The 139,761-nt window shown below is 58.7% G+C and overlaps 3 protein-coding genes and 1 long non-coding RNA gene across 5 annotated transcripts in view; 3 read left to right on the forward strand and 1 right to left on the reverse strand.

Moving 5' to 3' along the window:
• Positions 1-16,169: 16,169 nt before the first annotated feature.
• Positions 16,170-70,341, forward strand: LOC309614640 (maestro heat-like repeat family member 5). The gene is given in 31 exon segments (XM_082363206.1): positions 16,170-16,220; positions 19,677-19,836; positions 21,369-21,421; positions 28,057-28,164; positions 28,478-28,594; positions 29,462-29,480; positions 29,483-29,622; positions 29,625-29,713; positions 29,715-29,862; positions 30,638-30,717; positions 32,678-32,747; positions 32,829-33,130; positions 34,691-34,784; positions 36,248-36,341; positions 36,344-36,351; positions 37,644-37,928; positions 38,031-38,196; positions 38,199-38,257; positions 41,867-42,065; positions 52,215-52,290; positions 54,143-54,183; positions 54,186-54,301; positions 55,576-55,757; positions 61,821-61,958; positions 62,362-62,476; positions 63,153-63,296; positions 66,865-67,041; positions 67,625-68,039; positions 68,141-68,508; positions 68,639-68,842; positions 68,845-70,341. Coding segments are annotated over 31 exon segments (4,737 nt in total). The 5' UTR covers positions 16,170-16,184; the 3' UTR covers positions 69,379-70,341.
• A 1,560-nt stretch (positions 70,342-71,901) lies between these two features.
• PTP4A3 (protein tyrosine phosphatase 4A3) lies at positions 71,902-82,320 on the reverse strand. The gene is made up of 6 exons (XM_082363031.1): positions 82,169-82,320; positions 78,550-79,458; positions 76,352-76,444; positions 74,990-75,120; positions 74,303-74,377; positions 71,902-72,550 (listed from the first exon to the last, which is right to left on the reverse strand). The coding sequence occupies exons 2-6, from the start codon at positions 78,652-78,654 to the stop codon at positions 72,433-72,435; spliced, it is 522 nt and encodes a 173-aa protein (XP_082219157.1). The 5' UTR covers positions 78,655-79,458; positions 82,169-82,320; the 3' UTR covers positions 71,902-72,432.
• A 23,559-nt stretch (positions 82,321-105,879) lies between these two features.
• Positions 105,880-111,215, forward strand: LOC309614535. The gene is made up of 3 exons (XR_014236245.1): positions 105,880-106,324; positions 107,367-107,479; positions 108,120-111,215. It is a non-coding gene; the product is annotated as an uncharacterized lncRNA (long non-coding RNA).
• An 18,776-nt stretch (positions 111,216-129,991) lies between these two features.
• GPR20 (G protein-coupled receptor 20) overlaps positions 129,992-139,761 on the forward strand; it is a 15,344-nt gene continuing 5,574 nt past the window's right edge. Inside the window, exon 1 of one of the 2 annotated variants that reach the window (XM_082363257.1) lies at positions 129,992-130,077. The gene's annotated coding sequence lies outside the window, so the exon portion shown is untranslated. Of the gene's footprint in view, positions 130,083-139,761 lie in introns of both variants that reach the window. The other variant, XM_082363258.1, reaches the window with a different exon arrangement.

Below are 139,761 nucleotides of genomic sequence, written 5' to 3' on the forward strand. Positions count from 1 at the left end.
ATTCAGCCTAGCTCCAGGCCCTAAGGAATGATTTGAGGACAGGAGGTCATGTGGGAAGTGATCCCAGCGCACGTGGTAGGGACAGAAGGAGGCCAGTGATCAAGGGTGTTATCAGCTAAGTGGTTTCCTCTGGGAGCCACTGGGGCTCAGTCTCATTGGGCCATCCTGTCTGAGGGGTGAGGGGCTTGTCACCCTCCCACCCCATCAGTCATGAGTTAAGTGCTGCTCCCAGGAGAGTTGATTCCCTGGCATCTTCCACCAGCAGCCAGAGAGCACTTCAGACAAAGAAGCACAGGGGCTGGCCCTGAACTACAGAAATAGGAAGAGCCCAGGTGATGGGGGTGGGAGAGACCTATATCATTTGCTCCTCAGCCCCCACCTCAAGGGGCTCACAGCGGGAGAGAGAAGTAAAAGTCAAGTCAATAAATAAACACCAATCATGATGAGGATGTGGGAGGAGACTGTCAGGGAACCCTGAGGTTGGCAGTGACAGGGGGAACACCCATAGACCATCCTGTAGTCAAGGTCAGCCTCTCGGGAAAATGACATTGAAGCTGAGGGTAAAGATGGGATGTCGCATGAAGAGAGGGAAAGAGAGTTTGAGGACGTGCACGTGCAATGGCCCTGTGGCAGCAAGGAGCACAGTACCCCAAGGAACGAGAAACAGCCCAGGAGGCCAGGTGGCTGCTGAGCCGTGAGCCGAGAGAGGGGGCACCAAGGGAGAGTGGGGAGGCCAGCGGGGGCCTGGGGTCCCAACCCAAGCATTCCTTCCTCCTCCACCATGGTCACCTCCCTTCTCAGCAGCTCCCCTGCTGCAGGCTTCCCTCCCACCTCCCCCATCAGGAGAGGGAGGGGCAGAGTGGGAGGTCCAGGCTGAGGCGCACGAGGAGGAGGGGCAGGCAGGCCCGCGCACTCCCCGCTCCCCACATAATCCCCTCCTGGTGATGCCACCGCCTCCTGGTTATTTTTAAAACCTCATTTTCAGAAAGTGGAGGAGAAAACCTCTTACTTTGGCCTTTTTCCCCCTCTTTTTTCCTGTGAAAGCTTAGGAGAGGGGCGTGGAGGGAGGAGGGAGCCTGGAAGATGAGGAGGCGCCCCTGGCAGTGCGCCTGCATGGGGGCCCAGGGGCTCTGCTGACTCTGTCCCCCCCATTCCATGGGCCCCAGAGACATGAGGCAGGACCCCTCCCTGGGCAGCCTCTTCAAAGGGGCGCATCTGCTGCTTTCACCCAGCAGGCATTCTGTGCGTGCCTACTACATGCTAGAGCACGGCAGGGAGGGGACTCCGGGTCTCCACCTTCGTGGGGCACAGGGTCTAGTGGGGAGAAGGGGACAACGGGGGATCCCCAAGGCTGGGAGACTGGGGGAGGGGCAAAGGCTGCCTGGAGCAGGGCCAGGCAGGGGGCAGGAAGGGTTCTGGCAGGTGAGGGCGGCACGCATGGGCAGAACCAAGTGGGCCTGGGTGGGCTGGCAGGACACGGACTGACCCCAGGGCCTGGGGACCACGTGGGCCTGTGAGGCGGGGGCTCTGACTGCCACCGCACAGGAGACGCAGCGGGGCAGCAACTCCCTGAGCCAGGAAGTCCTAGAGCCCAGGATTGGAATCCCAGCTCTGCTCCTTGAGGCTGGGCTGAGTGTGCTCAGTGGCCTTAAACATCGCAGGAGGACGCCAGGTGGTCTGATGGAGCCACTGTGCTCCTGGGAACCATCCAGGAGGGAGCGTCTGTCTGCCTGGCCCCTCCTGTAGGTACCCCAGCCTCCACCACCCTGTGTCCCAGAGCTCAGAGTTCATGTTGAACCAACCTCAGCAGCGACAGTAAATGCTATGGGAGCCCAGAGAAATCAGGGGTGGCATCACAGAGGAGGTGACCTGAACTGGGGGTCTCCAAGGGTGAATAGGAAAGTGCGAGGAGTTTCTTTAGGAAAGCAGGGGTGGGGGGGGGGGGCGGGGCTGACACTGGTTGAAGATGGAATGGCAGACTTATTCAAGGGTGGTTATCACTACCGGTGCAGGGACCGCAGTGATGGGGGTGTACGGGGGAGAGACCAGGCTCAGCTCTGAATACGGCAGGGGCAGTGGGGATTTACAGCCAAGGAGCAGGATGGGGTGTGGGCGGGGGGCAGGGGGGCGGTCAATAGATGGAAAATTACTAAGAGGAAATATCAGGAGCAGGGCGATTCTAGCTAAATCGATGTACCAGGATTCTCACTGAAGGCAGGCCAGGTGCTCACACCTCACCTGGGGGAGGGGGGAGGGTGAGGAACCTGATCAGATGCAGGGGGGAGGGCAGGGGACAGCAGTGGGGAGGGGGTTTCTTGCCAGAACAGTATTTCACGAGGAAGTGCACAGATGGGCCCAGGAGAAGGTTCTGGAAACCAAGAATCTTTGTCAAGGGCATTCCAGGAGGAAGGCACTGCACAAGCCTCAGAGGGCTGACCTGGCTGCAGCTGGGAACTGAGTTGCGGTGGAGGGGAGGGGGGCAGAGAGACCGGGTCCGGGTAGCAGGGCAGGGGCTGGTCTGCTGGGCCCTGGGTCAGGCCCCCTCCTCGCTGGGGCAGTAACAGCAGCCTCCTGTCAGGTTCCCAGCAGGAGCCGGAGCTGGAGGGAGCCCAGGAGGGGGAGGGGCCTGTGCAAAGGCTCGGAGGTGGGAGTGAGTCGACACTCTTCCCATAGCTGCCGCCTCCCAGGGGGTAGCGGGGTCACACCCGCAGGTGTGCCAGGTGCCTGGGCGGTGGGATGCCAGGGCCCCCTCCCCACGACCTGCTGTCTGGGCTCGGGAGGGCCGCGGGGAGGGGGAGAGCCCATCACTGCAGGAACGTCTCTTCCGCCCTCCCCTCGTGTCCCTCCGCCTCGAGTCCTGCCTGGGCCCGCAGCGCCATCTGCCGGCGGAACAGGGAGGCGCGGGCAGGAGCAGCCTCGAGGCCCCTGCGAGCTCTGCTCTGGGGAGGGCCTGGTACCCTGGGAAGGCGGGTGTGAGATGGTCCATGGGCACCATGCTCACCCTGAACTGAGGTTTGAGGGCCTGAATTTGAACCTGGCTCTACCACCGACTGCTGTGTGACCTCCAGTCAGTTCCCGACCCTCTCTGAGCATCATCCCAATCCCAGGGTGGTGAGCAATCTGGCTCCCAGGTTGCTGTGAAAAGTGGCCGCCAGGCTGGGACCCCACATCCAGCAGAGGTGGTTCCCCCAGTGCTGAAGGTGCTCCCCAATTCCTGAGAGGTTCGTGGGGGAAGCAGGCATGCGACATGACCCAGCCAGGGACCTGCAACCCTGACATCTACCATTTTCAAACGTGGTGAGGGGTAGTGGGAGATGGACACGGGTCAGATCCCAGGTCTCAACAGGTGTCCCTCCCCGTGTCCCCTGGGGCTGTCTGTCCACAGAGGAGGCTCATCCACTCCCACTCCCATCCCCACCACCTATATGATGCTCAAATCCCCCCCACCCCCCAACAGCCGGCCTCCCTGGGACCCTGCAGGGATAGAAGTGTACTCCCTCTAAGGCAGCTCATTCATTACCCGGCCAGGGCTTGCTGGAAAGTTCTCCTGTGGAAATGAGATTGCAGAAAACCTGCCTCACTGTAATCTAGGTGCATTCCGAGAGCCCAGAAGGCCCAAGAGGAAGGCCTGGGACCAGGACCCACGAAATCCCCTGAGCTCGTCCCTCGAGCTCATCCCCCTCGGGGCCCAGCCTCTCTCTGTACCCCACTTTCTCCTCCCTTCTGCCTGGACCCCTGAGGAGGGGGGGCAGCCGTAGAGGACCCCAACCTCCACGCCTCACTCTTGGCCCCAATTCCAAATTCCTAAGGAGGGGAACTGGTTGGCCCACCTTGCCCAATCAGCCTGGTCGATGTCCAACAACGACTTGCCAAAAAAAAAAAAAGAAAGAAAGAAATCAAAGGCCCTGACTTGCAGTATTGCCCATGGCCATGGTGTAAATGCTCCCACCACGGCTGATCTCCCCCTGCCACTGTGATGGCACAGCACGCGGAGTCTGGCAGAGATGCACAGTACCTCACCGTATATAGACAGAGACACAGCTATAAATAATCTCTAGGACATAGGTGACAGTAAAATATAGTCCAATAAGCAGGAAGTGATGAGTTTGGGGTACTTACTACCTCTATTTCTAATAGAGTCCATTGAATTGTAAGCTTCTACGGCAGTATTTAACAACCAACTCTCAAAATCGCTGAGAATTTAAGCCCCAGTCCCGCAAGCCTGTTGGCCACCAGGCAGAGAGGCTGCGGGCGGCACAATCTGGAGGCATGGGGGCGCAGCTCTCAGAGAAGGGGCACCACCAAATGCCCGTTCTGGCCGCTGCAAGGGATCGGGCCTCCCAGGGACCCTCCTTCACAAATGGATTTACGGACCCAGTTTTCCACAGTCCCGTTCATGGTGCTGGGAGGATGGGAGAGCGCAAACTGGGCTACGTGCAGGAACCACCCCACCCCCAGTCAGAGTGACCTGAGCAAACAGCTTGGAGAAAGTCCCAGCTCCCAGCTCCTGGGCGCGCGGTGAGGGTGAAGACTCCAGGGGCCCTGGCGAGGCCTCCAGAAACCTGCCCTCCTGCTTACTCTGCCCTCGCCCCTCCCAGCCTCGGTCTCCTCCCCATCACGGGGTGCGAATCCACGATGCGCATCTCACGGAAGGTCGTGAAGTTCAGTCGCATTTAGACCTGGTGAGGCCGCCCACGAAGTCAGGCAGCTGTGCTGCACTGGGCGTCCATCTCGTGCCAAGCGCCTCTCAGGGAAAAGTGATTTAAGTCTCAGAACAGGCTGGGGAGCGAGCATTGTCAGCCCCTGTTTCTAAAGGGGTCATGGCCTCTGAAAGGTCATCTGGCCAGCAGAACCGGAACTGGGGTCTGAACCCTGGGCCAGCTCCGGAGCCCCCAAGGCCTCGGCGGTGGGCGGTGGCCACCCGTTGTCTCTGTGGTTTCCCCCATGGTGGCCCGGGTCCCCTCATGACTATCTCCAGGACGCAGGGGCTGCGGGCACAGCGTGGGTTAGCTGGGCAGAGGGAGATGCCCGTGGCCCCGGAGCAAGCTGGCCCAGCAGGAGGTCCAGGCACAGCAGCCCGTGGGCCCTGGGGCCTCCTCCACGGTAGGGCCTCCAATAGCCACGTGTGGTGACAGGGGTCCACGCTGGGCGTCCCGATCTGCCTTCTGGACCCAGCTTCCCCTGCCGCCATGGAACTGGACCAGGGGACCACAGGCGGGAGCTCCGCTCCAGAACCGCCCAGAGACAGCTTCTGCTAGGAGGCCATACAGAGTCCCAGCTCTGCCACCTCTTCCCTGGCACGGGGCACGCATTACTTATGTATCGCTATGGAACAAGTGACCCCAAACTTAGGGACTTCAGACCACACACATTTACTGCCTCACGAGTGCTTGGGTCGGGAATCCAGGCAGGGATTAGCTGGGCCTTCTGCCTTGGGGCGTCTCAAAGGTGCATCAAGGTGTCAGCTGGGGCCAGCTCCACGGGTGTCCAGAAGGAGATAACTGAGAACCAGAAGTGGAGAGGCCGGGCCTGAGGCCACACTGGGAACATAGGTGTACACACACATGCACACACACACGCACACATGCTGTGCCCAGAACACGGTGTTTGATTCCATAGCACCTGGAAAGGTGTGCTGGGTGCTGGAAACTTTGTGACCACAGGGGTGAGGTCAGGGCTGGCTGGGGTAGCGGAGGGCATGCCCAGAGATAGGACTGCTCCGCTGGGCATGAGGACAGAGCTGGCAGCACCCCAACAGGGACGGACAGCATTCAGAAAAGCCACACAGCCACACCATGGCCGACAGGATCTCCTCAGCCAGGTCCCAGAACCCCAGGTCAGCCCAGCGCCAGGCAGGGGCACGTGGGAGCCCAGGAGGGGACCCCCATGTGGTCTTCCAGGAGAGCACCCCCCAGCAGGGGGCTGACCCTCAGGCCCTGAGCCGAGGAGAGAGGGGTCCGGCAGCTAGGGTCCCCTTGACTTGGTGGAGAGGAGGCTGGGGTGTGATGTGGAGAGGTGGGTACTCGAATTCCAACACAGCCTTTGCCATCGCGCCACCTGTGGCTGCTGACTGCTTGTGGGGACCAGAGGTATGAGAATGAGTGGACGGATGGATAGACGACAGACAGACTGTCCACTGCTTCCCTGAACCCCGACTTCATCGAGAGGATATGGCAGCCCGTGACCTAACAGACTCAAGGAACGTACACCAAGGAAGGCTCCTCTGGGGACTTCGGTCTCGTGTCCCCAGCGCCCCAGGCAGGCACGAGGGCAGTTCCACCTCCTGTGTCCAGTCGCAGGTCGGAGGCTGGCCTGCAGGCTCCCTCCCCGGCCTCCTCGGCCCCCCAGCCCAGGGTGCGCCCTATGGGGACTCAGGCATGGCTCTCCAGGCCGTCCCTCGGGGTGGGGGGGGGGTGGATTCCAGGGCGGGATTCCAGGGCGGGATTCCCGCCTGTGTTCCCATCCCTGCGGCTGTCCCCAGGGGAGCAGCCCAAACCCGCCTCTGAACGCAGCTCCTCTGTTCTGCACCGTTGCTTCTGCCTGCGTTGTCAGGCCTGTCTCCCCCCTCACCCCGGCGCACCCTGCATCACGTCTATGGCGAGAAAACGCTCCCCCTGCAGCTGTTTGCTAGCTGTGTTCCTACTGTTTTTCTATCTTTAAAGATACATTCAGTCCTGGTCGCCGTGGGGCTGGGATGCGTGTTTGTGGTGAGACAGGGGTCTCACTTGTGGCCGTGGCCATCACTGACCAGCCCGAGGCCCCTCCTGGGCTCAGAGGGAGGCCAGGCTCTGTGTGAATGGCTGAGCCCGCCCAGAGCGGCAGGGGAGTGAGTGGTTTTCTGAGAGGCCGTAGGAAGAAGGGCCTTCCAACAGGGGTAGAGTGTGTACTGAGCCCCGGTGGCCACGTCCCCGGGATGCAGGGTTTGGAGTTGGGCAGATCTGAACGTGCACTGTCCTGCAGAGGCTGTGTGTCCAGGGACGGGTCCCTGAACCTCTCTGTGTCTCAGCACCTCGCAGGGTTGGTGTGAGGACAGTGTGGACATGATCAAGCCCCCAACACATGGCCATCCTCGTTGGTGGCGGTGGAGGCGCTGGTGAGATGGGTGGCGGGGCAGAGGTGACGGGAAGGGAAGTGGCCATCCCTCCCGGGCAGGGGCGAGCTGCCCTGTTCCCAGAATGCCTTCACTCATTCACCACTCAATTACTCAGTCATCCAGCACCCACTCTGGGCACCTACTTTACCAGCCAAGCCTCCCTGACCTGGCTGCTTAAAATAACCCCCACAGCTTACCCACTCCCTGTCCTGCTTGACCTTCGTCCTTCTCACTGTCCCCGGGACATAAGTGCCACGAGGGAAGGAGTTTCTGGGTGCTTTTGTCCCCTGATGAACCGCCAGGTCCTGGAGTGGTGCCCGCCACACTGTAAGCATTTGCTGAATACGCACTGAGTGAGTGGAGGCGGCAGGAAGGATGCCGCCCAGGGCATTGTGCGGGCTCGGGGACTACGGAGCCGGTCAGCCACCCGCAAGCCAAGTGCCCCCCCGACCCAGTCTCTGTTCCCTGCAGTTTACAAACCCTTTCATCCCAGCAAGTCCCCTGGCCAGGGCTGAGTCCTCTGTGTCACCAGCTCAGACATGCAGGAAAGCAACATCTCGGGCAACCCCAGGAGTGTCCCCTGCCTGGCCGCACGGTCACTGGTCCCCAAAGAGGCAGATGGCGGGGAGCGGGGGAGGGTCCTCAGGCTGGGCTTGGCCAAGGGATGGGGAACGGGCCCCCCCACTCCAAGCAGGGACACCACGTGGGAAGGGAGCTGAAGGAGGCAGGGCTGCTGATAGCAGCTCCAGGTGGACGGGAGGAGGACAGTCCGGCTGTCCAAGGAAGGTCCTCCCAGGAGCACGCCCTCAGCAGCATTCACTCACTCAGTCGACCTTTACTCAGGGCCTGCCCTGGGACACGTTGGGGACCCAGAGACAGCCAGCACATCCCCAGGGAAACTTGGGAAGGCAAAGGACCAGGGTTTAGTCAGTGGTGCCACCAGGGTTCCAAGGAGCTCAGGGAGAGCCAAGGAGGGCCATCAGTCAGCCAGGGAGCCGGGGGACACACCTTAGGATGCTCTTACCAAGTCAGGAAGGCTGAAGGCTGACTTCATGTGGCCTCGCAAAGGGACAAGGAGGAAGGACACATGCTCTGGGCAGAGGGGAGAGCAAAGTCCCATGGTCAGCTGGAAAGGGCTCCGGCAGCTAATCCTGGCGTGGAGGCTGCAAGGGACAGACCACCAGGAACCTAGCGAGCTGGGAGGGCCGTCCCAGGGCTGTCCCCAGAAGATCCAGGTAGGGCCGATGGCTGCTTTGGACACATCGCTCTACCATTCATCCCAGAAACATTTGCCGAGCCCCTGCTAAGCATACCAGGCACGATTCCAGGCACTGGGGACACAGCTGGAAACAAGACACGAAGAGCCCTGCCTCCTGGTTTACATTCCAGTGGGGGAGACAGCCAATAAACCAGAGATATAGTACAGTGAATTATATGATGTTACAAGGTGAAAAGGGATATGGAAAGAAATTGACAAGTTTAGGGGGTAGAGAGTGCAGGGTGAGGGTCAGATTTTAAAGAAGTTCATCAAGAAAGAAACAATTGAGCAAAGACTTGAAGGAGGTGAGAGACTGAGCCGAGCAGCTCTCTGAAGGAAGGACGCTCCCCAGACCAAAGGAACAGCCAGTGCAAAGGTCCTGAGACAGAAGTGTGCCTGGCGGGTGGAGGAGCATCAAGACCTCACTGTACCTGGGGTTGATGGAGTTAGTGAGAAAGAGCAGAAGGAAATGAGGTGGAGGGGATCCTTTCTGTTCTTATTTCTTTTGTTCTTTTTTTTTTTTTTTACTTACAGTATTTCTTTTTTATTTACATACATTCATTTCTTGTTATTGCTAAGTAGTATTTCTGTGAATGGAACACAGTTTGTTTATGCATTCACCAGTCGAAGGACACTTGGATTTTTTCTGTTTGGGGTTATTATAAAGCCACTATAAACATTCGTGTACAGATTTTTGTGTGAAGTTGTCATTTCACTTGAGTAAAAGCCTAGGAGTAGAATAGCTGATTTGGATGGTAAATGTAGGCATCACTTTCTAAGAAAGTACCAAACTACTTTCCACACTGGCCGTACCATTTTGCATTTCCGCTGGCGATGATGGAGACCCCAGTTACTCTGCATCCTCACCAGCACTTGGTATTTTCTGATTTTTCTTATTTTATCCATTCTAGTAGATGTGTATTGATATCCCACTGTGGTTTTAATTGGTTTCCCTCGTGGGGAATGGTGTTGAGCCGTTTTTATGGGCTTATTTGCCATCTGCTTTTTTCCTTTAGTGGAATGTCTATTTGAATTTTTTGCCTGTATTTTCTTAGGTTGTTTGTGTTTTGTTTTGTTTTGTTTTGTGAGTTATTTGTATAGTTCAGATACAGTCCTTTATCAGATATGTGATTTGCAAATACTTCCTCCAAGTCCGAAGCTTATCGTTTCATTTTTTTTTTTTAATAAATTTATTTATTTATTTATTTTTGGCCGCGTTGGGTCTTCGTTTCTGTGCGAGGGCTTTCTCTAGTTGTGGCGAGCGGGGGCCACTCTTCATCGCGGTGCGCGGGCCTCTCACTATCACGGCCTCTCTTGTTGCGGAGCACAGGCTCCAGACGCGCAGGCTCGGTAATTGTGGCTCACGGGCCTAGTCGCTCCGCGGCATGTGGGATCTTCCCAGACCAGGGCTCGAACCCGTGTCCCCTGCACTGGCAGGCAGATTCTCAACCACTGCGCCACCAGGGAAGCCCCCATTTCATTTTTTTATAGCTGCCTTTTGAAAAGCAGACGTTCTTAATTTTGATGAATTTATTTACCGATTTTTTATTTTATGGGTGGTGCTTTTGGTGTCATATACAACATATCTTTGTCCAACTCAAGGTCACAAAGATTTCCTCCTATATTTTCTTCTAGAAGTTTTAGAATTTTAGGTTTTACTTTAAGGTCTATGATCCATTTTGAGTTAATTTATGTATGTAGTGAAGTATAAATTGGGATTTTTTTTTTTACATGTGTATATCCAGTTATTGCAATGCCATTTGTTGAATAGACTATCCTTTCTTAATTGAATTGCTTTTGCACCTTTATCAAAATACGTGTGGGTCTTTTTCTAGACTCTATGCTTTGTCCTATTTATTTATATTTCTGTGCTTTCATCAGTACCACACTGTCTTGATTACTATAGCTTTGATAATAAATCTTCAAATCAGTAGTGTCGGTCCTCCAATTTTGTTCTTCCTCAAAATTGTTTTGGCTATCTTCATTCCTTTACTTTTCCATATAAATTTTCAAAACAACTTGTTGGTTACTACAAAAAAAATTCTTCTGGGATTTTGATTGGAATTGCATTGAATATTTAGATAAATTTAGAGAAAACAGACATCTTAACAATATTGAGTCTTCCAATCTGTGAACATGGTATGCCTCTTCACTTATTAAAGTCTTGATTTCTTTCACCAATATTTTATATTTTACAGTATATAGATCTTGCAATTATTTGATAGATTTATCCCTAAATAGCTCATGATTTTTAGTGCTATTGTATATAGTACCTTTTTTATTTTAATTCCCAATTGTTCATTGCTAGGTATATAGAAACATGACTGATTTTTGTATGCTGACTTTATATTTGCAAATTTGCTGAATTCACTTTTTAGTTCTAGTAGGGCTTTTTTTGGATTCTTTGGAATTTTCTGTTTAGATAATACCGTCCTCTACAAATATGGATACTTCCTTTCCAGTCTGCATGCCTTTAATTTCTTTTCTTACCACTTTCTATTGACTAAGCCCTCAGTACAATGTCAAATAGGAGTAGTGAGAGTAGACAGCCTCACCTCATGCCCTATTATGTGGGGAAAACAGTATCTTTCACTACTAAGTATGATATTAGCTGTAAGATTTTTGTAAGTACTCTTTATCAGATTGAGGAAGTTCTCTGAATTCCTGCTTTTATTGTGAATGGATGTTGAATTTCGTCAAATACTTTCTCTGCATCTATTGAGATGGTTATATGATTTTCTTCTTTAGTCTGCCAATACGGTGAATTACATTGATTGATTTTCTTTTTTTTTTTTTTTTGGTCATGCCACATGGCATGTGGGATCTTAGTTCCCCAATCAGGGGTTGAACCTGTGCCCCCTGCAGTGGAAGCATGGAGTCTTAACCACTGGACCACCAGAGAAGTCCCCACATTGATTGATTTTCAAATGTTCAACCAGCCTTGTATTCCTCAGATAAATAGTGCTAGAAGTTTATCAAATGTTTTCATCATTTCAAAGAACCAGCTTTTGGTTTCGTTGATTTTCTCTATTGTTTTTCTGTTTTTGATTTCATTAATTTCTGTTCTACTTTTTATTTTCTTGTGTTAGCTTTAATATACCCTTCTATTCCTAGTTTTTAAAATGGAAGCTTAGGTCATTGATTTCAAACCTTTATTCCTTTCTAGTACTATAAATTTTAATGTTATAAATTTCCCTCTAAGCACTGCTTTAGCTGCACCCCATGCATTTTGATATGTTGTGTTTTTATTTTCCTTCAGTTCAAAATCCTTTTTACTTTCTCTTTTGATATCTTCTTGGCCTGTGCCTTATTTTAAAATGTGTTATTTAGTTTCCAAATGCTGGGGGATTTCCCATCTCTCTTTCTATTATGGGTTTCTATTTTACCAACTTGCAATTTGTTTTCTCTTTGTCCCATCTCTTCTTTGTTCTATTTTTCTTTTCTATTTTAAAATGTTGCCCCACTGTCACTTGGTTTGCACTATTTCTGACAAGAACAGAACTAATTCTTAATCTTATGGCTCTCATTCTTATCTTTATACCTTTGTATAAAATGTGTCTTTCTTTCCTCTGGCTGTTTTTAAGATTTCCTCTTTATTTCAATGTAACTTAGTGTAGTTTTCTTCATGTTTCTTTTCCTTGTGGTTCACTGAGTTTCCTGGATCTGTGGATTTATGGTTTTCATTAACTTGAAAACTTCAGATATTATTTCTTCAAATATTTCTCTGTCCTCTTTTCTTCTCCTGTGAGGACTCAAATAGGCCCTTTGTAGTTGTCCCACAACTCATTGATGCTCTGTTCCTTTTTTTTTCCCAATCTTTTTTCTATTAGTGTTACATTTTTGGATAGTTTCTGTTGTGTCTTCAAGTTCACTAATTTTTGCATCTATGGTGTCTAATCTGCTGTTAAACTCATTCTGTGTATTCTTAATCTTAAGCATTGTGTTTTTCGCCTTTTTTATATTTTCCATGTCTTTCCTTAGCGTGCTTATGTTTTAATCTACCATGTTGAACATATGGAATATAATTATAATAATATTTCATGTCCTTGCCTACTAATTCTATCATTTGTGTCATTTATGTGTTGGTTTTGATCTGCTGATTTTTCTCCTCATAATGGGTCATATTTTCTTGCCACTTCTGCATGCCTGCTAATTTTCTATTCAATGCTAGGCATTGTGAATTTTACCTTTTCAGGTACTGGATATTCCTGTACTTTATAAATATTCTTGAGCTTTGTTCTGGCATATAATTAAATTATTGAAAAACAATTTGGTCCTTTCGAGGCATTCCTTTAAGCTTTATAAGGGCAGGCCAAAGCATTCTTGTCTAGGGCTGAAATTTTTCCCCACTATTGAGATAATACCATTCATAGTACTCTGACCAATGCCCTATGAATTACAAGGTTTTCCACTCTGGCTGATGAAAAAAGGAACTACTCTCAGACTGTGTAAACTCCAAGAATTGTTTCCTCTGCTCCTTCGGGTGCTTTCTTTTCACACATGTACTGATCAGCATGCAGAGAAAGACTTGGGGGGGAGGGGGTGCTCTGAAAATGTCCAGAGCTCATTGTCCCTCCCTATGCAGCTCTCTATTATTCTTCCCTGCAAACTCTGGCTGCTTTGGCCTCCCCAAACTTCCACCTCTATTTCCCCAACTCAAGTAGACCACTAGGTTTTCTTGGGCTCCCTCCCCCTGCACTGCAAATTAGAAATTTTTCAGGCAGCAAGCTGCAGCAATTTGGAGCTAGCCTGGTTGGTTTTCCATCCATCAGGAATCATTGTCCTGCCCTGCTTTCTGCCTAATATCTGTTATTCATGGTTTTGTATATTTTTTCCAGTTTTCCAGTTGTGTAAGGCAGGAGGGTGAATCTTGTCCTTGGGACTCCATTTGAATGGAAGTGTCACCTTCATCATTTTTAGGACTTTGCGTTTTTCTCTGAGTGCGGTGGGAAACCATGGGAGGATTTTGAGTGACTTTATCTGACACACATTTCATAGTTCAATATTAAGAGGGCTTGGCCCTCTTAATATTAGTATTAAGAGGGGCTGCCATACCCTGAGCCCTCTAATTCCTGCCAGCCATGTCTGTGCCACCGACACTTGCTGGGAAACAAGGCCCCACCAGGCCCACAGGTGATGCTGCCCTCTCAACCGTGTCCCTGGGGCCTCCAGACCCCTGCCCTCCTCCCAGGATTCAGTCAGTTTATTAAACAGAAGGGTGGGTGCATGGAAGAATGTCGCCAAGCCTGATCCAGACCAAGGTGGCTCTCGGCGTCTACTGCACCTGCGTCCATGAACGCACACACGGGCACCCAGATGCGTACACCCAGGAACCCCTTTTCCATTTCAGAATCTCCTCCCACATCTCTGAATCCATGAAGAACCAGTCTTACATAAACGTGCCTCAGGATTCGGCCCGCGGGGACAGACGGGGCGCCCCGCCACCACCCTGCTCTGCAAGTCACGGAGCAGCCAGGCCGCCTGGTGCCCAAGGAGCACAAGACACTCATGGAGGAAGCCCACAGCGCAGGTGACCACTGGCCCCGGGACTCAGGCAGGGCAGTCAGGTTCCAGCAGAGCCCCTCAGTCCCTCCACCCGAAGAAGTCCTGGGGGCGAGGGCCAGAGGAAGTCCACTCTCCAGGACCTTGGGGTGTCAAGAGGTGTGGACTTAGTGCAGCTTTCAGCAGAGACTCCTGCCCATCCTCCTTGGCCTCTTCATGTCTCCTGAGGCACCATCCAAAATGCCTTCTCTCACCCGTCACCCTCCATTCTCCTCCAGCTCCTTTCACACCTTAGAACCTCAGCTTACCCCTGGTCCGCTCACTGGAATGCTTTTCCCCTCATTCAAAGGATGACTTGCCCTCATCCTTCTAGGCCAAGTTAAAGTGCCACCTCCTCTGAGAAGACAGTCCCGACTCTCCACCTTAGTCAGGATTTATCACCCCTCCCCTCTCTGTGTGCCCAGGGCCTTTTATACAACTCCCCCACAGAACTAAAGTCCACCAATACTGGGTAGGGGCTCCCTTGGGCTGGAGGCTCCTTCAGAACAGAGCTGGGCCCTGACTCCCCTTTAAGCCGCACACACAGCCCTATGACCACACAGTGAATGAACATCATTGAATGTTGGGTGACTGGATGGAGGATGAAAGGATGAAGGAACGAATAGCTGGAGGGACAGAGGGATGGATGATTAATTTATGAATAGCTGGGTGGATGGAGGGATAAATGGGTGGATGGGTAGATGGATTTTTAAATGGATGAAGAGTGGGTAGATGGATGAATAGATGAATTTATGAGTGGATGGGTAGATAGATGGATACATTTATTAATGGATGGATTGATGGACGAGCATAAGGGTGTGCAAGCAGGGGGAAGGAGAGGTGGGTGAGAGATGAACGGGGAAACGGATGCATGAAAAGGAGGATGAATCAATGCATGGATGGAAATATGCATGGGTGAACAAGGATGCATTCCCTGCTTGCTTTCTTGCTTCTCATCCTACCTTGAACCCCGGAAGGACGGACAGAAGAGTCAGGAGGCCCAGGATTTCCCAATGTGTTCAGTTCCCAGTCCTCCCTTTCAGATCACTGTTTCCCATTCCCAGCCCTACCCCTTCCCTGCCCACCCAGCCCTGTTAGCACAATGTGACATTCCCACAGCACACCAATCCACACACTTTCTTGCCATCTGCTTTAGCCATCTGCTTCACGATGCTCCGGGACCTGAATAGTTCAGACCCCCTCCACCTGAAGTACATCATCAAGAAAATCAAGAACGTGGCTCACGGGGACCCCAACCTGGTGCCGGAAACCATCCATGACTACTTTGTAGACAACCTGGAGGCGGGGGCTGCTCGGGCCATTCAGGGCAGGCGTGGGGAGCAGAGGGGAGGGCTGGATCCCAAAGGGGAATCAAACCTTGGTTCCTCCAGACAGCAGCGCCATGATTTGGGGCAAGTCAATCTCATGTGTCCAGTGAACCAAGGGGGAAGGAAGGACAGTGGACGAAGACGTGTGCACCATCCTCTAAACAATCTCTCGGTAAGATTATTATGATCCCCAGAGATGAGGAAACTGAGGCTTAGGGAAGGGAAATGATTTGTCTAAAGTCACAGGGGATGGATGGTTGGGTAGATGATTGGGGGAAAGCTCTGTCTGGTTTTTTAATGAATGAGTGAATAAAAGAATGAATGGAGGGGTTTCCCTGGTGGCGCAGTGGTTAACAATCTGCCTGCCAGTGCAGGAGACACGGGTTTGAGCCCTGGTCCAGGAAGATCCCACACGCCACGGAGCAACTAAGCCCGTGCGCCACAACTACTGAAGCCTGCACTCTAGAACCCGTGCTCCGCAATGAAGAGTAGCCCCGCTCGCCGCAACTAAGAGAAAGCCTGCGCACAGCAATGAGGACCCAACACAGCCAAAAATAAAATAAATAAATAAATAAGTAAATTTATTTATTTAAAAAAAAAAAAAAGAATGACTGGAGGAACTGATGGAATGCTTTTTAAAACCCCCTAGCAGTTCCCTGAGGATGGGGACAAATTTTTATTCATCTGTCTCTGCAGAACCTAGCCCAGGGCCTGTTCATGAAGGGGTTGTTGGACAGATGGCCAAAAGCATCCACTTGTGCTCTCTCCCCTCTGGCCTCCTCCCCCTCCCCCCACCAATGCTCTCATTGGCGACTCCCCGCATGATCAGACCCAACTCGTCCTGAGCCTGTATCCTCTCTGCTGCCCACAGATCTCCGCCTGGCACAAGTTCTGGCTCTTCCACGTCCTGGAGGCTGTCATTGGAGCCAGTGAGTCCCTGGAGGAGACCTGGGAGAAGACCTTCATGCAGCTGGCCCTGGAGAACATGACCAAGTCCACGGTGGGCCTCCCACTGCCGCCCCCACCAGCAAACAGGCCATTCCACAAGGGCTTCTGGGATGCAGGCAGCTGCCTTGGGGACCCAAAGAATGCCAGGAGTACCCAGCCTTGTGCTTGACCAGGCCATTCTGCCCATTTTCTTATTTTATTACCACCAGCCCCCTCAGAGGGCAACGTCATGCACCCACTTTACAGATGAGAAAGGCGAGGCTCTTTGCTGGTCTGTGCATCCCACCCACCGCCCAGGCTGTAACTCAGCCCTCGGCTGCCTGCCTCAGGGTGTCTGCCTGATGGTGACCACAGGTTTGGACCTGAACCGCACATCCCTTGCCACCCTCCCCGCCCACTCCCACCCCCAGCTCAGTCAGGGCTGCCCCAGGCCCAGCAAAGGTCTCGGCTGATTTCTGCTCCAGGGGCTTGGGGGCCAGCGGCTCTTATTTAGACAGACCAGCCCAGGGTTGCCCCGTGGTCGACTAGGCAATAAACACGTGGTGATCGTGGTCGGAGAGCTGTGACCAGCCACCAAGACCCATCACCACCGACCAAGCCCTGGCGCCCCACAAAGTGAGAACAGGCGTAATTTAATCCTCCCACCACGGGTTTATGACACCTATTTACAGGTGGAGGGACCGAGGCTCAGAGAGTTTAAGACACTTGCCTGGAGGAATTACGCAGCTGGTAAAGAGCAGGGGTGGCAAGCTCCCACACACCCCACAAACACGTCGTGCGTCCATCTTACTGTGAATATCGGAGAAAAGCGGGAAACAAAGTCCATATCCACTATAACTATTTTCTTTCTAAAATTCTTTTTTTTTAAATTAAAAAACCTTTTCACTCAGGACTGTGACACATGCCAGGGATAACTTAAAAGTGCAAAGCATCTATGTAGCGTTCACAGCACAGTAGTCATACAGAGCTGGGGGGGAGGCGGTCGGCAGGGACCCAGGCTGACCAGGGCTGCAGGACAAGCAAAGCCCGCAGGTGTCCGGGTGACAGGAGCCTCTCTGGAGCAGCCTGAGGCAGGGCCAGGGCCAGCAGGGCCCCGAGGCCACACTGCTCTTCACTCTCTGCTTCTAAATACAGCTCAGCCCACCTCCGGCTCTCCAGCAGGTGGGGGCAGGCGCTTCTGCGGGTGCCACGAGCTGGTCCAGGACTCACAGGGGAGAGCAGGTATGTCAAGGCCAGCGGAACTCATCTTCCGGCGTCTCGGAGTCTGGGACTCCGGTTACCCAGTGCCACCAGGACCCCCCTCTCCTACACCCAAGCCTTCCTCCATCCTGATTTACTCTTGTGCTGGATTCACATCCCCCTAGGGATGTACAGTTTTGAGACCATGAGTTTCTGGAAATAGCTCTGTTCCGTTTCCCCCGGACTCTGCGTTGTTGACCATTGTCGCGTTGTCCTCCGGCCCCGGGTGCTGCTGTAGAGACCCCAAGCCACTCTGAACCCTGGTCCTTCCTCCCTGCTTCGTGGCATCTCTGTCCTGCACTTTCTGCCACGCCCAGCGTGTGCTCGTCTCTGGGTCTGTTTTAGCCTCCGTGCTTGGCGGTCCTGCATCCTTGCAGTCTGGCTACTTGAGTCCTTTGCTTCTGGAAAATGCTTACTTAATTCACTGATGATATTGTCTCCTGTGCTTCTCTGTTCTAGGGTTGGGGAATGTCTAACACTCAGACGCAGAGCTTTCAAGGGTTCCTAATATTCTCATCTTGCCTCTCCTTTTCCATCTTTCTGTCCTTTGTTCCGCTCTCTGAAGATCCGTTATCTTCCAGAACTTCTACTGAGTTTTCCACTCATGTCCATGAGGCTTTAACTTTCAAGAGATCTCGATTTTTGTTCTCAGAATGTTCCCGTTTCATCCTGTTTATACCTTCACGGATACAGTATCTTCTCTCATCTCTCAGGATATTAAAGGGAGTGTTTTGCTTGAAGTTTCATCTCTCTGGCCTCTATTTCTTCCAAGTGGCTTTTTTCTGGGTTTCGTCGGGTTTGCAGTTGTGGCTGTGGTTTTAGTGCCTCCCGCGTCCATGGCCTCCTCTGCGTGGCCGTCTGCCTGTGCTTAGGGGTTGATAAGGCGCTCTGAGCACACAGGTGGGAGATGGGATTGGAGGCCCACCGTAGAGTTATGAGGTGAGCCCTCTGCTGGCCTCCCCATGTCCCCCGCCCCCGTATCAGCACCTCTGTGTCGTTCCTCCCGGGCTGTCCAGATCTCCCAGGGAAGACCCTGATCCGGGGCCCAGCCCCGGGCAGCGTTGTGGAGGACCTGGCCCAGGCAGTGTCTGTCCCCTGAGCTTGCAGGCCTGGCCTCCCCGCCCAGAGTCCCTCTGCCTGGCCTCTCCAGAGACGCTCCAGGTGTGTGGAGTGGGGACGGCATCTGGGCACCTGACTACTCCTTAAACCTCTTGGCCCTCTCCCCGGCCTCCCTAGCTGTAAACATCTGGGAGACACAACCGTCAGGATTTCTATCAAACAATGTGTGGTGTTGGGGGCGCTGGTTCTCAGCTTGCCCTCCCAGCAGCTTAGCACTCAGCACAGCTGCCTCACCCATCTCCTTTCCAGCTTCAGAGCGTGGTGGCTATTGCCCTTGCCAAAAATCTCCTAAATGTAGTGTAGTTGAGAGCTTTTTTTGAAAGAGCAAAATCACATTCAATCCACTATCTTAACGAGAAGCCCTCATATCCACCCTTTCAACAAATTATAGAGCTTCCCTGGTGGCGCAGTGGTTAAGAATCCACCTGTCAAGGCAGGGAACACGGGTTCGAGCCCTGGTCCGGGAAGATCCCACATGCCGCGGAGCAACTAAGCCTGTGCACCACAACTACTGAGCCTGCGCTCTAGAGCCCGCGAGCCACAACTACTGAGCCCACGTGCCACAACTACTGAAGCCTGCGTGCCTTAGAGCCCACGCTCCGCAACAAAAGAAGCCACCGCAATGAAAAGCCTGCGCACCACAACGAAGAGTAGCCCCCGCTCACCTCAACTAGAGAAAGCCCATGTGCAGCAATGAAGACCCAACGCAGCCAAAAATAAATAAATAAAACAAATAAATAAATTTTTAAAAATTTATAAATGATATAACAATTTCATAGGATGATCAAACAGCATCACAGGGACCAGCGGCACGTGGGGAGAGACCAGAGACCCCTCACTTTCAGATGCCGCCAAATGCAGGGCTAGGGCTTGGATAGACGGGGCAAGTGGGAACTGTGCGCCAGGCAGCAGGTACAGCACGAGCAAAGGCTCAGAAGCAGGAAGGATGACGATGGGTCCTTGGACCAGTAAGAGGACCAGGGATGTTGACAGTCACATGTAGTTCTGAGCCCTGAGATTGGACCTGATCTTCACCTGCCAGCTGTGTATATCGGGCTTCCTCAGTCTCAGTTTTCTATCGAAAAACTGGGTTGACGGTAGCCGTCCTGCCCACCAAACCAGACCACTCTTCCTTTCTGCCCGCACCCAGGAGCTGGAGGAGGCCCACCGGGACATGGCCAGCAACGTGCTGGTGGCCATCTGCAGGCACGTGTGGCGGCTGGTGGCCCAGCACCTGGAGACCGAGGTCCTGTCGGGCGTCTTCCCGCCCCGCAGCCTCCTCTACGTGATGGGCGTCCTGACCTCTAACGGTACGTCCCGTGCTCAGGGCCTGGGCTTGGCCACCCTCTGTCCCCAGGCCAGCAGGGGGAGGGGGAGGTCATGAGGAGAGAGCAGGAGGGGGCGTGCAGGGCTGCTGACCCGCGGGACACACGCAGGCTGTGCGACAGTGAAGCATCCCCGTGCCAGAGGGCCACGGGCTCCGGCCCGAGCACGCCCACGGCCCACCTCCCCTCGGCCAGCCTGGGCCACTCCTGGGGGTCCCCCAGGATAGGGCACCAGCGGCTAGCTGTGCCGCCCATCCCCACTAGCCTGCGCTCCTGCTGTCAGCACTTCGACAACAGCCCTGGACAGAATCGGGACGCAGCCAGGAGGCCCAGGAGGCAGGCCTGCCCTGCCACGTGGTCCTCTCCCCGGATCACCGGCAGACGGAGGCCAAGCTCACAGAGGCTGTGCCACGGGCCTGGGTCACCCAGCCGCACGTCCTGGGCCTGCGGGGTCCGGGTCTCCGTGTCTCCGCAGCAGCCGCTGCCTCTGAGCCCCTGGAAGGACCGCCTGGATAGCGGGGGTCTCCGAGAACCCCCAGGGAGGACTTACAGGGAAGGGTCTTGCCAGGATGAGGCTCAGCTGACGCAAGACAGCAAACACTGAGCGCCTGTCATGTGCCCGGCTCCGCCCTCAGGAGCTCGCAGCCTCGCCAGGCAGGCACGTGCCAGCTCTCAGCCCTCACTCATTCATCCATTCACAAGCATGAGCTGAGCTCACTTCTGCCCAGCGGGGGAGGTACCGGGCGGCCCTGGTGGCCACAAGGGAGGGCTTCCCGGAGCAGGCAGCCAAGTCTGAGCCATGCCTTGAGAGATGAGTAGGAGTTTGAGGAGGGAATGGTGTGAGTACACCTCAGGGCCTTAGGGAGGAGCTGGTCAGCAGCCTCAGCGAGGGGTTGAGGTCAAGGGGAGGAAAGGGGGGTGGCAGGCCCTGCTCTCTACAAGGAAGCCTGGCGGGGAGGCCTCAGAGGCCGTGCTTGGGAGTGAGGACTCTTGGCTCAGCTTTGCACCCCGTGCCTGGGACTGGCAGGCTGGGTGGAGGTCCCTCTTTGCCTTGGGTGACGTCTGAAACCCCCAGGGCCATCCCTGAAGCAGCCGCTCCCTCTGAGGTTGGGTTTCCAAAGTTCCGTAAAAGCTTTCCAGCCTCCCAATGTGCCCCTCTCTGAGCCTCGTTTTCCCACCCTTGAGGAGACCCAAGTACATCCTAAGCAACCATGCCCAGAGGGAACCCTCCATTTACCATTGGTGAGCCTGAGGTCCAGAGAGGGAACGTGACCTACCTGAGGTCACACAGCAAGGGTGGCAGGGCCACAACTCCAGCCCAGCTTTCTGGACCCTGAGCCCAAGTCCGGCTCACCATCCTCCGAGCTCACCTCCCCAGTGGAACCAGAATGGGCAGAGGCAGGACAATGTCACCCTGACTCAGTCGTGTCCAAGGGATGGGGGAGATGGAGCCCAAGACCCGGCCCTGGCCGTGGACATCGGGTCTGGCCTCCAATGACCTGCCCTCCCTCCCACAGAGGAGCTCTTCAAGCAGGGAGAGAAAGCTTGCTGGGAAGAGCAGCTGGCCCAGGTAGGGAGGGAGCTCTGCCACGGGGCCTTCTGCGGGATGATGGGGGATGGGAGGCACCCAGGGAGCAGGCAGCAAACCAACGTGGGTGGGCACCCGCTCAGCCCTGGGAGGAGGGAGGAGATCAGGGAGGGAGGGGGAGGGAGGGGACAGAGGGGGAGGCAGGGCAAGGCTGTTACAGATGAGCAACAGGCTTGGAGGCGAGAGGACTTGACCACAGTCATGGGACTGGTCCCTGTGGAGTTGGGATTTGAACCTTGGTCTCTAGGCACCTGGCACAGAGTAAGTGTCCTTTCCACCCACCCTGGGGGCTGGATCTGTGACTGAGGGGCCCAGAGAGGATGCAGAGGCCAGATCTGAGACCAAGGGAGGAAGGAAGAGGTCGGCGTGGACTGAAGTTGCCACAGCCGAGGATGGGTGTCATGCTGGTCCATCTCCGACCACACACCACGTGAAGGGTTTGTGTGGCAGGGAAAAGGGACATGGGGCCCTGGCAGACCTGGGTTTAAGTCCAGATTCAACCAATCACAGCTGCGTGTCGGGTGACCTACTTTGTCTCTCCGTACCTTAGTTTCCTCGTCTGTCAAATGGGGGTAAAAGTACCAACCTCAAATGTTCATTGTGAGATGACAGGAAATAATCCGTGTAGTGTTTGGCACTGTGCCTGACAGGAAGCCCTCACTCCCTACATTAGTTATTAGTATCATATAGTAGCAGCAGAATAGTAGTAATTAAATGGCACTTAGTGGAAATTACACCAGCAGCAGCAGCAATACAAGTAATTAATAGAAAAGTAAGACAGAAAATCACAAGGACATAGAAGACTTGAACAACGTAATTAACCAAATTGATCTAATTGACGTTCCTTTCAAATGTAAATAGAACATTCACCAAGATAGATCATTTGCTGGGCCATATGTCAAGTTTCAATAAATTTAAAAGGACTGAAATCAAACAGAGTACATTCTCTGCCCAGAACATCAATTAGAGAACAATAGCAAAAATACATCTGGAAAAATTCCAAATATTTGGAAGTTAGACAACACTCTTTTAAATAATCCATAGGTCAAAGAAGAAATCACAAAGGAAATTAGAAAATACTTTGAACTGAATGATAAGTAAAACACAATATGAAAATTTGAAAATCTGTGGGGTTCAACAAAAAACAATGCTTAGAAGAAATTTATATTTTTAATGCCTATATTAGAAAATAAAAAAGTGTATAAAATCTATTTTCTAAACCTCCATTTTAAGAAACTATCCCCGAAAGTGCAAATTAAGCCCAAAGTAAGTAGAGGGAAGAAAATAATAAAATGTAGAGTAAAAATCAAAGAAATTTTTTAAACAGACAAGCAGTAGAGAGTGAATAAAACCAAAAGTAGGTTATTCAAAAAGATTGATAAAATGATAAGCTCCTTGATAGGCTGATCAAGAAAATAAAAAATATTCAATATCAGAAAAGAAAGAATACCACTACACATCCTTTAAACATGGAATGGTAATAAAATATGATTCCAATAAATTAGGCAATTTAGATTGAATAGACTAATTCCCTAGAAAACACAAACTACCAAACTGACGCAAGAAGACACAGAAAATCTGAGAAGTCCTGTATCAAAGAAATTGGAATCATATTTTATAAACCCTCCCACAAAGAAAACTCCAGGCCCAGATACTTTGCTGGTTAATTTTCAATCACAAGTTAAGGCAGAAGTAATACCAATTCTATCCAAATTCTCTCAGAAAATAGAGGAAGAAGAAACACTTCCAAAACCTTTTTATAAGGCCAGCACAACTCTGACACCAAAGCCAGACAAAGACATTACAACAAAACTACAGACCAAAATCCTTCATGAAGATGAACTCAAAAGTCTTTAACAAAATATTAGCAAAATAAATCCGGCAATATACAAAAAGTCCACACATGTTCAGCAACCTGGAATTTCTCGGATCCCAGTCCTTTGGGGCTTTTAACGGAGGCTTCCTTAATAGGCACGATTAATGAAATCACTGGCCACTGGTGATTAAAGTCAATCTCTAGCCCCTGTCCCCTCTCTGAAAGTTGAGGAGTGAATGAAAGTTCCAGCCCTCTAACCATGATTGGTTCCCCTGGCAACTTGCCCCCAGTCTGTGGTTACCTAAGGGCTTTCCAAAAGTGGAACCGGGCTTGTTATGAACAACAAAAGACACCTTTACTGCTCTAATCACTTAGGAAAGTGTTTTAGAAGTTCTGTGCCAGATGAAAATAGAGATGAAGACCAAATATATATTTTTATTATAAATCACAATATCACAAAGAGAAAGGCTCTCAACAAAGTAGGAATAGGAGGAAACTGACATCTATGAAAACCCTACAACTAACATACCTAGTGACAAATAAATGAACACCTTCCCGCTAAGATCAGAATAAGGCAAAGATGTCCACTCTCTCCACTTCTGGTCAACGTTGCACTGAAGTCCTAACCAGCGCAGTAAGGTAAGAGGAGGGGGAACACAGACACAGATTGCAATGGAAAATGTAAAACCATCTTTCTTTGCAGACAACATAATTGCATACACAGAAAATCTCACAAAAGTTTTTTTTTTAAATGCTAGAACTATTAATTACTAATAATTGAATTTAGCTAGATCTCAGGATACAAAATCAATATGCAAATGTCAATTGAATTTCTATATACTAACAACAAACAATTGGAAAGTAAGGTTTAAAAACACAAGGACACAGCCACATGAAAAACATAAAAGACTCAGATAAAGTTAACAAAATATGTGCAAGATCTTTACAAACATTGCAAAAAGAAATTAAAGAAAACCTAAATAAATGGAGATATATGATCATGGATAACAGGAGTCAATAATGTTAAGATGTCAATTCTCCCAAAATTGATTTATAGATTCAATGCAATGTCAATCAAAATCCCAACTAACTTTATTATAGAATTAAACATAATCTATAAGTTAAAAATTTATATGGAAATTTCAAAGGACCTAGAATAGCCAAAACAATCTTGAAAAAGAACAAAGTTAGAAGAATTACACTACCTGATTTCAAGATTTCCTAAATAGCTATAGTCCACAAGACAGTGAGAATTGACAGAGATTAAACAAATAAATCGATGGAACAGAATAGAAACTCCAATATAAAACCACACTTATATGGTCGATTAACTTTTTTTTACAAAGGTACCAGAGTAATTCAATGAGGAGTCTTTTAAACAAATGGTTCTACAACAATTGCGTATCTAGGGGGAAAAAAAGAACTTTAATTCCTGTCTCTAACCATTCACGAATATTAATTTGAGATGGACCCAAGGCCTAAATATAAAAAAACGAAAACGCTTCTAGAAGAAAACACAGGAGACAATCTTGCCAACCTTGGGGTAGGTAAATATTTCTTAGGACCCAGAAAGCACTTATCATAAAAAGAAAAAAAAATAGATTAATTGGATTTCATCTAAATTAAAGCTTCTGCTCATCAAACAATACTATGAGGAAAGTGAAAAAAGGGAAACCACAGACATGGAGAAAATATTCACAAGACATATATCTGACAAGGGACTGTATCCAGAATAAATGAAGAACTCTTACAAAATCAGGGAGAAAAAGACAAACAGACCAATTGCAAAAGGAAACAAAAGATTTAAATAGGTATGTCACAAAGGAAGGCATATGAATGACCAAAAGCCAAAGAAACAACAGTCAACATCTGGAATCCTCAGGGAAATGTCAGTTAAAACCCCGGGAGCTGCCACTACCCACCCAGGACAGAGCTCAAAGGAAAGAGAAAGACTCCCCCAAATGCTGGCGGGGAAACTCACACTGCTGGTGGGATGGTGACACCTCCTTGGAAAACCGACATTGTCTTAGTTATGACTCACCAGTTCCACTTTTAGGTATTAACCCCAGAGGCATGAAACATTCGTACACAAAATTACACATACAAGCATGTTCCCGGCAGCCTTATTCATAAGAGCCTCAAACTGGAAACAGTCTGTACTAGGCACACTCATTCCCTCCCAAAGATCCACCTGAGGAAACTAGAGAAAGAAGAATGAGTTAAACTGAAACCTAGAGCGAGTTAAACTGAAACCAAGAGCGAGTTAAACTGAATTGGGAGATTGGAATTGACATATATACACATATGTATAAAATAGCTAACTAATAAGAATCTGCTGTATAAAAATAAATTAATTAAATTAAATTTTTTTAAAAAAACTGAAACCAAGCAGCAGAAATGAAATAATAAAATTCACAGCAGAAATAGAGAAGTGAACTTGAGAATGCATGCAAAAATGCGGACAAGGACTTCCCTGGTGGCACAGTGGTTTAGAATCCGCCTGCCAATGCAGGGCACAGGGGTTCGAGCCCTGGTCCAGGAAGATCCCACGTGCCGCAGAGCAACTAAGCCCACGAGCCACAACTACTGAGCCCATGTGCCACAACTACTGAAGCCTGTGCACCTAGAGCCCGTGCTCTGCAACAAGAGAAGCCACTGCAATGAGAAGCCCACACACCGCAACGAAGAGTAGCCCCCGCTCGCTGTAACTAGAGAAAGCCCGCGCACAGCAACGAAGACCCAATGCCGCCAAAAAAAAAATTGATTAATTAATTAATTTAAAAATAAAAAGAAATGAATCCTTTAAAAAAAATGCGGACAAATTTCAACAACATACTGAGTAATTGGGCGATTGGGATTGACATGTATACAGTGATGTGTATAAAACTGATGACTGATTAAAAAAAAAAAAAAATACTAAGTGAAAAAAATACCAGACACAGAAAAGTACACACAGCGTGATTCCAATTGTTATGAAATTCTAGAAGAAGCAAAAGTAACCTATGGTGAACTAAATTATATCTGTTTTGTAGGGATGGGGATTATCTAGGAAGGAGCTCATGTGAGAGCTTTCCGGGGTGGTGGGAAATGGTCTAGCTCTTGATGGGATGAGACATATGGGTCTGTACATTTGTCAAAATTCATTGCACTACACACTAAAGATATGTGTGTTTCACTGTAAGTTAAATGTACCTCGATTTTAAAAATATTTAAAGCTTCAAAAAAATTTAACTTTGGAAACAGACGTGCTTCAAATTTCAAAAAATTTCAGGTTTTTTTAAAGGAATATGGTGCCCACCCTGTATATTATATAAACACCCTTAGACCCTTAGCAGGGTCTGGGGAAGATGCAGAATTAAATATATGAATATATCTGCTACAGAAACATGCAAAATTCACACTAATTCCCACAAATAGTGCCACATCAGTTTGGGTCCGCTTTGGCCACCAAACGCTGGTACGTGCAGCAGCGAACAAAAGACAACAAAGGTTTGGGAGAGGGGACAGGGGCCCCTGGTGCTTCTGGAGAAATTAGGAGCTTCCAGGAAGCCAGGGTCCCCTGGGCATTAAGCAGACACCTGTTCTGTGGGTGGGTGAGAGAGCCACCCGGGTCCTGCTGCACCCCAGCATTCTGCAAATGGACCAGGTAGGGGACATAACCAGGGCAGACAAGCTCCTCTCAATTCTGATGTAGGCCGGAGCAATTTCTATTTCAGGGTCCAAGGGAGTAACCCCAGAGGGGGTGCAAACGGTCCTGCCTGCAGGGGGCACTCTGGGCAGGTGTTCGGTCCCACAAGGCCGCGGGATGCCCTTGTGCTCCAAGTATGGCATTGCTAGTGCGCCTTTAGGGTAGATTCCCAGAAACGGAATCACTTGGGGAAATGTATGCATGTTATAAATTTTAATGAACACTGCCCAAACCTGCACTTCAGTGCAATCCAATCACCTCCCCACCAAAGGACATTTACTTGACAAAATTTGGTGGTTTTGCTATTTGCCAGTCTTGGCCAAAATGATACATAATCTTAATTTCCATTCCTTAAATATTAGCAAGGTTGAGTTTATAAATCTCCATTTTTAAGTGGATTGTCATCTTTTTCTTACAGGTTTATAAAGTACTCTGTATCAATGATGTTAACTCTGGGCAGTAGGTCACAAAAAAAAAAAAAACTACTGTGTCTTTCAACTTAATTTATGGTGGTTTGGTGGAACAAAGGTCTTGAAATGTGTATATTCACATTTACCAATCTTTTCTTCTTTTCTACTTTATGGCTGGGAGCGTAATCAGGAGTATCTCTACCTCAAAGAATCTTAGGATCAGAAACCTCAGACTTGTTGAATTGTGGAAACATTGGAAATAGAGAAACCATGAAGTACATCATGATAAAATCATGCGACGTTACAGCAGAAATCTTAGGACTTTATATTTCAAAGAAACATTTCATTCATTTATTTGATCATTGGTTCATTCGTTCATTCATTCAAAAAATATTTTTTATTAATATTTTTTTCATTCAAAAAAATATTCACAGAGTGTCAACTACTTGCCGGGCACTGGTCTAGGTGCTAGGGAGACAGCCGTGGGAAAACGAGACAAACTCTGCCCTCTAGGCACACACACGCTGGTGGGGCCACCTTCAGGGGACACTCACTGGGCATCTATGCCGGCCGAGCCCCTGCCCAGGGCTGGGGACATGGTCAGGCTCCAGTGGGGAGTGGGTGGGGGTAGGCCGGGCTGGTAGAGGCTCACAGGGTGGAGGGAGAGACCTCTCCAGCCCTGCCCGCCCCCATCGGCTCACAGATGGCCGTCAAGTCAGTCCAGTTTCTGAACACAGAAGTGTGGTCCAAGGAGCTGCTGGGGGTACTCACCAAGCCCGACCGGACACATCAGGAGCAACCCCTGGAGAAGGTGGGCCACAAGCACCCCTGCCGCCCACCGCACAGGCCCAGGGGCTCTGTCCGTGGGACACACACCTAGAACAAAGCCTGGGCCCCAGAAAGAAACAGAGGGGCGGGGGCGAGGCAGCAGGACTTGAAGCCAAACCCTTGAAGCTTCACCACCAGGTGGAGGATTGCTAGTCCCAGAGCAGGGCGGTAGGGCAGCTACAGGAGCCCAGGGAGGCCCCGGGAGCCTGGACAGGGGAAGTGGCAGGCCGCCCGGGGTGCACAGGGATGGATAGAGATACGTCAGGCTCAGGACAGGAAGCTGAGCCCTCCCCCAGGCCTTCCTGCTCATCTACTCTGGGCTGATCCTTCAAGCCGAGGAGAACAGCACCACGGTCAGGACACACCTGAGAACCCTCCTGGAAACGTCCCACCAGTGGCCCAAGCAGAGAGAGGGGAGGACCCAGCCATCACCCGATCCCTAACTGCCTGACCCTGACCACAGGATTAGCCTGACCGCTGGTCACAGCCTGAGCCCCGACCCTGGTCACACTCTGAGCCCTGATCCTGGTCACACTCTCAGCCATGACCCTGGTCCCACTCTCAGCCCTGACCCTGGTCACACCCTCAGCCCTGACCCTGGTCCCGCGCTGAGCCCTGACCCTGGTCACACTCTGAGCCCTGACCCTGGTCCCACACTGAGCCCTGGCCCTGGTCACACACTCTGAGCCCTGACACTGGTCCCACGCTGAGCCCTGGCCCTGGTCACACTCTGAGCCCTGACCCTGGTCCCACGTTGAGCCCTGACCCTGGTCCCGCGCTGAGCCCTGACCCTGGTCACACTCTCAGCCCTGACCCTGGTCACACACTCAGCCCTAACCCTGGTCACACTCTCAGCCCTGACCCTGGTCACACTCTCAGCCCTAACCCTGGTCACACCCTCAGCCCTGACCCCAGTTCCGCGCTGAGCCCATCACAGCTGTGTCCTCTTCATTGTTGCACATCTGCTTCCTGGACCCTCATTCCCACCTCGGGGACAGAGCTGCTCAGAGCGGGTGGGGGGGGGAGGAGGGGGTAACAGGCCTCCAAGGAGTCACCTCTCCCTCCTGCCCCGCCCCCCTCCAGCCCCCATAAAGAGATGCCCCCCCACCAGGTTGGGCTCAGAGTTGCATGTCCTAAAGAGCATAGGGATGGGAGGCAAATGCCCTGTGACCTCAGACAAGTCCCCTCCCTTCCTGGACCTCAGTTTCCACACACCCAGGTGAGAGGCAGGCCTGATCCTACCACCCCACATCAGTGACCCTGCTTCCCGGCCCCCGCAGGGCATCGCTCTCACTGTGGGGCTGCTGCAGCCCGCCACCTGGACCACGTCTGGGCCGTCCTGGAGCAGTTTGGCCGGAGCACGCCCGTCAAGTGGAGACTGCACAGCTTCTCCCCGAAGGTACCGGCTCTCGGGCTGTCAGAGGCCTCGACCAGGGGCTGGGACATTGGGACCCGCCCTGCATGAAGGGCTGGGCCTCCAGGGTGGGGATCCTGGGGCTGATTAGGGGAACGGTCTGTGGACCCTGCATCCTGGCCTCTGGTCCCACCTCTGCGCCCACCTGCAGCGTGGCCCCCGAGCTTCCTCACGGCCATCCTCATGCTGATGGGGGCTGTCAGCTGCAACGAGGGCACCCAAAGCTACGAGCTCTCCCAGGTCTCTGAGCTCTTCGAGTGTCTGATGGTGAGTGCAAGGTCCTGGGGCAGAGGAAGGGCTTCCCGGGACAGAGGGGGCACCTCCCTCAGAGCAGCAGCATTCATGAGAGGCACCCACTGGAAAAGTTTGGGCCGATTGGATTTCTAGAGCGTGTACAAGCCCCCCACAGGCTTTCACACCTGGAAGCACATCCATGGCCCCCCCATGACTTGGTTCCTACAGGGACCCTGAGCTGGCCAGTTACATCCACTGCACAGCTGATGTGGCCGAGACCCAGAAAGGCCAGCACCATCCACTCTGCTAGTACTGACCTAGCTCACACCACTAGTTACTAGAGATTTTGGCCTCACAGAACCCCTGGGGTAGTGGAGGAAACACACAAGTGATGGACAATTATATAGTGATAATAAAAATAATAACAGTTCTCATTTACTGAGCCCCTGCTGTGACTCAGACACTCTGCTTCTCATTCCTTGCTTCATGTGTAACACAAGGGCAACAACATCATGTTATCTGTGAATAAAAGAAGCTCAGAGCAGTTTGGAGACTTGCCCAAGGTCATGCAACTCGTCTGGGGGTAGCCAGGATTCAGACATGGCTTGTCTGATTCTAAAGTCTATGCTCTAGTTGTCTAAGTGGGGGCCAGGCCACAGAGACCCCCCTGGGTAGGTGAGGATCTAGAGCATAATCCTGTGGGTTAGGGGGTGCTGGGCACCAAGGTCTTTAGGCAGGGTTGAGACTTGGTGGCGGAAGTGGGATAGGCCCAGGTGTGAGTGACTCAGCCTTCACCTGGGATTTCCAGCTTCTGATGGAGAAGGAGCCCCAGGACATGCTGTGCACGTTGACTCTCCAACAGGCCATCCACATCATCTCCAGCCTCTGGTAGCCTCCCCAACCCCACACAGGACCTTGCTCAGCATCAAACAGCAGCCTCACAGCTCAGGCTTGGTACCAGCAGGACAGTGAGAGGGGAGAGATCAGACATCAACACCCTACTGGGCAGGGCTAGGGACCTGAGCCAGTGCAGGCCACAGTGGGTAGGGGGTGGGCAGCTTATGGAGGCCAGAGCCACTGGGGCACAGCCACTCTCCAGAGCTGACTCACCCAGACACTCAAGGTCAGAGCAGTCATTCATGGTAAGACCCCAGCCACAGGCAGAGTCTAGAGCAGGCTCTAGCAGTTGGGCAAGGAATTGCAAAGGGAAACTGAGTCTAGACTCCAGCCAACATCCCAGGGAAAGGAGGGAAGCTAGAGTCCAGAGGGAATCCCAGGGCCACAGATGGGTCCTGATTTAGCGGTCATGCTACAGGTGGGGTGAGGCTGTACCAGCCTCCCCACCTGGCCAGGACAGGGTGAATCTGACAAGGAAGTGGAGGCCAGGGACTTCAGAGCTGCCTGTTCTCAGACTGCAGAGGGCCCCACACTGCACTGGGCAGGGTGGCAAATGGAGCTGGGTGGGCCTTCCCCAGAGCAGGTAGCCCAGGTACTTCACCTCTCCAAGCCCCAGATTCCTCTGTCATTCACTCCATGAATAACTGCTGAGCACCTACAATGTTTAGGCACTGTTCTGAGCTCTGGGGACCCAGCTGTGAGCCAGCAGGGAAGGTCCCTGTTCTCTGAGAGCTGACATCTGGGGAGGGGGCACAGAATGAGCAGACCGCACGTATCAAGGACTGATGAGAATAATGGAGAAAAATGAGGTGGGGGTGATGAGACAGGGAGGGAATGTAAAACCCTCATGGAGTAAATGAGGCTCAGTGCTGAGTCGAAAGTTGGTTGACTGAGGATTGATTGATTGAGTGACCCCGGTGCACCCAGCACCCTGAGTCTTCTGTAAGAAGGAGACTGAACAAAGACCTGAAAGTTGAAAGAGTGAGCCCTGCGGGTACCCGGCCAAGGGGAAGGCAAATGCAAAGGCCCTGAGGCTGGAGCACAGCTGGGTGCTGGAGGACAAGCAAAGGGCCAGAGTGGCTGGAGCGGAGTGAGTGAGGGGCGGGTACAGGTGAGGTCCCAGGGGTCACAGGGAAGGTCATACAGGCCACTGCAGGGACATTGGCTCTTGGCTGAGCAAGGTGCGGCCTTTGTGGGGATTACATTTGAGAAAGGTGTCTGTCCTTTGAGTCGATGGTGAGTTGATGGCACCGCGCAGTGGGCGGTGAGTGTGGAGTTCAGGTGTGGCCCAGACTGCAGACCCAGGATTGGGGTCGTCGGCATCCAGATGGCATTTAAGACCAGGGATGGAAAGGAGAAGCCGACCAAGGCGTGGGCTGGGGGCCCAGGGGCTGAGAGGGTGAGAAAAGGGGCAGAGCTGAAGCACAGGGGACGTAGGGGGAGGGGGAGAGATGAGTCAGGGAGCAGGGGAAGGAGTTCTGAGGAGGGGCTGATCAATTCATCAAAGCTACTGACGGCCGCCCAAGACCAGGCCTCGCATCCGCTAGGTAGACTAGGGGTGTTCAGGGTGACAATCGGATTGGCTGGACTCGGGGTGGGGGGGCGGTGGAGAGAGCTGGGAGGTCAGTGCAGACCCCCCTTCTAGGGGCTGGGGGATAAGGGGGAGGAGAGAGGCAGCCTGCCTGGAGGGAAAGTGGAGTCAGGAGAGGGTCTCAAGAAGCCGTGGGAAGGTCCTGCAGCCCTACCCCTGGTAAAAACAGGTGCCCTGGCGCACAGGAGGCACTCAATAAACGGTATTATTACTCATTCAGATCTCAGAGTGAAAGTTTGGCATCATTTGCCAAAACAGAACTGCTAAGGTCCCAAAGGTGTAAGCAGGACTCGGGCGAGACCAGCCTGCCCAGTAAAGAGAGCTGGGCTGAGGGCTTCTCAAGCCCCTGCTCCCGGCCAGGCCCGGAGTCCCTTACAAATCCTGCCCCGAGGTCAACACAGCCCTGGGGGCAAAAGGCCGGGAGGCACAAGTGTGCACATGAGCCTCTGGGCAAACAGGAGGCACTGGCTCCCAAGAGGGGCCGCTGCCGACTCCCCTCCGTTCTGACCAGCGGCGCCCCCAGGCCCCGCCCTCTCCGCCTTGCCCTCCACACGGTAAGATGAGGCCGCCCCTGGCCTTGGAGAAGAGATCTCGGCTTCTGTCCATCAGCCTCCGCAGCGTGTTGTCCCTGCCGCAGCTGGTAGTCCTGGAGAAACACACCTGCCTCCTTCTGGAGCCGCGCAGCACACAGGTGCGAACCCGGAGCCTGCCCCCCTTGGCGGGGGCTCCTCGGGAAGGGTATCCAGCTCTGCCTGCTACTCTCGCTTGGGAGGGGGCGGGCTGGACCGGCAGGGCCCCTGACCCCCACCTCAGGCAAAGGCTGGGGGGACCCTGGGTGTGTTTCTTAACTGCTCTGAGCCTTGGTTTGTCCGCCTGTAAAATGGAGATGATAATCCTAGAGCTAACGGTCTTAACACTCGGAGTGAAAGGAGACCCTGGGTGACCCGTGTCTGGAGCAGAGCGGCGCTCTGTAAATAGGAGTATAAATGTCCTCTCTTCCTCCCTACCGGCACTGAGAGCATGCAGCTCAGTGTCACCGATGCATCTACTGCAGCTGGTCTGGTCCGGCCCGCCCTAGTGGCGGGAGGAAGGAGCTCTGATACGCGCTCTACCCCCCGCCAGAAGCCCATCCCCTCCCGAGTTCTGTTAAAGGGAAGCCGAACTGCGGGGAGACGCCTGCCATTGCGGGAAGCCGCCACCAGGGGGCGCGTGCCGTCTGGCCCGGCCCCACTCCCGCCCTGCGCCCACTTTAAGTCCCCTGCAAAGGGCAGGGAGCCGGTGTTAACTGAGCACCTGCTGTGTGCCAGGCCCAGCATGTGCGTTAGCTCACCTTCCCAGCAGCGACCCGTCCAGAGAGCGAGGAAACCAGCTCAGAGAAATGGAGGTGTCTGGAGGGAGAATCAGGGTTGAGCCCCACCCCTGCCCTCTGGGCCCTGCTCTTCATGCCACACCCCCAGGCTGAGTCCAGGCTGGAACCGGACAGAGAAGCAGCTTGGGTGTAGGGCGAGAGTGAGGGGCCCCCCGGACCCAGGGCAACACCACTGCAGCTGCCCTCCAGAAGGGTGTCGTCTGCCTACACCCCAGCCCTGCGGGAGTCCAGGGCGCCCCAGTTACCAGATGACGACCTCATGCTGGCTCCCCCAGGAAATGTAGCCGGGAGCCAGGCACTGGGCTGTGGGACCTGTTCATTTGCATCCCGTGTCCACCTCCACCCTGGCAGGGGGCTGGCTCCAGCCCAGTTCTCAAGTGACAAGGGTAACTGAGGTGGCAAAGGTGGGCTCAGAGAGCTGAAGTGAGCTGCCTGGGGCCCGCAGGGAATTGATGGCCAGCGTCCCAGGGCTCTGCTCCAGTGAGAACTCCCTGTGGCCCCTCCTTCCCTGAACAGTCCTGGCTAGCCAAGCAGCAAAGACTGTGGTGGGGCGGGGGGTGGGAATCTCCTGTATGAGACCCAGGAATTGGGACCAGTGCAAAATGAAAACGTGGGGCCTTTGTTTAAACCTTTTTGAGAATTTCAAGATGGCGACAGCAGAGCATTAAACTGAGCACGTAGAGCCTTCTGAGCCAGGTCTTGTGCAGGTCGCACGCCCGTGAACTTGGAAGTAAACTTACCTCGGCCACTGAGAAACCTGTGCCCTGGGGCAGGTCCAGACCACCCCTGCCCACTTTTCCCAGCTGCCCAATGGGGATCATGGGGGGCCCTTCCTGGGCATGGTGTGAGCTCGCTGGTGTGCAGCCCGGCCTGGGGAGTGTGCAGGAAGTGGGCACCACTGGCCCTGAGAGGCCAATGCACGCAGGCCCCTCGGGAGGCCTCAGGCCTCCCTTCATCCCACCGGGGCTTGGCCGCCACCTGAGCTGCTCCACGTCCCTGCGCAGACTCTGCAACAAGACCTCGGAGGCCCTGGACCAGATGCTGCAGAGCTTCATCGTGCAGAACCCCACGGCCGAAGAGCTGCACTTCCTGCTGTCGGTGAGGGCGGTGGGAGCAGTGCGGGTCTGGCAGAGGTGGGGCAGAGGGTGGACAGAGGAGGCAGGGCCTGAACCGGGGGTGGGGAGTGGTCCAGGAACACAGAGGCTCGAGGGTTGTCCGTCGTGAGGGATCACAGTAGTTTGGGACAAGTTGGGGTGGGGGGGGCAGCAGGTGCAGCCTGGTGGCCAGTGGGTCGTGAATGTCACACTAAAGGGAGTTGATGAGGAAACATGGCCCTGGCGGGACCTGCCCTCCTTCCGCCTGAGAGAACCTCACCTGCAGCAGGTCCCCAGCTGCGAGGGGTCTCACAAGTGCACCCACTCTGTCACTGCCCTCTGGATGTCCCTCCCTGGTAAGAGGGAGACCAGCCAACAGAAAGAGACAGTCCAGGGTCGGGGGAGGCCCAGTCAGGGGAGGTCGTCTCTGCTGGGAGGGTGGAGGTCGGGGCCAGCGGGGCTCCTCCTGAGTGAGGACTGAGAAGGCCGATGGGCAGGAGGGGAGGGGAGAGGAGGGGCAGGGAGGGCCCTCGAGCAGAGGGCACGCGGGGGCAAAGCTGAGCCGCCTCAGTGAGCACAGTGAGCCAGAATGGAGGGAGGGTCTGCGTGGCTGGAGCCTGGGGACAGAGCGGAGGCAGGGGGCAGGGGGTCAGGGTGAGGTTAGGTCAGCAGGGGCCAGGCCACCTCAGGCTTGGGGACCCTGTGGAGGTGAAGGGAGCTGCTGCAGCAGGGGTTCCCGACCTGGGGTGCACGGAAGGAAGTCGGGGTGTATGAGAACGGCCAGGAGGAAACACGGTCTGCATTTTCCCTCACCTCGAGCTTCAAAGTAGCATGCCCCTCCCTGGGGGTGTTGGCAGCAGACCGCAGCAGCGCCAGCAGTGGCTGTCTGCCACCAACAGAAGGCACGGTGGCTGTCACAGGACGTGACCGAGTCACAGAATCTCCCAACACTTTATCCTCATCCAACGTCAGAATCACTAACTCTAATCATACATCCCCTTAACGAAGAGGCTCAAATGTGGTTTAAAGTGTTCAGCACAACTGTTTCAATACGCCTTTGTATTCCTTTGTAATTCTGTGCCTTTATGGTGTGCACAGAAAAGCATTGCTCTGGAAAGAGGTGCATTGCGGGGGAAACAGGTTAAGAACCAAGAGCCTCAAAGGGCTTTGAGCAGGAGGGGCGTGTCAGCTACAAAAGAAAGAAATGACTCCTTCTCTTGGGGCGCGGCTGCCCGGAGCAGAGAGATTAGCCGAGGCTGTGAAATGGGACAAGGAAGGCTGGACGGGGGGAGTGGTGGCCGTCCTGGGGCCTGAGCTGAGGATGTGGTCTGGTCTTGAGTGGGTGTGGCTTAGGCCGGTGGGCAGAGTCTGGGACCAGGGTGGGCTGGGGCCTGAGCTGGGGGCAGAGCCTGCCCGGAGCCGGGGTCCCAGGCTGCAGCACCCCTCCCTGCCCCCGCCCACCTGCAGCACATGTACGTCTGGCTGGCGTCAGAGAAGGCACAGGAGCGGCAGCGGGCTGTACACAGCTGCATGGCCCTCCTCAAATTCCTGACCCACACCTCTACCTGGACGTGAGTACCCGGCCCTCTGGCGCCACATCCACACCCCCTCTGCTGCCCTAGCCAAGCCGCCCTTCTCCCAGAGCCTGCCGAGGCGCACGGGGTCCCTGCCACCAGGACAGGCTGGATCCCCGAGTCCCCTGTGGCCTGGCCAAGTAATCCCCCTTTTTACACACAAGGAAACAGGCTGGGTTGGGGGTTGGGGACCCCTGCTCGAGGCCTCCCAGCTGGAAGCTGAACCCAGGCGCCCTGACCCCTGACTCAAGAGACTGGGCTCCTGCCAAAGCACCTTGAAGCCTCAGGCAGGCTCTCCACCCTGAGCCTGTTTCTCAGGGAAACGGGAGGAAACGAGTCCTCGTCAGAGGGATACAGGGGGAATCAGATGGGAGTGGGGGACCATGAAAGGGCCCATAAAATGTGCAGCCCTGCCCCAGACTAGGGTTGGCAGCTCTGCGTGGAGCAGCCAGCATCCCTCCGCCCTCGTCCATCACGATGCCCATCGTTTCACGGATCACAGCCTAACCACCATCTGTCACTGACGCACTTGGGTTGAATGAACATCAGCACGTGCTCAGGTAGTGAGTGGTTCTGCGTTTATCAACCAAAATCAGCATCAATCCCTCCGGGAGACTCACAGGAGAGATGAGGAAATTAGTTCCTCAGCCTGGCGCCTGGCGGGCATGCCTTTCTAATGAAGATGGACAGGCAAGCTGGCAATGCACAGACCTCCCTCCAGCGTTCCTTTGGTGAGGAGGATCCCTCTCCAGGGGTTCAAAGTGTCTTCAATTTACTCAAAATCAACTTCTGCAACACAGGACTGGGTCTGCGAGAGGCAAGTCAGGCACTTGCCTCGGGCACAAGATTTGTGGAGGCGCCAAAACACTCTGCAAGCAAGATAAATATTTTAGTGGGATGTTTTAAACCATTAAATCAGCAAACTATGCCCCATGGGCTGGCCACCTGTTGTTGTGAATAAAGTTTTATTGGAACCAGGGCCGGGATTAGGGTGAGGTGAGCGAGGCAAGGTCATGGAAGTGCAGGCTCAGATCCTGTCTTTATTTACAATTTTGCAACTTTGTTCCTGATGGATCTTTTACATTCATTTTGATTTTTATATATATTACATTAAAATAGTATTTCTCTTGACTTCTGAGCTTTTTGGCCACCGCTTACATTTTGCCCAGACCCGAATCCCAGCCCTGGCACACAGTTTGAGGGGACCCTTGCTGGCACTGGCCGTGCTGGAGTAAGTACGTGGCAGGGTGGTGATCTGCGTCAGTGGTTCCCCTGCTCTCTCACCACAGCCAAAAGAGGACTTCAAACGGATTGGGCAGCTGGTGGGCATACTGGGGATTCTGTGCCAGGACCCAGACAAGGCCACCCAGTGCTCCAGCCTGGAAGGGGTGGGCCATCTCTACAAACTCCTGATGCGCCACAGAGGTGAGCCTTTGAGGACCACCACAGTGGACCCACTCCCACCCCTAACCACAGCCTCAGCCGAACCCACACCAGCACTCCTGAACTCAACTCAACCCAAATCTCCCCCAGACCCACCCTCTAACTTCAGCCATAAGCCCAGTAATGGCCTTGTCCTGACCCCCAGACCCACTGACTCCCAACCCCAAACTTGGACACAGGCATGACCCTGATTTCAGATGATACTGCCCTACCTCCTACGGGTCCCAAACTAGACCCCAAGCCCACCCTTGCCCGCCCTCAACCCTGCCCAATCCCGCCCCTGGCCAGCAGGGGAAGCCTCGCAGGTGCAAGCACCGTCCCCCAAGCAGCTTTCCCAGGCCAGCGCGGATGGAGCCCCACTCTGGAGCGGCAGGGACCAGAAGGCCACCCCCCCAGCCCCCGGGAGAAGGCGCTCTCGAAGGACCGAGTCTTCCAGCCTGGCAGCTCCCAAGTCATCAAGGTCAAAGCCCTTAGAATCCTGGGCAAGTCCAGGTGGGGGGGCGTGGCCATGCTCTGTTCTAAGCCCCACCACCGCCCCTCTGACGGGGCTCCCGCTGGGGCCAGGGTGTGAGTATTAAAACCGAGGCCGGGATCTCGCCTGCATCTCTGGGGATTAACTGAGAGCTTTGGAGAACCCGTGGCCCCTGGCCTGGGAAGGGGGAGTTGGGGGAGGGGGAATTGGAGGAGGGGCTTGAGATAGACTCTGGGGTCAGGCTTGAGTCCCAGCTCTGTCTCTCGTGGCCGTGCGACCTTGAGCAAACAAACCCCTTCTGTCTGAGCCTCAGTCTTCCTCTGTGAAATGGGCAGAGTGGTGCCGAAGAGGTTCCAGCCACCAGGAGCTCCTAATAAACGGCGCTGGCAGGGTGGCTCATACGATGTCCTTCCCATTGAGACTGATTTTGCAGGATGACCATCTGCAGATATAGCCCCGCCTTCCGCAGGGTGACTCCCATGGTAGGTGTCCTCTGAGGCACCATACGATGTCCTTCCCATTGAGACTGATTTCGCAGGATGACCATCTGCAGATATAGCCCCACCTTCCTCATTTCCCCAGAGGCCTCTCATCATCCTCTGAAAGCCAAACCCTCCTTCTTCGAAGGCATATCGTGTCTCCCCCGTTCTGCTGTCATCTGATCTCCCGTGGCCAGACCCTCCTCGGTCCGTGGCTTGGGGTGTCCAGCAGTTCCCCAGCATCCTTTTCATCATCCCAGTGAAATCCCAAGTCTCTGTGACCGTCTGTACCTATGTGCATTGTGTCTTTTCTGAAGATGAGCGAGACTGGGGCACAGGGCATGGGCTTGACGCTGGCGTTGGCTGGACTGGCCGTGTTTCGTGGGCCTCATGTTCTGAGTGGTCAGTTCACGATGTCTCCGCTGTGGTGACTTCAGCTGGCCCCTTCTTGCTGTTGAACCCATGACTAATGAAGACCCCTGTGTGTGCTGTGCTTGTCAGTCTCCCCAGGCCAGAAGTGGGGTCTCGTCTGGGCCCAGCACAGGCCCTGGTGGTAGAGCCAGGCTTCAGTAAACACCCATTAGGTGGAACCGAGTTGAACCAGATGATGAAAAAGTGGCAGCACTTTTGGCCAGTAGGTGCCCAGTGGGTTTTGAATCCAGCCCTGCTTGACTCCCAAACCCGTGCTCTCTGTGGCTACAGTGGGCTGTCAGCCTGCTGAAGTCAATCAGAAAAAGTTTAGTACAGAAACATCTAAAGTCCTGGGGCCAACACATCAATTGTCCAGGGCCAGAATGGGGAAACGTGGTATGGCTTCCGTTTATGCCAAAGGACCTGGGCTGGGGGCAAAGACAGGGGTGGGGGGAAGGGTCCCCTGGGGGCCAGCTCAGTGGGGGCCAGCAGTTAAGGCGTCCTGGAGCACTTGGGCTCTCAGGTGGGCTGAGTGACTAGGAACATTGGGCCCAGGACCTGAGAAGGGCAGTCTGCCCCATTCCGCACGGTCCCTGCGCACAGGGAGTGGGTGTTCAGCCCTGGCTCTCCTTGGACAGGAAGCAGCAATGCACAGAGCACAAAAAGGGGAGAGGATGGGAGGGTCTGCCAGTCAAGGGATGGTAGTGCTGGGAAGGTTTGGATGGAGAACAGACCTGGGTTCTGGTCCCAAGTCTGTCCTGGTCTTGTTCCCCATGTGGTCTTGTATACTTACACCTTCATCACCACCACTATCATCATCACCAGCGCCACACCATCACCACCAGCACCATTGCCATCACCACCACTATCACCACCACCACCTCACCATCACCACCATCACCGTCACTACCAGCCACCATCACCACAGAACCACCATCATTACCACCATTACCACCACCTCACCACCACCATCACCACCATCACTGCCACTTCCATCTCACATTTATTCATGCTCTGGGTTAAAATAAGTTACCTCAAATGTATTTACCAATCCTGAGATTGTAGTATTCTGGGATTCTGAGAGTCTAACCACCATTTCAAGTTGAATTTCTTCAAAAACATTCTAAGTACTAGAACGTTAACCAAAATTTAACATTTTAGCAAACAATTTTAAATGTAATCTTATAACAAATGTTCTAACCACATTTTTAATAGCCTGATGTTCTAACACAAGAAGTTATTTTTAGCTACAAATATGCCATTTAAATTATCTTAACATTCTAACCAATAACTGATAACCTAACATTCTCACAAACGTTTTCCCAAAATTTTAGAAGAATAAGACTGTAATAAATATTCTCACATCCATTATTTAATACTTATTTTTGTATGTAATATACACGCAAACATCCTAACAGACTTTCAAACATCGCAACAAATACCCTAACATGCAAGGGAACATTTTACCCTCTTAACATCCTTGCGAGCATTACAATTGTCTATCAGGCTTCCCAAGTATATCCCTCACCAGCATTCTGTCTTCCTTTGGCTATCAGATGCTCAGAGTCAGAGCTTTCCAACAGAACCTTCTGGGAGGAGGAGGAGGAGTCTGTATCTGCGCTCTTCGGGGTGGCCACTGTCCCGACGCGGCTGCTGAGCACTTGAACTGTGGGTAGCGCAGGGAGCTCCCTGGCAGTCCAGTGGTTAGAACTCGGGTTCGATCCCTGGTTGGGGAACTAAATCCCACAAGCTGCGTGGCACAGCCAAATTAAAAAAAAAAAAAAAAAATGTGGTAGTGCAGCTGAAGAACTGAATTTTAAGTTTTACTTAATTAAATTTAGAGTTGAATAACTTGGTATAACTGGTGGCTACCATACTGGGAAACCCTGCTCTAAGCCTTTCCAGAAGGTTCTGCCTGGGCAGTCTCCCTCTAGGAGACTGTGGTCTGAGCCTGTGGAGCAGGGATCCCACCCCGACCTGGCATTTCCCGAGAACCCCTGCATCCTGCTCAGGGTTTGGTGTGGGAGGTGACACCCACCTCCCTGGACCTTTAGGGTCACTCCTGGGAGAATATGGGCAGCGAGCAGGGTGGGGCTCCTGGGCAGACTCTGCTACGGGATAGGAGCCCCGGGTTCTGGACTCAGCCTGGTCCTGCCCAGCCCTACCAGGCGCCATGAATGAGGGCAGCCCACACGCCTTCCCAGGCCTGGGGGTTGGCCAAGGTCACCTTGAAGATCCTTAGAAGCGCTGAAGTTCAATTGCTCTGGGTTAAAACCCTGTAAGCAGGAGAACTGGGGCCTGGCGGGTGAGGAGCACCCAGCCGGGCTGAGGCCAGCCAGCGAGGGATCCCACGAAGTGAGGACCGGGCAGAGGAGGGGCAGAGAGGAGGCTGGCCCGGCCACGAATGTCTCGGGACAAGCGCTGGGTCTGAGTGACGAAGGGAGCCGTGTCCCCCCCTCCTGTCGGGCATCACGCCCTCTCTTCCTGCCCCTGGGCTGCGGTTGGCGCAGAGAGACGTGCAGGAGATGTGCAGACTGCAAAATGGGTGCACATGTTGGGGGACCCAGAGGCGCGGGGCTCAGGCAACTGGAAGTGCTCAGAGACTTGGGGAGCCTGGAGCAAGTGAGAAGGGCTATGATGGAGGCGGGGAGGTGGGTGCCCAGCACAGGTGACCATGGTGACAGCCGCCTCCATCCCGCTGCTACAGGAGACCATGAAGCATCTCACGATGGCAGAGCTGCCCGACCTCATCTGGACAGCTGCGGACAGCCTGGGCTCCACCAGCCCCTTCTGCGGGCAGGCGGCCGCCGACACGCTGCTCACTGTCATCCAGGAGCACGGGGCCAAGCTGGAGACCATGATGGGGTTGGGGCCCCTGCTGAGGACTTGCCAGGATGGGGCAGGGGGTAGAGGGAAGGGCTCAGCATCAGCACCCAGGGGCTAGAGCCTCTGGGCCCCGGCCGCATCCCTTAGCTTGGGCCTGATGGGGGAGACACTGACCCCACCCTCAGCAGGAGCCACTCTGATAGGTTCCAATGAGTGAATGAATGAGTGAGTGAGTGAGTGAATGAATGAATGAGGGAATGGCCCAAGCAGGTGTCCCGGGGCCCTGGGCGGTGTTTGCAGGGTCTGGGGCAGACGTGCGTGGATTGAGCAGCTGCTCCATGCCCTCGGATGGGAATGGGAGCTGGGGGAAGAAGGCACAGCCTGGACCCAGACAGTCTGACGCCAGACAGAAAAGGAGGAAAGCATAGTAAATGCAGAGGCAAAGGAGTATACCCACTGGCGTGGGACCCCCAGAAAGAAGATGACTAATGCCAAGACTGCAGACTGGAAGCCTCAGGGAGGTGCTGTTGGAGGTAGGCATTAATTGATGAGACCCAAAATTGGAAGGGGGGAGGGGCCTTTCAGGCACACAGAACAGCACGTGCCGAAGGGGTGATCAGGACATGATGAGGTGGGTGTGTCTGAATCTTCCAATGCTTGGGCAACGTTTGGACAAATTTGGACAACCCCAAATGCCATGCAAAAGCTAGTGGAACTTGTCTCCCCATCAGCCTGGGACTCCCCTTCTGACCAGGCGTCCAGGGCAGGGAAGTGCCTCCCCCTTCAGACTTCCCTCTTAGATCTGCGTCTCTCCCCTCAGAATCACCAAGGGCAGGACTATGCCTCCCCGCTCAGACTTCCCAGGGCAGGGCTGCACGTCCCCCGCAGGAGAGCACCATATCTCTTTCTCCCTAAAATCCCAGCTCTGAATCCCACGTCCTCAGTCTATACCACCTGCTACCCACCCACCACGTGCCTGCCCTGGGTCACTCCTTGGACCCTCTCGCTCACTCCCTCTGTCTTGATCTTGGGGATTTCACCATCTTTCCCTCACCCCGACGTCTCAAGACCTGGATCTCCTCTCTCCCACCCTCCCTCAGCCACCCACTCCCACAGTCATACTCTCGGCTCGGTCACCTCCAGTTTCAAGCATCTCTCCCGAGCCCTGACAACCTCCTACCTCACTCTCTCTGGTACCCCAGTGAGCCTCTGCCCTCCAGGACCTCCACATTCACTGCCTTGCCCACCTTCTCATGTTCCCTCGCCTGTCCTCATCTCCCTCCTCGCCAGCAGAGAATCTACCTTCCAGCGTCAACGTAACTCCCTGAACACACCCCAAGTCCCTTGTCCCCTTTGTCACACTCAGCTGGCAAAACCCAACTCCAGTTAAACCTGGCTCTACCTGCTCCACACCTGCACCTGTGCAGCCAAGTGCAGGAAAAAGCACACCACCACCCTTTAAATTCCCAGCCACACATCTCCACGGGGCCCTCAGTGCTGCCTGGAAACCAGCTGCATTTCCCACCCCTCCCCTCTCCTCAGCCCCCAACACCTCTGCTCACTATTCACAGTCAGCCGCTGACCTTGCTTCCATTCCACTGAAAAACCAGAAGCCACCAGAAGAGAACTCTCACAAGCTCCCAGCACCCAAGACCTGTTTCCAGGAAGGTTTCTAATTTCCATATGGAAGGGCCTTTTTGTTTTTGTTAGTAATGTCTAGTTTTATTGCACTGTGTGATCAGAGAATGTCATCTAATGTTTCTACTGTATGGAATTTACTGATCTTTTAAACTGTTTTCGTGAATATTCTATGGGCACTTGAAAAGGTGTTTTTTTCTATTATCAGGTGTAGGACTTGCTATATACCTGTAAGATTTACTTTACTGATTGTGTTGTTTAGGTCTTCTACCTCCTTACTTAATTTGTGTCCATTTGATCCGTCTTGTACTGAGAATGGTGTGTTAAAGTCTCCTATTATTAATGTGTTTCTATCTATGTATCCTTCCATCTCCTGTAGTTTTTACTTCATAAGGTTCATAATGTTATTTGGTGCACACCTATTCATAAGTGTTATATCTTCTTTATGAATTGGGACTTTCAGCATTAAAAAGTGCCCTGCCTTGTCACATTTAATGCTTTGAGGGCTTGAATTTTCTTATCAGCATCACTACCTCTGCTTTCCTATTTTTTCCCATTTGCCCAGTATGGATTTGTCCATGCTTTTATTTTAACCTTTCAGAATCCATTTGCTTTAGGTATCATCCTATATATAGCATATAGTTTGGTCTTGATCTGTAATCCAAATTGAAAATCTTTTTATTTTAATAGGTGAGTTAAGTCCATTCACATTTATTGATATGACTGATATGCTGAATCTCAACTCTGTCATAATATTTTGTAATTGCATGTGTTTTATTTGCTGTTTTTTTTCTATGAGATGTGTATTCTTTGAGCTTTGGTTGTTTTTTTAATTTAGGAAGGGTTGTATTTTTGTTCTAGTTGCTACGTCTGTACTCCTAACCTATTTTAATGCCCTTAGTCCCTTGTTTTCTTATTTAACCTTTTAATATCTGGTTTACCCATTTTTATTGATATCCTTAAACTCCCATCTATTGCCCATATAACAACCAGTGAGATTATTCGTCCCTTCTCCTTTTATGTTTTCATTTGCACACTTCAAAATTTGCAATGTCATCTACCTTCCTCCTCACATTTGTTTTTAGTGAGTACACACACTCACCCTAAGTCCCTTTGCCAAAGATTTCTAGTCATCTCTTAGCTTGACAAAGCTCATCCTCTGACAGATTCCTCAAGAAGGCTCATGGATTCAGAACACCCTAGGTTCTTTTATGAAGGGCAGCTAGGCTGGATATAAAATCCTTGGTTCACACTTTCTTTTATTAAGTTTTTTTATTGTTTGGTTTTTGTTTGGTTTTTGTTTTGGGCCATGCCATGCTGCATGTGGGATCCTAATTCCCAGACCAGGGATTAAACCCGTGTCCCCTGCATTGGGAGCATAGAGTGTTAACCACTGGACTGCCAGGGAAGTCTCTAAGTATTTTTTTAATGCTGCTCAATTGTTGCCTTGCTTTGTTTTTGAAAAGTCTGATGAAAAAAAAAATTTTTTTTTTTTTGCCTTTGTAAGTTATTTGATCTTTTTGCCTGGAGACCTTGGAACTTTTTTCTTTATCTTTGAAATACAACAATTTTACTAAGAAATGTCTCAGAGTTGATCATTCTGTGTTAATTTTCCCAGGTACCTGGTGAGTCTTTTGAATATGTAGATTTAAGTCTTTTGTTGTTATTGTTTCTGGTAAGTTCTCTAGGTTGTAATTTTTTTCTTCCAGTTTTATTGAGAGATAATTGGACATTCAGCACTGGATAAGTTTAAGGTGTACAGCATAATGATTTGACTTACATAGATCATGAAATGATTACCACAATAAGTTTAGTGAGCATTCACCATCACATATAGATACAAAATAAAAGGAAAAAAAATTTTTTTTCCTTGTGATGAGAACTCAGGATTCACTCTCTTAACAAGTTTCATATATAACATGCAGCAGTGTTCATTCTATTAATCATGGTGTACATTACATCCCTAGTACTTCTTTATCTTATGACTGAAAGTTTGTACCTTTTGACCACCTCCATCTAATTCCCCCTCCCCCAACCCCTACCTCTGGTAGCCACAAATCTGGTCTCTCTTTCTATGAGTTTGTTTGTTTTGAAGTATAATTGACCTGCAACACTGTGTTAGTTCCTGGTACACAACGTAGTGATTCTATATTTCTATCCATTTCAAAATGATCACCATGATAAGTCTGGTTACCATCTGTCACCCCACAAAAATATTACATTATTATTGACTATATTCCCAGCACTGTATACTTCATCCCTGTGATTTATTTATTTTGTAACTGGACGTTTGTACCTCTTAATCTCCCTCACCTATTTCTCTCTTGGTTATAGTTTTAAATATTAGTTCTGTTCCATTGTTGTTTTTCTTCTTCAGAGACTCCAGTAATTCAAACGCTAGTCTTTCCTTGCCTGTCTTCCATTTCTCCTACTTTCTCTGTGACCCTTTTTACTTCTCTTAAATTCATCTTTATTCTCTTGGTGGTCTTTCTACTTTTCCTCAATGCCCCTTTCTAATTTTCATTTGAGTCTTATCTCTCTTGAGCACCTTGAATTCTTTTTTTCCACTTCTGAATTCAATCAACTCTCTTTTCCTTTCTTATTAGAGGGCTTTTTTTTTTTTTTTGGTCCTTTTTGAATTTATAATTCAAGGTGGTTTTTCATATCTTTAAAGGCTTGCTTGAGTATATTGGCCTGCATGTGGGGTGTTGTCTTACACTTTTATCTGAATCATGGTTGTTTTTCAGGGGAGGAATTTTCTCACTGGATGTGTGCTTTTGTTTTCCAGGGGTTTTTGCAGTAACTCTATGGATCTATTAATTTTTCTCCTGTTTCTATACAACACTATTAGAGTGTTTTGTAGAATTTCAAGTTCAATGGCACCCTCTTCTGTCAGTATAGCAAAGTCCAGGTAACTTAGCAGATTTTTAGTTTTGGTGGTAGGTGAAAGGGTTATGTATCCTCCAGTTTGGGAGGTACCTTTTCTCTTGTAGGACCTTAAATTTTTCCTCTTTGTGCCTTTACCTTTCACCAACCAATTTCAAGGGGTACTTCTTTCTTTTTTGCCCTTTTTTTCCTCCCCAAAGCTGGGTGTGCTGAAGGCTGCGTGTGTTGAAGGCTGCCCTTCAAATGCGCATTCTTTTCAGTCCCTTTCCTGTGGTCAGTGCTCTGGTTTACTTGGTGTCTTTCTTCTTTATTGTTTCGTATTTTCAGACTTAAGATGGACCTTGTCTTCCTGAAGGTGATTTAGAACAACTTTGAGCCCTGTTGCCAGGTCCTGTCCCCTCTCCTCTCCATAGTTTCTCTCATCCTCCTTTTATCTGCCACAGAGTCTCGTGGTGGAGCAGGGGCGGGGTGGGAGTGTGAGAGACCGCAGGCCGGGGCTGGCATAGTTCTCTTCTGCTTATACTCTGTTGAAGTCTGGGTGTTCTCTGAGGTCACATTGTGGTGGTTTTACTTTTCTCTTCTTCTTGCTGTGTTGTTTTTCAAGGAAATTTTGAGAGGCTGGTGGGGGGGGACCCAGGCAGCCACCGTTGTCCTCAGCTGCCCAGGTCTATAGTTCAGTTTTATCTGTATTGGAATTTATATCTAATTTCTTCAGTTCTAAGAAGCACATTTTTCACATGTCAGCATCTATGAAGTAGGAGCACATTTTACATTGATGGTGCCTTACACCTGGATTGATGTAGGCTTCTCAGTCACCTGGGGGCACTCTCAGCCTGAGACCACTTCATATTTAAGTCTCTGCTGGAGGGTGTTTGGTGGGGGGCACAATGGTGGTGTGACTCAGACCCCAAAGTAGGTTTTGTGGTTTGGATTTGCAGGAGAACCATCCTCCTTCCCCACAGTGTGCTGAGTGAGCATGGGTTTTCTTGCTGTTCTTTCTGCAAGGCAGGGGTTTTATTTCCTTTTGTTTTGCTTTATCACATTTACACTGTACACACAGCCCTTGGGGTCCAACCTTTTTGGTGGGGACCCTATTAGACTCCCATCTCGGATAACTGTTCTTTCTTAGTAGTGCATGAAATAATGGTGGCGTGTCCTAAAATATAAACAGAATTGTGTGATATGAGCCCTTCCAGTATTCTTTTGTTACCTGGCTTTTTCCCTCAGCATCTTGTGCTTAAGACTCCTCCCAATATGTTACATATAGTTGGAGTTCATTCATTTTGGTTGCTGTGTAGTATCCCATCCTATGAACACCAGTTACCCTTCTTACTACGGATGGACATTTGGGTTTAGGTCTGTGGTTAACACTGCTGTGAATTTGCTCATACATGTGCTCTGAGGCACATCTGCATTCAATTTCCATAGTATAGGCATGGCACCAACACTAACATACGATGCAAAATGTTTCCAAAGTACTTAAACCACCTCTCATTCCCACAGTATTTTTTTAAGAGTTCCTGTTGCTGCACATCTTCACGAACACTTAACATCAACTTTCTAGTCAACCATCAAAATTTTAGCCTATCTGGTGGGTAGTATTAATCATATTTCCATGTTAATTTTCACTTTGCTGATTAAATAATGAGGTTGTACATCTTTTCATGCCCTTTTTGGCCATTGGAACGGCATCTTTGGTGATGCCTGTTCAAGTATCCTGCACATTTTTCTGTTGGGTTGTCCCTCTTTTTCTTATCAATTTCTAGAAATTCTTTACGTACAGTAATCTGGATACAGGTCTCAGTTGATTTTATGTTAAATATCTTCTTCCACTTTGCAGCTTTCCTTTCGCTCCCTTACTAGGTCTTTGATGAAAAGGAGTTCCAAGTTCCATCATTCATTCTCAGACGTTACCTTATAAAAATCCTAGAGTTTGCCTTTCTCATTCAGCCCTCCAACCACCCACATCATGGAGATGTGAATCGGGCTCCAGTTTCTTCTAAACATCCAGCATCCTTTATCAAGTGCCCCACCCTGTTCCTGCAGCTCTGGGTACTTGCATCCTGCAGTCAAGGGTTGTGTGCTGAGGGACTTCCCTGGTGGCGCAGTGGTTAAGAATCCGCCTGCCGATGCAGGAGACATGGGTTCGGGCCCTGGTCCAGGAAGATCCCACATGCCACAGAGCAACTAAGCCCGTGAGCCACAACTACTGAGCCTGCATGCCACAGCTACTGAGCCTGTGCTCTGGAGCCCGCGAGCCACAACTACTGAGCCTGTACACCACAACTACTGAAGCCCGCCTGCCTAGAGCCCGTGCTCCGCAACAAGAGAAGCCACTGCAATGAGAAGCCCGCGCACCGCAACGAAGAGTAGCCCCCGCTCACCACAACTAGAGAAAGCCCGCGTGCAGCAACAAAGACCCAACACAGCCAAAAATAAATATAAAGTAATAAATAAGTTTTAAAAAAAAACAGGGCTGTGTGCTAGGGACCTGCCTTTGGGCTCTCCCTGCTCGGCTCTACTCTGCTTGTCTGTGCCTAGGCCAACACCCAAGGTTCTCATTCCTACAACTTTATATTAATTCACTTCCCCTGATCCAGAAAGGCCTCCCCCTCCTCCTTCCGCAAGACTGTCTTGGCCATTCTTGGTCCTTTGCATTTCAACATAACTTTTAGAATCATTGCCCAGCTTCCTCGTCTTCTCTTTTTCCTCTTTCACCCTTGGGCAACTGCTTTTACTGCATTGGCCCTCAAAGCTGGACTAAGAATAATCCTTGGTTTGGCACACTCATCCATCACGGCTCTATGCATGGCCTGCTTTAATTTAGTTTTTTACTTAGAGCAAGGATTCTTCTCAGTAATCGAATGCACACTTGTGAAGCTGTCACCCGTACCAAAGCCAGGGCCCTAGTTATGAACTACATCTAAGGACGGGGCTGCCCACCGTCACTGCTGCCATCCCCCTGGCTCATCCACACAAGGGTCTTCCTTCTGTTGCTGTCTTTTTATATAGTGTGATTGCATCTAAACATATTCTTAAAAACACTTTATTTGTAGTTTCAATAACTTTATATAAAGAGTATCATGCTGCATGTAGTCTTTGGAGATCTTTTTTCACCGGCCTGATATTAATGTAGATTTTTAGATCTTGATTGTCTATTCTAATCTAATCTAGTAACACCAGTTTTCCTTTCTTTAGTATTGCATTGTATGTCTCTTTCCATTTTTTTAAATAGACGTTTCTTTTTTTGGAGCTGTTGTAGGTTTGCAGAAAAGTTAAGCAGAAAGTACAAAGTTCCATCTACTTCCCTCCCCTGCCAGGCTCCTTTCTTGGTAACATCTTGCCTTAGTGTGGTATGTTTGTTACAATTGATGAGCCAATACTGATATATTATTATTAACTAAAGTCTATAGTTTACATTGCAGTTCACTCTTGGGGGTGTACATTCTATGGATTTGGACAAATGTACAGTGAGTGACAAGTATTCACTATTATAGCATCATACAGAACAGTTTCACTGCCCCCAAACCCCCTGTGCTCTGCCTGTTCATCCCTCCCTCCCCCTAAACCCCTGGCAACCACTGATCTTTTGACTGTCTCCATGGTTTTCCCTTTTCCAGAATGTCATAGAGCTGGAACCATACCGTATGTAGCCTTTTCAGGTTGGCTTCTGTCACTTTCTGACATGCTTTCAGGTTCCTCTGTGTCTTCATGGCAACTACTCTCACTCCTAGGAACTCTTTCTCTTTCTTATTTCTTTTTTTTGGGAGGGGCGGTGGGGTGAAATGATCACCGCAGTAAGTCTAGTTAACAATCATCATCATTCATAGTTACAGATTTTTTGTCCTTGTGGTGAGCTATTCTCTTAGCAAGTTGCAAATATACAATACAGCGTTAACAGCTATGGTCACCGTGCATACATTACGTCCCCGGGACTTATTTATTTTATACCTGGAAGTCTGTACCTTTTGACCCTCTTCACCATTTCGCTTACCTCTGACTCCTCACCTCTAGCAACCACCAGCATGTTCTCTGTAGATATGAGCTGAGTTTTTGTTTGTGTGGTTTGGGTTTTGTTTTCATTTTGGATTCCACATGTAAGCAAGATCATGCGGTATTTCTCTTCCTCTGTCTGACCTAGTCCACTAAACCTAATGCCCTCAGGGTCCATCGATGTTGTCTCAAATGGCAAGATTTCCTTCTTTCTTATGGCTGAATAATATTTCATTTTATATATATATACATATATATATATATATGTATATATACACATATATGTATATATATGTGTATATATACATATATATATATATATATATATGCTACGTCTTCTTTATCCATTCATCTGCTGATGGGCAATTAGGTTGTTTCCATATCTTGGCAATTGTAAATAATGCTGCTATGAACATGGGGGTGCATATATCTTTTCAAGTTAGTGTTTTCGTATTTTTCAGATAAATTCCCAGAAGAGGGATTGCTGGATCACGTGGTGGTTCACTTTTTAGTATTTTGATGAATCTTCATACTGTTTTCCATAATGGCTGCACCAATTTACATTCCCGCCAACAGTGTGCAAGGGTTCCCTTTTCTCCACATCCTTCTCAACACTTGTTATTTCTTGTTGTTTTGATAATAGGAGTGAGATGATACCTCATTGTGGTTTTGATTTGCACTTTCCTGATGCTGAGTGATGCTGACCATCTTTTCACGTACCTGTTGGCCATCTGTATGTCTTCCTTAGAAAAATGTCTATTCAGATCCTCTGCCCATTTTTTAATCGGATTGTGTGGGGAGCTTTTGTATGTTTGTTTTTGCTATTGAGCTGTGTGTGTGTTTCAAGTATTTTGAATATTAACCCCTTTTCATAAATATGATTTGCAAATATTTTCTCCTATTCACTAGGTCGCCTTTTTATTTTGTAGATGGTTTCCTTTGCTGTGCAGAAGTTTTTTAGTTTGATGTAGTCCCGCTTGTTGATTTTTGCTTTTGCTGCCTTTGCTTTTGGTGTCAGATCCAAAAAATGATTGCCAAGACTGACGTCAAGGAGCTTACCACCTAGGTTTTCTTCCAGGAGTTTTATGGTTTCAGGTCTTATATTCAAGTCTTTAATCCATTTCGAGTTAATTTTTGTGTGTGCTGTAAGATAGAGGTCCAGTTGCATTATTTCGTACGTGGCTGCCCAATTTTCCCAGCACCATTTGTTAAAGAGACTGTCCTTTCCCCATTGCATGTTCTTGGCTTCTTTGTTGTAAATTAATTGATCACGTCTGCGTGGGCTTATTTCTGGGCTGGGAACACTTTCCTGACTTGGCTCCCGGAGCCCACCCTCGCCTGGCTCCTCCCCCGCCCAACCCCAGCCGCTCCAGCTCCGCCTCCCGGCTGCTTCCTCCTGTCTCCCTGGCTTCTTAACGCAGGGTCCACAGGGCTGAGCCTCAGGCCCCATCTTCACTTACACTCCCTGCCCTGGTGGCCACTTCCATCCCCCTGGTTTAAATATCACCTAAGCCCAGGCGCCTCCCGAATGTTCGCCCTGGCCGGATGCACAGGGATGTCTAACGGGCATCCACTTGCCACGTCCAGGCCACCCCCTGACCCTGCCCTGCACCCGTTCGTCTTGCCAGCTCCTGTGTCAGACGTGGCGATTCACCCTCCAGCTTCAGGCCAAAGCTCTCGGTGTCGCCTTGACTCTCTTCTCCACCCCACAGCCCATCCTCTGGGAAGCCCTGCGGTCCACCTGCCTCCATCTCCCCCAGCCGCCGACACCACCACCCTAGTTAGGACGTAACGAGCTCTCACTGCACGTCCTGGCCCGTTTCCAGCCCCTCCGTCCCAGCAGCCAGAGTGGTCCTTTAAAACTAGGTCGGATCACGTCTCTTCTCCACTCCAGACATGCCAGTGGCCCCCATGTCATTCAAAGTCAAAGCCAAAACCTTTACAGCACCCAACAAGTCGTGACGTCGCCCCACGACCTCACTGTCTTCCCGCCCTCCACTGCTCATGCCACGCCGCCCGCGCTGGCCCTAAACACACCACGCAGGCCACCGTCTCAGAGCTGCAGCCTCTCCCGTTGCTCTCAGCTCTCTGCAGGCACCCCCCTTCTTAGTGGAGGCCTCCCGACTGCCCTACTTACAATCGAGGACACCCAGATGCATCCTCCTGCCGTGCCCCCTCCCGCCCTGCTTTACGCACGTGGGGTAGTGTCTGACGCACCATTGTTTGCTGCCCAAGTCAAACCCTAGGGGGGTCACGCCCAGGATTCTTACTGGGTCTGTCTCTGCTCAGTACCCTGGGACGTTGCCTGACCGCGACGGTGCCCAGCACAGAGGTGCCGACTGAGCGACAGACGCCCACAGGGAGAAGAACAGACGCCTCAGCCCTCTGTGCGCCCTCGCTCCCGGGGACCACCTCACCTAAGCCCCTCGAGGCAGCTTTACCCTCGAGAGGTGAAGTGACTTGGCCAAGGTCACCCAGCCAGCGCGGGGCGGAGCAGGGATTTGAGTCCAGGCCCTTCTCACTCCAAAGGCCCCACTCCTTCTAGGTGGGTGGTGACCTCACTCTGGAATCTCCCAGAGTCCTCTGAGCCCACTCAGCTAGGGTCAGATGGGACTGGGGTGGCCTCCCCAGCGCTCAAGGGCAGCCACCCTGGGGTCTCTCTGAAAGCTGGGGGTTGCAGCTCATCAAACCCCCCAACTATGCCCTCCCCGCCCACACCCCATCATTCCAGGGTCCCTCCTGCCCCTCCAGCCCCTTCCACCCAGCACTCAGACCCAAAGACACCTAGCACAGAAAACAAGAGGGCCATCATGGCCACTGATACTGGAGAGCCCGGGTGCCCCCTGCCTCCCCTGGTCTCGCAGGGCCATGCTTCCCCCCCACCAGGCAGTAAGGCCGTGGGACTAGGCAGGCCTGACCTCCTGCGCCATCTCCCGGTTACGAGGCAGGGCCCTGATCAGAGCACATCCTGTCCCCAGTCCTCAGTCTCCTCGTGTGCAAAATGGGCACAAGGACACTGAAAAGCTCTGCACACGCCAGTGATAGCCCCTAAGTTGACCCAGGTTGGTGCCAGGGGAGCTGGACCCCAGCAAACCCAGGCTTAGGAGGAAGCAGCCACGGCAGGCTTCCAGGAGGAAGTGACTGTAGGGCGAGCCCTAAAGGCTGAGCGGGAATAGGCCAGGTGAGGAGGCCAGAGGCAGGAGAGGAGGGAAGGCAGGCAGGCACTGGAGGTCAGAGGGCAGGGGTCAGAGGGCGATGGCTTTGGGCACCAGCTGGACTTGTCCTGACAGTACTTGGGAGCCATGGAGGGTGACAGACGGAGTCTGCAGCTGGGGTAAGAGGGGCCTGATAGAGGGGACACCCAGAAACACGGACCGGGGCCGCTGGCCCAACCTCTGCATCCCCCGGGCCACACTGCTGTCCAGGCCCCGCCCCTCGTGCCCCTCCCCCAACCTCAATATGCTCTTATCCACCCCTCACCCACCTGTCCTGCCAGGGTTCAGCTCAGGACCCAGCCTGGCCTCCCCCCCGGCCCCCACTCCAGGCCCCTGAGGCCCTGGGCATGGCGGCCCGCTGCTGGGACCCAGCCTGGCCAGGCCAGAGTTTCAGTGCTGCCCTCACGGCCACCCTTTGCCCGCAGCCATGCCTTCCGGCTGTGGAAGGCCCTGGGGGCCGAGCAGCCGTGAGCTGCCTGGTGCTGGCCGAGCTGCTGGCCTGGGCGCTAGAGCGGCCCCTACCCACCAGGACCAGTGATGGCAGCCCCCGGACCACGGAGAAGGCCTACCTGCGCTCCACGGCCGTGAGTCTCTGCCAACACCCCCAGACGCTGTCCCCAGATGCCTTCTTGTGTGCGTTCAGCCAGACATGGGTGTGGGGCGCCCACCGTGTGCCTGGCCCCGTGGGACGGGGAGCCCCATATCCAGGTTTCAGAAGAAACCCACCCTGCCCAGCCTGGCCTGGCAGAGGGGGCCTCTGAGGTTGCCCAGCCGGGGACTGACCACACAGGCCCTGGGTCCAGGCCCAGCTCCCCACTTCCTGGTCGAGGGCTCTGGACCACGCCAGCCAGGTTCAGGCACGAGGAAGGGCGTGGAGGGATTCGTGAACCCCTGCCCCCATACTTGGGTTCTGGAGATTGTCCATTCTGGAGGAATCTTAGAGGCTGCCTCTGGTAGCTCCCAACCTCCTGTAGGAACCCCCCCCTACCGCCCACCCCCCAGCTTTCTGCACAAGCCCAGGCCCTGCTTGCACAGCCCCAGGAGCAGGGGCTCACTTGCTAACTCGCCACACCTGCCCCTGGGCTGCACTCTGATGGGGCAGCAGCTGCGCCCCAATCCTGTTTTATTCCAGGCTAAGAACCCACCTCCACCCCAAAAGGCCCCTGAGCACCGAGCATGCAGCCGCCCCTCCCCGCTCAGAGAGCCCTGGACAAGCGGCCGCCCCCAGCAGAGGGTTGTGACAGCTGAACCCACGGCGGCAGGAAACCCCACCCTGTCTCTGGGCCTGGCCGTCCGTCAGCCCTGCTTCTTGATGCCCCCCGTCCCCGGGCCCCCTTCCCTGGGTCCCCCCGCGCCCCAAGCCCCTGCCCTCCCCTTGTCGTTGCTCCGCAGTGCTGGCCCCTGACCCTGAGAACGTTCTGGACCAAATGCCCCTCTGGGCACGGGAGACCCCGGGGCTGCTATCTGGTAGCTCTGCCTTCTGGGCCACGTGTCCCCTTGACATTCACTCATGGGTACCTGTTGTGTGCCAGGCTCTGTGCTGGGGATACTGTGAGGAGCAAAGCCCACGGGGCTGAGGAGCCCGACACGAGGCAGCGGCAGCGCAGAGGGCAGAGTGGACAGGGCTTGTGGGATGGAGGACCCAGGCCTGCAGGGAGAGCAGCGGGAGAGGGGAGGCATGGAGGGTCCAGAGAGAGAGCCGGGCCCTGAGGGAAGGACATCCCGGGCAAGGACTTGGCTGTGGTCCTGGAGGCTGTGGGCAGGCACAGGGAGGCGAGTTTGGACGTGGGTTTTGTCGGAAGGTTGATCCACAGGCCTGGACCCCAGACCCCTTGAGTGTCCCCTGCTGCCCCGACAGACCATGAACACGCTGCATGAGCTGCAGTTCGCCCGAGAGTTCAAGAAGGCCGTGCAGGAGGCCTACCCCAAGCTCTTCCTGGCCCTCCTCACCCAGATGCACTACATCTTGGAGCTGAACCTGCCCAAGGAGCCCCAGCCCGGCCAGGAGGTCCAGGAGGCAGCCGTGCCCAGCGCCCGGAGGTAAGGCCCAGACCCCTGGGCAGAGACGGTGTACCGGCTTCCCAGGGCTGAGTGACAGAGCTCCACACCGGGCACCTTAGAGCAGCAGGCGTTTATTCTCGCGCAGCGCCGGAGCCTGGGGGTCTGAAGTCCAGGGTTGGCAGGGCCGTGCTCCTCTGAAACCTGCGGGGGAGGGTCCTTCCCGCCTCCTTGGTGTTCCTTGGCTTGTAGACGCATCACTCCCATTTCTGCCTCCGTCGTCACTGTGTTTCTGTGTCTAAATTTCCCTCTTTTTTTTTTTTTTTTAAGAGGGAGCAGTGTGTTGTACACAACAAGCACTCTTTGTTTTTTTTTTTGGCCGCGTTGGGTCTTCGTTGCTGCGCGCGGGCTTTCTCTAGTTGTGGCGAGCGGGGGCTACTCTTCGGTGCGGTGCGCGGGCTTCTCATTGCGATGGCTTCTCTTGTTGCAGAACACGGGCTCTAGGTGCGCGGGCTTCAGTAGTTGTGGCTCACGGGCTTAGCTGCTCCGCAGCATGTGGGATCTTCCTGGACCAGGGCTCGAACCCATGTCCACTGCATTGGCAGGTGGATTATTAACCACTGCGCCACCAGGGAAGTCCTTCCCTCTTCTTATAAGGACACCAGTCATGATGAATTAGGGCCACCCTAATGACCTTGTCTTAACTTGATTCCATCTGTAAAGACCTAACTTCCAAATGAGGTCACATTCTCAGGTACCCGGGGTTAGGACTTTGACAGCTTCTGGGGACACAGTTGAATCCCCAACAGACATGATTCCAAACACCAGCTGTGGCCAGCGCAGCAGTCAGCGCGGAGGATGGGCGTGCGTCACGCTTCCTTGTGACCGCAGGTGCCTGGCAGCAGAGACACCCCATGACAGCTGACACACGGGGACTCCAGGTGCCCACACGGGACACCACATCTTACCCAAGTGTGGTCCTTGCAGGGATTCTGCGAGACAAATGTTGTCTTCCCCCTTTGACGGACGAGGAAACTGAGGCTCAGAGAGGGTCAGAGGCTTCCTCTGAGCCACACAGAATGTCCGTGCATTGCTGAGCTAGAGCCCATAGAACGGCAGGGGTGCCTGCCCAGCCACCACTCGGCCCCTGCAGGCAGACGCCCTCCGGGTTCCCTTGCACAGGGCGCCGGACCCTGGCACGTTTTCGCTCTGATGCGGTGGACAGCTGTCAGCCTCCCCCCATCCCACTCCTGACCATTGTGGACAGGACCCACGTGGGAGGGTCCGCGCCCCGCCGGCTGCACTCGGGCCGTGGCCCGGGCTGGCAGGCTTGCCTTCCCTCTGCACTGGGGCATATCTTGAGAAATCCATTAAGCTGAGTCTTTAAAAGCCTCGGGGCGACCTCTTTTCATTTGTTAGTATTATGATGAGCTTCACACAAGCTGTCAGTTTTAACAGCTCTCCCCAAGACACTCACTGAAAAAAACTGTCACTTCTCTCATATTGCTTCTGAATTCGAATGTGCACCAAGTTCCTTTTTTATTCAAATCAACCATGCAAAATGCATGAATCTTCCCTAATAAGCTGTTAAAACATTCTCCTCCCGGAAGCAGGAGGGTTAGGAGAGAGCTGTGATGAGCTGCCTGGCCCATCAGCTTCCCTCTCCCTCCCCATGAGGTCCAGCCTCCCCTGCTCCCATGACCACCCCCCACTGCCCTCCACCCCTCAGTCAGATCAGGCCTCGCCTGTGCTCAGAACCCTCCTGCTTCCTCCCCCTTTAGCTCTGAGAAGGGCCCAGCCCTTCCGGAGGCCCACCGGTCCTTCCTCATCTGGGTGCCCGTCTCCTCCAGGACCTCAGCTCCCGCCACACGCCCCCACCACCCAGGCACACCCTCTGCTCCAGCCTCAGCATCTTCCTGCCGTTTCTCAAACCCAGCACACTCCTGCCTCAGGGCCTTTGCAGCTGCTGCGCCCTCTTCCCGGGATGCTCTTCCCCCAGTAGCCTCACCTCCTGTGGTCTCCCAACCATCTTCTCCAAAATAGCAGCCCTCCTCCCTCCCTGCTGTGTTCCCCCCCAGCCCATCTCCAGCTACAGCTGTCATCTGTGCCCCGTATAATGGGGGCTCCGGGGAGCAGGGACATATGTCTGTCTCACACAGGGCTCCCGCAGAGAGCAGGATGGCTGTCACCTCTCTGGGAGCACCAGGGGCCCTTCTGCTCAGGCTCAGCTGTGTCAAGATGCTCCAGCAGCCTCAGCCCTCCCCCCACCCACCTCGCAGGTCCTGGCTTTTCTCTGGGCAGGTCCTCCCGGAAGAGAAGGGCGGGGCCCCAGCAACCACAGGACAGACTCCCACCCTGGGCATGTCCATTGGCTCTAATTGGCCCAGCTTAGCTCACAGGCCCACCCCTGAACCAACTGCCTTGGCTACAGGGGCATGCGGGGCTCTGACTGACCAGGTCTGTCTCCCACACCTTCCCCGGAGCTGGGATGGGACCTGGGCCCCTTCCCCAGAGGACAACTGTGATTCTGATGCCACCCCAAGGGGCCCGAGAGCACAGCAGGCCAATCGGCAGTGATGTCTGCCAGCCATCAAGGACAGTGAGGAGGTCAGCAGCCGCTCCCGGGCCTCAGAGGGCAGCACCATCCAGGAGCATCACTGTGGTCCCAGGTCTGACACTAGGTGGATGTGGTGGTACCGTCAAGGGGGACGGGGGCCGAAGAGGGATCTGGGCACTCACTACCGAGAGGCCCACTGTCTTGTGGGTGTCCCTGGCAGCTTGGGGGTGGCACGGAACACCGTGGCAGCCACGCAAGGCTCAAGGCAGAGTCAGACAAGTCCTGGGCCTCTGAGGTTCCTGACGTCCTGCTAAGCTGTGCTGGCCCCTGGAACCAACAAGTGAGGGTTTGGCAGGGCTTCCTGCCAGGGAAGGAGCAAGCGTGGATGGCCCTGCCTGTGGGACTCTCCCTTTCCTTTGCATCTCTGATGAACAAAACCCCTTTCTTTTAGAGACATTTCCTGCTTTGGTTGGTCCTCAGCCAGGTCCTCCTCAAGGCAATGTCCACCCTACCCCACAAAGGACTTCTCATTCCTCCTGTTTCATCCATTATGGGCTGAATCTCTTTAACTCTAATGGGACATCTCATTTCTCTTCATTTCAAAGACACTCCCTTCATCCACTTATAGGTATAATCCAACATATTTTCCTTCTTGCCCTGGCTGCCAGGAAGCTCACATATAAAATTAATGTTCAGTCATCTCTCACTGTGGCACAGGGGTGCTTCCTTTTGTTTCTCACTTCCTGATTAGTCCTCTTTTCAACTTAAAGCTTTAAGTTTAATTTAAAGCTCTTTTATTTAAAACACTGTTCGTGGTCCTGGGTTTTGGCAGTCGACAAGGAACAAATAAGCAGTTAATAATGATATGCTGTTTGGGGCCTGGATCTGAGATCTAAGATCTCCTCCTAACCCCACTGTGAGCACTCTGAGCTGGCCTCTCCATCTCACAGTCTTGGTTTCTTCTTCTGTGCGATGGGGTTGGCCCCTCCCCAGGTGTTGTGCGGGTCAGGCACCGTAGAGGACTGGGTAGCCTCTATGCTAGAGTGACCCTGTGCAAGTGACCAACACTCGGGGCCTCAGTTAAGGGTTAGATCATGACCCCAGCCCAAACGTCTTCTGTTCAATTTGCCCAGTTGGGGTGCCGTGGTCTCAGGCCCAAGGACCTCCTGATTCCTCGGACCCATGGGGGTTGTGACTTCCCAGGGGTTGAGCAGGGATTCCTGAGCAGGAAGGGACAGACGGGAAGGTTGGTGCTCTGCCCCAGTCTGGAGTCCCCACGGCCCTGCTCGGACCTGCCTCCTTCCCTGGCCCCTGGCCTCAGCCTCGGCCCCCCTTCCACTCCGCGCTCCCCACAGCTCTTGGTCGAAAAGAGGAGAGAAAGGACTAACGGATTATTTATTATTTGGTCGATACTTGCTAAGTGTACTGTGTGTCCTGCTCTTGTTATTTAATGAATACGGATGGCGCTTGCTGTGTCACAGGCCACACTCAGTGACCAGAGAGGCATGCCTGCACTCAGGAGCTCAGCCCCGTGGAAATGCAGATGGGGTCAAGTGACAGCCCGGTGATGCATGACACACCCTGGAGAGTGCCCTGAAGGAGAGGCACAGCCTCTGCAAAGGGTGACCTCGGGGGGCGCCCCCTGCATGTGGTTCCCTGAGGACCCGGCCTCTGAGCACAGACCTGAATGATGGTTAGAGCTCACTGGGTGGGGAAAGGAGGGCAGAGAGCCTTCCAGGCGGGGGGACCCCAAAGACGAAGGGGCAGGAAGGAGGTGACCGCACGGCTCAGCCCCAGAGCAGCGGGGAGCCACAGGGGGCTCCGTGCCACGGAAATGACAGTATCCGGTCGGCACTGGGGCGACATACAAAGATGAGGAGACAGAGCCGCCTCCTGCAGCTCACGTCAGTGGGGGGACACCAGGTGGAAAGGAAAGGAGGGCGCTCCATTCCCTCATCCCCCCGGGACAACAGCGGTCCGTGTCCCGTGGCACTGACGCATAGGAAGCCCTAGCTCCGTGTGAACCCCGCAGGCTCCCCGCACCTCTGCATCCTGCCCTCCAGCCCCCCCTCATCTCCAAAGTCGCTCTGCCCCAGGCATCCCTGGGGTGAGGCTGAAGGAGGGCACGACGTCACCCCAGGAGGAAGGGAGGGGGGTCCTGCATGGCCGGGCTCGGACCCGAGGGCCTCCGTCTTCTGTCGGTCAAGGAGCGGCATGGATTTCAGGCAACATGGGTCCCTGTGCATTGCCGGGGGTCCTGGGCTGGGGGTGGTCTTAGGTTTTAGGGCCCCACAAGTGATGCTGTTCACCCCGAGAGTCAGCAAGGGAGTCCCCAGAATGCCCAAATCAGCCAAACGCCATCTTTCCAGAAGCCCTGGTGTGGTGCAGGGACACAGCGACCGTGAGAAGCGATGCCCAACGTGCCCCAGGACCAGAAGCTTCTGAGACCCATCACAGAGCAGACAAAATGCCACTGTGCCCAGAGTCGCCTTCTCCTGAAACCGGCGTCACTCTGGCTGAGACCAGTGACCTGGAAAACGCAGCCTCTTTTTAGTGGCACGGCTTGGGGGCAAGATGACAGGCCAGCTGACATTTGAGTCGGCCCCACCGGGGACTTTCACGGAGTGGCATTTCATCCCTTCACATTTGGTTTTGCAAATCTGATCAGAGTTGTGCCTGGTCCAAGCTGACAGCCTCGCTCTGGGGGCGCTCACACGTCCAGGTGACGCCAGCAGGCGCGGGGTGGCTGGGCAGGGAGACGGGCCACCGAGCTATTCCCAGGCCCTCCACCCGTGCGCTGCCTGCAGGGCCCGGGGCAGCCCAGAGCCCGTGGCTCGACACCACTGTGCAGGTCTGGAGCCCGCGGCCTGGCCGCGCTTTGCTTTTGCGGCCCCTGGCCAGGCTGTGTGACCCGGACGGGGCTTGGGCAGCGCGGTCCCCGACCCGCACCCCGTCCCGCCGTGCTCCGGGGCCGGCTCTCTTTCTCGAGTCCGCGCGAGCGCGTGGCGGGTGGACCTCGTTCCCCCGCGTCCTCAGGAGCTGTAGATGGACCCTCCTCTGGGCCCCCATGACACACCCCCCGCTGTCCTCCTCCAGTGCCGGGGTCCCTCTGCATTCTCAGCCCCACGTTTAAACGGCACTGCCCATCGAGGCTCCGCTGGGGCCCCCTCCACCCTGCAACTGGGGAAACCACCTGTCCCCGGTGTCTCCTAGCTCTCTCTCTCCAGCCCAGTCCCCGCAGCCCCAGCCCTGGAAAACCAGCTGTGGGCACCTCACACTGACCACGTGCCAAACCTGTCTCGAGCTTCCCCCTGGACCCGCCCCTCCCAGGAGGCCCCCTCCAGTCTCCTGCCCCGCAACCGGGCCCGCCCCCATCCTGCGCCCCGACATCTCTGTTGAAGGCGGCCGGGAACAAGCTGCCCCCGGGAGGCCCCAGTGCTGCCGGGCCCTGAGTGCAGGCGGGAACCACAAGGCACCTTTCCACCCGCGGCGGCTGGGCACCCTCCCCAGGGGCGCGGCTGGCTGGGGACCCCTCTGCTCTGCCGCAGCACGTCGCTGGGTGCGCTGAAGGGTCTGCTGCCCGCCGCCGGACACTGGCAGGACTTCGCCCACCTGGAGCTGCAGGGAGCCTGGGACCTCTTCGCCGCCACCCACACCGACCCGCAGGGCGTGGGCCTCCCCGCCAGGTAGGGGCGGGGCTGGGCCAGGGGAAGGGGACTGCCCGGGTCACCCCTGCCCAGGAGGCTGTGGACTGCCGTACCTCCAGGGCCTGCCTGCGAGCACAGCCCCACGGACTCACGCGCACACCCTGGAAGCCTAGGATGCAGGCGTCTTCCCCCCGGCCTGAGGCCTCCTAGGGGACAAGGGCCAAGTCTGCTCCCCTGTCCACCCCATGCTCAGCCCGGGCCTGGCAGCCAGTGGGCGGCCAGTGGGTGCAAAGGGAGCAGGAGACGGTCGAAGAGAGATGTGCCCACCCACACTCAGCAGCACCTCTGACCGCCTGGCCCCTGGGTTGGGTTGTGTGGGGCGGGGGACACGGGGCTGCGTCCGCAAGCCCAAGCCCTGCCCCTGCCCTTCGCCTGCGCCCAGGGCCATGGTGCAGAACCGCTGCAAGCAAGTCAAGGCGCTGATCATCCAGCGGCTACCCCACCTGCGGAGCCAGGAGAAGCGGGGGAGGAAGGCAGCCATCACCATCCTCACGGGGGCCTGGGTGTGGGGAGGGGGGCCCCTCAGAGACAGCCTGAGCCCCCTCGTCCGGCTGCCTCAGCCACCGCCAGAACCACACCAGGACCTCACTTGCCCAACAAACCCCTCACACCCCTCCTTCCCGCCTCCAGCTCCTTGGGGCCCGCGGTCGGGGGCTTCTGGCTGGGTCCGCACCTCCCAGGCCCCCCTCAGCCTGCAGCCTGGGGGACTGTCTTTCCATCCACCCCCCTCCCTGATGACTCAAGGTCCCACCCCTGGGACCGTGAAGCCAAAAGGGCAGTGAAAGAGTAGAAAGAGACCCCAATCAAAGCCTAGTGCTTCTCCCCACCCCACCGCGCTAGAGGAATGTCTGGGCCTCCTTCCACGAGGCTTTGTCCCCAAGTGCCCCACGAGCCAGGCTGTTGATGTATGTTGCTCCCAGCCTCGCTGTGTGACCTCAGACAAGGCCCTTTCCCCCTCTGGGCCTCAGTCTCCCCAGCTATACATTGAAGGATCGAACCAGCTTGGAGGTGGGTTTCAAATACTCATTAACCAAGATACCCGGAGGGAGCAGGTCAGCCACCCTCCCCACACCGCCTGCCAGGCCCTGGTCCTACAGCCCTGCTCCCAGACACCGACGAGGGCCCCTAGGAGAGGGTGCCAGGACTGACCCGCCTGCCCCTGGGGCCACCCAGTTCCTCTACAGCCCTGCCCTGCTGGAGGTGCTCCCCAAACAGGCCGCCCTGACCATGCTGGCCCGAAGCCTCAGGGACCCCAGCCCCGAGGTCCGCGTGCTGAGACTCCAGGGCCTGGGAAACATCCTCTTCCACCCAGAGAAGGTACGAGGGTGAGGGGAGCCGTGGCTGGAGCAACCCCCAGAGCGGCCGGGTGTGCGGGGTGCAGACAAGGCCCACTGGGTTGGAATCCCGGCTCTGGGGACACAGAATCACCTCTCTGGGGCTCGGTTTCCTCACCTGCAGAACGGCGCTGGTGATGGCCTCTTGGCAGGGCTGCGGGAGGGGTGCAGTGTCTACTCCCGAAGGACGTTGTCTCCACCACGCCCGGGAACAGGCGGGCGCTCCTGCAGACCTCCAGGCACCTAGGAGGAGCCCACCAGTTGGCACCCCAAGGCTGGCCCGCAGACAGGAGCCTCCCCTGAGAATCTTATGGGCGGGTCCCCCCGTCATTGCAGACTCAGCTTCACTCCCTCCCGATTCCACCCATCACCGTGACAACCCACATCCCGTAATGAATGAACAGCTGGAGCATTGCCAAAGAGGCAGAAGGGAAGGCCCGCAATGCTGCCTTTGGGGGATCTGGCCGTTCCGTCTACAGCCCCCCAGCTCATCCACCTACCTACCCACTCATCCATTCATAAAGTCAGCCATTCATCCCTCCATCCCTCCATCCATCCATCCACCCACTCATCCATCCACCCATCCTCTTGTTCCTTGGGTCCCTCATTTATGAGTCATTCTTTTATTATTTCTTTCATTCATTGATTTCACTCAATCAGTTATTCACGTTTGCTCTCTCACTCATTCATTCATTCTGTCAGTGGTCAGCCATCCAGACACCTGTCCCCAGGTGTTCTCCCAGACAGGCAATCAGTAGGAAGTGTCCATGTGCTTTCTCTCTACCCCGCACTGAGTGTGGACCTGCAGGAACAGAGAAGACAGAGCAGAGGGGCTACCAGACCAGGACGGCCAGGGCTAGGGAAGGTGGATGGTTCCCAAGGGGGGGTCCAGCCACAGCAGGGCTGGGGGAAACAACACACCCACCCTGAGCCCCCCAGCCAGGGAGACCTGCTTCTGTGGGGACACGTTGAACTGGGCAGGGATGGAGCAGGCCCCAGGGCTGAGGGAGGGGCCGCGGTCGCTGCCCTAGACGCCAGAGAGGCAACCTCTGCTGGGGCCCATGAGAACAAATGGCCCCGCAGGACTGTCCACTTCTGTCTACCGTCAAACACAAATCGCACTAACTGGGTGCCGGTGTGTGCACTGGGAGACCGGAGAGCAGCTACGTGCGAAAGACCCAAGCCGGCCGCGCACCCGCGGTAGAAGTGCGTCTCTCTCCCGCCGCTGTGGCTGTCCTGCTCTGCACTCCCCAGGGGGGGCAGGGTCCTCGTTTGCCGTGCTCCATTCTGGGTGCTGCCCTCCTCTGCAGGGCCTGGGCGGCCACCACCACGCCCACTGCAGCCAGCAGGCACACCCTGCCCCTTGAGGCACGACCTGCAAGTTGATCACTCACTTCTGCTCCGGTGGTCACGCGAGGAGGCCGGGGAAGTCCATCCCTGCCACAGAGGGGTCCTCTTGCCAGGGAACAAGGGGCCAGCTCGGCAGGCGGAAGGAGGGCCCCCTCCACCCATCCCCCTGCTCACCTCGGGGGAGGGGATCCAGACAACCAGGCTAAAAACTACTTGACAGTCATGGGACGAGCGCACTGAAAATCCGGATGCTGTTTTCAGGACTGGCGCCCGGCCGTTTTTGTCCTTGTTAGAAATTATATTTTGCTTTTAGAAGATGCTACCAATGTAATGCCTACATATTAATGAAATAATTCAACTGGAAACGCTGCAAGTGTAGCCATCGAAGGAAGGCAGACACGCTCCAGGTAGCGTCCCTCCCACCCACAGCTGACCTGAAACCATTCCCGTCCAGGCCACCTGTGGCCTCCCCGCAGTGGACCCGTCAGCACACGTGACTGGGTGACCTTTCCGTCCACTTGGCCCCAGGACCCCTCCCTCACGTCGAAGGTGGTGCCTTGTCATCTTCACTGGTTCTCCCTCCTGTTCTTGGACCCTTTCCCGCCATTCTGCTTGGTCTACACTTGCTCCCTTGGTGGTCTCCTCCAATCTTTATGTACCACCTATTGGCCAAGTGCTCCCAAACCTGTATCCCAAACGCGGACCTGAACTCCAGCCTCGACCCTCAAACTGCTTGGATTCTAGCAGCATCTCAAACCCAACGTGTGCACAGCGGACCCCTCACCCCAAACAGGCTCTTCCTGCAGCCCCCATCTCAGGTGACGGGGGCTCCACCCGTCCAGTTGCTCCAGCCCCAAACAGTAAGGTCGTTCAGCCGATCAACAAACACCCAGGTGTGCTCCTGCCTCAGGGCCTTTGCACTTGCTGCTCCTTCTGCTGGCAAGCTCTTCCAGCACCTCTTTGTAAGAATTTGCTCAGCTCTCACCTTCTCAGTAACAAATGCTCTGATCCTACTTAAAAGTAAAACTTTAGGGACTTCCCTGGTGGTCCATTGGTTAAGAATCTGCCTTTCAATACAGGGGGCACGGCTTCGATCCCTGGTCGGGGATCTAAGATCCCACATGCCGTGCAGCACAGCCAATAAATAAATAAATAAATAAAATAATTTTTAAAAAACCTTCATAACCACCACTTCTGCTGGTACCTCCACCCCAGTCGGTCCCAGCCCTGCCCTGCTGTATCATACCACTCGTCACTGACTGACACACGCCATATTGTAAGTTTAACTTCGGGTCCTTCTCCAGTCCACTGCCAGACCTGGGTCCCAGCACCCTGGCTTCACCCAGTTGGTGCTCAGAAAGTGTTTGTCACTGAAATGAATTTAATGCTGTAAAACTAAACACAGCTTAGGAAGCCAATGAAGTTGCCTAAAACTTGCTGAAAAGTTGTAAAATCAGCCTAGTTTGCACAAGTCATTGATAAGGGGCTTGATGGTGGGAAACATCCATTTGCTGACATGTCACTTTCTGACATGTACATCCAGACAGTTCATGAGCACACTGCACACAAGAGGAGCAGAAAGAATTGGCCGAAAGTGAGCTTAGTTTTTTCTTTTAAAGTAATGTAAAAATGGGAAATGGTCATTGCAGCATAGAAGGTCTGGAGCCACCACTGGTGCACCCACCTCCCCATGATGTGATTCGCCAGCGACCTCAGTGTGTGCCCACCTGACCAAATTTGTCTCCTCCAGCCCCCCAGGCCCTCTCTGACCCATGGGGAGGCCAGGAATGGGGGTAAAGGCAGGGTGGGGCAGAGGAAGGGAAGGGTGGTCTCCAGGACTTGGTGGGGGCCCTCTGGCCAGCATGGGGACAGACAGGAAGGTCCTGGGAGCCAACTAGCACGGGGCTAATGCTCCCCTCACCCCAGGGGGACCCCCAGTGGCTCAGGGAGGAGAAGCCTGTCTGAAGACTGTCCACAGCTCCGAGTGGACAGACCAGGGCTCGGAGCTCATTTCCCTCATGGGCAGAGCCAGGGCGGGATCCAGCAGGGTGTGGGGGACAGTGCAGGTGCCCAGGCCTGGATGGGGGTCTGGGAAGGGCAGAGTCTGAGTTGGTTCTGGGTCTACCCGGCAGGGCTGGGGTGCGGGGGGTGCAGAGGCAGGGGTCCCAGGACCCTCGGCCCACCGGCCCCACCTCCCCCAGGGACGCCTGCTCCGTGGACTGCCGCCGCCCTTCCTCGACGGCTTCTTCCACAGCAGCGAGCCGGTGGTGGTGCGCGTCATGGGCCCCGTGTCGGACGTGCTGCACCGCCTGGGCGCACACAGCACAGAGGCCCAGAGCCTTGGCATCGCCATCAACGCCCGCTCCTTCTCCGACGACGTGAGTGCGCCCAGGGAGGGGCGAGCGCCCCCATCTCGTGGCCCTCCTGTGCCTCCCCCGCTCCCTTCCTCGAAGGCGGGGAGGACCCCAGGCCACGGTCCAGCTGGGGCGGGGAGGTGGAGGTCCAGGGCAGCTCCCTGGGTGTGCACCGGCGCAGGTGGACCAGCCGGGGGGCCACCAGGTGGCGCTCGCCCTTCTCCATGGGGCTGAACTAGCGCCGACATCCATTCTCTCCAACCCCACCTGTCCTCACCTTCCTGACCTGTCAGCACGTTTGCAATGGCAGATTTTCCTTCACTGGGAAATTAGAGGGATAAGCCCCGCCCCCCAGCTGCATTCATGACACTCGGGTTGTCAGGATGTGACTGTGAGCATGAGAGAGAAATGATTTCAGGTCCTTGAGGATGGCCTGTGACCCTCCCCAGGAGCCCTGTCTGAGGGGGAAGGCAGAGCCCTGTCCCTGAGAGCCCTGAGCCCAGGTGAAAGGGTCCCACTGAGGGGACTGAGCCCCATCCCCACCACGGAGTGGAGGGTCAGGACCCCCAGGCAGGATTGGCTCTGGCCCTGAGCCTCTGCCTTGCAGGAGCGGGATGGAATCCGGGCAGCGGCCATGGCACTGTCCGGGGAGCCGGTGGCGTCAATGACAGGCAGAAAGCAAAGCGGCCTGAGAACCCAGGTGCACCAGAGCATGGAGGCCCTGCTCCTGCCCCTGAAGGACAGCTGCCGGGCCGTCGTCACGGTCACTGCCTCCCGATGGGCCTTCGCCTTGGCGGGCGGGGCTGGGGACCCACGGGTGGCAGGGGGCTGGGGGTCTGCAGATGGCAGGGGGTGCTCCCTGGGGCAGCAGGTTTGGCCCCCTCCTTGGTTTCCCTGCCCCTCCCCATGTGCACACACGTGCACTCACACACGTGCACTCACACACACGTGCAAACACGTGGCCGTGCCGTCTGTGGGCAGGACACTGTCTGCCCTGCTCACTGCTGTGTCCCCAGCGCCTGGCCTGTAGTCGGGGCTCAGGTTGCTCGTTGAACTTGCTGAGATATGGGCTGAGCCCTACTGTGTGCCAGCCCGTGCCCCACGCCAGGCCATTAAGACGCAGCTCAGCCTTCCTGGAGCTCCCAGCGGCCAGGGAGATGGATAGTAAGCGGCCAGCTTCCCAGCCGATGGGGGCCGAGTACTGCCTTTGGTCGAGCGGGGCCTGGTGCCGCGGCCAGGGCGGTGGGTGGGCTGAGCGCTGCCTCACAGGCAGCGGGAAGGGGCCGAGGAGCCCAGGAGGGGCCGCGCCCGCGCTGCGGCTTCCTCAGACCCCACCCCAGCCCAGGCCCTCCCCTGCGGTCCCCACAGCAGGCCAAGCTCGCCTTCCACCGCGGCTCAGTGCTGCTCCGATGGCGGCGGCGGCGCACCCTCTCCTGCACGCCGGCCTGGGAGGCGAGCCTCAGCGCCCGCCACGTCCTCCGGAGCCGCCTGGTTAGGCGCCGCAGCGGGGGGCGGGAGGGGAGGGGGGCCGGGAGCCGGGTTCCCCGGGGCTGGGGCTCCGGTCCGTGCTCTGTGCGGGTCCAGCCCTCTGGCCCCAGCGAGTGACAGGCGTGCTCCCCAGATAAGCCACAGCCAGGAGGGTCTCAGCATCCACTTGGCACAGGCCCCCAGCTACCTGCGCAGCCGCCGTCGTCACATCAAGACCTGGGCATGGGTGCTCTTCATGGGTGAGCGGGGGCCGGGCTCGGGGACCCCCGGGCCTGCCCCGCCTGAGCACCCTGAGCCTCACCCGCCCAGCGCCTGCCACGCCACTGCAGCTGGAGCTTGAGGGCCACTGGCAAGAGGAAAGGTGGCGGGGTGGGGGGGGGGCCTCGGAGGGTCGGGAGCAGGTCCGAGCCCCCGTCCACCGGCCAGCGTGCTCCTCGTTGTCACGCAGGTTATACCACCTGCCACCACCCCCGGGCCGTGTCCCAGATGGTCAAGGACATGGACACGAAGCTGCTGTTCTGCAGTAAGTGGCCCCAGCCCGTCCACACCCGCACCCGTGTCGCAGGGAGGGTGGACCCCCAAACACGTGGGGCTGAGAGGGGGTGGGAGTGGGAAAGGGGAGCACCCAGGCCTGGAAGGCCCAGGAGGTGCGGTCTGGGTGCCAACCTGCCCCCCCGCACCCCAGGTGGGAATGAGGGCGCTGCCCTGTCATGGCGGGGCTGTGGGCAGACGGGACCGCAGGGGGCACCTCTGACTTGTCCCTCCTCTCCTGGAGCTTTTGAGGATCTTAAGAATGACCCAGAGCCCGGCATCCAAGAACTTGCCACCAGGCAGTCCTCCTTCCTTCAGCAGATGGCAGCCAGACCACGGTGACCTCCAGCCGTCCTCCCTCACCTTCCTCCTCACCCACCCCCAGCCCCGTGCCCACCGTGTCAGGCAGCCCTGCCCTGTCCACACAGAGCTTGGTTGCATAACATTTTTCCATTTGAAAGAAAGATCTAGATTCAACAAAGATGCGTCACACCTGTACGCTCCCCGCCCACCATTCCGTGGGTCCCCAGGGGAACCAGGCAAGCCCCAGGAGACACTGGCAGGCCTGCGGGAGGGCAGAGAGACCGTGTCCCCCAGAGACAAACTGGGAAGTCTGTGCAGCGCCCTGCAAATGACAGCCCCTCCCGTCATGGAGATCAGGTGGGCTCCCCTTGGCCAGAGCCCAAGCCATGGCTTGCCAGTGTCCTGGGCGCTGGGAGGGCACTCCCAGGGCAGCCTTGGCCCTCAGGGCTCACGGCTGAGTGGAGCCATTCACCAAGGCACTCCGACAGCATTCAGTTTGTCTCCAGCTTAGAGCTCCATAGTCACGGGGGTGCTGACAGTGGGCAAGAGGCCCCTTGGCTGGTCTCCCTCAGCCCAGGGGACTCAATGTCTCCCTCCACCCCCATCTCTAGCCTCCTGAGTCCAGTCAGGGCTGGCAACCGGGGTTGGCAGTGGAACCAGGCTGGCCCAGAGTTAGACCTTCCTGGTGGGCCTGGCCCATCCTGGATGAGCTGTGTGGCCTGAGGCGAGGGTCTCAGCTCTGAGCCTCAGCTGTCCCATCTGTAAAATGGGTAGTAAGACCTTCCTCCAAGACTCCTTGGAGGGCTGAGTCTAGAAGGGGTCCCCTGACTCCCAGGGAGCCCCTGGAGACCCACCTGACCTTCAGGAGGTCCTTCCCCTCCCTGCCTTGGTTTTTCCACTTGTGCAATGGGCAGGTGGGCCCTTTCCCTGCCTGTGAGACCCTCCCTTGCCTGAGTCCTCCCTAGGGCCTCCCCCCAGGTGTCTCTCTCGGGACCCCAGCCGGCCACCCTCCAACAGGAGGTCCAGCCCAGCCCAGCCTGCCCCCCGCCCCGTGCCCTCCCTGACCCTCCCCACTCCGCGCAGGCAGAGATTCCACCCGGAGCGCCTTGCCCACATCCCCAGCCTCGGCACCTCCACAAGCCCCATCCCTCGAGGGCCTGCCAAACAAGGCTCCCTGCCCCTCGTCAGCCCCTCCTGAGGCCAGGCACCCCCCCCTACCCGGCTCACCACGCCCCTTAGACTGTGAGCCCCTTGGGGCAGGGATGGGGCTGCACAGGGCTGGCACCCAGGAGACCCCAAAACTTGGATGGTGGGTTGAAAAAATACAGCAACTTCATGGACACGCCCCAGATTCACTTGTGTTCTTGGGTGTGTTTGGGGAAAGGAGGAAATAACTCTCGGTAGGGCTGGCGGCCCCCCTCCACCCGGGAGCCCCGTCTCCCCGTCTGTGCATCTCTGAACAGGGCACCTGAGGAGGAGCTCTGGGTGGGTTTGCCTTTTCACGACTCTCCATCTTGTCCATGGACCTCCGTGGGTACCCCCTCATCTCTCCTCCGCTGCAACCCCCTGCCTGGGGGGGAGGGGTGCACTCCTTCAGGACCAAGAGGCCTGAGGGGGAGGATCCCCTCAGCCCAGCTGGTGGGTGGGAGTGCCATCTCTCCTGAAACGGGGGGGGGGGGGTCTTCCTGGTTTCACCCAGCACTTGCCCCCTGGCCACCTCCGGGCAGTGGGCAGGCAGGCCTCCTGCACATCCCTCCACCCGGCCCCAGTTCACCCTCCCTCTGGGAAGTCTGGTTTAGTAAAAGCTTAGAGCTGGGTTGGCCTGGCCCCAACAGGTTCCTGGAGCCGACGGTGACTGGGCAAGCCCCCAGGGGAACCGAGACAGGAGAAGTCTCGAGTGGAGGGAGCCCGGTCCTTGCCAGCAGGGCGGGGGGCTCTAGACCCGGGCTCACGGGAGGTGCCCCATGAACCGTACCAGCGGCAACAGTTCACTGCCAGGCCGGCCACAGCAGACCAGGGGCAGGGAGACAGGGCCTGTGAGCTGGTGGGTGGGCCACCATCCCACCTGGGGAAGGCGCAGAGCTGAGAGCTGCACACGGGGAGGCTGGGAGCAGGGCAACCCATGCCCCCAGGCAGACCCTGCCCCGCCCACACACACTCTGACCTATCACAGCAGACGCGGTCGGCCACCATCACCAGCTCCCTGCTCCGGGCCTCTAAGGGCACCTGGTGGGGGCAGGGCAGCCACCCCACTGGACACAAGCCCCACGGAATTACCAAGGGACCCACCCTGTGCTGCACAGGTGCAACGCTGGTGACCCGGCCCTGAAACAGCACCATGGCAACCGGGCGGAGCCCGCTCAGGCCACAGCCCTTGTTCTATCTGGGATGGTTCCTGCCCCTAAGCCAGGGAGCGCAGGGACCCGGTGTGGACGCCAGGGGGCGCCCCAGCACAGCCGGCCGGAGGGGCTGCCGGCCCATCCTGCTCAGGGGCCTCCCGGGGCCCCGCCTGCTCCCTCGAGGCCGCCTGGCCCCCGACCCCACTCTCCAAGCACACACAGCCACAGGGTCCGGTTTTATTGCCTTCGAGTGTCCAGAACATCTGACCGCCCCAGACCAAATAATTTAAGGTGCCAAGAACAGGTCAGGGTGAGGGGCTGCCGAGGAGGGGCCGGGCCCAGTGGTTAAAAAATACACCAGCCCCCAAACAAACGGGCCAAAGAGGAGAGCTGCCCAGGGGCAGGGCACTGGCAGGAGAGCCAGGGGCGCGGGGTGAGGGGGAGATTAGGGGGGAATTAAGCCTCAGAGGGACAGAAGGAGCCGAGGGCGCAGACAGAGACACATAGGACACCGAGGAAGAGACAGAGACGCGGGGCATGTAGACAAAAGGAAGGATGGACCAGACAGTGGTGCGAGCAGACACACACACACACTTGCACGTGCGTGTGGACAGAGACGCAGGGGGACGGTGACAGGAGACAGCAAAGGGCGCGTGGGGCGGGCCGGATCGTTGGTGGCGGGTGTGCCGAGGCGTCTGGAGAGGAGGGAGATGGAGCCCCGCTGAGCCCGAGGCCAGGGCGCCAAGGTCCTGAGCTACATGACACAGCACTTGGTCTTGTGCGCGTGTGGGTCCTTGAACCGCAGTCTCTGCTTAGGCCGGTATTTTTCCAGGTAGGTAAGCTGTTTGCTGTTGATGGCTCCACGCCGCTTCCTGGGCAGACGGAACAGGGGTGGGGATCAGGTGGGACCCGGCTCGGCCGCCTGCCCTGCCCCAGGGCCTCGAGGCACCAGAGTCCAGTGGGGCTGGAGCGGGTCCTCGTGGCCAGCAGAGCCCGTCCCACCTCTAGGCCTTTGCCCGGGCTGCTCCTGCTGCCAGGATCACCCTTCCCTCCTCACCTGCAGTCACTGCAGCTGGCCTTCGACTCACCTGGCTATCACCTCCTCCAGGCTGGCTCCCTGACCCCCTGCCCAAGGCCCCCATGTCTACCTGGGTACCACCTCACGCCCAGGCCCTGGCACCCCAGAGGCCGCAGGGCTGGAGCCTGGGCATCCCGGCTGGCTGGGAGGGGGAGTAGAGGAGGGGGGAGGTGGACCTCCGTTGCCCAGGTGTGAGGGCACCTAGGGCTGCCCACCGGGCGCTTCGGGAGGTCATGTGTCCCCACCCGCCCGTGACCTCAGACGTGGCCACAGACTTGCTCTGGCCAAGGAAACGTGAGCAGGGGAGGAGCAAGCCTGTGCTTCTCTGAGTCGCCGGGTTGGGCCCAGCCCCCCATCACGGGCCTCGCGCCTCAAGCTGGGGAACCGCCACCGCGGTGGGTGCGGGAAGGGCTCTGGTGAAGGCCCGGCCCTCCCCCTGGTGCCCCTTGCATCTGCGCCAAGGCGCAGAGCTGCACACAGGCTCACGGAGAGAAACAGCGTGTGCCCGTGTGCGCGAGTGTGTGCGCGTGTATGAAGGAGTGCCGGGCTCCCGAGGAGGCCTGAGCTCCCACGGGTGCACGCAGGGCTGGCGGGCTGGCTGGGAAACAAGCCCGCCTCTGGGAGAAAGAGGCGGCTGTGCCCTGGGAGCCGCCACTGGGGAGGCAGCACAAGAACACACCCAGGCACAGAGCGCGTGCGTGTCTCTCTCTCTCACACACACACACACACACGCACGCATGCACGCACACGGCGGCTGGGCTGGGGGCGGGCTCGGGCCCAGCGCAGGCCCAGGTCCTCTGCCATCCGCCCCACTGTCCCTGCTGACACCCCAGGACCCTGCACCACCCGGGCTCTTTTCCCGGGAGCAGTGGGGGAGACAGGAGCCCCCCACCCGAGGAGGGGGAGGGGGGGAGACCCCCGTGGGGGCTGAGAAGCTGGGGCAGAGGGCCCAGGGGCCAGGGCTTCGGAAGGGCGGCTCCGAAAGACCCCCATGTGTCAGTCGTCCCTGGGGTGTTAGGGAAGGTGGGCAGGGTGCCACAGGAGGCTCCTTTCACAGAGGGGCTGGGCTGGATGGCTTCTGGGGGTCCTCCCTCTCCCAGGTAAGGAGAATGACACCCCACATCAGGAGTGCCGGAGGCTTAAAGAGTTGTTTGCCCCAACTCCCTACGTGGACCTGCTCGTTACTGAACGCAGCCCAGCCTGCCTTGACTGCCGCGCCCCAGGCCGAGGGAGCCGCGGGCCGCGGAGATGGGACCAGCCAGGCCCTCGCTGTAGCCTCTCCTCACTCATACCTCCCAGCCAGGGGAGAAGGCCGCACTCAGGGACCGGTCCTCAGTGAGGGCCAGGCGGCCTGAGCGGTGCGTCGGTACCACAATGGGAGGCTGCACTGGACTGGGGGATGCCTCAGAGGACAGCCCGGGGCCAGGGGGCAGGAGTGCCCACTGGCAGGGCACTGGGCCCCTGCGGGGCGGGGAGCACAGGATACGGGCCCCCTCAACCCGGACCCCTGAGCACTCACCACCGCCCTCCCCCACGGGCCACTCACTGTCGGATGAACTGGATGGCGTCCTCGTACTTCATCCCGCTCTCGATGAGGGCCAGAGCCACGAGGACCGGAGCCCTAGAGCGGACGGCAGAACCAGATCAGCCGAGCCTCTGCTCCCAACCCGTCCCCTGACAGGCCGCCTACTTAAGACACAGAGCAATGCCTTCCCCCTTGGGGCCTGAGGGCTGCCCAGACTCCCCCAGTGCCCTGCTCCTCCCGACCCTGCTGTGTGACCTCAGGTGAGCCAGGCAACCTCTCTGTGCCTCAGGCTCCTTGTGTGTAAATATGTTGGTGAGAGGGTTGAAGGAGGGAGAGCGAAGCGCTGGGCTTAGGTCTGGTTGTGGATAAGAGATTGCCTCTTGGCTATCAACCCCCCTCAGCCAGTCCCTCTACAAACGGGGATTCCACCGCTTGGGTCCTTCAGTGAAACCCAGGCTATTAGCTGGGGGCAGGGCCTTTGTGCCTGCAGAGGGGCGGAGCTGGCAGTTCCTTCCTGCTCAAGTGCACAGTCCCAACCACAGCAGGAGGGAGCAGGGTCAGACTGTGGGAAGGACTTCCTCCCCGCCCAGGTCTGGGAACTTCCAAGGAAGGAGGTCACGTGTGATGTGGGTTCGGCGCCCACATCCAAGAGTGAGCCAGGCCACAGGGTCCCCAGGCTCGAGCCAGCTGCCCCGCCGGCCAGCTCACCGTCCCAGGCCGGCCACACAGTGCACGGCCACACAGCTGCCGGGGTCGTCACAGAACTTGGTCTTCAGCAGGCTCAGCCAGTCCTCCACCACCCTGCCGGGTGGAGGCGCCCCGTCGTCAAACGGCCAGTCCTGCAGAAGGAAGCAGCCCGTGAGGGCCCTCCACACCGGACGGTGGGGCGAGGGGCGCAGGCCGGCCTGCCCACGGGCACCCTGAGAAGCGCAGAGGATGTCGGGAGCCCACGAGGGTGAGGGTCAGGGCACAGGGCCAGGGAGCTCCCCGCTGCAAGGCTCCTCCTCATCCTCTCCGCTCCCTCGGCCCTCCTCTCCTCCAGGAAGCCTCCCCGGAACACCCTGCTCTTTTCCTTGAGGAGCCCCGGGAGCCCTACTCCCCTCCCCATGAGCCCACACTGCGATTCTGGGGTCAAAGCCTGACCCTCACCCAAGCCTGAGAGGTTCTGGGTCAGGAGGCCCAAGGGGTCTGGCCCACACACGTGGCTGACATGTGCCTGTCTGCGTCCCCAGCCCCCAGCACAGCTGCACAGAGCAGGCCGGGCCCAGTGAGGATGGAGACACTTAAGTCCCAGTGGAGCAGACTCAGTGCCGTTTAGTGCATCCACATGCGCCCACCAAGGCTAGGCCCCCGGGTCATCTAATCCTGCTGCCGGACTCCGGATTCAGCAACCCCTGGAGGAAACCGGTCTGCCTGGCTGCTGTAAGTCTAACTCAAATCCTTCCTGCTGCAGTGGGAGGAGTGGGAAAGGCTGCGGACTCCCTGTGCTACGGGCCGCTTTACAGCGTTCACCTGGTGCCTTTCAAGCACCCACGCTCTACAGGTGAGGAAACTGGGGTCACTCAGCGGGGAAGGGGCAGAGGCGGGACTCAGGCAGGCCCGTCTGACCCCGAGGCTCCGACCCTTCCACCACTCTCACCACAGTCGCCTGGCTCGGCGTCCTCCCCAGAGGGCTGGCCCCAGGGCTCTGGTCGAGGCACCGGGAAACCCGTGGCCCATCCCACAGGGCCTGCCGCCTAGACGTCGGTCCCCAGCACCGGGGACCAAGGAAACAGCCCCCAGGGTCCCTCCCCACGGCCTCGGTAGAGCCTCCCCAGGGGCCCGCCAGGTGCCCCCAGCCCCCCCTCCCGGAGGCACCCGCTGCCCGGCGACAGGGCCCCGAACGCCAGGCAGGGAGACAGAGATGCGCCCCTGAGGCAGCCCAGACCCTTAGAGATGAGGCCTGGGCACGAACACGGCGAGGTGGGCACGGCAGGGGGCACGCAGAGAGGCCACGCGTGCCTGCTTCCCAGTGAGGGGCCCCAGCCACCTCCACCCCCCCGACCCCGCGCAGCAGCACGCAGCCCTCACCACGACGGTGATGCCATCCTTCTCCAGCGGGGCCTTGTCATAGGTCACTTCGCACACACGCACCACGGTGGTGGCCCCGTACTTCTTCAGGTCCTGGCAGGGGGAGGAAGGCAGGGCTGAGCCGGGGCTGTGGGGCTCAGGGCTGCGGACCCCCTGACCAGGCCATGCCCCCCTTGACCAGACAGAAAGGCTGATGCCCAGCGTGAATCCCCAGTGGCCCACTGACTTTCAGGCTCAGTGACTTGCCGAGGGTGGGACAGTCTTTCCTGATGCTCCTGGGGCAACTGTCCCTGGGCCCACCCAGCAGCAGGGAGGGTGTCCCCACCGACCCTCCTGGCCATCGTGGCTACTCAGCCGGGAGCCAGCTTCCTAGCACTACCTCCCTCCTCTCGGGTGCTCAGGACCCCAGATCACATCAGCAATTTCCAGGCAAAGATCCTGGCTCCCCAGGCAGGGGTAGGACACCACCAGCCCACACGTGAGCCCCTGCATGGTCCCTGCTCTGGGCAGCCCTCCCAGCCAGGGTTGCAGGGACAAGTCCAGTCAAGGGGCATAGCCAGACCCCAATCAGGGGCCTTCAGAGTCTCGGCGGGGCAGGCCTCGGGGCGGGGAGGGCAGGCACTTGCCCAGATGGCACCCAGGAGGGAGCCAGGCCCTGCACACCAGCGGGGAAGCCCCGGGCTACCAGGGAGAAGGTCAAGGCAGTTCACAGCCAGGCGTAGGGATATTTATACGCTGGGGTGGAGGGCTCCACTCCATGGGGTCCACGTGCCGGGGCTGCACCCACCCCGACCTGCTCCCAGCAGCTATTTTAGGAGCAGTGAGGAATCAGCTGCTGGACCTTGCTCATCATGTGACGGGGACACTGGACACAGTGAGGACAGCACAGAGCTATTCTGAGAATGCGGGGAGCAGGGGGCGGTGGTGCAGGGCTCTGAGGCCGAAGGGGTACCTCAGATCCCTCTGTGCCTGAAGCCGAGGGTGCTTCCACCCAGCCCAGGGCTGGGCCCTGACCCTCATCACAGACTGAGCGCTGCCCCCGGTCACACACTGAGCCCTGACCCTGGTCACACTCTAAGCCTTGACCCTGGTCACACACTGAGCCCTGCCCCTAGTGACAGACTGAGCTCTGACCCTGGTCCCACACTGAGTCCTGACCCTCATCACACACTGAGCACTGATCCTGGTCACACACTGAGCCCTAATCCTGGGCACACTCAGCCCTGACCCTAATCACAGGCTATACAGGGGGACAGCCCTCCCCTACAGGGTCCCAGCTCAATGTCCAGGGTCCAAGTCCCCCAATGGCAGGGCGCCCACTGCCTCTCTCTATGGAGTTGCTGAAGTCCTCTCGTGCCCAGGCCCCTGTTCAACCATGACAAGCGCTCAAGGGAGCTTTTCTCATGTTGCAGAGGGAATGGCTGGAGGTCTGAGGCCACAAATGGCCCTGCACACAGCCACAGGCTCTGCAAACAGCAAGGAGCACTACAGAGGCCAGTCTCCCGCAGGGGCCATGTGGAGAATCGCAGGCTCCGCAGACACATCTGGCCCCATCTGCTGGGGCCATGAGCAGCACACACCTCAACCTGCTGGCTCTCAGGGTACAGTGGTCACTCTCTCCCGTGGCCGCCTCGGACTCCCGCCCAGCCCCTCCTCACGCAGATATCTGTGGCCTGAAGCCCCCAGCCGGCCTGTTCCAACCCAAGGATTCCCCCACCGCCGGTGGGCTTCCTGCGGCCTGGGCTGGCCATGGAGCTGGCCTTCGTGCCCCAGCCCCCTGCAACCGCCTGTGTCCAGGCTGTTTAAGCAGCCACTCCTCACCTGGGGGACCCACCCTCCTCCCTCGCTCAGCCTCTGCACAGAGGCCGAACGGCCAGCAAAGGGCTCGGGACTGCCCCGGCCACAGGTGACGTCCTGAGGAGGCGAGGCCCGTTTCTCCTCCTGCCTCTGAACCTGCCTCTGTTCGTGCAGCGTGGACTCCCGCTGCCCACCCTGCAGGCCCCAGCGGGCCCAGCTGATCCCCCCGCAGTCCTCATACCAGCTCTGCAGGAAGGACACCCTCGGGTGCCCCCCAGGGACCCTGTGCCCAGGCTGGCAGCTCCGCTCCCAAGCGCGGTCCTTGGGCCGACAGCTTTGCGGCTCACCCTGCGGCCCTCGGGAGGCCCCCGGCCGCGCGGCCGGACGTGCTGGACACTCACCGCGATGAAGCTGCTGAGGGTGGCGTTGGTGGGGTTGTGCGTGATGAGGAAGCGCATGTTCTTGTAGCTGACCTCCACGGGGGCCGGCCGGTTCATCCGCGCCATGGCTGCGCCCCAAAGGCGGGGCGGCGCCGGGGACGCGGGCGGGAGACGGCCCCGGCAGCGCCCCAGAACCCAAGGAGAACGAGATCCCTGCGCTCGTCCAACAGAGAGAAAGCGCTTCTTTAAAATCCTGCCCCCCACGCCGCGCACAAATATTGTGCAAATACTTGGGAGGGGGGAGGATGCTGCCCGGGTTAACGGGTGGATAATTAAAAAAGAAAACCCAACTCTTTAAAAAACGAAAGGAACGAAAGAGCCCCCCGGAAGTAAAATGGACCAGCCCAAGCTCCTGCCTCTCGGAGCTGGATAATTACAAGGGGGCAAAAGCAAAAATAACGACAACCAAAAACAGTCAGCAAAGAAAACTCGAAAAAGCCCAAAGTGAGTCCGGCCGCTGTGGCCGTGGCCAGCGCTGTCCTGTCGCTGGGGACGCCCCGTCTGCATCCGTGGACAGGTCAACGGCCGCCTTCACTCAAAGGCCCCAAACCCCCAAGGACCAAAGGAAGAATGAACTCGAACTGAACCAACGGGGCGGCCTTGGGGTGGGTGCAGGCGGCTGTGACACGGGGCCTCCGTCACGTTACCCCATCGGGGTACGGCGAGTCCTGGAAGGGGGCAGGGGGCTCAGGCGGCAGAGCCGGCCCCGGGCCGGGCGGCGGGGGCCATGGGCGGGCGAGGGCAATGGTGAGGGCCGGAGGCGCGGGGCCTCAGCAGCAGACGCGGCGGCGATGCAGGCCGCGGCAGCACTCAGGGCGGCCCTCTGTGGCCCTCTCCATAAATCCCGGGCTGGTCAGCGGCAGGCAGCGTCTGGGGAGGAGGGGAGAACAAGAAATGAAAAGGAAAGGGGTCCCTGGGCGCCCCAACTCCCGGGAGGGGTCCCGGCCGGGGTCCCGGCCGGTGCTTCTCCCGGGCCCTGCTGCAAGGCCACGCTGAGCGAGCCACCCTCCCTGGGCCTTGGTTTCCCCATCTGGGAGCACAAGGAAGGACGGCTCCTGCCAGGGCTGACCCAGAGCCCTGAGGTGACAGGACAGCCACCAGGACAGGGTAGAGAGGGACGGAGGGAGGGACACACCCCTCCCCCGGGAGCGTGCTGAACCCCGACACACGGATTTCAGGGCAGTCTGTGGTAACAGAGGCCCAGCCCCCATCCCCTGAGCCCGGGCACCCCAAGATGCCCACCCCCGCCCCGGGACAGTCACCCCCTCCTCTGCAGAACACCGGCCTCTGTGGCATTTCCAAGCCCACACTGCTCTGGGCCAGCCGGTCCTCCGGGAAAGGGGCTCAGGCGGGGAGGCCAAGGCGCCAGAGCACAGCGGGGTGAGGGTGTGGCAGCCTCACTCACAGCCATGCGCCACCTTACGCATCTCTCAAGGGCTCCCCGGGGAAACCTCCGGCTCTGGTCAGCCTCTGCCCTGGGCCACCGTCCACCACTCGCCCACAGGGCTGGCCACGCACCGGAGGTAAACAAGCAGCTCTGCCCTCCAGTAGCTCGGAGAAGCGGGGACAGACCACACGGGCCAAAGGGCCAGGGCCGGCCACCAGGTGCTTGCCAAGATGGTAACAGTGCAGGTGGCCAGGAGTGGGGTCCCGCTGTGACAGGGCCTCAAGGAGGGACGCTGCTGGGCCTCAGAGACAACCATCAAGCACCTCATGCCTGTCTCTCACTCTCTAGGCCCCAAAGGGCCAGGGCCAGGGGCCCCAGCAGGAGCACCCAGCCAGCCTCACTCCCACCCGCACAGACGGGCTGGGAGAACTTGGGCACGTCACCGGCCTCAGTTTCCCCATCTGTACAGTGAGGGGCCAAACGAGATGCTGCCAAGGTCCCTCCGGCACAACCCAGTGGTCAGCAGACCCCCCTGGCCACGGGGCTTGGCCCAATCCCACCTGCTCACCCGGCAGGTCCTCCATCCCCCACGGCAGACAACTCTTACCTCTGCCCCGCCCAGCACCCCCTTCCCCAGCTGCCCACCAGGCCGGCTGGGCCCCTGGAGCCTCAACCTGGGTGCAGACAGGGCCCGCAGCTGGGACCCGGACGCGGCGGAGGGCCTCCAGCGCTGCTCCCAGGCTCACACTCTGCTCCGTGCCTTGTCTAGGAGGGTTACGCGGGCGTCCCCGGGGAGGGGGCAAACGACAGGGAGAAGGGATCCCGCACCATCCCAGAGCGAGCTTCGGCTCCCAGTGCAGGCAAGGAAAGAGCCAGCCGCGGGCGCCCTGAGCAGCACACAAACACCTGCCCCTCCTGGGGCTGCGGGCTGTTCCTGTGTGCGTGTGTGTTTACCAGAAGGAAAGGAGGGCAAAGGCCCAAGGAAGCCACAGGACTACAGGCCTCTCCAAGGGCCTGACCCACCACCTCACCGCTCATAGCTGCTGGGCACCTGGAGAGACCCCAGGGGCAAGGGCACATGGCCTGGCTCTTCTGCCAGTGTCCCTGGATGGCCCTCAGAGCTGAGGGCCCAGAGCCACCCCACACTGCTGCCCACCTGAGCCTCAAGGGTCACCTGTTGGCAGGGGTCAGGGGTCAGATGGGCTGCGGTCAGAGGGCCCGGCCCTAGATAGAATGGGGTCAGGGTCTGGGCCGAGGTTGGACCAAGATCACTGCCCAGGCCGGGTCGGGGTCTAGCCACACACCCCGCTTGTCTCCTCGATGTCTAGGGCCCACACCCCCAGGTGAGAGCAAAGCAGTGAAAGCCCCCTTTCCTGCCCCAGGCAGCCAGGCCTGTGGCTCAACCAGGCCTGTGGCCTCCCGCCCAGGGAGGGGCCCTCCCTCCTAACCACACCCCCTCAGTGAGGTCACTGAGCAGGCCCCCAGGCAGGGCTGACCCAAGTCCACCAGCCACTGCTTCTGGCCGCCACCCCCCATGATGCGGGAGCCCTTCTGGGAGCCCAAGGCCCCTCCCTCTGGCCTTCCTACCACCGGCCCCACGTCACTGCTGGGCTGCGACCCCAGCGGCCTCCACCCAGGCCGGCTCTGAGCCCTCTTCTATGTCCAGAACAGTCCTCCTTTCCAGACCCGTTAGGGGAGGCCCCATCCTGGCCCCTGTCTGCCGATGAATAAACCAGCCAGAGAGAGCTGGAGGGCCTTCTCTGGGCCCTGACCGAGCCAGGCCCCGGGAAGTGCTCCCCGCGGGCGTTCCAATCTCAAGTCCAGGAGGCTCACTCCTGGTGGCACAGCTGGTTGAGAAGCTGGAGTTTGCAGAGGGCTTCGGAGAGCGCCAGCCTCTCTGCACCCGGGACCCTGTATGATATGGGGGGAGGCTGGAGGACCACGGCTCAGTGGGGTCCCAGGAGAGCTAAGGAGGGCGGGCATGGGAGCACCGTGGGCGGGGCTGGGACCAGTGGGCTCCGGTGGCGCCTTGGGTGCGGGCATCCTGTCCCGCGGTGCTCGAGCAGCAGGGCGCGGGGGTGGGGTGGGGGGAAACGGGCGTGGGGGGCTGGTTCCGAGGGATGCGGCCCCCCTCCCCGGGGCGGGGCTGGGGTCCTCCCGGCACGCCCCCCGCCCTCACGCGGTCCGGCTCACCGGCGCGCAGGCGTCCCGCCTCCACCGCCTCCATTCGCGCGGGGCCGGGCAGGGCCGGGACGCGGCGGCCGAGACCCAGTGCGCGGGGCGCGCCGGCCTCCCCACGGATGCTCCGCGGCCAGGCTGCCGGGGGCTATTTATAGCGCCCGGGCATCACGTGGGCGGCGTGGCCGGTGACCGGCGAGCGACCCGGCTTGTAGTGGCTCCCACACCTGCCGCCTAAATATAACCACGACCCGGCCCGCGCGCAGGGGCAAACAAAGGGGCGGCGGAGGGCCGAGCCGGGAGAGGAAACGTCGCGGAGGAAGGGGAAACGCAAGGGCGGGGGCGCTGTTCGCGCACCCCGCCTTCCTCCCGCCGTGCTCCGGCGCCCTCCTGAACCCGCTGGGGCTCCCCATGGCCCTCCTTCTCCAAGGAAGGATTCGCTCTGCGGAGAGGGGGCGGCGCCAGGTCGTGAGGAGCTCAGCGTAGAGCCAGGCTCCTGGCGGGGACCTCAGCACAAGCCAAGGCCCAGAGGGCGAGCTCCCTACGTTGCAAATGGGAAGGAGGGTGCCTGTGGCCCAGGTGGGTTCCCGAGGGTGACACCCACATGATGGTGGCCGACCACCTGGTCTGGCCCTGAAGCCCTCCTGCTCAGAGCCCTGCCCAGCTCTCCAGCCTCAAACCCGGGGGCCCCTCCACTGTGTGCCCCTTTCGTGGCCCAGGCAGCTCTTGCCAGACGCTGCTGTCCCTCACTGAATCCTCACCACACCCCTGGGCTGGTGCTGTCATCCCGCCCCTCCCCCCTCCCCTCCCCTCCCCCCTCCCCTCCCCCCTCCCCTCCCCCCTCCCTCCCCTCCCCCCTCCCCCCTCCCTCCCCTCCCCCCGTATGCAGGTGAGGAAACCGAAGCACCCGCGCACACAGGGAGCGGTCTCCACATCCCGCTCATCCTCCAATGCTCAGTGCAGACGCCCCCTCCCCACAAGGCCCTCTGTGATGGGAAGCCCTCCCTGGGTCCGGGCCTGCCCCCACCAGCAGGGTCCTGGCTTCACCTCCTGGAAGCACCATGTCAGGAACACGAGTGCTCCCCAGCCTGTGAGCCCCGAGAGTGCAGCCTGGCGCCGCAGTCAACCCTGTACCTGCCCCGGCCCACGCGGAGGCCCTCGGAAGGGGGTGGAGCAGGGTGGGGAGAGCCCCCAGCACACAGGGTCCCCAGAGGCCTTGCCTCGCTGGGAACCCGGCTCTGAGCCCAGCTCCCAGACAGCCAGCCTGGCCCCTGCAATCATCGGTCAGCGCCGCAGGGGCGGGGTGGGAGGAACTGGCCAGGGGCCCAGTCCAGAGCACGGCCCCCTCCCAGGCTCTCCCCACACACATACCCAGAGTGTCAGCCATGCCGGGACCCGCACTCTTCCCACCCTCAGCCGGGCAAGCAGGCAGAGGAGGTGAGGACAGGACAGCTGTGTACAGGGCAGAAAGGCCCGCCGGAGCCCCCTCCCAGCCAAGCCAGGTGGCCTGCCCACCGGCTCACAGCAAGGGCTCCTCCACCCAGAACCAAGGTGGGCTCGGGCCAGGACTCCCACTCCAGTGCTCTTGGGTCCCCACTTCCGGCAGCCTCTTCCTAAAGGCCAGCTCTGGGCGCTCAGGGCCCCACCACTCTCCCACCTTGACCACTTTCTGAGAGTCTGTCCCCTCAGACACCATGCTGGACACTGTGTCCCATGAACAAGACACGTCGGCCACACTGTATTAATAAAACAGCAGCTCAGAGGGGTCGAGGGACTTGCCCAAGGAAACAGAAGAACCAAAGTTGGGCTGAGTTTTGCTGGGCCCCAGAGACCCTGCTCATCCTGACCCTGGCCCTCTGGGAGAGAGGAGCCCTGGGCAAGCTGCTTCTACCACCCCACATTGCATCCTCGTCCGTACAAGGTGAAAGGTCCCATCAGGCTCTGTGACACTGCACCCAGGACCCAGAGCCCACCATGCTGCTGAGGCTGCACACCTGGGCCCCGGCACCCTGTCCACCCTCGCCTGGGGCACCCGCTCTGGCCAGGCCTGGGGGGCACCTGCTGCAGCTGGCACAGTCCCAAGCCCTTCAGAGAAGTCTATTTTTATCAAGGCAGGAGCCGTTCCTGGAACCCTCCCAGACGAGCCCAAGTCCACACTCTGCTCGGGGGCCGGGAGGGGAGACCCCACAGGCCAAGTCCACGCTGATCCCCCAGGAAATCTTCCCAGAACCCTCCTGCCTCTGGACCCGTGGGACCGAGGGTCCAGCCCCGATCGCTGACCAAGCTCCACGGCCTCCCCTCCCACCCCACCCCCCTCCCTGCAGCCACATGCCCTTCAGAGCAGAGTCCTGGCCCCAGGGTAGGTGTGTCCTGAAGGAGGGGCTCAGAGGCTGTCGACTCCACCCACCTCCAGCACAGGGCCTGGCACCAGGAGGGCTCCCCACTTGTTGTGGAAGGAACAAGTGACCCAACGTTCTGGGCAGAGGTCCAGATCCGGGAACCATCCAGAACCCATCACAGGATCCCAGCCCCTGAAGTCCAGAGGAAACTCAAAGGTCACTACGCCATCTGATCGCCAGCCTGCACACCTCCGGTGACAGGGGGCTCACTGCTCCTGGGCAGCACCTTCCACCCTCGGGCAGCTCCCCAAGTTATGAATCCCTCCCTCTAGGGCCTCCTCAGTGCCCCCTGCTGGGATGGGGACCAGCGGCAGGGAAGTTTTGGGGCAAAATAAGCCAGCACAGCAGGCGCTGTGAAGAGCAGAACTGGAGGATCAGGTAGTCAGGGAAGGCTTCCTGGAGGAGCTGGCCGGCGAGGGGAACAGGCATGCTCCTCGTGTCTGGAACCTCATCATCAGGGCTTGACCAGCTGCCCTGACTCCCTGTGTAGCCCGGGGCCAACGCTTGCTCTCTCTGGGGCTTGAGGCCTCCTGTACAAATGGTGACACTGCCAGGAAGGGAAGGCACCTTCCAATGGGGCCCGCTCCAAGCCGGTCAGGGGCCGCCCAGGCTGTGACCTGGAAGCAGAGCTGTTGGGAGTAGGCTTGAGTTTCCAGCCGGGGAAGGCACCTGTTCTACCCTCCAGGATCTGGAGATGGGGAGGAGGGCGGCAAGCACACTCCCCGCAGCTCCACCACTGCCCCTGGGCGCTGCATGGGCCGCCCTCACCACACCGTGGCTTTAATGGTGCCTCGTGGGGCATGGTACCCACTTGCCAACCCAAGTGGCCCGCCCTCACATGCCATCAGCCGCCAGCACTGCCCGGGCTGGCCACAGCTCCACTGCAGACCCAGAAGCCATAACTGCCACCTCCGTGGTCAGGCAGGTGGGCACTGGTGTGAGTGTGGGCAAGGCCACTGCGCTCCACCCTGGCTGTCATCAGTGGCAGGCACAGAGCAGAGCCAGACCAGGCACCCTGGGTCTCCTGAACCCCATGGGCACGCCAAGCTCGCCAGGCCCACACTAAGCATATCCCTGGCCTCGATGGCACCCACCTGGCAGGCACCCACGTGGTGAAGGGTGCCTGCTACCACTCTGCAGGCTGCCCTTGCCCCAGTCCTGGCGAGGGCTTGGGCCTCCCCACAGCCGGGCTCCCAGGCCCCTGGCCCTCCCCGCCTTGGCCTCAGCTGGCCTGGCCACACCCTGCTGGGCCTGGACACTCCCCTGAAGGGACCTGGCACGAGAGGAAAGGAGTAGGGCCGGAGGAGGGGGGCTGAGCAGAGGAGTGGCAGGAGGACAAGGGCCGATCTGCCTGCAGAGCTTTGGGCTCGCGGGTCTGGGGTTGAACCCAAAGCTGCCTGTGACCACCTGCCCCTCGGAGCCCCGGCTCCTCACCAAAAGGTATGACAAGCCCTGCCTTGCCGGGGTGTCAAGGGGACAAAGGGACAGGCATTGACGGCTGGAAAACGGGGCCTCTGTGGCCACCATGCAGCAGCTCAGATGAGGAAACTGAGGTGCAACAGGGAAAGCAGGACTGCCAGGTGCCCTGCAGGTGCCCCTTCCGCCACCCCGCTGGGGGGAGGTCCCCTGCCTGGGTGCCAGAGACAGCACCCCCTCCCTCCCAGACCCAGCTTCCTGCTGGGGGCTTACAGCTGGGGGCACAGATGGCTTGGAAGGTGTGGCTACTGCTGGCCAGGCCTCCTGTGACATCACACGGGGACACACTGGCCGCAGCTCACGCAGGTGTCCAGGTACATGGGGGACTGCACCCCTGGGGCTGCCTGCCTCTGCTTGAAGCTCCACTGTTCACCCATCGTCGCCCAAGACGCCCCACTCCCACACTGCCCACCTACCGAGGCCTCAGCACTGGCTCTGAGCTCATTCTGCCACCAGGGTCCTCCCTGCAGCCTCCCCTGCTCCCGGCCCAGAGCTCAGGACTCCCTCCAAGGGGGACAGAGGAGCCAGCATCCGTTCGTTCATTCATTCATTCATCCAACTTACGAATGTTCACTGAGCATCTTCCAGTGCCGGGTGCTGGGCTAAGCTTGGGGGACACAGGGGAAGAAGTCACCAGAACAGGCATAAAGCCTGCCCAACCCTCTCCCGCCCCACCCCCAAATGGGACTGCTGACCGCCCTCCACCCCACCCCTACCCTGAGAAGCCACCTCCCATGGGCACGGGCGGGCCGGCTAATTACAATACTGCAGCTGCCCCAGGAGGGGGTGGAAGTGCCCCCCATGCAGGCAGCACTACTGAGCCTGGGGGCACCTCGCCCCCGGAGCCAAGCGCCTTGGGTTCCTCGCAGAGACCTCCCTCCACCCTGCGCCTCAGCTTCCCGCGCTGTCACTTAAAGGGTTAGAACGTAGCATTTTCGCAGCGCCACCTGTCGCTGGCTACCCAGGTCCCACCTGGGCCACACCTGCCACCGGCCCAGCCTCCCCTCCCCTGGCTCCTGCCAGGGGAGCATCGCCCCCATGGAATTCCAGGCACTTGACCGCGAGCCTCTTTCCCCGGGACCACCCCGCGTTCCCCTGCAGCCCACCTTCCCCAGCTCCAGATCAAACACCGTCTCCTCCAAGAATCCGCACTGACCAGGTGACCTCCGCGGCTACTCTCTGTGCCTCAGTTTCCTCATCTGCAAAGAGGGAAACGACAGCAGCTGCCTGACAAGGCCTGGCACGGAGCACCACCACAGCCCGGCCGTCAGCACTGCCTGTGGTACCCTCACCCCGGAGCACAGACGCCGCCCCCTCCTCCAGTCTCAGCGTGGCCACCCGCCTCGGCCTCCTCCGAGGCTGGACGCGGAGCCCTCGACCCCCGTCCCCCGTGTCAGGGCCTTGCCTCCCCGGGTCCCTCCCCCGTGCTGCTATGCCCCTTCCACCCCAGCACCCCCAGGCAGCTCAGGACCCCACCCGAGACCCAAACTCGGGACACAGAGCCGTCCTCAAAGGAGGCCCGCCCACCCTGCCCCCATCAGGGGAGGGGAATCGCAGGGACCTCCAGCCCCCCACCCCTCCCTTCTCTCTCTTCCACCTCCACCCAACCAGCTGGCCCACCCTCCCCACCAGGGTGGGTAGCAAGAGACACGTGTGTTCTTATCTCAGAGGCAGGCTCAACACAGGTTTGATGGGGGCCCATCCTGCCTCCAGCCCCAGACTAGACCCGGGATCAAGGTCCCATGTCATTCACCCACCCCACCCCCAGTGAGTGGTCACCACAGCGAGGCCTGGCCTGGGGCGGGAGATGGTACGGTGGCGCCCACCCTGCTGTTGCCCACACAGCATCCATGGCTCCCTATAGCCTAGGAAACTAAGTTCTGAATTTTCAGCCCTGCCCCTCTACCCTCAGTAGGGGGAGGGAAGGAGGGGGCTGTAGGATTCATGCCTCCAATCTCCCTTTTCTTTCTGGGGCCCAAAATGCCCCCAGACACTCCTCACCCACAAGACCAGGTGAAGGTGCCCTCCTCCTCCAGGAAGCCCTCGGTGCCCTCCAGGCCTGGGTTTTCATTCCTATGTGTACCTACCCAGCATCCATGTGGGCACTAGGGGTCAGGGGTCGGCGAACCCTCACGACCCTACCCTCAGGGCAGGGCGGGGGTCGGTGGGGGGACACACAACCAGGCGATGGATTGAGGTCGACAGAAAGGACATTGACTGGGGGGTAAGGGGGTAGACATGGAGGCCTCTCTGAGGAGGTGGCCTCTGGGCAGAGACTCAGGACCCACACCCATGGCAGGGGCCCCCGAGCGGGGACACATCAGACTCCCTGTGAGCTCCGTGAGAACAGCGTGCCCCGTCTAGCACTGCTCGCCAGCGCAGGACCCCTTCCACCCCCGCTGTCTCTGTCACCCTCACTGCTACACGCACCCCCATCAGAGGCCGAAGACTTATGAGCCCCATTCCACACGGAGGCCAGACAGAGAGGCGGAGCAGAGCCACCCGAAACCCGGTTTTCTGGTTCTAAGCCTAGGGTTCCTTCTCTTCACCCCAATGAATCAATGCAAACGTCATCCATTCAGAGCCCAGCCCTGGGGAGTGTTAATACAGACAAGGCCTTCAGAGCAGCCGGAACAGATGCCAGGAGGCCCAGCCACAAGCATCAGCCACCGAGCTCCCGGTCCTCAACTCAGAGCCCAGCAACTCTTGCTTTGCACACAATTATGACCGACCTAGAAAGCGGGATACTTCCAACCCCCTCAGGGGGTTATTAAAACCCAAGATAACAATGGATGACAATCTAAGCTACCACTTATTAACAATAAGCATTAATAACGGCAGTTACCCCTCGTCGAGAACCTGCTTTCTGACAGAGCCTAAAGACTGTTAGGGTCAAACAGATCGTGAGGTCCTCTGTTTATCGGCTGGGGGTTCTGCATCCCTGAAAGCTCCACTGATTCACTTTGTACGAGGGGACTTAACGCGGCCCCACTGGTTGCTATGAGGCTCAAACTCCGAATCTGCATTGATGGCCAAACCAACCACAGACTGCATGGGGGCTGGGCTCTCTCCAGCCCCCGCAGCACCTCCAAGGGCACCTGCTGGCCAGGTGGCCCCGGGCGGCTCCCTTCACGCCAGCTGGCGAGGAGTGGTTATTCACAGCACCTCCTCCTTTCACTCCCCAACGTGATGATACGTGATCACCCGTGTGGTCACTGTATCGTGACCCTCATTTAACATGAGGACACGGGTGCAGAGGGGGCTCGGTCACTACCCAAGGGGCAGAAGAACCAGGCTGGACCCCGATGTGCCCTGAGTCCCTTCTCTGCACTGTGACCCTGTTCCACCTCTGACCGTGTGACCAGGACCGCTGGTCACCCTCCCCCTGTACCGCCGAGGCAGGGGGTACCACAACCCGGAGGCCCGGGCTGCACAACAACATCACAGAGCCTGGGAGGAGGGTGTACGTTCCCACGTGGTCCTGTTTGGGCTCTGGAAGGAAAAGGACCCCTCGCCCCATTTGACGGAGGAAACCACTGAGGCTCCCAGCTGAGCTGTGAGCATGAACAGAAAGGCCTGGGGACCCCTGGGCCCCGCCCTCTCTTGGGGTCTGCCCACTTCCCGGTCTCCCCCCACCCCCACCTGAGCCTGCCACGAGCCCACAGACACTCACCCTCCGTCCTCAGTCCTGGAGTCCGCAGAGGCCGGCCCCCAGCCCAGCTTTATCCCCGGCCTGGCCTCCCTCCCAGCCTCCTGGCCTCCCGCCCTCCCCACGTCAAAGGCCCTGGAACCACCCGCCTGCGCGGGAGGCGGGGGCTCAGGCAGGGGCAGCCCCGGAAGGATCCCGTCTCCCAGGGCAGCCCCGGCAGCCGAGCAGGGGGGCTGGGGCACAAGTCTGAGGTCACGGCGGGCACCCTGGTCCCGGGAAGAAGGCAGGAGAGCCCCCCTCCCTTGCTGGGCCGGGCTCCGGGACCCGCAGGGGGCAGGACAGTCCCCAGAGCCCTGTAACTGCTGGCAGCCAGAGCTGACGGGGGCAGGAGGGGCAGGCGGGGCCAGCTCAGAGACAGCGGGGAGGGGTCAGAGGCACCAGAGCCCAGGCCCTGCAGCTGGGAGGGTGGGGGACCACAGCGACAGCCTGGAGGCTTCCCGGGCCTCTGGTGTGTCTCCCCACTGCCGGCTGTGGGCTGGAAAGCGGGTCCCAGGGCCCTTCCCTCGCTGGGGTGGGGAGCCCACCGCACCCCCATCCACCCCCAGAGAAAGAGCCCAGCCCTCTGCAGCCTGCCCCCAACCTAAGCAGCCCCCTGGTGCCCACCCCAGCCTGCTCAGGGGGCAGCCAGGTTTGCCCAGAGCCCCACTGAGCCCGGCGCTCAATTCCTCCTGTTTCCTCCAGCGAAGAGGCGGGTTAGCCCACCCGGCCCAGGCCTGGGATCCTCGGCCCTACAAAAGCACTGAGGAAGTGGGAGCCCCACCGTGGGGGAGGGACTGTTCCTGCTTCCCAGAGTCAGGGTCACTTGCCCCTCCCCCACCAGGATGCTGCCCCAGTCATGGTGACATCAGGAGGGCTGGACCCCATGGTGGCTGGGGGGGGGGGGGTATCTCAGGCCCACCCAGCCCCCAGGACTGTACTTCTTGGGGGGCAGAGGGAGGCCACCAAGAAGTCCACACTATGCCTGCTCCCTGCCAGGTGAGCAATGGGGTCAGTTCCTAGCTGTAGGAGGGGCCTCTACCCCATGCCACCCAGACGGCTACCCCATAACCTCCCCACCCCCTGCCACATCCACAAGTCCCCACTGGTTCCCACCGGCTGCCACCCCCAGACGGAGGCCCCTCCTAAGGGCCCGTCACCCAGGCTCAGCCCGTCATGGCTACCCGGTGCCTCGGCCAGTCCCCAAAGCCCTCCCCAGCCACCCAGGCCTCCAGCCTCACACTGCCAGGGACCTCCACACACAGATGGGTAGCCCACCTTGCTGAGGCCCAGGCCTGACCACCCCCTTCGGGGCCCCGGCATCTGTATTCACACGCGCAGCCGGGCTGACCCGGGCAGTTGGCAGCAGTGCTCTGTAGGCCCCGCCGCGCCCCCGGCTCCCTGCTGTAGAGCCCCCAGCCCCAGGGCTCTGGTTATCTGAGACGCAGAGCCCGTCACTCCGGAGTGTGGGGTGCTGGGTTGGGATTCTAGCCAGGAGGAGCAGAGCTTCGAAGCCTGCCCCACCCTCGGACTTGGACCTGCACCCACAGTCCCCGGCGCGTTCCTCCTGGGCCCCGTGGGGCTGGCACCAACTCCTGGCACCATGCCACCCCGTCTCCAAGGCCCCTAAAGGCCGCTGTCCAGAATGGGCGTGGCGTCCCAGCAGGGCATGGAGTTTCACGGATCCACTTGAAGCTAACGGCCCCTTTGAGGCGCTCGCACCCCCCAGGCCCCCCTGCTCAAGGGAAGGCCCCCAGGAGGCCCAGAGGAGGCCCCCGATCCTGGCCTCCCCGAGAGCGAAGTGCTCCCCAGGCAGAGCCCCGACCCGTCCTGTTCCACGAGCGCGTACACGGGACCCTCAACAAGCAGAGGGAACCCCGGGCTTAAACTGGGCTCCCGGGCTGGGGCCTCAGAGAGCAGGGGTGGGTGCCGGGGCCCTCACAGAGGGTCCATGTGGCCTAACAGGCCTTCTCACTGGCCGGGAGGAGGCTGCCCACCAAATCCTCACCCACCAGGATCGGCTGGAGACCCCACAGGGTCCTCAGCCGGCAAGGGGACAAGGCCCACAAGGAGCACCCACTGGGATGCCCACGGCGGCTGAGAAAGTCCTCCCCTGGCTGCTGTGTGCCCTGGGCCCATGTCCTCACCTCTCTGGGCCTTCTGAGTCACCAGCACAAAGCAGGAGTAACAGGCCCGTTGAAAGATAAGAAAACAGAACTGTACCCCGTAGGTGCCCACGGAGTTTTCACGTGGCCTGCAGGGCAGGAGGTGGCGTGCACACGCAGGTTCCAGAGAAGCCCACTCTGCAGAATGAAGCCTGATCAAACTGGGCCACGGCCCCAAACCCCTCTTCGTGGAGTAGTGGCTATGGCTAACTCCTTGGGACCCCTGGACAGTGCAGGGACGGTTCCCCGAGGGTGAGGAGGGACTGAGAGGAGGAGAAGGGCTGTGAGCTGCAGACAGCACCCCGCAAGTGATGCGGCCCCTCCCCGCCGCTCCTGGGCGCCCCAATCCCAACGGGGAGCAGGGTCGGCTCCCACCCCAGCACCCTCAGCAGGGAGGTTCTGCCCTCAGACAGGGCAACCAGTCCCCTGTGCCCACCCAAACACTCTGCACCCACCAGGGAGGCGGGGAGCAGAACTGGCCTGTCCTCCACGGCTGGACCTGTTAGCACGGTGCCCGGGGGGCTTGTGGGCCCCAGGGGTGAGTGGACCTTGGAGCATCAGCATGTGGTGGCCACTTCTGCTCACCACCACACGCAGGAGCCTGGCCAGAGGGGGAGAGAAGCACACTCTGCCCAGGTCACAAGAGAGGAGACTGCAGCCCAGCTGAACCCAGGTCCACGGGCCACCCAGCAGCCTCGGGACACACTCAGCCACTACCCAGCTCAGCCCTCCTCTTACCTCCCATGTATGTCCCGTCCCTGGGCCCAGCGTCCAGCCCCATGAAGTGGGAGAAGGCCCAAGGACCCCTCCATGTCATGGCCCCGCACCGTGCCCTCGTCACAGGCCGCTCCCCACATCTGTCCCCAAAGCCACACTGGAAGACACCCACCACCCCATTTTACGGATGAGGAAACCAAGGCTCAGACCATGCAATCAGTGACTTGCCTGAGGCTCCAGGCCAGGATTCCCAGCCAGCCCAGGGTGGGCCCTTTCTGTGTACATTCTCCTTCAAACAGCCCCTGGAGGGAAACTGAGGCCCAGCCTCCAACAGATGTCAGGGCTCCAGGAGGCGGCCCTATCACCCGGCGCCTGCCCCAGTCCCCGGGCCCCCCCCTCCCCTGCTGCGCCCGGAGCACAGGGCCACTGATGGTCAGGCGGGCAGGAAGGGGGCACGAGATCACAGAGGTGGCCGGGGCCGCTGGCCAAGGCCCTGGTGGATGCACGTCAGAGGGGCCTGCAGGAGCCGCGGGAAAGAGCTCTGACCTGGCCTCGGCAGGCCACGTCCAAAATAACCAGCCCCACCGCCCTGCAAGGACTCAGCCGGGCGCACGTAGGACTCTCAGCCCCAGACGCTGCCAAGCTGGGTGCGGAAGGTCACAGCTATTTCTGGGCCAGCCTGGCAGCAAGACGCAGCCCCCCAGCGCCCCCCAAAGAGCCAGCGCAAGAGGGGCGGTCGAGGCAGGCCCCAGCCCCAGGACGCAGGGTCTCTACCTGTGGCCGAGGGCCTGCTGGGGCACCCTGCGCCGCTGTCTGTCCTCTCTGAGCTGGCTCCCTTTCAAAAAGCCCATCGGCACCATTAGTGTGTCAGGGTCACGTTGGTCCCATTGGCAGTTAAGGGCCTTCTCGGCCACCAAGCTCTGTGCTGGGCCCTTGGCCGGACAAAGAACCACATCCGACCCCTGAAACAAGCGGGGGCTCTGCTCTCCGCTCTCCAGTGGCTTCGACCCTAAGCGCACAGGGCCGCAGGAGGCTTTGACCGTGGCAGGGACCCCCCTGTGCCCACACGGGCACCCCCTTCCCTGCCGGGCCACAACCCCGGAGATGCCAGCACTGCACCCTACCACACACAGCCTCCAGCCTGGGGCTCCACCTGCCCCATGTGGGTCCCCACCACCCCCATAACTTTGTGGGCACCAATGACCATCTGGCCCATGGGAACCTCTGGCCTCTGGGCCATTGAGGCCCAGAGAGGGCAGAAGACCCTGAGGTGCAGCCTCACTCAAACCGCCAGGCCAGGCAGGTTCTCTGGGGGCCGAGGGGGAGGGGACAGTTCCCTCTTATCACCCCAGGCCCAGGCTTCTGCCCCACAGCCTTGTTCAAGCTGCTCCTGCCCACAGAGTCTGCCCTTCCCAGCAGATCCCGAGCTCGGGAACCTGGCGTGCTTCCCGTCCTGGCTCCCCCCGCAAGCCGTGTGACCCTGGGCACACCCCTCAACCTCCCTGTGCCTCAGTTTACTCATCGGTAGAACAGGTTCACTGGAAGCTCATCCTTCACGGAGCTGCCGTTGGCTCTTCTCCCGGGTCTAGAAGGACACTCCTCTCCCAAGCAGCCTTGCCTGCGTCCCCCGAATGCTCCCACCGTGCTGGACACCCACTGGGGCTCTGACAGGACTCTGGGACTCCCAGGAGGGTCCACGTTCAGGTTCATGATTCTCCCAGTGGGTTCCCTGGGACACTCAAGGGGACCTCTTGCCCGCAGGATGTCTCTACAGACATGGGGACCTGAAGATCTGAAGGACAGCCAGCGGCGCATTTCCAGAATGTGGTTTTTTTTTTTTTGGCTGCACCACACGGCATGTGGGATCTTAGTTCCCTGACCAGGGATCGAACCCGTGCCCCCTGCGGTGGAAGCGCGGAGTCCTAACCACTGGACCGCCAGGGAAGTCCCTCCAGAATGTATTTGAAGCCAGGCCCTAGCAATGAGGCACCTCACAGAACCCCGCTTCGGCAACGCCAGGCTAGGGCACCCTGGGCCCCAGCCTCCCAGCTGTGAGGGTCGGAGAGCCTCCTGGCCTGGCCCCCCGACTCCTGCTCGTCTGTGTGTCTGGGACCATCTCTCTGAGCCTGGGCGCCATCTGTGAAGAGGGACCATGAAGACTCGCGGCTGTGAGGAGTGTTGCAGGCGGGCCACGCTGGCGGTCACTGTGTGAACGTCACAGCAGGGGTGGGGGCAGAGCACACACCCCTCCCTGCTTCCCCTGTGTCCCCACCTTGGCCATGCCGTGGCGACAATGACCTGAGGGTGGCAGGATTAGCTCCTGGATGCAGGCATCCCCTGCCCTGAGAACGGCCGAGGCTCGATGCCCAGCCCAAGCGGGCAGTGGGAAGGCCCCAGCCACAGGAAGCCCAGTGCCCGCCAAGCGCCCAGCCGTGCCACCCTCCCCGCGGCCCCTGCCGCCCCCTCAGCAGCCCCGCCGATGCCAGCAGAGCTGCCTTCCCAGACAGAAGGCAGCAGAGGGCCGGGCACAGCGCGTCCTGGGGAGCTGGGCATCAGGACCCGGGCTGCCTACACCACCCGCCGTAAGCACCTGCCCAGCTCCCAGGGGAGGAAGCAAGGCACCATCAGAACGGATGACCTGAGGGAAACCCCTCCTCTCCCAGGCCTGAGCTTTTTGAGGGGCTGAGGCGCCTTCCAGCCTGGGGTCTGCACCGGGCCCTGGCTCCCTGGGAGGCTCTGGGCATTGCTGCGGGCCAGAGGGCAGACCTGCGCCAGGCACCGCGGGCTGCTCCAGCCCCTCCACCCCTCCCTGCCCAGGGGCCAACTTCAGCCCCTTTCCCTGGGCTGCAGAGCACAGCACAACAGCCTCCCGGGAGGGGCTGCGGGCTGCACGAGCTGGCCTGAGGGTGGCCCCCAGGGTGCACGAAAGGCTCCACCTGGCAGCATCTTGCAGGCCATTCCCACGGTCAGAAGGACACAGCAGCTTGCAGGCCTCCTCCAGCAGAGCCGGGCCAGGACTCCGGGGGGCAGGTGCGGGTCAGCCCCTCGGGGACCAGGAGGCCCCTGGGCTGCACCTTCACACCGGGCAGAAACGCCCAGAGCCAAACAACAAGGTCCTACTGCAGAGCACAGGGAACTACTGACATAGTCAACATCCTGTGATAAACCATAATGGAAAAGAATATAAAAAGCAATGTCTGTGTGTATATATACACACACACATATATATATATATGTGTGTATATATATATATATATATATGAATCACTTTGCTGTACGGCAGAAATTAACACTGTAAATCAACTACACTTCAATTGAAAAAAAAAAAAAAAAAAAAAAGTGCCCAGAGCCAGGTGGGTGCATGGGCCCGGCAGCCCTACTCGCCAGGCCCAGCAAGGCCAACATAAAAAGAAACGTATGCAGGGACAGAATGGGTAGGGGGGCACACTTCAGAGGCGACCAAGCGGGTGCCCTCTTGGCTCCATCTGACCCCTCGGCGATTCTGTGAGCTCCGCACGGGGCAGGGACCCGGGGTGCAGAGCAGGGCAGGGCAGGGGCTGCTCTGTGCCCGCGCCCCCCGGTGCACCCTGCTGCCCGGGCTCAGGGGACTGAAGCAGGGGAGAGACCGGAGACAGATCCCAGACAAAGAAGAAGACGGGCCCCACGCATCAGGGTGATGAGGGTCACAGGGCAGGGGAGGGCGGGGACTTTGCACACAGCCGTCTACCTGCCCCTAAGCCTCACTCCTCCACTCACTCAGCAAAACTCAGGCCAGGGAGGAAGGACGGCCCACCTGTTCTCCCGCACCCGCTGAGCAGCCCACGTCCCAAGCAGCGAACAGGGGCTGCTTCACTTTCTCCTGCAAGCCAATCAAGCCCCTGCCTGCTCGAACCCTGGGACAGAGCTGGGTTAATCCTATTTTGCAGACTAACTGTGAGCCTGCTCAAGCCAGGCTGTGTGGGGCAGGGGAGCCGTTTACATTTTTCTTTAATGGAGATAAAATTCACCTAACGTGACGTTCGCCATTTTACTATTTGAAAGTGTGCGCTTCGGTGTTTTTTTAGTACATTCACAGTGTCGTGTAATCACCACACCACCACCAATTCCAGAGCACTTCCATCACCCCCTAAAGACACCCACAACTGTTAGCAGTCACTCCCCATCCCCCCGCCCCAGCCCCTGGCAACCGGGAATCTGCTCTCTCTCTCTCTCTATGGATTTGCCTGTTCTGGACACTTTACACAAATGGAATCATCGCCGTGTGGTCCTTTGCGTCTGGCCCCCTTCATTCAGGATGACACTTCCAAGCGTCACCCAGGCTGCAGGGTAGGTCAGTCTGCTGAGTACTAGGCCACTGTGCGGAGAGACCACGTTTTGCGTGACCTGCTCTCCAGCTGACGGACATTTGGGTCATTTCCAGGTCTGTCTTTATTTCACCCACAGGGACGGGGCAGCAGCACGTACCAGGGGAGCGGTGCTGGACAGGGGGGTCCAGGTGACACAGGGTGGGCGGGCAGAGAGGACCCAGGTCCACACCTGGGGGCACCCGGTCAGCCCCTTCCCGGCCCGTCAGGGCTGCGCCAGGCTGCCGAGGGCACTGGGCCTGTCTGGGAGGGACAGAGGCCCCAGCAGCCAGCCGGACGGGGCGGGGCCCTCCAGGGTTCCAGGCGGGACAGTGCTGGCCTTCAAGGATGGGAAAGGTTTGTCAAAGCCTTTTGAGAAGTTAAAAACACAACTATCACACATAAAGTGACTATGAGTCTGAGATCCAGTCAATCATCTGTGACGGAGCTGGCAGGGGGCAACGCTGGTTCGAGAATTCACAGCACTGAGTGCTTTCAGCCCGCAGATTCTGAGCGCTAAGATGGGAGAGGGGAGAAGAGACCGGCGGTGTTTGACGGGGCCCCAGGGAGGCAACCTCCTCCACCAGACAAAACTGCACATTCATGCAACTCCCCCGAATCCAGGCCCCACTCAATCAGAAGCAGGTACGGACATCCCTCGAGAGCTGGACTGCCCCAGGCGGCCTGCTGGGCGGCACCCAATAGTCACAGAAGGACACGCCGTCCCCCTTTTGCCTTAAAAGATCCAACTGGGTGAATGGGGTAGGTGTCTGGGCGGAGGGCATGGCCTGAGCAAAGGCCACGAGGCAGGAAAGGGCAGGGAGCAGAAAGGTGACCCAGCCTTCAGGGGAACCACAGGGAGCTGGTCCCTAGGGCAGGCGGGCTTGCGGTGGGCACTGGTCCTCAGAATCCCAAATCCAGGCGTGTCACAGAATCAAGCTCAAGGTAAGGAAATGGAAACTCCCCCAGAATCCCCAGCCGGGGGCAAGAGGGCTGCCATGGGTGATGAGATGGCAACACCTGGGCCCAGGTGCCTGGAGCCACCTGGGGTGACCAGGAATCTGAGGAGCATCTGCCCAGAACCAGACCCCCGCTGGCATTGCAGGTCCCCCCAACCCTGCCCCCGACTCCCTACGTGGTGACAGCTGAGTCCATCCTCTCCTCCTCGGCTGAAACCCTCCCACGGCACCCACATCGCGAAGAAGGAAAGCCTATGTTCGTCCTTAGGCCTGAAAGAAGGCCCCACCCCACTGACCTCCTCCTCCCCCCGCTCCCTTCCTCAGCTCCAGCCTCACCTGCCCTCCTGCTGTTCCTGAAACTTGCCTCTGAGATCCCGCCTCCGGCCCTTTGCACTTACTGTGCCCTCTGCCAGCTCTCTGCCCCTGCACCATCCCACACTGCCACCAGGCCTTTGCCTATGGGTGCCACCTACCCAGGACTCCCTCCTGGCTCTCCTGTGCCTGTCTAGACCCCACCTCCTTGGAGGCCGGCTCACCAGCTCACAAACACTTACTGAGCACCTACTGGATGCCCTGGCTATGCTCTGGGTCCAAAGGAGCTCTCCAGAAGAAAAGCTCAGTTCCTAGCATGACAGCCAATTTGGCCACGGCAACCAGGTGGTGACCCTGAGGGCCAGGCGCCCCCAGACCATGGCCCCAGCAGCAGCAAGAGAAGAAGAGAGGCCCTTGGCTGAGGAGGAGCCCCTGCCCCAGCTGGACTCCAGACGCACTGAGAAGCTCCCATCTCAACCTACTTTCTACCCAGACGCCCTGGCAGAAGGGGAGGGGCGTGGAGAGCACTATCTTGTCACGTTCCATCAACAGAGCACGCAGCACCCAGGAAGAAATGGTCTGGGTGCTGCGGCTAGCCACCGTCCCTCGGCCAGCCTCCCCCCAGCCTCCCCAGGTTCCCGGCTCTCGGCGCAGGGCTCCCCCAACACCCCTCAAGGCTTCTCCCATTTCAGCAGCATCCCAACAAGCGCCAGGAAGCCCAGCCTCAGCCTCCTGCTGCCTCCCCCACTCCTGCTCACGCACGCAGCCAACGTCTCTTAAGAGAGCACCCTTCCCTCTGCTTCCACGTTCCGCTGGACGTGGCATTTCATTACAAGGCAGCGGAGCGAGGCCGACACTGCTCAGACCTGGGGTCAGCAGCCCTCTACCGCCGGGAGGCAGCTGATCCTCCACAAATGGGGCACCCACACCCCATGCGGCCGTGAGGCTGGGTCAGTGCAAGCAGCACAAGCAGCAGGCTTGGGAACGGTCACTGACCCTCCTGGGACAGGCTCACGGGTGTCTGTCCTCGGCCCATGGATGCCCATGGATGCCCCTGGACCATCCAGTCTCACCCAGGACTGGCCGGTGGACACGCCTCCCGGCAGCATGCTCCTGAATCCCCGATCCGCCCGAAGCCCTGGTTCTCACGCTCACTTCCCCGGGGTGGGGTACCGTAAACTCACCCTGGCCCCGAAACCCCAGCACACTCTCTGGGAGGCTTTGCCCATAAGAACCTGCGCCAGAGCCTTCCAAAGGGAGGGAGGGGAGGAGGGGGAGGGGGAGGGAGGGGAGGAGGGGGGAGGGGGAGGGAGGGGAGGAGGGGGGAGGGGAAGGGGAGGAGGGGGGAGGGGGAGGGAGGGGAGGAGGGGGAGGGGGGAGGGAGGGGAGGAAACCAAGGTGGGGTGCTCCTTGGCCTCCCCAGGGCTGGCCGGGCAGGGCTGTCTGACCCCTGAGCCCACCAGGCTCCTTCTGAAGACAGGAGGCCCAGGCAGGCACAAGGCAGCCAAGCAGACAGGACGCGAGGCCCTGAGGGGTCAGCGTCCCTCCTAGCGCCGGGCAGGCCCAGCTGGCAGTGTCTGTGGGAACAGTCCCCAGGCCCGGCCGGCCACACTCAGGCCAGTCAGTGGGCATCGGGGCTGCAGCAAATGCCGGGGCAGCTGGGCACGTCCCGAGGGGCGGAAGCCCAGGCCCCGACCCTGCTCCAACCACGTCCAGACCTGCAGGCTGATCTGGGGGTCTCCTGGGGGTCCTGGGGGAGGGGCGGGAGGGCTGGGGGAGGGGAAGAGAGAAAGAGGTCTGTGAGGCACGACCATCCCTACCATCACCATCCATGCCCCCAGACCCCTTCCACCTCTAACGCCCCAGAGGCTGCCCCCTTCCACCTGCAGCGCTCTCCCCCCAGCCCTTCCCCTAGACGCCTCCCCCTTGACCCTCAGCTGGCGCCGAAGTCCCTTCCTCTGACCCCTCCCCGGGGTTAGGGGCTCCTCCCCCGGCTCCCTGGACCCCACACCTCCCCTGATGTCACACAGTCCACCCAGGGCCGAGGCTGCGGTGGCCTCACTGCTGTCTGCAGACCGTGACTTCGTGGGCTGTGGCCATGCTGGGCCTCATCGGGGGCCTGTGGGGGGCAGGGGCAGCTGACGAGGTGGACGGACAGAGGAACACCCTTGATGAATGGTTCAATCTGCACTCCAGCCCACACGCCCAGCGGGCTCTGCCTGGCTCTGTCCTCCGTGTTCCCTGCCCCCCACGCTCCACCCAGGGACCCCCAGCCTCTGGCTGTCCTCACAGGCCAGGGGGCCCCTCGGGACGGCCCTTCCGGTGACTTCCTGCCAGGGAAGCTGGGAGGAGGGGTAAACAAGGCCTCCAGATGGCTTCCTGCGGCTGCCCGGCGACCGTGGGAACGGCCCAGCCCTGGAGGCCACGGCGGAGGGGAGAGCAGCGGGGAAGGGCTACACCCTCAGCAGGGCACCTTCTGCACACCCCGGGAGGCCCCTTTTACACCTCCCAACACGCCCACAAAAGGGGCGCACACCTCCACTTACAGAGGGGGAGACTGAGGCACGGACCGGCACGTTAACACCAGAGGCCAGAAGCAGGGCTTCCTGCTCACCAGATGCCCCTTCCTTATCAGACTGTCACCCACCCGTGGAGGCAGGTCCTCCCAGCCCCATTTGAGAAACAGGGAAAACTGAGGCCAGAGAGGGGAGGGTCTCCCGGGCCAGATGAGCCGGTGGCTGTACTGGGGTGAGGTCCACTGCCCCCCGGTCCCACACACACCTGGAGGCCCCTCATCTGTAAACGAGGGGACGACAGTCTGGCTCCAGGCCGTTCTACAAGGACCGCACAGCCCCGACTCGAGGGGCACCAGCCAGACACGCCTGCCACCCTGGGCAGGGTACGTGGCCTGGGAGACGGGGCAGTGACAGCCACTGCCACACAGCTGGCCGTGAGGATGAAGGCCGTGTGCTGGACCAGCTCCACTCCGGCCTAGAGCGAGACCACGACAGGGCCCCTGAGGGGTGCTCTTAACTCAGGCCCCGAGCTCCCAGGAGCTGCCTTCGCCCAGCTCTCCCTTCCTGGAGCCCCTCCCGCCAGCGACTGTGATACCCACATCCTTCAAGCCCCAGACAGACACCACCTCCTCTCAGAAGGCTACCTTGACTTCCTGCGCCAACACGACCTCAAAATCTTGGGGACACACGCTCCAGGAAGGTGACAGTCGTCTCCTGCAGGTCCTGTTCACCCATGGTCCCACCCGGGGTCAGGACCACCTTTCTCCGCCCTCTCCCGTCCCCCACAGGGGCCAGTGCAGGCCTGGCAGCCTCTCAAGGGGCGCAGGAAGGCAGGAGCCAGGCCAAGCCAGTAGGCTGCCTCCCCAACACCACTACACAACAGCCAAGCTGGTGGTGACGGGGGCAAGAGGGATGCAGGGCCCTGTTCAGAAGAGGCCGTCACGAGGGTACTGATTCATAAACAGGGTCCACCCAGACCCGGGCCCCGGGCCCCCAGGTGCCATCAGGAGAGAGGCCCACAGTCAGAGGTGAGGGAAATTTCAAGTGAGATGCATCACGCTGCACACGTGGGCAGCCTGCCCCTGTGAGATCCCGTATATGCCCCGCCGCCCAGAGCCCAGAGCAGCTGTGAATTTCCTGGGCTGTGTGACTGTTCGTAAGGAGCCTCACCGAATCTGTACTGAACAACAACATGGGGCGCTGTTTGGATGGTCCCCGCCCCCAACATGAGCTCCTGGGCCCAGGAGGTACCGTCACGGCAGGGCCCCAGGCCCTCTCTGCCCACTCCCTGCACAGGGTCTGGCCCAAGAGCGCAACTTGACAGACAGGGGAACTGAGACACCCACAGACGGCCCTTCCCGAGGTTGCAGGCTTCAGAGACTGTACACGGCAAGTCTGCCGGGCCGGTCACAAGGGGCAGACGCAGGGCTGCAAGCAGGTCGCCTGGCCCAGGTGGCTTGGGCTTAACCGCCAAGACTACCAGCTTTGTCCTGACCCCCCACCCAGTCTGCTGTGGCGTCCAAGGTCTGCTCCAAGCTCTCCACTCTCTAGACAAGAAAACTGAGGCCCAGGAAGAGCAGGGGCCGGCCCAGGGTCACCCAGAGAGGCCTGGCAGAGATGGGGCCACGGCTCTGGGCTCCCTAGGGCTACGCAGAGGGGACTGCGAGGTCACCATGGGGAGCCCCGGGCACCCTCGGGCACCCCCGGGCACCCCCTAAGCTCCGCATGGCAATGCCCAGCAGATGGGCCACTGGGCAGCCAGCCAGAGAGAAGTGAAGGCCAGGAGAAGGCTCAGCAGCTGAGCCCATGGGGAGATGAAAGGGGAGGAAATGTTTTGGCTTGGCAGGGCCTGGTCCAGGCAAGGGAGGAGGAGGGGCCTGTCCCAGCACCACCAGACGATGCCCAGCGGGTGGCAGCAGAAGCAGCAGGAAGGGGCGCCCGCTGGGGGCAGGCGCAGAGCAGACAGCAGGTGAAGCCCACCGCAGGCAGCGGTGGGGCGGTGACGGGACATGCAGGCGGTCACTGCGGGAACTCTGGGTGGGGTGGCGGGGAATCCTCGTCGCTCTCCCGCGCCTCTTCCAGGAAGCCTGAGTCACAAGAGGGGCCCCGGGGCCAGGAGAGGGGCCGGGAGCACCAATCCCATGGGAAGGGGACAGGGCAGGGCTGCCTGCCCGCCCGCCTCCTCCAGCTGGGCCAGCCCTTGCTTCGGGGTCTTTGTGGCGAGCGAGGCCATGGGAACGGGCTCCTGCAGCTCCCAGGAGGGGCTGAGGGGATGGAGGAGCTGGTGACAGCAGGTCAGAGCCCCCCTTCTGCAGAAGGGGAAACTGAGACCCCAGAGGAGAAAAGTTGGCCCAAAGCCAGATGGCTAATGACCTTTCATCGACTAAGGGGGCTCTGGGAAGCCAGGCCGGGGTGCTGGGGAGACCCAGAGCAGCACCCACGGACATCCTGGCTGAGTCCTATTCCAGCACATCAGCCCCCAGCCACGCACCAGAGACCATCCCTCCACCCTGCTCTAGAACACTCCATGGCTCCTGCCGCCCCGTCCCTCAGAAGCTGAGTCAGGAAATAGAACCACAGCACGACACAGTCTGGGGGCTCCCAACCTTCCACCTGCCCACATCAGCCACGCGTGCCTCCTTCCCGGGGGCATCAGCATCTCCTGGGGGACGTGTGGGCGCACCTCAGAGAGCACCAAGCATCTGGGAGCACCTCCCCCATTGACAACCTCGGATCTGATCCAGCCCCTCATTTGCTGGTGCAGAATGGAGACCCAGGGTGGTGACACCCACCCCTGGACTCATCCAGGACTCAGCCAAGCTCCGGCCAGGCACACAGTAGGTGCACAATAAAGGTGGTGGCCGGGAAGATCCAGGATAGAGAGGGGGTTCGTGGCACAGAGGCCTGAGAAGCTGGGGCAGCGGGAGGAGCTGCGCGGGGCTCAGGTCTGATTGCCGGACCAGTTTCTCCTCAACTCCCTTCTGGCTGTGATGGCCAAGGACAGCGGAACCCCACTCCAGCCATCCTGGGGGGTCGTCACCTTCTAGAGATGAGAACGCTGGTCTCCACAAGGCTCAAGCCACCTCCTTGCCCGCTGAGACCCTCGGGCACTGAGGCTTAGGTCCTCACATCCAAATGTACACACCAGGGACTTCACTGGTGGTCCAGCAGTTAAGACTCCATGCTCCCAATGCAGGGAGCCCGGGTTCAATCGCTGGTGGGGGAACTAGATCCCGCATGCCGCAACTAAGAGCCCGCATGCTGCAACTAAAAGATCCTGGACGCAGCAACGAAGATCCTGCATGCCACAACTCAGACCCAGCACAGCCAAATAAATAAACAAATATTAAAAAAAAACAAATGTACACACCACCTGCCTTGTGAGGGCTCGCAGAGGACACACACTCCCAACTGAGGCCTGGGCGGAGGAGGGGACAGACCCCAGGCAGCAGAACGGTCACTGTGGCGGGAACTGGGCCTGGCTGGGGCTTCCACACACCCCTGACCTGGGCAGCCTTCCAGAGTCCTGACAGGAACAATTCCCAGCCCGCCCGGGGGACTCAGGGCACTGGGCCAGAGGTGGGGTCAGACAGAGGGGCCCCCTCCCTGAGCCATCACCGCCCAGAGCCCCTGTGACCTCGGGAAGTGAGGAGCCTCGCTGAACTTTGGCCTCTCGCTGCAGGACAGGTAGACAATGACTCCAGTTGCTGGGGGACAGACCAGGATGGGGGAGGGGCCCGGCCCACAGCAGGCACCCAACACACCTGGTGACTACCTTCTCTGCACCTCGGCTTCCCCACCCGGAAGGGGAGCCACCACCCCTCTCCCAGAGTCCCGGCAGCAAGAGACGCTGTGACCCTGGGGACGTGGACAAAGCCCTGCTCCACACAAACGGACCTGCCCTCATTCCCTCCAGCCTTCAGAGTCCCTCCAGGCCCGGCTTCCTGGCCAGGAAAACGGCAGGGTGCATTGGCCAAGCCCTGGGCCCTCCAGCCAGCCCGGCAGCCCACCCACCCACCCGCCAGAACCCCCAGCACTGAAGGCAGGGTCCAGGAGAGCAGGGTCACACCTGTTCTGCTCCCTGGTCCTCAGTGCCCGGAGCCCCACCTGGCAGAGTGGACCCTGGCCACATGCGTCAGTGGGCACACACAGCCCCACCCGTCACACGGCATCACCGTCCCAAGTGAGAGGAGGGTACTGTGAGGTTCGGCGGGGACACGCCCAAGATGGCACAGCCACCTGTGTGTGTGGGCGCCTCCACTTGACTGCCAGCTCCACGGCGCCAGGGCCCAGGTCAGTCTTGATAACAGCTTATCGGGGCCTGGCACACAGTAGGTGCTCAAGTTTTGGTGACTCAGTGAGAAAGGAATGCCTGACGGGCTGCTCAGAGCCAGACTCCAAACCACCTTGTGACCCCACGGAGGACCACCACCCAGACGACAAGGACACGAGGAGGCACAGCGCCACGGCCTGAGGCGGGACCTGCCATCGTCCATCCCTCAGTCCAGCACCGGGCCTGGCACATGGTGCGTGGCAAGCACTATGGGGGTGTTGGGGGGTGGTCAGCTCCCCAGGGGGACATTTGGGGGGTGGCCTGTTCTCCTGAATACCTGCAGCAAGGGAGGCCTGGGTGGCCGTGGGGAGACCCCCCACGCCTGCCTCAGGGCCCATTTACTCCTCACAGCAGCCTGCCGGGAAGGTCAACCAGCACCCACTTCACAGGTGGGAAAACCAAGGCTCTGGTGAGGTCTGCAGGCTGAGGGGCTGGACATGACTCCACCTCTCTGGGCCTCAGTCTCCTCATCTGAGAAGTGGGGTTAAGAACTTCATGGGAGGATTTGAGGTCAGTGAGGTAAGGCGCCTGCACAGAGCTGCAGAGGGGTCTCCATTTGGGCAAGGCCACAGGCACCCTGTGTCGGCTGACCCTCTCTGGTCCACAGCCCCACACTGCTCCAGCCTAGGAGCAGGCCCCCCTGGAGTCCACACACCACTGATGCCCAGCACCCAGGCACCCACCATCACATGCAGCGCTGACCACAGAGCCAGCCAGCCAGGAGAGGAGGCACAGCGCATGCCCACCTGCCAGGGCTGGAGTGCCCGGCACACTGTGACCAGCTGGCCTGGACTCTACCCCCCCTCAGACCCGCTATCAGGCTCCGGCCTGTGGGGTCACCATGCTCCACCCAGGAAGGCCAGACCAGGGCGACAGCTTTTCTACTGGCCTGGAGCTGACACGCCACCCACCCCAACTCAGCCGGCCACCAGCTAGCTGCCCGGGAGAACACAGGAGCGCATCACGAGCCGCCTGGGACAAGGCTGAGACCTGCTCTAAGCTGGGGGACTGCTTGGACAGATGAGGCACCGCCGGGCTAGCAGCCCCAGAGTGGCCTGAAAGCCGGGGCGCGGACCTGTACCGGGACCTGGAGCTCAGCCTCGGCGACGTTCGCCGGCACCCCACGCCATCACGACGCAGGGAATCCGGTGGGGTTGTGGCGGGCAGGAGCACTAGAGACCAAGTACCCCCAAACTGTGCGGAGGAGGAAACTGAGCCAGGGGATGGGGGACAGCACCCGACACCCTGCCGGCCCTTGGGGAAGAGGTACTCGGGGTGGGGGGTGGGGTCTCCCGCCCCCAGAATCGGGGGCGGGGGGAGGGGGTCACGCCTCCCAGACCGGGCGTCCCGTTGCCGCGGGGGGAAGCGGCGGGCGGAGTCCCGAGCCGGCCCCCGGGCTGAGAGTTGCACGTGGCAGCCTCCAGGCCCGCGCTCGCGCCGCAGCGGCCGCCGGGAGCGGGGTCCCTGGACTTTGGGAGTCGGCCCGCCCTCGGGCCGCGCGCGCCCCGCCACGCGCCCGCACCACGCGCGCGCCCCCGCCCGAGCGGGCGCGAGGAAACTGACCTGGCGGTCCAGGCGCCGGCTTCACGGGCGGAGGGCTCGGGGCGCGTGCGCGTGCACGCGGGTCCGGGACGCGTGCGCGGCCCCGCTCCGGGCGCGCGGGCAGGGCCCGTCGCATCACGTGGGCGGCGCGGCCCAATGGGAGCTCTCGCCACACCGGGGAGACGAGGGCGCGCTCGCGCGCCCCGGAGCCCCGCCCAGGTGGGAAGGGGCGTGTCCGTGGGCTCTGACTGTGGTCTAGTATCCCTCGCAAGGCGGCTGCTGCCGGACGCCGCGGCGGTTGGGGAGCGGCTTGACCCCGAGTGAGGGTGAAGGGGGCAGGGTGCGCCAAGGCTGAGGGATGGAGTCCGGGGTCCAGGGGTTTCATGAAACTTCTGGAGTCCTGGAGTTCCTCTTGTGTCGACTGGGGCTGAGCCCCACGCGCACGGCGGCTTGCCGTGAGGATGGGTTACGGAAAGCAGTCACCTGTCCCGGGGCTTGGGGTCAGACTGGGCCTCGAGGCCCCCAGGCCGCCCATGATACATGGGGCGGGAGGTGGCTTTTGTGGGGGGCGGTGCTGGGGCCCTGGGAGATCTTAAGGTGCCCCCTTGGGGACTGGTCAGGAGGTCCCCTTATGGATCAGCCGTTCCTAGGGAGCTCATGGCTCGGCCAGTGGTGACATATGGAGGAAACCCAGGACAGAGGGCGCATGGAGCCTGGCCGGGGTCTCCCGGGCGCCTCACTCACCCAACCCTGTCCCCCACACCAGTCCATGGACCCCCAGCCCAGCCAAGTGCCCAGCCTCTCCTTCCAGACGCTGGTCTGCCTCCATTTCTCGGAGAGGATGCCCTCCAACCACCCACCCACCTGGACTCCTGGAAGGCAAGAGTGAGCCCATCCTCCTCTGTGCGGAATCCTGCAGGGCCCCACCTCACTGTCCCCAGGCCACCTGAGCAGGCCCAGGCTCGCTCCTCCAGGTGCCCTCCACCTGCCACCTCACTGCCACAGTCTCGTGCACCTGCGTGCAGTTCCTCCAATAGTCAGGGTCCGTCCCACCTAAGGGCCTTTGCACTTCCTGTTCCTTCTGCCTGGAAAGTCTTGCCCCAGACTATCCCTGTGGTGCTGTCCTTCACGTGTGGTCCCTCTCAGCTGTTGTCTCCTCTGAGAACTCAGTCTCCGCTGACCATCCCCTCACTCAGCCCCAGAGCTGTGCACCAAGCTCTGCCAGAAAGTCACAGGCAACTGCTACACGTAACACTGATCGTGGTCTGGGTGAGGATCTCACCCGTATCCCCATCTGTGTCTCCAGCGCACAGAACTACATCTGGCACACCAGAAGTACACTCAGTCATGGATGGGGGGTGGTCGGATGCTCCCCAGAGGCCCCCGATTCCTCCCTAAGAGGCATCAGGGGCTCAGAGGGCAGAGCCTTGCCGATCTGGGTTCAAACCTCAGTTCACCAGCTCATTTAATCCCTGCACAGCCCCATGAGGTAAGGACAATTGTTCTCTCTATCTTGTAGATGAAGACACAGAGAGGTTAAGCAACTTCCAAAGATCACACAGCAAGTCGGGAGTAGAGCTGGTCCAGGCCTCCCTCGTTGAACCACAAAGCTGGGCTTCCTTGTCCTTCGTGCCTTCAAGCAGGGAAGAGTGGGAAGGCTGTGCTGTTGGAAGAGGCAACATCTGGCATACATTCCAGCTTTGAGGGCCTAGGACGCCTCCACTGAAATGGGAGCTGGGCACCCACTGAGGCAGCCCATTTCCAGGTCCATTTTTTTTTTAACTTTTTTTTTTTATATATACATTTATTTATTTATTTATTTTTGACCGTGTTGGGTCTTTGTTACTGTGCGCGGGCTTTCTCTATTTGCAGCAAGAGGGGGCTACTCTTCGTTGCAGTGCGCAGGCTTCTCATTGCAGTGGCTTCTCTTGTTGCGCAGCATGGGCTCTAGGCACACGGACTTCAATAGTTGTGGCTCGTGGGCTCTAGAGCACAGGCTCAGTAGTTGTGGCGCACGGGCTTAGTTGCTCTGCGGCATGTGCAGTCTTCCCGGAGCAGGGCTCGAACCCGTGTCCCCTGCATTGGCAGGTGGATTCTTAACCACCGTACCACCAGGGAAGTCCCGGGTCCATTTTAATTACTGATCTTTTTTTTTTTCAGTGTTGAGCTTGACCTCGAAGAGCAGCATCTGCCTCCCTAACTTTTCATACTCTTCCTCCTCTCCTGCCCCAAATCTCAGAGAGGTTTCTCGCCATGGATGTGGCCTTCCTCATGGGCTGGGGTCCCTTTCACCTCCACATTCTTGGCATCAGTATGGGGACCCGAGGAGGAGGATCCAAGAGTTCCACTCCCTAAACATTCACTGAACTCCAGCCTCGTACCAGACACTTACACCCACTGTCCCACCAAGTCTGCACTGTGCCCTGCAGAGGAGGGGCCACCACCCCCATTTTGCAGATAAGGAAGCCGAGGCTCAGTTAAGGCAGAGCTGGGATTCGAACCCAGGTCTGGGGAGGCCAGAGCGGGCACCCCTGCTGTGAGTGGAATGGGCGGGGCAAGAAGGGGTGAGCTGAGTGGTGATCTCATAGCAGGAAGGGTTGGCTCAGAACTGATCTCCTTTACACGGGAAACGGGACCACAGAGCTGATGGCTGAGTGAGGGAAGGACAGAGTCAGAATCCAGACCTGAATTCCAGACGCCCAAATCCTCCCTGGGATTGAGGGCCCCACCCCATCTACCCCCAGTCACTGGACCTGCCCACCACCCCCCAGCATGGCTGAGAGGAGGCCCCCAGCTGGGGAAGAGGGCATGCAGGGGGAGGTGGGTTAGGAGGATCGGACTGGGGAGGGCCGCCGGGGTGACAGGATTAGCAGATTAGCTCCAAGGAGGACAAAGGCGAGGTCAGTGCTAAGTAGATTTCCAGAAAGCGGCCTGGGCCCAGCAGGCCTGGCCCCAGCGGCGGCAGGGCCACAAGGAGGGACCCGGAGCCAGCCGTGGGCAGCGGGCAGCTGCTTTTGACCCCCCAACACCGGGCTGCACGCCTTAACCTCTCCCTGCCTCAGTCTCCTCATCCATAACGGGGTGAGAGTGACAGCTCCAGCCTTGGGGGATGAGACTTGACACCGGCTTGGTCCCACCTGTCGCTACAGGTGCCCAGTAGACGTTCTTAGGACTGTCCTTCCAGAATCATCCTCAGGTCCCAGCGTCAAACATGAGCAAAGGGAAAAAGAACTTCTGGGTTTTTTGGGGGGTGTTTTTTGGCTGTGTCGCGCAGCATGTGGGATCTTAGTTCCCTGACCAGGGGTCAAACCCGTGCCCCCTGCAGTGGAAGTTCAGAGTCCCAACCACTGGACCACCAGTGAATTCCCAAAGACCTTCTGGTTGAACGTTAAGTCAGGTAAACGCAAAAGCTGGGTGCGAGGTACAGGACGAGAAGAGGAACCTCGGGGACTGACTCCTGGTGGCCACGTCACACCCATTTCAGCCGCAGAAGCAAAGGCCCATCCTGAGCCCAGTGGGACCCTCCTCCCCCTGACAGTGCCCCACCCCCAGGGTGCACCGGGCCCCAAAGGTGTGAACCAGGACAGCCCTCACCTGTGTCCTCACCCAGCCTCCCTCCTGCGGACAGAGGGTGTCTGGAACACCTCCAGAGGCCCTGGAAGCATCGAGAGATCTCCACAATGCCCCCGTGTGTTGGCTTTCCCACCCTCACCTGGGATCACCCGAGTAAACCCCCTGCACCCAAGTCCCGACCTCAGGCTCTGCTGTCAGGGGAGCCGAACACACAACTGTGTTCCAAATATGAAGAGGAAACTGGACTTGGAGAACAAGGCCTTGGGGGTTCATCACTCTCATTCCCAAATTTCCAATAACACCGTCAAGTTGCTTAAACGATGACTTCATGTGCTCTCAGTATGCTGCGAAACAGTCACCTCAAACTAGTAGCTTGAAACAGCAATGACCATCTGTCCTCTCTGGGCACCTGTGGGGCAGGAGTTCCGACGCTTAGCTGGGCAGTTCTGGCTCAGGCTCTCGTGGCAGCTGCAGTGGTGGCCTGGCCGCATCATCTGAAGGCCCACCTGGGGCAGGAGGACCTGCTCCAAGCCGACTCACCACCCCAGCTGGCCAGCTGTACAAGCTGTTGGCTGCAGCCCATCCCTCCTCTTGAGAGCAGGTATCCCAGGGGGGTGTCCTCACCAGACAGCAGCTGGCATCCCCCAAGTCAGCGACCGCAGAGAGAAGCTGCCATGCATTTGTAACCCAGCCTCAGGAGTCGCTCATGCCCCTCCCCACCGTTGTGCATCCGTCACAGGCCAGCCCTGCAGCCAGTGTGGGAAGGACAGGGCCCCTTCATGGGCCTGCAATCTGATCAGGAGGCAAAGGCAGCAGCAGGATGAGCTCTGGTCCCCGCAGGGGAGGTGGGAGTCCTCCCTGCCAGTGCCAGGGTGGAGGAGGGGCAGTTCTTTTTTTTTTAAATTTATTTACTTATTTTATTTATATTTTTGGCTGCATTGGGTCTTCGTTGCTGCGCGTGGGCTTTCTCTAGTTGCGGCGAGGGCGGGCTACTTTTTGTTGTGGTGCGCAGACTTCTCATTGCATTGGCTTCTCTCGTCGTGGAGCATGGGCTCTAGGCACACAGGCTTTTTGCGGCGAGGGCGGGCTACTTTTTGTTGTGGTGCGCAGACTTCTCATTGCATTGGCTTCTCTCGTCGTGGAGCATGGGCTCTAGGCACACAGGCTTCAGTAGTTGTGGCATGCGGGCTCAGTAGTTGCGCTTCACGGGCTCTAGAGCGCAGGCTCAGTAGTTGTGGCGCACGGGCTTAGCTGCTCCGCAGCATGTGGGATCTTCCCGGACCAGGGCTCGAACCCGTGTCCCCTGCATTGGCAGGCGGATTCTTAACCACTACACCACCAGGGAAGTCCGCAGGGGCAGTTCTTAAGACCAGACTTCTGAGACTGCCAATGGGGTGGGTGTGGGAGCCCTGGGGGCCATTGGAGCTGGAGCACCAGCGGAGCGGAGGGTCCCCAGCTAAGCCTGGAGGTTCCAGCCCTTTCACCGATTTCTGGCTCTGACTTCCACGTGCTAAGTGCTAAGCCAGGCTGTCCTGGGGACGCTGCAGACTGGAGTGGGGGAGCCCACCCAGGCAGCTCCCCAGTTACGGTGGTCAGGAGCACCTGGGGAGGCCGCTGGGCCTGGGAATTGGGAGGGTGCCTTCCAGGCGTCAGCACATGAGGGGGGCCTGCAGGCCAAGCAGCCATTAGGCAAGCAGGCCAGGAAGAGTGCTCCAGTTGTGCCAAGGCCTCCCTGAGGACGGCCATGGCCGGCTGTGTCCCCCACCCAGCCCTGCTGACCCCTGGGTCCATCTACACCCACTGCTGCTCTTGGCGACCTCCAGCTCCATCCCTGGGGCCCCCAGGGCACCAGATCAAGCCCACCTCCTGGCCTTTGCACAAGCTGTGCCGTCCAGCCGGGATGCTGCAGCAGAGAACTAGCAGCCAGAGGCCCCAGTCGACTAGGGCTCCCGCCAGTGAGGAGGCCTGGACACCGACGCAGCCTGCATTCCCGACACCTCCTGGGATGGTTAGGACCAGAAGGCTTGAGGCGGACACCTCCAGGCCCCAGCCCCGAACAGGCATCGGGCGTGCCTCGCGAGCGCCCCCTCGTGGTGACTGTGAGAAGGGCCAGCTGCTCGGGAGCGAGACCTGGGCGGCCACAGGCCTGGGCTCAGCCATGGGTGTGATGCTCTAGTGTCCCCATCGGGCAGCGCTTATGAAACAGGTGGCCCACAGTTTCGTTTCACACTGGGCCCAGGAATTACGTAGCCGGTCCTGCCTGGCCCTCCACCCAGCCCCAGTGACCTGGGCTGCCAGGGAGATGGCAACAGGGAAGTGTGGGAGCACGAGCCCCGCCACTCAGCTCAGAATGAGGCGCAGAGGGGCCAAGCCACACACCCAGGGGCTGGCTCCTAACCCCTCCAGGGACCACCCTGGGGAAGGGAGAAAGGAAGGGACTGAGACAGGAAGAGCAGGGTGTGCCACCACTGCCAGAGCCCGCTGGCAGCCCCACTAAGCTTCTGCACAGCCCTGGGGTAGGTCTCTTATCTCAGCCCTCTGGGGTCCCCAATATATCTGAGTCTGTCCCCACCTCCTGTGGGCCCATGGAGGACAGGGTCCCTCCTGCTCGGTCTCCTCTCTGCACCCCAGGGGCCGGCAAGAGCCTGGTATAGGCACTGGGGACAGGGGCCAAAACTGTGCCCCAGGAGCAGGGTATTGGGGCTCCAGGGCCGGGGGTGCCCAAAAGGGGTAGCAGGAGGCTCAGGTTCTCACGGAACCACCTGCAGCCACCCTGGCACTTCCACCCACCAAGACTGTGGTCCAGGGCGAGGCCTCGGAGTGTCAGAACCCCTGCCACACAAAGCCCCAGAAGCCAGCCCAAGAGGGTCTGTCCTTTCACCCCGACACCATGAGGAGAGTTTGTTTCAATGCATTGCCCCCCTCAGCAACCGAGGCCCAGAGCGGATAAAGCTGGGAGCCCTCCCGGGTGCAGTCCACGGTCAGGGGGCCTCGGCGGGCAACGAAAGGGTCATTGCACCCCTCACAGAGGCTTGCACCCAGGAGACAGGGGTACAGTACCTGCGGAAGGCCGGAGGGCAGTCTCTCCTGGGACTAGGCCAGGAGGCTTCCTGGGGCAGGAAACACCCCCACTGGGCCCTGCAGTGGGAGCGGGGTTAGGGTTTGTCCGGATCGGGATGGGGGATTCAAAGGCCCGGGGGAAGGGGGGACAGCAGGACACCAGCAAGACGGGAGTGACAGGTGAGGGTCCTGCAGCAGGACCACCGGCTGTGTCTCAGCAAGCTCACCCCCAATGCAGAATAACCCCAGTGTAGGTCCCCCCCCGGTCCCCTGCCCTCAGCACAGGGCTCAAAGGTTGGAGCTCCTGACAGGCTGGGGAACAGCAGGGCTGACTGCTCGGGAGGGTGGAATGGTACAGAGAGGGTCCAAGGAGACCCCAGTAGACCCAGGAGACGGCAGGGGCAGCTGGCTGGCCATCCAGGCATCCGGGATTGGGTAAGAGCTGTGTGGTGGCCCCAGGGCAGTGGGGACTGTCCAGCCAGGTCTCCCCAAGTCTGGCATGTTCTGACCCTGCATAGTGAGTCCCCTCTTGGGGAGCCTGTAGGGGACAGAGGGCAGCCTCGGAACAGGTGACCCCACGCCAAGGTCATGGGGCCCCCAACAGTGACACTTCCCAGGAGATAGCGGGTCCAGGCCAAGCAAACCTGATGGGTCTGAGCGTCCCTAACCCTCCCATCCGCAGGACAAGGCCCACATGGATCCAGGGACTGAGGGAGGCTACCGTCAGACCTCCCCGAGCCTGAAGATGCCGCCTCCTCCACATTTATGTATGTGTCTGTCTTCTCCAAGGGGTCTGTGATCCACTTGCTGCCCTGTCCCCTGCCTCCTTGGTGGCGGGCACTCAAGGACAGGAGCCCTGTGGGCAGGAGAGCTTCGGCCCCCGTGAACCGCAGCCACCAGGGGGCAGCACAACTCTCTGTATCCTGAGGTCCCTGCTGGAGAGCCCCAGGAGGGGGTGGGAGAGAGACCCCACGACTCATCACACACACAATCTCGGGCTGCTGACCGCCGCACGGGAGACTTTGTGGGGAGACTGAGCCCTCGTTCCCAGGAAGCTGCCAGTGCTGAAAATATGGCCTAGCAATGTAGTGAGCTCCCCATCACCTGAGTGTCCAAATATAGACCACGTGCTGAACCTCTACAATGCTCTGAGCTAGAGGGTGCAAACTGCAGAGCACATTGGAGCTGCCCATGCCTCAAGAGTTTGCACCCCACAGAAAGACAAATATCATACGATATCTCTTATATGTGGAATCTAAAAAAACGGGTACAAATGAACTTATTTACAAAACACAGGTAGAGTCATGGATGTAGAAAACAAACTCATGGTTACCAAGAGGGAAAGGGGGGAGGGATAAGTTGGGAGATTGAGATTGACATATACACACTACTATATATAAAATAGATAACTAATAAGAACCTACTGTATAGCACAGGGAACTCTACTCAGTACTCTGTAATGGACTATATGGAAAAAGAATCTAGAAAACAGTGGTTATATGTATATGTATAACTGATGTACTTTGCTGTACACCTGAAACTAACAACATTGTAAAGCAACTATACTCCAATAAAAATGTTTTAAAAAGGGACTTCCCTGGTGGCGCAGTGGTTAAGAATCTGCCTGCCAATGCAGGGGACACGGGTTTGAGCCCTGGTCCGGGAAGATCCCACATTCCGCGGAGCAGCTAAGCCCGTGCGCCACAACTGCTGAGCCCGCGCGCCTAGAGCCCGGGCTCCGCAACAAGAGAAGCCACCGCAATGAGAAGCCTACGCACCGCAATGAAGAGTAGCCCTCGCTCGACACAACTAGGGAAAGCCCGCGCGCAGCAATGAAGACCCAATGCAGCCAAAAATTAATTAATTAATTAATTTAAAAAAGAAAAAGAGTTTGCACCCGGTACCATCACTTACCGGGGTATTGGCTACAGCTCCCTGGGCTGAAGGAGTGGCCGCCCTCGGCTGGGGCCCCAGTCTGTACCCCCGCCCCACCATCTGCAGGTTCTGCAGGTGATGCCATAGGCCCTGCCCTCCAGGGGCAGCAGACAGACGCTCACGGTCTGGGTGACATTAGGAGGAGGCCGCAGGCCCCCAGGGTGGGCAGGGCAGCACAGGCAGAGGAATGGCACATGCAAAGGCGCAGAGGTGCAGAAGCACGTGGCAGGTTGGGAGCACGAAGGCAGCTGGCAGCACCAGGACTGGGGCACACTGTCAGGTGTGCCCAGACGGCAGAGGGTCTCAGATGCCACGCGACATGCCTGGGCTTTGCTCTGCGGTGCAGGACGTCCTTCCTGGGCTCGGCAGGGGCTCGTTAGGCATGGTTAGGGCTGCGGCTGGCATCTGCTGAGTACTCTTCACGCGCCAGGCCCTGGCCAAGCACGTTTCCTGCTGCATCTGCTTATCACCACTCAACAGAGGAGGAAACCAAGCCTCAGAGGACAGCAGGAGTGCGTGCAGCAGTGGAGGAGCCAAGGCAACGCAGACCCCCACTGCCGATGCTCTCAGCCACCCACCTGCTCGAGACACACTTGAGTGTTGAAGACACACTGGGGGGGGGGCACCCTGTGAGAGATGGGGGAGAGAGCTAGGGCGATGGCCCAAGGCAGTAAGGAACAGAGTGTGTTCATAACAGGATGCTGGGCTGGGGAGACTCACACGTTCCTCTAGGACTTAGAGAAGAACAGTCAAAAGTGGACGCCACGGTTGGCGAGGCGCTGAGGTGACCCACTGGAGGCCCATTCTTGGAGGTGACCCTCTGGAGGCTCCTCCGGCAGCAGATGCGGGAGGAGACGCCCCCAGTGGGGGGGAGACCAGCCTGCTTCCCGGGCACAGCGGCATCTGAAACTCCTTTTGGGGAATTTTCTTCGGAGCGATTTATGAGGCACAGGAGGGACCAGGCGCCACCCAGCCCCACCTCGCCTGTGCCCAAACACGGCGTTTGGCAGTGGGCGCCCTCCCTTGGCTCTCGGCCCAGGGGGAGGGGCTGCCCGCCAGTAGATGGAGCCCACCCCCAGCCCGGGTGCTGGGGGCGTTTGGGCAGCAACGGCAGAGGAAACAGACCGGTACAGCGTGGGGCTCGTCACTTCTTTAGCAGCGGATTTCTTTTTGCAAACAAAACTCCCCAGGAAGCCCAAGTTATCGTTCTGAATTTATTCGTGATTCAACGAGCTTCAGTAGAACACCTGCTGCACGCCAGGCCTGTGCCAGGAGGAGACAGCGACAGCAGGATGCCAGGCAGCTCGGTGGGCACGAGCCGAGGGCGGTCCCCCCACGCAAAAAGCAACACGCGTCTCGGCTCAGACACTCCCTGGGGAGCTGGGGATTGTGAGCATCCCAAGGTCTCAGGCAGGAAGTGACTACAGAGAAGAATCAGTGTGATGGAGGAACTCTGGAGTGATGCCCAGGTACGTGCCCCAAAGACCGAGCCCAGGGACTCAGACCAAGCCTGCTCGAGACTGTGCTGCGAGTCCGCTCAGGAAGCCAAAGGTGGAAGCCGCCCAGATGTTCATCATCTGGTCAAAGGATAAACACAGCTCGGTCCACCCTGCAGTGCAGTATTCTTCAGCCATAGGAAGGAGTGAGACCTGACACAGGCCACAACGGGGATGAACCTTGAAAACATCATGCTCAGCGAGAGAAGCCGAATACGAAGGACTACGTGTTCTGCGAGTCCTTTTACATACGATCTCCAGAACAGTCAAACCCACAGAGACAGACAGTACATGAGTGGTTGCCAGGGGCTGGGGGAGGGGAAGGGGAGTGACTGTTTAATGGGTACAGGCTTTCCATTTGGAAACCTTTTGGTGGTGGAAACGTTCTGGAACTAGATAAAGGGGATGGTTGCATGACACTGTGAGTGTACCAAATACCACTGAACTGAACTGTACACTTTAACATGGCTAATTTTATGTTACATGAATTTTTCCTGAATAAACGCAGAGTGACAGGGTCTCTTGGAGAGACCGAGTGGCCTGGGAGCCCCAAGGCAGAGGTCACTGCTGTGCGTCTCCTCCCTCCCACGCTCGGGGGGTCACTGTCCCACCCCCTGATGTGAGGCGTGGCCATGCCACCGACGTCAGCCCTTGGGAACAGGAGCAGAGTTACAGGGGCACTTCTAGGCCAAAGCATTTCAGAGCCTATGAGTGATACTTCCGCCCTCCTGGTGGCGGTGGATCCTGAAGCCTCATGTTGGGACCGCAGAGGCTTCGTGTGATGGTGGAGTCTCTGTCACTAGGGTCCCCAGGCCACCAGGGAGCAGGAGCCCCACCCCCACTCCCCTGACCTGCAATGGACACGTGGTGTGAGTGAGAAACATATCTTCACTGTCTGGGCCCCTGTGACTCAGGGCTGTGTGTTGCTATACTGACCTCTCACCCACTCTGGACAGGTGACATCTGAGCAGGGCCCTCAATGAGGCTAGGGGTGAGACAGTGCAGGGAACCTGAGAGAACAGCCAGAGCAAAGGCCCTGAGGCAGATGTGTGCCCAGTGTGGTCAAGGACAGTCATGGGTGGAGCCCAGAGGCCACAGTGGGAGACCAGAGCCCGTGGGGCGTGGGGCCTTTGGGGCCTCCAGGAAGCATAGGCTGTCATTGTAAAGGGATGGGAGCCCCAAGCCATTTTAAGCAGGGAATTACAAGGTTGGATTTAAGCTCTAGGAAGATGCTTTGGGCCCTGTGGAAAACGGGCACTTTGAGCAACAAGTGATGGAAACCAGGACTACACGGCCTTCCCCAGGAAGGAAAGTTATCTCACATAACAGGAACCACAAAGGGAATGTGGGCTCTAGACACAGATCGATCAGGCTCTGGCTGTGCTTCTCTGAGATTCTTCCCCACCCTCATTCTCGGGTGGGCTCCCCTCATGGTCACAAAAAGGCTGCCTGTTTATCCAGGGACAGAAGAAAGCACAGAACCCACAAGGCCACCTCTGGTCACCTTTCACTGGCCTAAATCAGCCTAGACTTGCCCACCCCGGAACAAATCACTGGCTAGGAGGGAGGGCGGATGATCTGTGATTGGTCAGAGGGTTGTACTGTAAAACCCCCAACCCAGCCGCACAGAAAAGCCCTGGGAGCTCAGATCCATGCACTGTCTGGAAGCCTGGCCAGAGCCTCAAGAATCTATCCAGCTCTGGCACTGCTCAGCCACCTGCCCTCGCTCCCCATTGTCTGCAGGGCAGAGCCCAAACTCATGAGCGTGCCTCCCATCTGTGTTCCTAGATTATTTCATCCCTACTGTGACCCTGCAAAGTCAATACAACTATTCCCTTCCCTCTAGGGGTGAAGAAACTGAGGCACAGAGAGGTTAGGTAATGTGCCCAAGGCCACAGAGCAGGTGAATAAATGGTGGAGCCAGGATTCACACCCAGGCAGCTGGCCCAGAACTTCCCACCCTTCCCACACTGCCTGCCTTCTGGCCGCTCCTCCCTTGGACGGCCACAGCCCAGCCCCCTCTCTCTGCTAGTGATGACTTTCCCTCCACCGCCCACCAGTTTGCCCCTCCTCAGTTTTCCCAGACAACCAATTCAGATGTCACCTCCTCCAGAAGCCTTCCTGGGCTCTGCTTCTGAGAGAGTAGGGACCTGGTAGCCTGGGGCCAGGACTCAGGCGTGACTCTGGCCTGCTGGACGAGTCTCTGAGGACTCAACTGTGAAATGGGGATGGTGACAGAGCTAGGTCACTGTGTGGAGGGTGGCCTGAAGCCCCCTGCGGCCCCCGCCCCGTCTCCGGCCAGAATAAGCTTGAGGCCTCCCTCCTGCATCTGGAGTTTCCGCTGACAGCCCCAGTGTAAACACAGGGAGGCCCAGGAGAAGAAGTGTCAGCCGGCCTTAAACAAACGTGCTCTGCAGACCGGAGACAAGGAGCAGGCCAGCAGGCGGCCGGGGCTCTGACTGGAAGGATTGAAGTGGGATTTAAACAGGATTTGATTTACAAAAAGGGAAAAATAATTATCTACAAGGCCTCAGACAAAGTCTGTTCTTGAATGGATGGACGGATGCAGGGATGGAGGGGGGGTGGGCGAGTGGATGGATGGATGGATGGACGGAGAGAGATCATGCCTACCTGAGACTAACCTCAGGTGTCAGCCAGGGTCTAGGCTGGAAACTGGGAGCTAAGAGGGCCGACAGCCCGGTGTCCACTCTGACCAACATCTCAGTGTGCTGGCAGGAGCCAAGGTTGGCCCAGTGATAGTCACCCCTGGCTGCACATCAGAATCACTGGGGGAGCCTTTTAAAATGCTGATACCCAGGCTCCCACCCAGACCACTGAGGCCAGCCTCCCCAGGGCCTGGCCTGGGCCTCTGTATCGGATCAAAGCTCCCAGGTGACCCTCAAGCCACACACTCAACCCCGCACGACCGTGAGATGGACCCCAAAGCACATCTGTTATCTCATCTGCTCCTCACTCCAGTGCCACTCACTGCAGTCCTCCTCGTGCAGATGGGGAAACTGAGGCACGGGCAGCCTCAGTGACTCAGGTAGGAGGCAGCAGGGCTAGGATGAGAGCCTAAATCTGTCATCACAAAATGTCCCCATCACCTCATCTGAGGACCCATCCCAGTCTCTCCAACCTCCTGGGGAGAGAAATGAGCCCCAGAAGGGGGTCCAGCGCGTCGGGGCAGAGGCCCTCCCCAGCAGCTCCCCCAGCCTGTCCTGGCTCTGACCCTCCAACTCTCAGTGTGACCATGGGGGCCGCCCCCCTATCTGCAGAGAGGGGCCGGACCACAACCCGGCTCCAACCCGCACGGGGCCTCGGATCCCTGAAGGCTCTGGCAGACCCCCACGACACAGACAGACAATTTCACACACAAATTCTGGGGGTTCGCGGATCCACTGAAGCCACCCAGGACTCTGGATCCAGAACCCGGTATCAGCTAAAAGAACAAAAGATTCTCAGAGCTTCCTCTTACGGAGCATGTGTTTGAATTACCTGATTGCCCACCTGCCCATGCACACAGGTGCCTGGGGGATGCAGAGGCTAGGCCAGTGGCCTCGACGCGGGGGCCTTTCCTGTGGTCTGAGAGAGCCACACCCACTTCCCCCTCCCCAGGGTCATACCCAGCCTGCCCCCTCCCAGACACCCACAGGAGGGACAGAGTAGCATCCGCTTGGAGACAGGGGGCCTGCCGTAGCCCGTCCTCCACCTTTCTCCCGCCTCAGGTGACAGGAGGCCCCACCCGGACCTGGCTGTCAGCTGTGACCCCTGGCCTGAGCCCTGACCTGAAACCCCACCTCACCAGCGGGGTTTCTCCTCCCTCCCCTCTCCGGGGGCTGACTGGGGCCCATGGAGCCCCAGGGCTCTGCCCAGCCCCTAGGCTATGGCTTATGGAAGGGGGGCCTCAGGTCGCTTCCCCCAGTGCCTCCAGGGCAGCCCCCTTCTCTGTTTGGCCCAGCAATTTCTTCAGACAAAGCATTCCGCTGCTCAAAGCTTTGGGGGACAGTGGCGTTGGATCAGCTCCCAGCTCCCTTCCCGCCCGGGCTAGGGGTGAGGAGGTCAGTTCTGTCACCCGAGGGTCCTGATGCTGCGGGTCTCCGAGGTCCTGCCTTCCCAGCGGCCTTCCTGTCCCAAGTCAACGGAGAAGAGCCTGGTGGCTGTGAGCTGCTCCTGAATCAGGCCGGGTCCCACCCCAGCCCCGCCCCATGGTGACTGGCACTCCCCCATGCTTGTTCCAGCCACAGGGCGGCCGGGGGTGGGGATGGCGGCTGGGGGGATGGGCGGTGGGGGGGTGATTTATTTGCCGCAAATGCATTCCTAACTGCTCCACCCGCAGGGGTCCCTGCGGAGAGCCAACCCAGGCCCGGCAGCTGGTCTGGGCTCTGTCGGTGCCCAACAAACTCCAGCTGCTGCTGCTTGGTCATCACCTTACTGGTCATCTTAATGCCATTACCATCATCATCCCCATCACCACCATCACCATCATGTCCATTTGTGTCTGTGGCTCTGAGGACCAGTGTCCCTGCCAGATCCAATGCTCTCCCACCTCCCCACAGAGGAGAGCCTGAAGCGCAGGGCCTGGGACAAGTGCTCAGTATGGACACTTGGCTCATGGCCTGAGAGCAGGTGAGGGAGGGGCCCGAGCCCAGAGTCCCCCTCGTTGGAGGGAAAGCAGGCTGGGGGCCCAAACATTCAGCCCCACCCTCGTTCCCTCCACTGACTTGCCCAAGGTCACCCAGCTGGCGATGGGACCCAGATTCTCAGCCACCAGAAAACACCCTTGACCATGGGCAGCCATCCTGACAGCCTGAAAACAGGCCTTGGCCCCCGCCCTGGCTCTCTCACTCCTACCCCAAATTCAACCCATGCCCAACTCCTCCCACCCATCTAAACACCTTCTAGGTCTGGCCTCTGTCCTCCTGACATGACTTGTAAGCAGGAAGTAGCCAGCAGGCCCTCCCAGGCGGATCCCAGACACCACCAGCTCCATAGGGAGAAAGAGGAAGGCTTGGGAAGGGCCTCCCATAGGACCCAGCAAGCCCCCCATTCCCCATCGAAAGAGAGACCTCCGTGGGGCAGGGACAGGGCAGGGCACGGAGGTCACAGGGTCATTTGTGATGTGTGAAGACCTTTCTTAAGAGGTGCCAGGGTCAGATGGTGGGGTGGCATGTACCCAGGCTGGGTGCCCTACTACTGACCCCCGCCAGCAAATGAGCCCTGGTCACACACTGAGCCCCGAGCCTGGTCCCACTCTGAGCCCCGAGCCTGGTCACGCTCTGAGCCCTGCCCCCTCGGCCCATGAGCTGGGAGGGCGGAGGGCTCACTGGTCCTTACTGCAGTGAGCACGCTGCAGCTCGAGCCGTGAAGCCCCAGCCTTGGCTCCCACAGCTGGTCAGTTGCCGAGCTGGGACCCGAGCCCGGGCCTTGGACTCTGAGTCTGTCACTGTCATCTCCCACCAAATAAAGCTCCTGAGGACATGACCAGGGCCCTGGGAGGGCCACATGAGCCTCTCCTGGGCAAGTGCCCTGAGGCCGGGGGCAGAGCAGGTCTGTGCCCAGCGCCGACAGAGGGCAAGACCCAGTGGGGCTGGCGGCCAAGCTCCCCTGGAGGCCTCTGAGAAGACAGCACAGGACAGAACAGCCCGATCTGGGGGCAGGTGCTTCCTTAGTGGGAGATGACCTCACACTGCACCCCATCAGCAAAGCCAGGGATTCCGGTCTGGCAGGGAGCAGACGTCCCAGTCCCCAGTGTAGACCCCACCCAACCCGGGTCAGTTCTCTGTAAAATGGAGGAGGCTGTCAGATACACAGCTGCTCCTGTGAACCTTCCGGGGCTGCGTGCGTTTCTGGTTCCAACTTGAGAAAGACACTAAACGTATATACTGTCTATTACACGACGCCCCAGTGGGGTCCGGGGCTGCCCCTTCCACCAAACACTGATCTTTCTGCAGCGGGAAGTATCAAGCTCACTCTGAGCGGAACCCATAAAGATCCCAATACCCTCTGACTGGTTACGGCTGAGGGGCTTTGCGCCCCTTCAGCTGTAACTCACCTGCTGCTTTCCCGTCTCAGAGCAGTTTGGTCTTCAGGACCGTGAGTGGGGACTCTGGGGACCATCCAGCCTGCACCTCTGTGTCGCTGCCCGTTGGCCGGTGCCTGCCCACTCCCTGATGCCCCACCCCAGTGCCCTCCCCGCCCGCCAACCCAGAGAACTGGCACCAGCTTTCCAGAAAGCCACTGTCCTAGCCAAAAGAAACAGCAGCCCTCCTCCCGTTCCCACCAGCTGCCCGCTCCTCAGGGCAGTGGGCAGGGGGTGGGGCTCCATGGACAGGGACCCGGACATCCTCCCGCCACCCTGATCTGGGCTTTGTCCCTGCTGCCCAGATGGACAGACCAAGGTCAGGAAGGAGACAGGCTGGGACGTGTCCAGGGCACCCTCGGGAGGCAGGGGCCAACCCAGGCTCCCGCCACCCACCGTGCCCCACCAGCTGGAGAAATGTGGGGATCACATCCCCAAGTGCCTGCTTCACATCCTCGCTCCACCGCCCGTTAGCCGGGTGGCCTCGGGCCCCTGCCCTCTCCGAGTCTGTTTCCTTGCCTATAAGAGGGAGGGGTGGTATTGACGGTGCATCCCACCCACCCTGACCCCTTCACCAACAAGAGGTGGCTGCCTGGCCCCCGGAGGAGAGGGCAGGGTGAGCGGCCCTAAGACTCAGCAAGAATGAGAGGAAGCTGCAGCAGGAGGGGAGATGGTCGGCCACCAGGAAGAGCCACCTGTTTGTAAGAGGGGTAGGAAGCACGCTGGAGGACTCTCTGGGGAAGCCTGGAAAGGCAGGAAAGGGGTCCGAGTGCCTGCGACGGGGCCGTGCCAGGCTGCCTGCCCATTTTAAAAATGAGTGGGCAAGGACTTCCCTGGTGGTCCAGTGGCTAAGACTCCACACTCCCAATGCAGGGGCCCAGTTCGATCCCTGGTTGGGGAACGAGATCCCACGTGCATGCCTCAACTAAGAGTTTGCATGCCGCAACTAAAAGATCTCGCATGCCACCATGAAAACCCGGCACAGCCAGAATAAATAAATAAAAATTTTTTTTTTTTTTAAATGAGTGGGCTTGGGAATTCCCTAGTGGCCTAGCGGCTAGGACTCCACGCTTTCACTGCCGCGGCCCGGGTTCAATGCCTGGTCGGGGAACTGAGATCCCGCAAGCTGTGCGGCGCGGCCAAAAAAAAAAAAATGAGTGGGCATTTGCATTCACTGAGCTCCTACTGTACACCGTCACATACACTGAGCATCAGAGAGAGAGAAACAAGTAAAATTCTGGCCCTGTCTGGGAGGACCTAAACATCCAGTTAGAGACAGAGGTGGCCTGGGGAGATCCAGACAAGTGACCGGGGCCCAAACTGTCCTCAGAATCCGGGGCTTAGAGAAGCCAGTCAAGGCAGGCCTCATGGAAGAGGTGGCCTCAAAGCTAGGGTGGATTTGGATCTGGAGAGAAGTGGCGAGAACAGTGTGGGCAAAGGTGTGGTTATGGCAAGGAGCTCAGCCTCCCCCAGAGACGGTGGGGAGAGGCCTCAGGGTGGCATCTCTGTCTCCGGGAGGGGGGTTGGAGCCTGGGGAGAGCCTGTCCCGGGAAATTTAACCCCAGACTCTTAGAAGTGACAACATCTTAGCAGTTTGGAATCGCAGAATCCTAGAATCAGTGATGTTTAGAGTCTGGGGTCTCTGCGTCCCACTCCTCAGAGGTCATCAGCCTTCCTGCCCACCCAATGCTGATACCCACTCAGCAGCTCTGGAATGTGCCCATCCAGGCTCTATTTTGGCCAGTTACAGTGACGGGGAGCTCACTATCTTCTGGGAGGGAAGGTAGACAGGGCTGTGCAGAGAATAGCAGCTGCTGCGACAGTGTCCCCGCATGCTGCTGCCCCCTTGCCGGTCCTGCTCCCACTCCGGGGTCGGCAAATAGAGCCCAGGCACCCGGAGCCACCCCTCTAAGTCCTGCTGAGCAGACAGAGACAGACAGAGCTATTCCGGTCCCATGGTGCCTTCCAGGGGCCAGGAAAGGCTAAAATAGAAAGCAGGTCCCAAGGCCCTGCAGGGGATGTGGCCAGCCCTTGACCTGAGTGGGCCAGTCTGGCACTGCCAAGGGAGCCACAGCCCAGGCCAGGCTGGGGCACCTTTTGGCGGCCGGCCTGGGCCTCCAGGGCTTGGGCAGAACGCTGCCTGAGGACAGGGCCCTCGACCTGGGAGAGACCTGGAACCAGCACTCCCCGCCCTGGGTGCGGGGCTTCCAGGATGTGGGGAGCTCTCCACCGTGCCTGGCGGATGGGTTCCTGAAATTTCCTCAGAGGAAGCAGACCCGCTCAGCAGGGCAGTTTCAGGGCTCTGCAGGCCCCGGGCTGCTGCCTGGGTTCAACCCCCAACTCCGCCCCTTCCCAGCTGCGTGACCTCGGGCCTCGCTTCCCCTCCATCAGACCAGGATGGTTACAAGGGTGCCCCCATGGAGGGCCGTGTGGGGAACACCGAAGTGCACCCCTGCCCCACCTGGCCAGTCACAGGTGAGCCGTCGGGGGAGCACCTGCCCAGACCTTGGGGAGGTCAGAGGGGGCTGAAGCAGCAGCTGAGTTTGGAGAGCCGAGCCCCACTCCTGGCCTCAGTTCGCTTACCTGTAAGAGGTCGGGCCACCTGGGCGGGTGGGCTCCACAGCCTAGCTGGGCAGAGCCGGTGCGAATCCCAGGAGGGCCGGTGGGACCGGTGACAGGCTCCTGCCCCTCAGCCAGGCCAGACTGGGATGTTTGACACAGGGTAGACGGTGCCACCAAGTGAGCTCTTCCTGTTTGGAAATTCTTCCTGCTCCGGCCGCCACGGCCCAGCCGGGACACATGCGAGGGGGTTGCACACACGCCTCCCAAGGGGACTTGACGCTAACCAGGAAGCTGGGGAGAGGCGTGCGTGTCATGCGTGTGCGTGCACGTCCGTGTGTGTGCGGGAGTGTACATCAGTGTGAGTGTGCATCCTGTGCCTGTGTGTATACCTGCAGGTGTGTGTGCGCGTGTGCCTCGCAGTGCGCAGGAGTGTGTGTGTCGGTCTGTGTGCATGCATCTGTGTGTGTCATGCCTGTGATACGTGTGCATACACACAAGTGCATATAAGAGCATGTAAGGGCCGGAGCAGGGCTGGCCTCAGGGTCTGTGTGTGCCGTAGGGATGGGATGAAAGTGGACGCTTGTATTTCAGGGCTGGGATGCGGAGAAAATGTGCTGTGGGGTTGGGAGGTCAGCCAGCTCTTCTCTGGCTGGGGACTTGGTCAGTGGCCTAGCTCTGGGCAGCAATTCCCACATCTGTAAAGTGGGATCATAACTGCACCTGCCTTCCAGGGCTGTTGTGAATATGAGGTGATGCACATGGAAGCCCTGAAACAGCACCTGGCGGGGGGTAGAGCGAGATCTCAGGGTGCGACCCTGCTGGGGCCACGGTTCCCTCTGTGAATGATACTCTGACTTTCTTTCCCTGAGACCTGCTGCCTGGAACCATGGTTCCTCCAGGCCTGCAAAGGCTGCTGACAAGGCCTCCTCCTCCTGCAAGCCCTCCTGGGTTGGACCCACCCTTCAAAGACCTAGGGCTTCCCTCAGCTTCCTCAAGGATGAGCCCAGCCCCCCGTACCTCCCTGCCATTCCCACAGGGGCCCCTCCCCTCACTCCGTGGGGCCTCGGGACCTCTGCCAAGTCCCCAGGCCCCCCTTCAGCAGCACCAAAAGCCTCCCCTCCATCTCACCCTAGCCTCGCCCAGGGTCAGGTCCACTGTCTCAGCGGACCCATGAGGACGGCTGCTCTCACAGTCCCAGACACTGCACTGAACGTATGATTAAACAACCCTGCTCCGGTCACTCAGGCGGCCCAAAAGTTAGGGCTGCCACATGGAAGCCCAGGCCTGGTTCCCACCAGCATCTGCAGCAATCCATTTGCTGTGTGGCTTTAAGCAGGTCTCTGTCCCTCTCTGGGCCTCAAGTTCTCCACCTGTAAAAGTTGAAGGTGGCACAAGATGAGCTCTGAGGGGCTTCTGGGTAACAAATGAGACCTGGAAGAGTGGCTCAGGGAACTGAGGCGACAAAGCCCAGGGGTGGTGGTCCACCGAGCTTCAGAGCAAGCTCCCACCACAACTATGCTCTAGGCCCATCCTCAGTGCCCTGGACATTTCCCCACAATGCAGGTTCCAGCTCTAGTTGGCCCGCCCAAACTAGATCCGTGCATTCAAGGACATAGGGGTGGGGGAAGGGTGGGCATCTGTGCCCCATCGGAGCCTCATTCACCCTCCAGGGAGCCGGCCCGCGTTTCTCCAGCTCTCCCACTGGCGGCTGTGGGCCTAGGGTGAGTCCCCACCTGCGGCCTGTTTCCCCACATCTGCTGGGGATGAACGTTCCTGTGAAACGTCCCACGTGCAGTGGCAGGACTCGGTGCTTCCTGAGAGCAGGGGGACTTGGCCCGGGGCCTTTCACCGGTCACGCTGTCCCCACTTTATGGGGAGACTCTGAGGGTCAGAGCACACGAGCGAGGGGTCCAACCGGGCCCCCCAACCCAGACACACAACACACACACACACACGGTACCCCAACAGCCTACCCGGGCCTCCCCTGTGGGTGCCGGGCCCTGCCAGGGACTCCAGAGCACAGGAGGGGGTGCGTGGCCGTTGAGCCACCCACCCAGCCCCGGCTGCCACCTGTCTTGCCGGGATCACCCCTTCTGGGGGCGAGTCTTCCCCCACCACCCAGCTGGCCTGCGTCCCCTCCCCCGCAGTGCCCCTCGCCCCGCCTCCCCCGGGGCAGACTGTGTGGCCTGGGTCCCAGCGCTGTCTACGTCCTCCAGCGGCACCGGGATGAGGGAGGATGGATGAGGTCCGGCGCTGCAGGCACCAGGGTGGTGACAGCAGCGGCCTGGCTGTTGCCACGCATCCCCCACCTGCCCTCGGCCCCCCTGGGCTGCTCTGCTGCTTCTGTGGTTTAGTCCCTCAGAGTGGCAGGCCGCAGGGGAGGTGCGTCCTGAGACACGACTGTGGAGCCTCACAACCCAGCCGTGAGCGTGGGGGGCTTCTGCGGGCTCGGCGGGCTCTCCGCCGGGCGGGGCTCCCTGACAGGCAGCCCCACCCTAAACTGCTCGCGTCAGACCCACCAGAAGGGGTCTGACCCCTGACCCAGCCAATATCTGACCCCTGACCCCAGACACAGACAGCCTGGCCTGACTCAGCCTGTGGAAGTGACAAGGGTGAGGTTGTCCCTATGCCCCTGTCTCCGCTGAGGGTCACCCCGAGCCTTGTGGGCTCCAGCACCCACCCCAGACCCCCTCGGTCCCACAGAGAAGAGCCCCCTAGGGTGAGAGGCGCTCCCCGGCGGTACACGGCATTTGCTGCGTTCCAGAGAATCTCCCCGAGGTTTCTTCGGGAACCAGCCTTCCCGTGCCAGGCTAGAGCCCCGCGGCCCTCAGAGTGAGTACGAGGCCTGGCAAGCCCTGCCAGTGACTCAGCGGCCGTGGGCTGCCTCCAGCTCATAAAATCTGACCCTCAGATGGCTCAGCCCTCCGGCACCCTCCCACATCCTGGCACCTCCAGGCCGCCCCTACCCGTGCCCCGCACACAAACAAGACTGAATCCACGCTCCCCCAGCAAGACCCTGGCTGCCGCTGCCTTGCCAGACGGGAGCCAGTGCCAGCCCGGGTCAGGGACCTGGAGGGGCCAGGGGCTCCTGCACCGTTCTGGGCCTCAGTTTCCCCTTCTGGGACAGATACGGCAGTGTTCTAAGGAGACAACGGTAGCCTGTGGGCTCAGCCCTGCATTAGTGGGGAGCCCAGTTGAGGGGGGCAGCGAGGCTGCTCCAAGGACCACCCTCCCCCAGAATCTTCAATGGCTCCCCACTGCCCTCGGGTCAAGTGTCCCATTCTGGTCCCCACAAGGGCAGCTATAGCCCGGTGTGGAAGTCCCCTGCTCATTCCCAGCTTCATGGCTCATCCCTGCCTTCCACTCACCAGGACCCGGGCGGGCAGTTCCCGCTGCCCAAGGGCCTCCCCTCCCTCTGCCCACGCAGGCTGCCTGCCTCCTGTCACCCCTGCCTCTGCCCGGCTGTGCTGCCCTCCTGACCACGCCCCCCCCCCAGGCTGGCCAGGGCCCTGCGGCGCCCCGCTCCCTCCCGCTGGTGCACTACAGCCGTGCCCCCCACCAGGCTCAGAGCCTGGAGGCCAGGGGCCTGTCTCCGGCCTGTGTCCTCAGTGCCCAGCCCGGGGCCAGCTCAGTAGGTGCTTAGTCGAGAGGTCTAGGGTGATTCAACCGCATGAGTGGGTGGGAGCACAGAGACAGGAGACCAGAGGTGGCACTCAGGCACAGGAAGCGGCATGTCACAGACTTGGCCCTGAGCCCTGCCTGACCTCGACCCCAAAACCCTGACCCCCCAGCCTGGCCACAAGCCTCCACCCTGGTCGGGGTGTCTGTCTGGGGAGGGATGTCCCTCTCAGCCGCCACGTGTAGAGCAGGCCTGGGCGAGTGAGGTTTACGACCCACCAACTCACCCTCCTGGCCCTTGTCACGTCCAGGTCTTTCCTGCACACGCACCCGACCCTCTGTGTTCCTGCAGAGCCACCAGCACTCACAGAGGTTATGCACGTGGCGCCAGGCCGGTGCACGGCGTCAGGCATGCGTGTGCCCCTGCGAGGCCACATCCGCCCCAGGGACACCCAGGAGTGGACGCAAACAGAGACCCAGACAACACACGTGCGAGACCTTGGTCACGGGCACACACAGGCAGACCAGGGCCAGAGGTCACGGGCACACACAGACAGCCCAGGGCCAGAGGTCACGGGCACACACAGACGCCCAGGGCCAGAACAGGCACGTGGAACTGGAGAGCAGCACGGCAACCCAGACCTGCATGGGGCAGCCAGGAAGGCCAGCGGCAGCCCGGGATGCCTTCGTCCCCTCCCAGGCAGAAAACCGATCTGCGTGTGCCCCCAGCTCCCACAGCACACGTGAGCGCCAGCCGAGCTCTCCAGGGCCCAGGCAGCCTCCCCAGAGGGGACACTGTGGGGGACAGAGAGCCAGGCTGGAGCCGCTGTACCCCTTCCCCTTCCTGGGTGGTGCAGCTTCGGCTCTGCCCTCCGTGCCTCAGTTTCCTCCTCTGCCTGGCCGGGCCTGTGGACTCCGCTGCCCCAGGCTCCCTCCCCCAGGGCCCTGAACCACGCTCCTCAGGGGGCCGGCGGGGGCGGGGAAGACGCCCGCCCCGCCCCCACCCCGCCCCCACCCCGCTGCCTTTGCCCAAAAGGAGCCCCGAGCGCGGGCCTGACGTCAGCCCCCAGGAAGGCGAGGTCCGTAGGGAAACTGCAGTAAGTGGCCCACAGAGCCGCAGCCGCGGCCGTCTCCTCTCCACGCGGGCGAAGGTGCGGTGAGTCCCCCTCGGGCCGGCCGGGCCTCCCCTCTCTGAGATGAGATGGTCGGTGCCGGGGTCCTTACGCCCCAGGCAGGCAGGCAGGGGGCAGGGGCGGAGAAAGACCCGGGCTGGAGAGAGCTCAGAGCCCAAAAGTGGCTTTGCGGTCCCACCCTGCAGGGGGCCATTGTACAGATGGGAAAACTGAGGGCGAGGGTGAGGGCAGCTACAGCTGAGCAGGCCAAGTGAGGGGTAGGGGAGGGAGAGCTCCCCAGGGCTCGAGGGGGCACCCTGCTGTGCCGAGCCCCACCTGTGTTGCAGGGCTCCCAAGCCCCCTCCTCTGGACTTCCTTCCTTCCTTCCTTCAGCACTCTCACTGGTCCTCTGCTGGGTGCCTCGATTTCCCCGTCTGGGCGGCCCCAGAGGTCAGGGAAGGGGTTGCGGTACCCCAGAGGCACTTGATGAGCTCTGGGACCTTGGCCACCACCATCCCCCAGGCTGGGGCAGGGCCGGGGGGTGAGGGATTTGTGGGGACAGGCTCCGACCAGGGCACACCTCCTGACATCCCACAGCTCAGGTCCTAGGCCCCAGCCCGGCCCTTCCCCACCCTTGTAGGGCCGGAGAAACTGAGGCCCAGGGCCCACCCAGCCCCCTACGTGGACCTCGCAGCTGGCACTGCCCCCGCCTGGCTCGCTGGTGGTGCCGGTCCTGAGAAGGCAGCAGGAACAGGGTCCCGAGGGGGGAGGGCCAGTTGGGAACTGGACTGTGGCCAGGGTGCTGGGCAGGGCAGACGAGGAGCAGCTGTGAGTCCTGGGGCAGGACTGGGAACGGAAGGGGCTGGAGGCGTGGTGGCAGCAGCTCTCAGCCCTCGGACAGGCGGCTGGCCCCACCAGCGGCCCCCATATTCTTCTGCCAACCTGTGGCCGCTCCCAGCCAGAGGGTTACCAGGGCACCACCTCCCCTCATGGCTGTGTGGCCATGGACAAGTTGCTGCCCGTCTCTGAGCCTCAGAAAAAGCAAAGTCTGCTGCTTCTACAGCCCTGGTGTGTGGGGGAGGGGATTGGACGTTTCCTGAGCACCTCCTGGGAGCCCGCGGGCTGGTCTCCTTTTGTCCTGCGGTAACCTGATGTGATGAGGTGGGTCTCAGCACACCCACCTTATAGGTGAGGAAACTAAGGCTTGAAGAGGCCAGAGGGGGCTCTCAAAATCATTCGTTTGTTCATTTAGCCACAGCCCAGGCTTTGGCCCTCACGGCACTGCCAGTCCAGTAGGGGAAAAACAAGAAACAAATAAATATGAAGCTGTCAGGTGGTGGGAGGGCTGCAAGGCAAGAAAAGCAGGTGGAGGTGAAGGTGTGCTGGGAGCTGGGTGATCCGGGAGGGCCTCCCTGAGGAGGCGGCCCTGGGGCCTGAAGAACACTGGTGGACCCCAACCCTGCTCTGCCCTGCTGGCTATCAGCACACCCAGGCTGCCCCTCACACCCCTCACGGTACTCTGAACACAGAAGCCTGTTCCCACCTCAGGACCTTTGCACTTGCTGTGCTCGTCTGGAGCCTGGAGCACTGTTCCCCCAGGTCCTCCTGAGGCCCCTCCTGCTCCTGAGCAGCCACAGTGGCCCCCCAGCCACTTTCTAGCCCACTCCCCCCACCCTGCCCCTGACCGCGAGCTCCATAAGCTAGAGCCACATCTGCCTGAGACCCTCTGTGCCCCCAGCACCGGGTTCAAGGCCAGGTCTGATGCCTCCAAAGCATGTGGTCCTCATTGTTCCTCTGACCTTGCCACGGGGCTGTGTGGCCTGGGGCAAGATGCCTGTGTGCCCTGGACCTCTGAGTCCTCCTCTGTACAGTGGGACGTGGTAAACTTTCACTGGCGTGGTGCAGGCAGGAGGGTCCACAGAGCAGAGTTCAAATCCCAGCTCCTCTGCCCCCAGCTGGGTGACCCCAGACAGGCCACTTAACCTCTCTGTACCTCAGTTTCCTCACAGGCAAAATGAGGCCAGCAGCACCAATGTGGGGCATCCTGGGAGGAGTCATGAGAGCCTGGGAGGGGTCATCTCGGATGCAAACTGTGAAGTGTGGGATTAGGGCTCTGCCCCAGTGGAGGGGTGTCCAGGGGCCCAGGGAGGACTGTGGGCGTGGGCCCTGTTGGTGCCGGGGGCCTTCAGCAGGTGACGCAGGCAGAAGCGGCATGCCGGGCCAAGGGAACGGGCAGAGGCCGGGCAAGGGCAGCCGCAGATCCATGACCTGTGCCCCTGGGGAGGCTGGGTCGGGGGAAACGGTCAGGTGCTGCAGCAGCTGCAACCATCAGGACGAGGTGAGGGATGAGCCAGGGTGGCAGGGAGGGCTGTCTGACCCCCGGCAGGACCCCCATGTGCGGCGACGCCTGAGGCTGCCCCTCCCAGAGGAGCTTGCGTTTCCATCAGAGCCCAGATCTCAGCCAAGCGCTCTCAGATGGTGGAAGGTGAGGCCGAGTCAGCCATGGGGGAGCCCAGGTGCCCGGCACTCCACCCACACCCACGAGTGACCCCTCTCCCTGAGCTGGGTGGAGGGAGCCCTGGCCAGGATGAGGAGCTTGATTCCAGCTGGTGCCACCTGGGACCTGCCGGGTGACCACGAGCCAGACTGGCCCCCTTGGGGGCTTCCGTAAGGGCCCAGCTGTCCCTGGATGGAACAAGCAGAGACTCAGACTAGCCAAAAACAGCAGGCAATGTTCTAAAGCAGATGCCATGAAACCAAGAATAATCAGAAACATAAACAGGCAGATGGTTCCCCCAATAATGGCTATTTTGGCCTTGGAAGGCTGTGAGGGTCATCCCTACAGGGGCACAGGCATATGCAGGTACTCTGTGTACCCAGAATCTGATTGCCCACAAACCCCAGGTCCAGAGATGTTCACCCCTCCCTGGTCCCACCCCTGCCTGGGCCAGGAGCCAGTGGACCTAGGTTTGAGTCCCAGCTCCATCAGTTTCACGCTGTGTGTCCTAGGGCCTGTCACTCACCTTTCTGGACCTCCACTTCCTTGTCTATAAAACCCACGACTGCTGTGTGGACGCAGAGTGTCTGGCATGGCGGCTGGTTCACAAGAGATGCTCCGGGCACCTTGGTCAGGAAAAAGGCTGGGCCTGTCCTCCACGCCTGTCCCTCCCGGCTCCTGATGCAAGCGGAGCATGGGATCTTGGGCCACACTTCCGGGCAGGTACCTGTTGCCCAGGGCTGAGGCCAGGCCCCCTGGCTGCCCTGGTCCTGTGCACGGCAGGACAGGAGGCAGGCAGGCTGCGGGCTTGGGGTCTGCTAGGCAGCTGGGCGGCCACAGAGGACACACAGGGACGGCGAGGTGGTTTCAGGAGAAGCCAAGGAGAGGTCAGGATGCACCCCCCACCTGCCGAGGACGGGAGGTCAGTGTGGCCCGGGTCCCCCTCGCAGTTTGTGGGCAGGTGCTGGCACCCTGAGCCTCTGGGTCTTGGCCTGTGTCTCTGGGCACACAAGGACCCGAAAGCTGTAGGTGGAGGCAGCGGGGCATGACCCCCCATCAGTGTTCAGTGGGGAGCTGGTGCGGCCCTCAGGCTGGACGGAGAGGGAGCCCCAGGAGGGGACAGGGTCAGGTGACTTGGAGAAAGATGCTCATTCCCTGGGTTTGAGAGCTTCACAAAGGCTCTGAGAAGTCCTGCACTGAGCACCCGGTGTGACCCGGGCCTCTCCCCAAGATGAGCAGGCGGGCCCACGCAGGCCTCCGTTCAGGTGGGAAAACGGGGTCTCTAGCACTGCTGCTGTTGTCATTATGCACCTTCTTTGGCGGGGGGCACCTGCGGCCGTTTGTCCACCCAGCACCCCCAGCTGCTCTGCCGATTTCATTTGTTGGTTTGCTCACTTGTCCATTCAACAAATATCAATGCCAGCATCACAGGTGAAGGAACTGAGGCTCTGAGACTTGAACCAAACACCTCTGATGAGCACCAAGGGGAGGGGGAGGGGGAGGACAATGGGGACCGACGGACCCCCGACGATGGTCAGGGTGACTGGGTGGGCTTCCTGGAGGAGGCGTTAACCCTGCTCAGCTGGGAAGACTGGTGGGTAGTGAGGGGGGAGCCGAGGGCGGAAGCCAATTCCAGGTCCAGGGCCCTGGGACGCTGGGTGGGCTGTGAAGGGGCTGGGCCAGGCGGGGAGGGCACCGAATGCCTGGGCGAGAAACGGGCCTCGCCCTGCAGGCCCTGCCGGGCTCGCTCAGCGGTTCACTCAGCCAAAGGGAAAGATGGATACTGCTCTGTGCCCGGCTATCCTGGGTGTGCTGGAGCGACAGACAGGAGCTCCGCCCCACGCCCGACCCCACCAGGCCCGCCCCGAGATGCTCACAGTCTGACCGGGAGGCACCGTGGGCCGGTCCTGGCTGGACGGCGCTGGGGGAGGAGCACCCGGGAGAGGTACTGGGCCAGCCGCGGTGGAAAGAGAAGGCTTCCTGAGGGGCTGAGGTCAAGAGGAAGCCCTAAAGCGGGCAGGAATACTGAAGTGGGGGAGGAGGAGCAGCTTGGGCAAAGGCACGGAGGTTGGAGGGTGCCTGGGGCGTGGTCATTCAGTTGGGGCGCGAGGAGACTGGGGAGGGGGCTCCCCTAGCCCTGCTGAGAACCTGAGGCTTTTCCCAGGGAGGACCCCTTCCCCAGCAATCCCACCTCTGAAACCTGGTTGTGACCAGATGCCTGTGAGGAGAGCATATTAGGGAGGGGAAGACATCCCTCACCCCCATGCCTCCCCTAGAGGGTCTTGGAGCTCCAGGTCTGCACATCTGGGGGGTAAGGGGAGACGTGCCACCCTCACCAGGCACCAGGCGGCAGCAGTGTACCCCCCGCACCCTCCCGCACCTCTCCACACCTGCACCAGGGGCTCCGTCTCAGCTAAGGCCCACAGCAGCCCTGAGGAGCAGCATAATACAGCTGTGCCAGTCCCCGCTCCGCACAAGTGGAGACTGAGGCTCAGCGAGAACCCCTGCAGGGTCAGAATGGGAGGCCCACAATGGGAGGGAGGCCCACAAGGTTACCTGCGGCCAGAAGCCCCAGGGCCCAGCTGGGGGACCCCAGGCTAGTGGCTGAAGCTCCCTGGCTCTGCATCCTGCGTCCTCACTGATAAAATACGGATTGTGCCCCCTCCACAATGATAGGAGGAATCCAGATGTGTCTCCCCAGGGCCCCATGGGTAGGGGGCAGAGAAAGCAGACATATTTCTAGGGAGGCCAGGGGCTATAGGCTTGGGTCAGAGAAAGCTAATTTATGCTACAATATAGAAAGACATTTCTTATTTTCAGAGAGTTTTGCATTACAGTGGGCTAACCTAGTAGGTAGTGAGTTCCCCGTCCTCGGAGGAGTGCAAGCTGAGCTTTTTTTTTTTTTTTTTTTGGCTGTGTTGGGTCTTTGTTGCTGTGCACGGGCTTTCTCTAGTTGTGGCGAGCGGGGGCTACTCTTCATTGCGGTGCGTGGGCTTCTCACTGGGGTGGCTTCTCTTGTTGCGGAGCACAGGCTCTAGGCACGCAGGTTTCAGTAGTTGTGGCACGTGGACTCAGTAGTTGTGGCTCGCAGGCTCAGTAGTTGTGGTGCACGGGTTTATTTGCTCCATGGCATGTGGGATCTTCCCGGACCAGGGCTCGAACCCGTGTCCCCTGCATTGGCAGGCAGATTCTTAACCACTGTGCCACCAGGGAAGCCCCACAAGCTGAGATTGTACACATTCATTCACTCACCCACTTGACATATACTGAATGTGAATGTGCAGGCCTCTCCTCCAAAGAGTCACAGGCTAGTGGGGAAACTGGACAAGTGGCCAGGCAATGACAGAGCCACGGGTGCAGTGAGGGCCCAGTAGTGGCAGCAAATCTACTTGAAGCAATCAGGGAGGGCTCTCTGAAGGAAGAGGCATCCGAACTGAAGAAAGTTGACAGGTGAATAAGAGGGTATAGTCAGAATTATTTTAGTCACAAGTGACAGAAACTCCAAAGTAACTTAAGCCAAAGAGGGAGATAACCAAGTCCCAGACTACTGGCTTCAGGAAGGGCTGGATCCAGGCGCTTGAACCACCCTGTCAGGACTTAGTCTCTCCTCCTGGTGGGTTTCTTCTAGAGGAATACGGCCATCAGCAGCTTGAGTCTCATAACCAACTAGTGTGGCAACCCCAGAGAAGAGAGCTGCCAGCAAAAGTCCCAGGGCTGGTAGTGATTGGCTGGGCCGGGGTCATGAGGCCACCTGTGACCAAGCACTGTAGCCTGGGGTTCTGTGTTACAGGAGCCCATGTCTGAGGCTAGGAGCTGAGCAGCGCCAAGCCACTGAAGGACTTTATCCCACACATGGTGGAGGGAGGCTGGGACTTCCTGCCCAGAGGTCCCAAGGGCTCCTCCTAGCCTGGGAAGCACTGGGCCTGCGTCTCGCCCCAGTCCCCAAGCCGCCGGGATTCCACCACCATCCCTCTGCCCTGCTCCCTGGAAGAGCCCTCTAGAGCAGTCTTGCGGCCAAGACATTCCCAAAGGTGCAGGCATGTTCAAGCCTTGAAGTGCTTCAGAGCTGGAAGTACCCTCAGAGCCGCCTGCCCATTGCGTAGATGGGGAGACTGAGACCTGGGCAGCCTGGGCAGTGGAGGAATTCCTGACCCTTCCTCCCAGGACCCCAGTTTCCTCTGAGATGGGCGGGAGGGGAAAGAGGAAGGAAGAGAGGTGCAGGAGGAGGGAGGCCCCCAGGGACCCGAAGCCTGGGCCCCACCTCCTCCCCTCCCGCACAGCTGCACTCCAGCTGTTCAGTCCACCCAGGACCAGCACTCGCCCTTGGGGCCTGGGGCTGTGCAGAGTCCACTCTGCAAGGCCTGCCTGCCCGCGCTGCCGTCCTCCTGCTGCCGTTCTCCACAGGGCACCCCCCTTCCCTAACCCTCACCTTTGTTTATACTCGGCCCATCTCCCATCCCCCCACCAGCCAAAATCCTCTCAGGACCCTTCCAGGGCCACCTCTTGAAAATGTGTTGGTACAGCCTCAGAAATGGATTCCAATTCTGCCCACTTTACAGATGAGGAAACTGAGGCTCAGAGGCTTTAAGGTCACAAGCCGGTTCTGAGATGGAGCCAGGCTTTGGGTGGGGCATCCAGACCAGAGTCGAGACTCTCAGTGGCTATGCTCCGGTCCCCCCAGCCCACTGTGTGTCTCCCCCTCTGACCCTGAGCCCCCGGAGAGCAGGTCCGCGTGCCCTCCGCTCTGCCCAGGGAAGGGCCTGAGCGTGGGTGGGCGGAGCAGGCCAGGGCAGTGGCTGGTAGATGTGCGAAGGCTCCCAGCCTGGGACAGTTGCCCTGGGGCAGTTTCCAGACCTTGAGCCCGGCACGGTGCTAGGCACTACGAGGACGTGGCCCCTGCCCACCGGGATCCAGCCAGCCGACCCCAGCTGCAGGGTTCGCTGCACCTCAGCCAGGACTAGGGCACCTGCCAGGAACGGGGAGGGGACGGGGCCATGCCTCCACCCTCAGACTGGCTTCCTCAGGCTGTGGAAAGCACTAGTGACCCCATTTAGCAGATGAGGAGAAAAAGGCTCACTGACTGGCCAAGGTCCAGGGTCGAGGGAGTGGCAGGGCTGGGCTCGAACCCAGGTATCTGGGACTCTTCTGCTTGCTCACCACCTGGGGCCCATCTAAGGCCAGGTCTGTGCCCCCCACTCAGACTGGGTGTGGGGGCCAGCGTCAGGCTGTCCCCACAGAAGAGCAGAGGCTTCTCTCCTTTCCCCTCATTCCCCTCACTGCATTTAGAGTGGAGCAGGGCGGAAGGCAGGTGGGGAGTGGGTGCCCGCCGTGCACCTGCCGGACGAGGGGACCGTTGCCTGGGTGCCCGCCCTCCCTCAGGCCCAAGGACCCAGCTGTGGGCTCGCACTAGGCAGACCCAGGTTCGAGTCCTGGCCTGTCCCTTCCGGAGCCTCGGTTTCCTCCGAGTGAGTGGAGGAGGCCAGGAGCCAGGTGGGTGAGGAGGTACCATCTCCAGTGCCTGGGTCTGCAAGGGAACCGATGCCGTGAACCCGCTCGGAAGCTGCAGAAAGAGGGTGCTGTTGTTACGTCACTTTGCGGGCGGGGAGGCTGAGGCTCAGAGAGGTTAATCAACACCCGGGGTGACCCCTCGTGAGCGGGGGCCAGCCCCCAGCCCGCACCTGCACTGGTTACTCTTACTGTTCAAGCGCTCCCCGCAATGCCCACCGCCATCACCAGCTGTGACATCCCACCCCACACTGAGCCCCATCTTCCCACGGGAGTGTGGACAGACCCAGCCCGGGCTGGCAGGCGGGGGTATGGGGCCCTGGGTGTGGACAGAGGGAGGGGCGGACATGGTGGAGGCGAGAGCGAGTCAGCCCCAGACTGCAGGACCGGCAGGACCACGGAGGGCAGGGCTAGTGCTGAGAGCATGGAAGGGGGGCTCTCTGCTCGGGGTCGGGGGGCCCGCGGGAGGCCTCGCGCTTGACCAAAGCAGATTCAGGGGGTGGAGCGGTCCATCCCGTGGAGCCTAAAGGAGGACCAGGAGCTGAGGCAGTGGAGACCACGGGGGAAACGGAGGCCCAGAGAAGGAGTGTCCGCCCTGAGGCCATGTGGGGTGGAGGCAGCTCAGCCCAGACACTCCCAGCCCAGTGCCTTGGGGTCTCACAGTTTGAGTTCCTCATCTTGCGAAACAAAAGGGATCGTGAGTAGATGCCCCCAGAGAGCGGTCAGTGAGTAATCAGTGTGTTATCACCGTGAGAGGTGAGTGGTGTGCTGGGGGTGGCGTAAGCAGGGTGGGGTGGCGGGGGTCTTATCATACAGACAGAGACAGTCAGACTCAGCAGAGAGCAAAGGGGAAGAGATGGTGGTGTAGAAAGCCAGGGGGGAGGGCCCGGACTGTGGCCGTGATCTGAGCTCGGCGTGACAGATGCCAAGGTTCGTCGTGTTCTGGGACTGACCTCAGTGTGTGAGCGGATCAGGCTCAGACTCTCCGAGCTGAGAATCACGGCGTGCTTGGCTGACGTCCTCTGTCCTCACCTGCCCGGCCTCTGGGGCGTCCCGCGCATCCCCCCGGTCTGGAGCCCCAGGCGCGCGGCCCTGGCCCACACCGCCGACACCTTCAGCGAGGTGCTGGCCAGCATGCGAGGCTGTCCCTGGGGGGTTTCCTGGGCGGGCAGGCTCCCGGGGCCCGCGTCATCCTGGGACTGAATGCCAGAGGAAACCTTCTGTGGTGTTTATTATTTGTCTCTGATTGTCACATGGATGCAGACCTCATGCAGACGCATTGGAAAACCGAAAAGCACGCGGAAGGAAATTCAAAAACCTGTTTGCGTGTGTCTGGGGCCAGCTCCTCTCTCCCTGGGCCCTTCCTCCTGGGGTTTGGCCGAGGCATCGTGTTTTCCACAGTAGAGCAGGGACGCATTGGGAAGCATCCGTCTCCTTCCTGGGGGACTGCGGGGGCCCACGCTGCCTGAGGACGAAACCCACAGCCCTGAGGCACCAGGATGCCAGGCCCACAGCCTAGCCTCATCACCTCCCCTTGCTGCTCCCCAACCCCCCGCGCCCACAGAAGGTCTCTCCCTGCCCCGGACGTCCCTCTCGCTCCCTGTCTCCCTGAGCTGCTGTTGGACAAACACATCCAAGGCCCCTGTGTGTTAGGGGCTTGGGGACACCGGGCACAGGACAGCCCTCCCAGAGGACCCCGTGAGCTGAGGCCCGGGCCCACT

The sequence above is a fragment of the Balaenoptera borealis genome, assembly GCF_965194805.1.
Source record: "Balaenoptera borealis genome assembly, chromosome: 17".
Lineage (NCBI taxonomy): Eukaryota > Metazoa > Chordata > Mammalia > Artiodactyla > Balaenopteridae > Balaenoptera > Balaenoptera borealis.

Excerpts from the sequence above, each read along its gene's own strand:
- PTP4A3 (XM_082363031.1), bottom strand. The coding sequence starts at position 78,654 with ATGGCGCGGATGAACCGGCCGGCCCCCGTGGAGGTCAGCTACAAGAAC. Across the intron at positions 75,121-76,351 it reads AGGATGGCATCACCGTCGTG|GACTGGCCGTTTGACGACGG; the intron begins GTGAGGGCTGCG and ends TTCCTTCTGCAG. Across the intron at positions 72,551-74,302 it reads GCCATCCAGTTCATCCGACA|GAAGCGGCGTGGAGCCATCA; the intron begins GTGAGTGGCCCG and ends CCGTCTGCCCAG.